Here is a 122,522-nt window from a genome sequence, read left to right on the forward strand (position 1 = left end):
TCCAGCTTAGAAAATCTGTCATGTATAGCTGATACCCATTAATCCCTACTGGTCAGAAGTTCATCCTCTAAAAGTCAACCTTAAAAAAAAAAAAAAAAAAAAAAAAAAAGAGGTTGTGGAAAGGAAAGTTATTGATATGCTCCCAGAAAGCCAGAAAGCTACATGAGATGTTAGGCTGTGAAGAAGGAATGGCCATAATGGGTAGGTCCAAAGGGTCAGAGGGAAGAGACATGAAGTATCACTGTGACTCAAGCAGAACCTGAAGCAACTTCAGAGGTGAGACAGGAAAACTGGTCAAACTTACATCATCAAGGAGAAGGGAAGGGAGGCAGGGGTGAGAAAGAAGTAAGATGTTTAAAAGTGAGAAAACAGATGTCAAACATTTTCCCTAAGTCATCAAGGGACCACGTAAACAGTAAGGGACTAGCAGGGAATAACTTCAGATCTTCAGCTTCCCTTTTGGAATAGCAATTCAGGTAAACCTGAATGAGAACCAGATGATGAACAAATCCCATGAGATTATGGTCACTTGTAATTACTCACAAGAAACTGTAAATCTGCTGTCAGGAAATGACATTTATGGAAGGTAGTACAGGGTGTAATCTTTAGTTTGAGACTCTCGAAGGGTGAGGTAAAGAAAATAAAGAAATAAAACCAAAAAACCCCAAACACCTTAAAACTCAAGTGTTTTGATTTGTCTGGTGCAATTGATAAACTGACTGTTTGAGAAGCAGCGGAGTCTCATCAGTTAGTTCTTAGTTGCAAGGCGACCACATTTTTATTTTGCAAAACCTTTTATTGATTTTCCTTTCACAAGAAATAACCGTAAGGGTCTGGATTTAATTTTATCCAAGTCATCAAAAAAATCTTGTTTCCATTCTGGTTTTCATGTTTGAATTCTTTAAACACAGCTCTGAAGCATCTGATGTTCTGTTGCCACTTGAGCACACGGGATATTTAGGGGAACTATTTCATAGTACAAGAGCTGCATTTACAACAGCTGAAGAGCTACTGCCCTACTCATAGCTATTTTTATCTATGAAGTAAATTACTACTGTGGGAAGACCACAATTAATTCTGAGAACTAGGAAGATGAATACAAGTTGATAGATTAATTAGATGTAATATAAAAAGTAATTTTTCTCTACCATTCCAAAATTGTTGCTCATATTTTCTCCTGTCCTCTATATTTGCACTGTTGCAAAGGATTGCATGTTTGAAAGAGAAGGAAGGGAAAAGAGAAGAGGAAGTCTTTCCGGGCCTGTGGAGTGTTACCAGGTTACCTGCATGTTGTGGGTGACACCTGTTTATTTATTTAATCAGAACATGTTACACACTTATGTTTACCACAGTCAGTAAGAATATCTTCAGAGTGAAACCTAGTTCTGATGGATTCACAGTACACATCTAAAATGTCATTTGCAAATTATCCCTCATACAAATCAAATTTACTGAATTTCATCCATTTTTCAAATGAATGAATATTTGTCAATGATACAAACAAATGAAAATTACCTTTTATATAAATATTCTTAATAGTGTTTTACTACATTTATCACAGATGGGTTTAGTGTGCATTTTTTATGAAAATTCTCACCAAGGCATAAGTCGCAGATGAGAAAAACTATTTGTAAACTTTACTTACAGTCTGAAGCTTTATGAAATATTTGTGCACTGGTATACTGGTCGAGAATTTTGCACTTGCAAAAAACATTTTATGTTGATTTCATACCTGACTTTTTGTCCGTGTTGGTAATCTTGAATTTTATTGCCTGGCTGTCATAATAATGTCCTCAAAGATTCTGATGTAAGTGTTTGCAGTTGTCTCTGGATCCTGTTTCATTCTATGTCTTATTTCCTGGATGACACTTGACTTGATTGCCATTTTGAATCTTCCCCTGGGTACCATACACAATTTTAAAGTGGGTTTGTTCTCTTTCTCTCTTAGATTAAAAGTAATTAAAAGCCAGACATTGGATATTATAGTAATTTGTATATTGAACAAACCTTTTTGTGCATAGTGAAGGAAGGGCTCCAAGAGGTGCATATCTGGTTACCTAATGAATATTCAGGAAAATATTCAAAAAGAATTTAAAAAAGAAGTGTCAACAGGTTGTAGATTATCAGAACTGCAGTTTTGCTCAGAAATAATACTTACCCTTACTGCTGCATTCTCGCATTCAGAATGCTAAACTGCTGGACAAGTATATTCTTCTCTCTCCGCGCTCCAAGAAATGTTTGTATTCAACTGTAGAGCTGTATCTGGCAACACGGGTACAAAACTTCGGTTGGTTGAATTACGTGACTTGTGTTTTGATCCCAAATATGTTATCACATCTCACATGTACTTTTAGTTTGAAAGAATTAGCACTTTATTAAGCTATTTTAACTAAAGCACCAAAGTGCCAGCTGAAGTTAACTTATTCCTTAAAGAGATCCAGGCTTTGACAGTCCAAACCCAAGCATCTTCACAAAGTTCTGTAGTCCAGGTGTGTTGCTAACACCTTTCTATGATCGTTGCCAGCGTGTATCTGCACATATTGCAAAAAACCCCATGAAATTAGGATTAGGACTGAAACTGCATGCTTAATTTATTTCATGGTGCATGTATATTGCAGGTGTATATCTGCACTTGAACGTGACATCACACTTAGGTACAGACAGGAGGAGGAGGAAATTTAGGACTGCTATTTCAGCCTTTACTCTCAATCTCCCGGCTTTTGTGTATTTTGAAAAGAGACCTGTGACATTATTTCAAAGATCTGTAGGCAGATTATGAACCACCTTTGAATGATATTGTGTCTGGAGTGCCCCAGTCAGTGAAGTTTGAAGAGCTATCCTACAGGTGAGTTTAAATATAAGGAGGCCAAATAGTGATAGTTCAAGAATTTGTGCATAGAACTTATCTGACATCTCATCTTGGGTCTTTTTTATTTTGTAGACATGAGACTGACTCACAGAATTCAGGAATGTGCCGTATTAAAGCAAAAAAGACATTGATAATAAAAATTAGAATAAACAACATACAAATCCATTTTGTATTTGGAGACATTTTCCCAAGAGGTGTAGGCTGAAATTTCAAAGATAGTCTTTGCTACCCACAACTATCCCATTTTGTAAGTGGCCCCCAAACTGTGAAGGTTAAAAGCAGGAGCGCCTTTCTGCAGAATCCCCTCCCTCCTGCCTCATGTCCGGCAGTGGCAGAATTCTGACCGGTTTGTTTCCTAAATTACTTTTATCTGTTGAAGAAGCAGGCAAAATCAATCTTTCAGTTTCAAAAGAAAGGCTACTTCAAGCAGGTTTTGCCTGTTCTGTTTTGTATGAACGGTTCCTTATGCCTTAAATTCCTCAGAAGAAATTTTTGGGAGAGTGGGTGAGCGGAGCTAAGTCAGTTGGGTGGCACTGGCAGAAAGTCTCACCTGGACAGTGAGACAGACCGACCTGGGTCTGTCAGTACTGTACTGGGAATGAAATGGGGCTTTCTCCCCACACAGCCAGCGCTGTTTGCCTCCATCTGCCATTTTCAGAGACCGTGGGAACAGGCCTGCCCTGCTGTCTCTGTCCTGTCCCTGTATTGCACTGTACTTGTGCCTGGCTCATAGGCTGGATGCAGAAGTGCACGTGAGCTATTTGCTAAGTTCCAGAGTTTTACTGCATTCGTTGGGCTTTGCCTTACTTATCTTTTTCACTAGCTGTGAAGACGGGTTTTCAAGGCAACCAAATGCCATTATGCTTCATATCTAATTGTCATTTAAGTATGAAGTACTTGCTATTTGTTCCCTTGTTGTAATTGATCCCTCTATTTTTTTGCTGAGTGCTGTGACGTGAGTTATAGTTTTTTTTAAAGCCAGGGGACAGATGAATGGCAGGACTTCAGATAGGAGGAGAGGAGGCTGGAGTTTTACCTCTTTTGCAGAAATTTTCAAGTAGTATAATTGGACCTACTGGCTGTCTAAGAAGAAATTAGACACAAGTAGGATTTGTTAAAACCATACGTTAAAGACACAAGAAAGTCAGTCAGTTGTGTGGGTGAACTAATCAGACATCCAGGAAGTCTCTGAAAACAGGAGATTATGTATTGCTCCCATAAAGAGAGCATGTCAAGGAGAACAAGATAAATCAAATGCTTTTAGGTGTCATTGCCAAGAGAGTGTTATTGTTAACTAAGTAATGTTACTTGAATCTGTCTGCTGGTTCTCCCTACTTGTGTAAATCACTCTGATCCTTCTAAATGAGGCTGATTTAAAGCAAAGCAGTGTCATTGCCCACATGTAAGAGATTACAGAGCAGACAGCAGGATCAGTTACATGTCTCAGTGTTTTTAGTGTTTTCTATGAGAAAATGGAAAATGAGGAAAGGGACTTCTGCTTTTTTTGGGAGGGTGAAAAAGTTTTTTTGGGAGAGAGTCTTCGTTTATGCAAACAGGCACACACTGTACGTAGTTCCCTACAAATGTTTCCTCTTTTGTTTTGGAAGTATGGTGTTAACTAACAACAACAAATTATCATTTATGAATACTAAAAATTTATGAAAAAATTAGTTCACTTACTTAAATTCAAAGATTACAAGCAGCCATTCTCTGAGGATGAGAAAAGTCTTTCATTTTAAACAATATTGTCCTTGCAGCAGAATACTTTGTATGACATTATCATACCTCCAAACTTGTACGTTACATTGATCACATCTATCTAATCTGTAAGTTAAATTCTAGTACCTTCTTTTCTGGCTTGCCTGTTTATTTTTCCTGTTGATAGACAGTTTTACTTTTGTAGCAGACCACATTGCATTGTATCGTTGTTATGTGTTGGCATCAATTTCCATTCAAAGGCCAACTTTATTCTCAAATGATGTACAGTACACTGGAGCTGGATCTAAACTTCAACACATTTTTCTAACAGGTAAAGACAATTAAAACCCCTAAAAGATCTTCAGAAAACATGATTAATAAGCAATTAAAGATATTATTTTTTTTCTGGGTAATTTTGGTAGCCTTTCTTGCCTTGGAACTAATGACAAGATTCATGGGAGCTTCTGGACTGTTGGTAGCATCACAGGGTGGATTGGCCCTGGGAGGGCACTGGAGCTGAGTTGCACCTAGTCTGCTCTAGTTCACCTTCCCCTGTTGAAGAACTGAGTAACATTACTGACTTCAAATGGGTGAGAGTAGGTCAGTCAGTAAGGTCCTGTAAAAGGCAAACAAGCTGGCCAGCTGCGAGGAAATTTGGGGGAACAAAGTTGCAAAAATTCATGTTAGTGGGGAGGAAAAGCCAAACTATATAGACCCCCCCTAAACTCCATAGCTCCTTCTCCATCAGTGTGGATTATGAGGAGCTTAGAGCAGGTTTGCAGTGACCTGTGTAGTTCTGGGGTAAGCCACAGAAACAACTTGAGAGGACTTTGAGAGCAGATCCGGGGAAGTGATAGCAGAACATGGGGGTGAGTGGGATCATTAGGGGAGATGTGACTGGGCTGAGTCTTGGTGTAGAAGTTTGTCTTGATGCCCTCAAAGGTATAGCCAAGTGAGATTGTCCTGGAAAGATCAGGTCACCTCCATGATAGAACTGTATTCAAGGGAGGCAATAGGAGACCAGGGTAGCTGAGATGAGGGCAAGGTCTGGAGTTCATAATAATCTAGCACATGCATGCAACCATTACAAATTGGTAAACTATGTAAAATACCTTGTTCAATCATGTTGTAACTACACCTTTCTTCCTGAATGCGGCTTATCTCTCTGTTTTGACTCTGACCTGAATTCCTTCTCCTATGTGCCATAGCTATTTTCTAGGCACAGCCAACCAGAGCCCCTGTACCACTTTCGTAACTTCAGTTCAACCGCCAAAGTCGTGGGGGCAAATATTTACACAGAAATGATGGGATGTGTACCGCTACACTAATATAGTTGGAATCTCTTCCTACGTGTTGGGGAAGATGACTTGGAGAAGAATGGTAGGGGAGGTGCTGTTGGTTTCAATGTAAATGCCTGTCTCTGTGTCCTTCATCTGTTTTCCACCAAGTGGAAATGAATGAATGAATGAATGGAAAGAAATGAAACAAATTACTGTTGTGCCAACTCTCGTTCCTTTAAAAGGTAAAAAGTGTTTCGTACTATGATTGCTTATTTTTAGGCTTTTTATCTGATTAAAAATAAAATCTTATTTCTAGACAACTATTCTAGGGAGTAGGAACTTGCCCAAAAGAAGGGCCTGTGTGCTTACCTTGCTTGCAACACATGATGGGCCCAACATAGCAAAATACCTTTTTGTGAAGCTTTGCAGTGTTCCCCATTTCTCAAGACCTGCTACTCCAGAGGTATTTGCTGGCTGGCCTAAACATACCTGTCTGATAAGCATGTGGATATCTGAAACCTGCAAAGATAATTTTCTGTACTTCAGGCATAACAGGTGATCAAAGAAATGGATGAAATATGAAAGTTTGATACTAATGAACCAAGTTCTTGTGGAACTTGGCTGCAAAGCTCTTGTTGACTTCAGAGGGACCAGGGTTTCACTACTGTTAACAGGTTTGTGTGGCCAGAACCTTCAGACTGTGTTGTTAGCACATGCTTAAAGAAGATTATAGCATGCTTTTGTTTGACGAACCCTGAGTTTAGCATACAGAACAAATATCTCTAAAGATATCTTTTTTTAAGCCAGCTAACAGTAACTTCTATTTCTGGTGACAGACACCTCTTCATTGCTATACAAAGATGAGAAGGCAACTTGTCAGAAACACAGGCAGGATGAAAATCCCTATAGTTTTTTAAATCTTAAGGTTTTAGAGTCTCACAGACGACTGTCATGCATCCTTTAGAGTCTAAAAGTTCTGAAGAAATGCTATGTATAGTGCTACAGGAACAGGGGAGTTCTCTTATAGGTAGTAAATGAGTTTTTCAACTAATTAGATTACATTGGTTATGTTGAGAAATATTTGCTGAACTTGATGCTGAGGCAATACAAAAAAGCCGCATTGTTTTAAATATAAGTAATATTTAGAAATATTCTGTATTATATTTGTTGATCAAAACCATTGTTACTTAAAAAATACCCTAACGAGAGATTTTTCTTTAAAATCTTCCAAAGCAAAAAAGCACAGCATGCAGGATATTTCCTAACTGTTAATAAGCACCAGAGGTTAATCCCAAGGGTATCTGTTTCTCTTGGTACCTTACTAATATCAATAATATTCAGTCAAAATAGCTTGCCTCTCGGCTTATCAAAGCACGTAACTGAATAATGCCATCTACTTGTTGTGAAACTCAGTGCATAAATGGAGAATAACCAATAGCTTGCAAATACAAGCTATGATGAGGGCTTGTATGCACGCTGCAGCCTGAAATGAATTGCTCTCCTTGTTCAGTGTTTCCAAACACGCTATTAGGGTGGGGAAAGAAGTTTTGATGAGGGAGTTACTTCAGAGTATTGGGGGATTGTTTTTTTAAAGGACTTTGATGTTTGTAATGGGAGACTTACAATAGTCTCTTTGTGGTGGGATCTTTGTGATAATGTGATTATTCTGTGATCTAAAACCGCCCTTTCTGCCTTCAAAGCAGCTACAAATTATATAAGGTTTTTCTGTAAAGCCTCTCCTCTCCAAAGCTATAGGCTTTAAAAAAACCCAAAACACCCAACAGCAACAAAAAATTATATGGTTTAGATCTAAAGCTTGTTTCTTTTCTTATTTAGCCTCTAATCTTGCGAACTCAGCACATGGGGCAGTTTCATGTATGTGATGACTCCATTGATCTCAGCTGCAGTGGGGGGCAGGCAGCACCTTCCCCAGGTGTAAATGAAGGCTGGTGCCCATCAGGTCAGCTCAGCAACACCTGCTCATCACACCCGGCAGGAGAATCAGACCTTAAAGCAGTGGTTTGCAGAAGTAGACAAGGCTAACTTTAGAGTGCAGAGGTTTTAGAAGAGCACTGCCAAGTTTGTGAAAATGAGTCTTGGCTGCTGGCTGTAGAGGTAGGCAGCTCTTCTGTCTATGGGTCTGAATGATTTTAGTAAGTTTTCTCTCTGGTTGGTTTTTTTTTTTTGCATTTCTAAGCTTGGGAAGGTTTGTCTTACTGATAACCAACTGAATCTCTCTTAAATTAGTCTTAAAAATTTTGTTCCTTGCTTAGCTTCTGTATCATTTTACAAATGGATTTTGTTTGTTTTCTGGTTGGGGGTGTGTGTTTTCTTTTTAAATTATATGACTAGCCAAAATGTTTGTGATTCTACTGAGAAAGACTAGGAGGCACAGATGATATAATGCTGTTTTATCATGGGAGAGAAGAAGAAAAATTTCTGTAGCATTCCATTTCTTAGGAAATTTTATTTCTGATATAAAAGCCAAGTTGGTTTTAGCTGGAGCTTCTACCATATTGCAGTAATGCTCCTAGCTAAAACCTTCCATGATGATGGCACAGTGCAGAACGTTCTTTCGGCATGTGCTACAAACCAGCAACTTCTATGAGATATCTGATTTCTGACCTTGGGAAAAGCTCCCTGATCCTCTGACACAGTTAGGGCTGTGTTTGTGGAGGGAGAGTAACAGAATCCTGTGCTGGTACCACTGAGTTGTGTGCCCTAGGGCACGCAACGTGAACAGTTGAATCTAAAATGCTGTGTGATGTTCAAGCTTGCGTTAAAGTAGTGCAGCCATATTCTGACTTGATATCACCAAACAAATCGGTGTAGCTGTTATTTCTTACTGATTAAGCTATTATCAGGGCAGTATTATAAGGCAGTATTTATTTTTTGCAGTCATAGTGAGTAGGTTTGTATATTACTTCTTAAATGAAAACCACAATTATATGTGACTATTTAAAAAAAAATAAAGCATCAGCTTTCAAAAACTCAAGCTGTAAATGACAACTTTTTTTTCAAGCTTTGTTATTGTGTGAGTTGGGGAATTACTTCTCAACAGCCACAGTGACTGTAGGATTATACAAATACCAGCAGGTTGAGTGCCTGGGGGCGTGTGAGGCTGGCTAAACGAGAGAAACAGCAGGATATATCCTAAGTTGGATGTAATTTTATTTACAATTCAGTGCTGTGATAGTACTTTATTCCTCCTGAGAGTCTCTTACCTGTTTGTGTTAACTTTGCTTATATAGCAGATGGCTTGTGTTTGCTGCTGTACGTATGTATGGCCAGTTCTGCTTAAAGCCTCTGCTGGCTCACATGTGTTTAAACTGCCTGTGGGCCCCTGAGGTGTGGGGGGGCCTTGCAAGTTGCTGTTGCGTACGGTCCGTAAACTTACTGTCCCTCTACAAAGAAGTGGTTTCTGAAAATGTATGATGTTTCATTCTGATGCTGTAATTAAACCATTTCCTTACTGAGGTATGGAATCAATGGAGAAGAGGGATCAGCAGTACAGAATGAAGAGAACTAGCAACATCAGTAGCCAAATCTTACGAGATTATTATAAATTTGCTCTGTTGTACAATGTTGGTATTTGTTTACACTGGTAATGTGTTGTATTAGTGAACATTCTTAATCATAAACTTGATAGCTCCTCCATTGAATTGTACTAGTTAGTCTTGAAAAAGTATTCCAAATTTAAAATAGGCTCTCTAGTTGGAACAAAACTGTTCTTGTTGCCGCTGGAGCTCCTGTGATCTTCCTGGTTGTTATCGGATTGCACCCTATCTGCATCCGTTGCTGCTGCAAAGTGGTGTTAATGAGGATTTTAATATTAGCCTAGCAGATTTTCTGGTCTTTTACTAAAGCTCAGGGAAGCACTTTGTTTTAAACACTGTCTGCAGTTCCTAGCATGAAAACTCTCATTTGATATTTAGAGCTTTGTATTTCGTGATGCTTATCTGTTTCAACACAATGTGGCAGAATAGTAGAATATGATTATTTTGAACAGGTGAATATCTTTGAAAATTTTTCTTTTTTGGAGACCAAACTGGCAAAAGAGTTAGATTTAACATAGAGCTGTGTAGATACATGCATTGTTGAGGGACTACTGGTAAATATAAGTAGTTATTGCTCTATTGATGGTGTCCACTTCTGGACAGGGACTTGGAAGACAGTAGAACTGTTATGGGAGGCTCATACAATGCCTGTGGCATCTGATTAATCTCTTGCTTTATTACTGACTCATTATATATAGTCAATATATGTATATTGACCACTGTATGTAGTCAATTATATATTGACTATCGAGCAATACAGTAGTGGAGAGATGGGTTGCAAGATCTCCTGCCTTAGCTGGAGTCTTATCTTCTGCTTTCCATGCATAAATCAGGGATCATGGGAGAAGAATTCGAATAGTTTTGTGCATAATGTCCTATATGTGATGCTTTGATCAATGAGTGGTTGTGCCTCCACCTAAGCAAAACTGCTTAAAAAGGTTTCTTCCTTCAGTGGGAGAGCTCTTTCTCTCTCATGTATTACTCCTTTTCTAGATGACTGTGAACACTCTTCCTTTTCTCAAAGTTGCCTAGCCTTTACTTATATTGTGCCAGCTCTTGTTAATAGAGGAATGATTGTATAAAATGTGTATGGGAGGTCAGATGTAGTCATTAAAAGGCAAAAGTGACTCTCTTCTTGGGTAGGCAGGGTGGAAAATCAAAGAAAATGAGACACGGCATTAGTTATTTCTTCTGCATGTGCTCTCACTGAACAGCATCTTCCTGGTGAGGTTTGAAACGTCTGTACTGTGCCTTGGAATGTGCAACGGTGTATTCAGGTGATGGGCAGGATGCATGAACATCCTGCTGTGGACATTCATGTCAACAAATGTATATCCTGTATATGGTTTTTATTGGTAGATTTTTACAGGTTTGGTCTTCTAAAAGACTTAAGTCAGAAACTATTTTTTCAAAGTTGGGGCATGGAAAAAGTGATATTTCAAGTCTCTTGCTGTTTCTCTACAGCAGTGTGGTGACCAGAGTAGGCAACAAACTGCATGCTGAGATGTCAGAAGGGGAAAAGCCTTAACAATGTTATGCTGTGTTAAGGGTAACCTGTGATTCTCCAAGGGGGTGGATCCACGTGATCTAGTCAGTGAGAGAGAGACCTGTGTTCAAGTGCTCACTTTGCCTTTTGTCTCAGGCTGCCTGAGGGGATGTGTGCCACAAGTTCCCTCTTTTGCACTGTTCTCTCTCCAGTAGCTGTGCTGCCTGGAGTCAAAGCTTGAACGTGTCTCTTGAGTTATGTCTGGAATCAGTGCTCTCCACATCATAAGTATCTACTTCATACCGTTGAAGTAGATGTCTGTGTTGAAAAGCTGGTTTTACTGTCAAATCAGTACTTTCCTTTGGAAAAGAACCTTTTTGTCAAAAAAGAAAACAAGCAGAACCTCCAGGTGAACCCATGTCTACTCTTACTTACTTGACATACAAGCCCTGAAAAGTGGTTTTACTGCTTTCACTCTACTCCCCTCCGGACTCTTCTGAGTAGCTTGGTAATATTGCAAACACCTACATTCAGTCTCTTTTGTCCCATGAATCTAAATAACTTTCTCATTTAGTATAAATAGAAACAATGCAGCAAGAAGACTAATTCTAGAATTGTTTGAAGATTACGTATGGGTTAGATGTATTTTGTGGTGGTGAAAAAGGGGACTATTTTTCAAAAGGTTAGTATCAACAATACAGTACTCTTATTTTTCTGCTTTACAGGGAAGCTAAACAAATAGGAACTATTTCTCACTTCACAGAATAGGAATTCCGGAAAAGTACTGCTGTGATCTAGCAATGCACTTTTGCTTTAATTTTTTAAAGAAACACAAGGATCTTTGTCCCAAAGAAAGATATGGATCAGATCCCCTCAATATTGTAGTGTACATGTGACTCCCTAGAGCAGAATGGCATCACTGACTAGGAGCCAACTAAATCCTCTTTATATTTAACATACAACAGCTAGAATTTGAACTTAGATCCTTTGATTTCTATGTCAGACCAGATGGTGCAGATAAGATGAGTAGCATTTGGTTTCTTAGGTCCTAAGCAGACATATCACTGCATCAATGTAGCAGCACTTCGCATGCCAAAAATCCCCAGTATGTTGTTGAAGATAAAACTGTGTGAAAAAATTCTGATACAGGACAACTTCAAGTCCGTTCCTAGTAGAATATTGAAATGTTGGGTTTGTTTTAATTTGCATAATCTTCTTCCATATTTCTACATCAAAATAAGAACAATTTGAATAGTCGCTACAGGGCTTGGGATTCTTCAGGGACAAATTCACTCAGATTCCTAAGTTTGAGTTGCACTTAGGAAAAGAATAATAGCACTAAAACATAAGAGTACAGAGTGAAAATGGTGGCTCTTACAAATGAAACAGGTGGTTAACTTGATTTCAGTTTCCTAGGACTTCTGACCAATCCCACTGCTCTTCCTGTATGTTGTCTTCTTTTAATCCATCAGTCATAAAATATTACAAAAAATCATGCACTTTTCTCCTTTAAAATATGAGAAATGGCCAATTCTTAAAGCCACCTAACTGCTTTTGGTTTTGTAAATATAGGGAGCAAGTCTTCAGTTGGCTGTAGCTTCTAACAGTTGTGGGTGAGCAAAGAGTTATCAAATTATACTCAACTAAAGAATGGATCTAGAGGAAAATTTTGCTTGTTTTGTAGTAAAGTTGTTAGGTTGCAGATTTGATGAAAACAAAACCAGTTGCTGAACTGGGCTAAATTGCTGCAGAAGACCAAATTTATGTAATCCATCCTGATTTAGAATGGATTAGAGCAAAGATGTGAAGAAAATATTTGGCGTATCAGCCATTTTCATTTTGCATTAAAAAGAATTTACAGTGATGAAATCTGGAAAGATATGTCAATACCTTGTAACTTTTTCATATATGATTTTTGAAACAATCCTTTTATAGGCATAAATATTTAATGGCTATAATTTCTTGCTGTATTTCTGTATCATGGTAAAATACATGGTTATTTGCTTTAGCCTAAAGTTTCTTTAACTTCCATTGACTTGCTTTCTTGTCTATTTCTCATACCTACCAACTTTTGTAGGTGAGATGCATTTTGAAATTGTATTGCTTCTCTTCCACCAGGGTGACAGCTAGAGGTACCCACACCTCTCAGATAAACCTCTACAGTGAACAGTGGATCACAAATGTGCTCCTGTTCTACTCTGCAAACAGATGAACAAGCAGCTCCTCTGTGTGCATGAAAGAGTTAAAGCTTTCTAGCCATTTCTTCCATCAGAGTAGGACAGTGGGCTGCTTGCATGAAAGGCTGGCTAGTCTACCTAAGCAGATCTGAGGGCAGCTATTGATTCTGTAATCCCCTCTGATGTTGGCAGTGCTCATGTGAACAACCTCGTTGACCTTTTCCTAGTTATTCTAAAGAGTACTAAGAGGTATTAAGAAGAGAAGGACTAGCCTATTCATTTCAAAGAACCCAATGCATGGTTTGGGATTTACTTACTTAAGACAGAAGGAAGATTATGGGCAGTAGATTATTAGATAAATTAGCAACCTGACCTACCTGGGCAGAAGTTTGTCTCTGTATCTTCTATAAAAATCAGGAAATGTCACAGAGGGAACACGTGCAGTATGAAGGAGGGAACCTCCTGTGCCATGCACTGTAAACATGCCTGGGTAGCTACTTGGCCACCAGAAATCAAACACAGATGAAGTGTGTGTACACTGAAATGTTTTTGAAAATTGACTAAGAGGAAAAGGCTACTTTCTGTTTCTATACTTCAAAGGTGCACATAACCATTGGGACCTCACTACATTACTATATAAGTACAGTTTTAAAAGATGGATAATGTAAACTTTTTAGAATGTTGCATGTATTTATAGAAATACAAATGTGTAAAATAGCAGTGTCTAGCCTTTGGTCATGGTCTTAACTACTTTCTTTCTCTTAATTGAAGTGTAAGGCAATATCTGTTTCTGATATGGACTACCATGTGTGATTAGAGAATTTATCCCTGATCTTAGTTTTCATGGATAGTCACTGGATATGCTCACTGGTTTCTAACTACATTAGATTGATTTGGAAAGCATATTAGTTCAAAATACGCCTCTTCTGATACAGCTGTCTAGCTCTACCTTTGTGTTCTGGAGCAATCATTGTGACGTCCATGAGAGATTACTGTCTCATAGAGAAGAGGAAGGGTTGGGTTTGTTGTTGTTAAGCACCTGTACTAATCAGGCAGTCTGGGAACACACTTAAAGCAAGTTCTGCTCCTGCTCCTTGGGATTGGGCCCAAGGGTGTATCTGGACCCTGTAGCCAGGTAGCAAAGACTTGTTTCCCCCTCTCCTTTTGGTAGAATACAGTTTTGTCTGGGCAGAATGCTTTGGATCTGACACTAACATTTAAGATCATGCAAGTAAAAAGTTGGTCTTTTCAAAATCCATAACTGTTTGCAAGCCTCATCTGTGTACCCCCAAACGCTACTGCCAATTATCATAGAGACAGCAAAGCCAGGAGTTCAGGAGCCTTGTGCACAGGGGAGCTTCCTTGATGTTTGTATGTGTCACTGCCCAATTGCTCCACTTTGTCAATCAAACTCAATGAAGCCACTGGCTCCATCATAGGGGAGAGTTATGGTATGAAATGCCTATTGGAGCGTTCCATGGGGAGCTCCTGGGCTTAATTTGTACTCTGCAGCTGCAAAATGGAGAGGGTCTAAAGAGGTCCTGAGGATGGCAGCTGCAGCATCAGGTTTCTTCCCTGTTTAAATGGAATAGAGCTTTCTAAAAATTGAATAGTATTCAATCACTTTCAAGATCAAATTGCTGCCTGTTTGGGTTTTTTTAATTACATCTGACTGAGAACTAACCAGTCTGTGAGGAAAAGAATATTATAGATGGACTACTTAGTATTTGTATTTTCAGTATGGAAGGAAGAACCTATATGTAGCTTTAGTTGGTCATACACTGCTTAGGAAGCTTCATCGCAATGTTTGTGACTTTTTGTAATAATTACAAAGCTTTGACAATTGTATTTTTACAATAATATGCAGAATTATCATATGAATATCATGAAGCCATCGTATGCACTTGTACCATGTTGGAAGATTCTCAATTCTAAGTGAAGAATTCACCGTTCATAAATAAACTTCAGAGGGCGCTCTCTTACTCTACACATGGATTTAAATACCTTATGTCCTCATAGTAATACTATAATTTAAGCCTAAAATAATTTTACATGAAAAGTTTCTAATTAGTGCACTTCTTTGCTTTCATTTATCATATCTTCTCATCCAGAATGCAAGGAGCCCTCTGCTCTAACATCAAGTATGTTGGTTAGCACTTCAACTGACCGGGGGTGGGGGGTGTTGCAGGAATGATCATGTCGATCCCGTGACATCCTGTCTGTTTGAAATAAACTTGGGGAAGCTGGCCTTTACAAATATCCCTGCATCTCGCAAGACTGGCAGCATCAGGTTAAGTAAGTAAAAGTACCTCTCATGGAGGTGGACTATTTAATGTCAATGGCCTCCTTTGAAGACAAGCATACTGAAGGACTGCTATCTCAAGCATTATAGTAAATCCTTGTTGATTTACAGGGGTGCAGGTTTGCAGGAAAAATGAACAAGTGTGCAAGGTCCTAGTATCCCTCAATATAAGGCTGAGTTTGAGTTGAAGATGTTAAGTCTTAAGGTTATTCCTATTGCTATTTAGATAGCCTCTTGGAGACTTTTGTTTTCCTCTAATTAAAGACTAAGGAGTCATTACACTGATACAACAAAACACTCCTAAGCATCTGCTGAATTTCCAGTTGTGGAATGCTGACTTATTTGAAGCAAAACATAAAACTGTATAAATTAAACACTGTAAAAATTAACTTGATCTTTGTTACATTTTTTGCAATCTTTTTCCTTTCTCTACTCTAAGCAGTTTTTAACCTATTTATTCTTAGCATTCCACTTGGATGTGTAGTGCAAGCCCACTGACCCTACCAGCTCTCTCCCCCTAAAAAAGGTGCAAAAGTGGACAGCTCAGGGGTCATGCTAAAATTCCTAAGCATCTGCAGCTATTCCTCCTTATGTTGACAAGACTTCAGTCAGTGCAGAAATCGAATAGAAATTTATTAGCAACTGTGAAAGGGCTTTTAGATGTTGGTTTTTTTTTTTAAAAGAAAACCCTCGGAAGTATAAGCTTTATATGGGAAGCTGCATCAGATGCTCTTCTGACTGTGTGAGTGTTCATCTATACAGCCAAAACAGCCAGATTCTAGGGGCTGATTTATCTCCAGGCTTTGTTCTCTGCTGGATGGTTATGTACCCTGAATTTAAGGAAGGGTCTTCAGTGATACCTTCTACTCCAAAAGTTACCCCTTTGCTTTTTTTAATTTGTATGAGTATTTCTAAAGTTTAGAACACAACAGAAGAAAGGATTTCAGTAGTGCAATCCTAAGAGCTTAGCCTGGAACTGAGGTTTATAACCTGGTTCTAGTTCTTGAGTTTTTAAGGACTATGATGTTGTCATACCCAAAGTCCCATAAAGCTGCTGAGTTTTAGAAATAAAATTTGTACATATATACACACATACGTTTATCTACACATACTTAGACAGCTGATCAGAGCAACTGTTCCCAGTAGAGAACATTGCAGAAGTGAGCCTGCTGCCTGAAACTGCATGTAGCCCTGTATGAAATTCAAAGGTAGCACGCAGATGAACCCAAGTACGCATGCAGAAACCCGAGCTGTGCAGTGCCGGGTGCTGGTGCACTACTCACAGCCCCTAAACAGGGGTGTTTGGCACCTGGTGTGTGGGCAAAAGAAAGGTAGATCACACTGCAAAAGCTCTCCTAAGGTATGGGGCAGGGTCCTGACACTTCCAAACCAGGGCATCTCATCTGCGTAAAGCAGAATTTTTTTAAAGGGAGCCTTTGCTGACTTTTATTGCTATCAAAAGCATGTTATGTGAAAGGCGCACTAGTAGTAGTGTTTGACACCACTGCTATGGAATTAAGATCTAGTTACTTCTAGTGTGGGGGACAGCTGTCTAATTTGGTCATTGCTGCATCTCATACTGCCATTCACAAGTGAAACAAATGTATTTTAAAAAAAAACAGATGTGGTTATGCATTTAGCAAAATAGTTATATTCATCAGGTTAATTCAATAAATTACTTATTTCTACGCTTTTTTTTTTCAGATTCATGTTTGCTGATTTTAATACCTTCAAGAGTGCTTCTCCTCCAACTAGCATCTCCAAGATCAAGAAAACACTTCCTCTGACCTCCCTTCAAGATGTGATATACAAAAAGGTGGTCTAATGCTAGTAGCTGAGTATTCTGTTGATTGGTTGTTTTTTGTTTTGTTTTTGGTGGGGTTTTTTTTTGAAAACTTGAAACCAAGTTAGAGGGAAAGGACTGTTCCAAGCCACTGAATGGTCCAGACAGTAAGACTGGAGACTTAAAGTGGAGTAAGCTGGAGCTGTACAAACTGTAGTGAATTTAGAGGCAACTGGGCAACAAATTCCAAGGTAAGCAAAAATATCAATCTATTGTATTTCTGTATATTCCCACATACTTAACTGATGCTTCTTAATTTTATAACAATGAGCTTATAATGCTCACTCTTAAGTGTGAGAAATAACCTAACTATCAGAAAGAGTTTTTGGAAGACAAAAGTGCTCACATATCACTTATGTAGCAAATATTCACTCAAACATCTTTCTGGTTGCAATTTAATGTGCATTTGTGTGACTGTGAAAAAGGATCCTGGAGTGATTACTGTAAGTCTAGTTCTGTGGAAAATCTGTCTGCTATTTTGGGCTGCAGGTCACAATTTCCAGGGTAATTGGCTCTGAAATCTTAACTCCCAACACATCAGAGGGTTGTCACAGCGAACTGTCAGACTGGCTCAACCTACTTGGCTACTAGAGGTTAACATGTGCATTGGTGCTTGTGTATCCAAAACTAATTATAGTTGTGTGATTTTTAAGAAAAATTTTGATTTAGAAGGGAACAATTGCAAGGAGTTCCTTAACTTCCTTTTTTTTTTTTAAACACAATTTGTCAGCATAACACTTAAACTAAGAGATACTGGGTTCTAATAGAACAGGTGGAGATTTTGTTTTCTGGCTTAATGAACCCTCTAAGCAAATATTTTTGCCTTTTTTTTTTTTTTTTTTGAAATGACCCAGGCTTAGAACGTGAGGATCTAGCTGTGTATGTTGTGCTGCACCAAGGTTTGGACTGTCTCCTAGCTATGGATGCTTTATGCTCTTATGTGAACATAGAGCAGAAATGTTCTTGAGCCTGATCTTAATAAAAGATACATAGAACATAGAGGAAAAATGTGCAACTTCCTCTTTTTTTTTTTAATTGTAGTTATGCTACCATAACATTGGGCTAACATGGTGATAAATCAAGATCTCTAGAATCTTTCACTGGTATTGAGCATCCATGTTTTATTGACTATCTGATCTACACCGTTAGTCATAACTTGCTTTAATATTGGAATACAGTGTTTTGTTTCGATTGGTTTGTTTACTGGACTATGACTGTAGGAAGGAAGCCACTCAGCTATCTTTGAGGCACAATGAAGCTACTTGAGCAAGTAAAACTTTGATTATCTTGTATAACTAACATTGATCCACAGCCTATCAAAGTCAACTGAAAAGTGATTGCAGGGCTTGGAGGGCTTTGAATCTGCTCCTAAGTGCTGGAAAAACAAACAATTCTTTTCTGCAAATATATATGAAAGCACTTCCACCAATTGTAACATGCAGTATGAGCACTTATGTCTACATGCTTATAGGACTGGGCTTCAGTGATGTAAGAAGGACGAAATATTTTAAAAGCCAGTGAAACAAAAGAGGAAAAAAGGATTCTTGTAGCATGCACAGTGTCAAGAACAGGTATGAGCAATGCAGTCAGAACCACTGCGTGTGGTTTGGATTTAATTTGTCAACACTTTAATGTTAGGTTTCTATAACTCCATAATGCATAATCTACTTTTTTGTGGTGTACATCCATGTTTCTGATAAATTACACTACCTCACAGAAAACTGGGAGATAGAAGCAGGTTAAGCACAAATACATGGTAAAGCAATTCCTTAATTTTTCCCACCCAACACTCCCTTGGGAGAAAAATTGTAATTGAACACATTTCTCATTCCATTTGTTTTAAGGGAAAAACTTGTCTTGCCTTCCAAGGAAACTTGATGGAAACAGTATACAATCCTTGAGTTTTACACAGATCTTGTGTACTGGCATGTTCCTTTATAGAACAAATGCATAATTTGATTAAGGATGGAATAACCACAAATTTTGTGAACTTTGCATACTTGTGTATACAAGTAGATGTTTCAGTGGGTAACTTGGGTTATTGGTTACACTGTTCTACCAAAGCACATAGCTTGGCATAGCAGCTTTGAATTGATCAAGAACAGAAAAGCCCTTTCTATGTATGATTATTCAGCAACATCTTTGTTACTGATTACTCCAGTTATATTTGCCCAGAAATATTCAGTGGACTCGAGGAAAATAAACTGTACATGTTTAGGTTCCTGAAAGGGCAAGTCTCGGTGAAAGTTCATTAGTGTCAACCACACCAGGGGCTCAGTCCTCGCTCCAGAGAACACTTCCACAGAGTATAGAACTGTGGTCTAGTGTACATGGAAACTAATAGCAAATGATTGTATAAACCTTGGTACTTGGTCTCCCTATGCACTTAATATCAACATGTATTTGAAAGAACAGATACCAGGGCACAAGCAAAATACCCAAGAATGAAAAGCCCAATCCTATTTTATGGTAGTTAGGAGTGTGTACGCAATTAATCTTCATGCACAGTGGGACTCTAAGTTGCTGATATTTTTCCTGAATAATTTGAAAAAAAAATCATAAACAGTAAATACAGCTTTAGGCAAGTTGTCTGTTTAATGAAATAGTAGGGTGTCTAAAATATTAAAAAGTGCAGTAATAATTCCACCAGAAACCTTGCGGTTTTTTTAAAAATCCAGTAGTATTTTTATCTGCCATCCTCAGCCAAGGCCTGAGCACCTGCAAGTGAAACTGAACAGGAATGGTCCAGAGCAAAGAGGAAACTGCCTAGGCTGCTTTCGTTTCTCTAGCTATGAGAAGTTGCTTAGCAGTAAGCAAACACCCTGAAGTCTACGTGGTTTTGCCGATTTCCCCCTTCCCCCCCCTTACGGTCCTCACAGAGCGTGAATAGTATGCCAGGTTTAGGGGTGAAGGGGAGGAAACTTCTGTCTGTACGAAAAGATGAAATACCAATAGCCCTTGCTAGAACACGAAAGGATGGTCGTGCAGGCTTTGAAATTCTCCATCTGCTTCCTCGGGGGAAAACGTATTTCGGGTTTTCAGCCGGCTAGCTGCTGGCGGCCGTCCCTTCCATCCGCCTGTGCGGGCTCCGCTGGGCCGGCACGGAGACGAGCCCCGTCCCCGCCCGGGAAGGCTCGGCCGAGCCCGCCCGGCTGCCGCCGGCCGCCTTAGGTGCCCGCTCCCCTCCGTCTCTACTGCCGCCTCCCCAGCTCCGACCTGCCCCCTCCCGCTCTCCCGCCCCATCTACCTCGCCTTCTTTTCCGCCCTTATCTCGCCGCACCCTCTCGCTGTCACACCGCCCGAGGGAGCGAGGCTGCGGCCGTGCCTGCGCCGGGAAGGGCTCTGGGAGCAGGGGCGGACGGGCTGCTCCCCCTCGCACCGCTCCGGCTTGGCAGCCCGCACCGGGACGCTGCTCCCCCGTCCCTCTCGCCGCCGCGCCTGGAGTACGGGCACCTCCCGGCCCCGAGTCCCCCCGCTGCAGGGCCGGGGGAGGGTCCCTCTCTCCCCGCCCTCCCCATCCCTGGGGCGGTGCTCCCGCCCCGGCCTTTTAGTATCCGCGGCGGGGCGGGGGGCGGCGCAGAGTGCAGGGCGCTGCGCAGCAGCAGGGCCATGGCCGGGGGGCCCCGGGGGGTTCCTGCCCCGGCGGCGCTGCTGCTGGTGTTGCTCGGGCTCCTGAGTGCGCGGGGGGCGGCGGAGCCCCCGGTGGAGCCCGATGACGTCCTGGTCTCTAAGCGGGGGCTGCGCGTCCCCCTCGGCCGCTCCGTCTCGCTGGACCCGGCGGCGGACCTGGTGCTGCGGGTGCGGCCGGGGGACAGGTGCGCCGTGGCGGTGCTGGGGAGCGGGCCCGGCCCGCAGTCCGCCGGCGCTCTCGATCCCCCGCGCTTCCCCTGCGCCTTCGCCCGCGGGCAGGTCACCTACACCCACTTCGGGGCCCGCAGCCCCAGCCGGTACCGCCTGCGCCTCCAGCTCCGCTACGACTCGCCCCGCCGGACCCTCGTCGTGCCCTTCACGCTGGAGGTGGAGGTGCTCTTCCAGCAGCTGCGCCTGCTCAGCCGCAACCTGCCTCTGCCCGTGGAGAAGCTGCGGGGGCTCAGCGCCCCGCTGGACGGCAAGGTGCTGGGCTTCCCCGACGGCAAGCCCGTCCGGCGCTGCCGCCTCACCCTGCTGCCCCCCGAGGCCGCCGGCGCCGGCCCCCTTCCCGCCTACGGGCGGCTCTTGGACGCCGAGGGGCGGCCGCTGCCCGCCGGCTACAGCGGAGACTGCTCCGCCGTGCTGCAAGCGGGGATCCGCTACCGGCACACGGCGGCCACCGCCTCCCCCGGCCGGGACAACATCCCGGCGCGGGTGTCCGTGCTGCCTGCCGCCGGCCCGGAGCAGAGGGAGTACTTCCAGGTGCTGGTGCGGATCGACGAAGGGGCCGACAACACACCGCCCAAGCCCAGCTTCCTGGCGCTGCTTATGATGGAGGTGCACCAGTTTGTGCTCACAGCCCTCACCCTGGACATGCTGGCTGCTGAGGACCTGGAGACACCCCCGGACCTCCTGATCTTCAATCTCACCTCTGCCTGGCCTGGTGACCCACGGCAGCAAGGCTTCCTGCTCAGCACCGATGACCCCAGCCGGCCCCTAGTTGCCTTCTCGCAGCAGGAGGTGAGGGAGCTGAAGATTGCCTACCAGCCCCCAACCCTGGACTCAAATGAGGAGCGGCTTTTCCAAGTGGAAATGGAAGTCCTGGACACCGATGGCGCCTCCTCAGAGCCTTTTGCTTTTGTGATCCTGGTAAAGCCCATGAACACGCTGGCCCCTGTGGCCACTTTCAGTCGTGTGGCAGGCCCACAGCTGATACTCTTTGAGGGACAGTCACGACCCCTGTCTGGCAACTTGGAGATCAGTGACGAGGACAATCTGAAAGAGGTGAAGGTCTGGGTCACACGGGGCCTGCGATACGGGAAGCTGAAGGTACTGGGTGTACTACCCAGCCGCAAGTACTTCACTGCTGCAGAGCTCGCAGCAGGGCAGGTGCTTTACCAGCACGACGGCAGTGAGTACAGCTACAGTGACAACATTGTTTTCCGCATGGTAGATGGGCAGCACCAGGTTGAATTTCTGTACCCCATCACCATTGCTCCTGATGATGATCAGCCACCGCTGCTGAATGCAAATACAGGGCTGGTGCTCAGTGAGCACCAGACTGTCCAAATCTCACCTTTTGTCCTCAGTGCCACAGACATTGACTCTGATGATGCCTCTATCCGATTTGTCCTGGTTGAGGACTCCACAGTATCCCTGCTACACTCCCACCACTTTGGTGAGCTGCTGCTGCGTCAGGCAGAGCAACCAGCATCTTATGAGAGCAAAGAAAGCAGAGCAGGATTGGAGAGTGGCTTCTCTTCCTCCTCCTGGCACTTTGTGGAGGATGAACACCTGTATGAGAGGGTGGTGAAGGAGTGGCTGCAGCAGGACATCCTCGATGGGAGGCTTTTCTTCAGGCACACGGGGGGCCACAGTGCCAGGCCAGTGATGGGGCACATTGTGTTCCAGCTGCAGGATGACAATGACCCCCCTAACTGGTCAGGGGAGCATGTGCTCACTGTCAAAGTCCAACCGGTGGACAATCTGCCACCTGCCCTGTACCCAGGTACTAGCCTACAGATGACAGTGCAGGAATACCAGCTGACTGTCTTTAAGAAGCACTATTTACGGTACACTGACCTGGATACGGATGACAGGGAGCTGAAGTACACTTTACTGACACCCCCAACTGACACAGATGAGAACCACTTGGTGGTCACTGGAGAGATTGTGTTGGCCGACAGTCCCGAGACATCCGTTACACATTTCACCCAAGCCGAGGTCAACCATCACAAGGTGGCATATCGACCCCCGGATCAGGAGCTGGGGATCACACCACGGGTGGTTCAGTTCACGTTCCTTGTAGAAGACTCAGCTGGCAATTCTCTACAAGGTACCTTTACACTGTTCCTGCAGCCAGTGGACAACCAGCCACCTCAGATCACCAATACAGGCTTCACAGTGCTTGAGGGAAACAGCTTCCTTCTCACCAGCAATCAACTCGATGCCACAGATGAGGACACAGCTGCGGACCAGATTGTCTTCACTGTAACTCAAGTTCCAGAGCATGGCCATCTACATTATCTAGAGGAGAGTCTGATGGTGCAAGGGGAATCTTTCCTGCTAGATGATATTGCTGGTGGGCGCATCTCCTACAAGCACAGTGGTGATGAGTTTGCCAGTGATTCTTATCAGTTGGAAGTGAGTGATGGAGTCCATCATGTTCCAATCACAGTCAGGATTGGTGTGCAGCCTGCGGATGATGAAGACCCAAGTATCACCCTCCATGGTGGTCACAGGCAGGTGGCAGCTGCCATTGATGTCCTGGAAAATGGTGCTACTGAAATTACTATGTCACTTATCCAGGGTGCAGATGAAGATACAGATGACTTGGTGCTGATCTTCATTGTGCAGGATCCACCCAAGCTAGGTGATATCCTCGTGGATGGAGTGCGATCAGAAAAGTTTACGCAGCATGACCTCATCAGCGGAGCAGTAGCCTATGCTCACACCAGCGGAGAGATTGGCTTGAAAAAGAGGTATGATTCCTTCAATCTTACCATTTCTGACCTCTCCAGAGAATGGGTGGTGGGAGGCAGCACAGTACAAAGGGTGCGTGTGGCTGTAACTGTATTGCCTGTGGACAGCATTGCACCTGAAGTGATGGTTGCGGCAGAGCCTCTTGGTGTCCTCGAGGGAGGGAAGGGTACTCTAACTCTGGATCAGCTGGATGTGGAGGATGTAGATACTCCCAGAGATGACATCTTGTGCATTGTCATAGTTCAGTCCACTTCAGGATATTTGGAGAATATCTCTCCAGCCCCAGGGTCTGAGAAGTCTCGAGCTGGTACTGCCATTAGTGCTTTTTCCATCAAAGATGTTCGTTTGGGCCATGTCAACTATGTGCAGAGCATTCACAAAGGGGTGGAGCCTGTGGAGGATAGATTCACTTTCCAGTGCTCTGATGGTGTTAACTTGTCACCTCACCAGTTCTTCCACATTGTCATCATTCCCATCAATGATGAAAAGCCGGAGCTGTTTGTGCATGAATTCATGGTGCTTGAGGGGATGAGCCTGGTGATTGACACCACCATCCTCAATGGAGCTGATGCAGACATGCCTCCAGATGAACTGCGTTTTGTTATTGCTGTTCCTCCTAAGCATGGGCAGATTGTGCAGCAGCTGTCCACAGGCACTATGCCTGTTCACAGCTTCACCCTGGAGGAGATTCAGGAGGCTTCCAGCATTGTGTATGAACATGATGACTCAGAGACGAAAGAAGACAACTTCCAAATTCAGCTGACTGATGGACGCCACACAGTGGAGAAGAATGTGCCAATTATGGTGATCCTGGTAAATGATGAGACCCCCAGGATGGCAATCAATAATGGTCTGGAAGTAGAGATTGGCAAGTCAAAGCTCATCTCTAGTCAAGACCTTAAAGCCACAGACATCGATTCAGAAGACAAGAGCCTTGTTTATGTCATCCGTTTGGCGCCTGTGCAGGGTTTCTTACAGCATCTGAACAGACAAGAAGTGCTGCGCAACATTACACAAGGCACAAACTTCACACAGGATGATTTAGACCAGGGTTTCATCCGCTATATTCATACTGGCCTACATGGAGTGCGTGATCTGATTAAATTTGATGTTACTGATGGTATTAATGCCTTGATAGACAGGTACTTCTATATTACCATTGGTAGCATTGATATGGTCTTCCCTGAGGTGATCAACAAGGGTGTAACTCTGAAAGAAGGTGGAAAGGTGACACTCACAACAGATCTGCTCAGCACAAGTGATGTTAACAGTCCTGATGAAAATCTGCGTTTCAGTGTCACCCGGTCCCCAACCCGGGGTCATCTAGAGAATTCAGACAGTCCTGGAGTACCTGTTGTTTCCTTTACTCAACTCCAACTTGCTGGCAACAAGATTTGCTACATTCACACTGCAGAGGATGAAGTGAAGATGGACAGTTTTGAGTTTGAAGTGACAGATGGGTATAACCCAGTCTTTCGTAGTTTCAGGGTCTCCATCATAGATGTGGACAATAAAAAGCCAATTCTAACTATTGGTGACCTGGTTGTTGAGGAAGGGGAGACCAAGCTGATCACCCCTTTTGAGCTGGCCGTGGAAGATGGGGACACACCTGACCATTTACTCCTATTCACAGTCACTCAGGTTCCAGTGCATGGCCGGATTTTGTACAACAACAGCTACCCAGTCACCAGCTTCACCAAACAAGACTTGAATGAGAATCTTATCAGCTACAGACACGATGGTACGGAAACCAGCCAGGATAGTTTCTCTTTTTCTGTGACTGATGGGACCCACACAAACTTTTATGTTTTCCCCGACACTAGCAAGGAGATCCATCAACCCCAGATGATGAGGATTCAGATCAGTTCACTGGATGACAGGGTGCCACAGTTAGTGGTGAACAAGGGTGCCCCTACTCTGAGAAGACTTCCAGCTGGGCACCTAGGCTTCCTGATCACTAGTAAGGCACTAAAGGCAGAGGATCGTGACAGTCCACACAAGTTGTTGAAATACAAAATAACAGATGGGCCAGAGCATGGCTTCATCATTAATACTGGCCTTGGAAATGAGAGCATTAGAACATTTATGCAAGGTTAGTGCTGATGGTCATACTTCCTTATAAACATTGGGCTCAATGAATTGTTATTTTGTGTTATATTATTTGAATCTTTATTTTAGGGGATTTAGAAATTAATGTCTTTTAAACTATGAATTATTTGCAAATGACCAGAATTATAATACATAATTTTAGAATGGAAGCTTTGTTTCATCTAGAAAAGTTCTGTGTTGTATGTGCATGTATTAATGTGTTTCCTACTGTATGTTAAATGTACATCTTACTGTGTACATAGCATGGTACTACTCATAAGAAGATGGGATAAAATCTGAAATCGTGATTGGCAGATCCTGCACCAGTTTCTTCTTGAAGACCGAAGTACGTGTTTGCCTGCCTGGAAATTAAACCCAAGCTCAAAAATTGCTATTGTCTTCAGGGAAAATTGTTTGGAATGGTGCTTAACATTTTTGCACATCACTGGATCTAGTGATTTAAAAAAAATCTGGATTTAAAAAGGCCAGGGGACATCCAGTATAGCCTGAGTAGTTTGGGTGACATTGCATGTGATTCTATTCCACAGGGAAAGCTCAGCAGACAGAGAGGCCTCCATTAGGTCAGCTCCAGCAAACCTGGGTAGAGGGAAGAGCCTTAGAGGATGGTGGGGCACAGTGCCAGCTGCCAGACTCTCTATAAAGTTAAAAGTTATAAGTTAAAAGCTTTCACAAGGCTTTGAGCCTAGACTTTGCTACCTGCAGTGTGTTTTGACTATCAGAAGGGGGACAAAATTTACCAAAATTCTCATTAGACACTAAAATAGGATTAGAGGTCTCCATTGTTTTTATATGCTCAGGTATGTTACCTTTCTTTTGTAAGAGAAAACAGTCTGGGGAGAAAAAAATCTTTATCTCAGTTTTATGTATTTACCTATAACTTCCAGACAGATTGTAGCTTTAAGATTATGATAACACAATTTATTTTTAAAAGACTACAGTTCATCTGCCAAGATACAGTGTTGTGAAAAATCATTTGCCATTCATTCAAAGAAGTTTCCTGCATTTTCAATTGACAGAAAGTGCCCAACTCTGCCATTCTGGAATAAGAGCAAATGGTAACCCCAGGGGAGTAAGTCTCTTAGTAGATCAGAATTAGCTCTAGAAAAGCTTAATGCTGAATGGATTATAAAGAACATTTAGGTATACCCCAAACAATTTTATATAAAACGAAATTGGTTTTTATTTAACTAAAATAAAAGCAAAAATAGAATACTTCTCTGAAGTCTTCATATTGATGAAATGTGGCACAGGATAATATACCTGCAATTTTAGGGTAATAGAAATATCCTGACGGTTTTCCCCTCTTCTCTGGGAGTATCAAATCAAAATTTTATTAATTTTTATGCCTATTTGTGATTTGTTCAATACATTCTCATATTCACTCCCAACGTACCTGCAACAGTTTTGTGTGTCATAGAAGATCTTTAAAAACTGATTAAAGGCAAATAAGTCTTTAAAAAATGGGCAGATCTTTACTCCCAAAAGGTTCAATTTAGTTATAGCAAAGTAATTCTTCCTGGCGTGCTGAACCAAGGATGTGACTGTAGTATTTAAAAATAAATATTTACATTTATATTTAAAATAAATATAAATAAAACTATGTCTCACTCCTCACTCTCTTTTTGCCATTGTTCTTTGAGATAATAACTAAATTTATGTCATGTTGCTAAGTATAGACCAGTGTAAGAAGCCGCGTTATATGAGTTTGGTCGCTGATATGCTTTATCCACAAATCAGCCAACTTCTTAGTAAATAATCCAATACTAAAGGTAGAATGAAACTATGTCCTATATTCTGTAGTAAAATTCTATGATGATTCATTTGGCATATTCTTTTCTTAGCTGATATTGATGAAATGAAGATCAGCTACATCCTGGAGGAAGGTAATAATGCTACCAGTGACATCTTCTATTTCTCCATTGAAGACAAAGGTAAGATTAAGCTGCTTAATTATACTTTTCTTAGAATTACACCATCTGAAAGATTGTTCACATTAAGTAAACAAGTCATCTATTATTTCTTTATGAGTAATATGTGAAAGTGCCATGAACACATAGGAACACAAATCAGGATATTTTATTCATTTTAATGTATAATGTCGTAATTAATGCAAACTGCTATGGCAAGCTGTGAACTCATAGTGGGATATCCTGTTGTCACAATACTGTTTGTTCGGTGGCCTTTATGGGGGACTGTTGGCAGTGACAGTCAATTGCTCCTGGTCAGCTGTGCATGTTATAAAATTTCAGCTGTGCAAGATGGAGCACTGCTGGTTTTGGAATTTTGATTCACTAGCCAACGACTGCATCAAAAGAGACAATTAATGCTAAACTTTTCAAATGAGGAGAGTTCAGTTAGTCTAGATCAGGGCTTGAAAGCCTGGTGAAATGGTAAAATAGACTGGTTAAGTCCATTTTGCTCTTATTTATACAGAAGCACATCGTTGTTTTGCATAATTGTTATTGTTTCAAAGGCTTCAGTGGACCAGTGATTATTTACATCAACTGATATGCGCATGTTGCATTTTTTTCCATATTCCTTTCATGACTCTTATTTTAAAATCTGTTTTGTTCTGTTTGGGTATTGTTTTTTTCTTGTAGGCTGCAATATTTTTCCTCAACCGTCCACATGAATTATGTTTACTGAGAATTCATCAAAATTTTACACAAGTTCCTCTTAATTAAAGGCAGACAGGAAGATTCATAAAATAAGTTTGCAATTTAGTTAAATAACTTCAGTGTAAGGATCTGCCTTCACGAGAATCTCTGTAAACTTCCTGACTAGTTTGGTGTAATCCTGAGTGCATAGAACATGTCAGAATAGCATTCTAACAGCATTTGACAGAAAGTTAAATTTTTATTTCCTAATGAGCCCCAAAACAAGTCTGAAACAGCATTAAAATATTTTATACAAAATTGGGAGTCCAAATAGAAAGAAGTCCGTGTTGATAGTTACGAGGATGGTCACTGAAAAGTAATTGCTGCTTTGAGTTTGCTGAGGCTTCCTATTCTAATTACAGCAAACCAGAAAATGTATACCTTGATCTCTTGAAAAGCAGTTATTGCATTCTATCTGTAATCAGTCTGTTTCTGTTCTTGTAGCAGTACAATCATTGTAGGTTTTTGTCTATTATTTGCTATAAACCAATCCAGCCACAGGTAAATACGTGCCTGAGGAATAAGCGTTCTGTTATGGACTTCCAGTGTTTTCTTTATCCCATCTGTAGGGCAACACTTACTGGTTTTGGGCAGTGCACTGAGTGTAGCAGTTAGCAGAATAATGAAAAATGACTTGTTTACTTTCAGTTGTCCAAGAAGTAATGGAAATTTTGGAACCTGTCATTTGGTGTTGTCACTTTGCTCACATATGAAAGATTATGTAGCTTAAGGGACATTAAAAACACTTTCAATTATCAGATCAACCACACCTCTGGTTCATTGTGATCCTGTCAGGGACAGGTTTCTTGTGTTTACAAATGAAGATGCAATAGTAGGCAGCTGGGAATGTGCACAGGATTCATAGCTTGAAGTCAATTATTTCCTTTCTAGTTAAGGTTTGGGTAAGCAAATAATTCCATTCACCGGGCTTCAGGAAACTGGAAGACCTGTTTCATAAGCAAAGAATGCACCAATCCATTCCCCATGGCTGGCACCTTGGATCCTTGGCAACTTTACAGCTGGAAAGATCTTCTCTTTTAGGAGCCAGTAGAGTAATTGGGAGACAAAGCTATGACAGGCTGAAAATGGCTTTTGGTTTGAGCTTCCTCTAGTTACGCTGAAAGAAAAAGGTTGAACGTTGGCCAGCTGAAGAGGATTGAAAAACCAAGCTAGATTTCACAAGCCAATTATTTTCTAGCTCTTTTTGAAGTCATGTGCAACCAATGCAATTTAAAACAAATGGGGCTGTTAATTCAAGAAAGGTTGGAGATGTATTCTTTGTCTGGTTTGGCTTACATTTCACTTAGCACGTAGGAGAAGGTGCTGTGAACTGCTACCTGTGTTTATTACAGACATCTTATTTTGCTGTCACTTGGTCAATATACAGATCTTTGTGGCATGACTAAGCAGGGTAATACAGTAATGATGAGAAACAACGGGGAAAAAGGATTGACATGACTGAGCAGATGGTAATTCTTATTCTTTATACACCCAGGGACACAAAGGGAGTCAGTTACTAGATGTTTTCATTAACAGCACTTTCAATCTCTCCTAAATGGAGTGATTCTTTCAGCTAGATTGCTTCATCTGTCTGTTCCAGATATCAACAGAGTAAGAAAAGCTGTGGCCATAAATGTGTGCAGCTATGCTTATAATGAAAGTACGTACTGACTGAAGGGTTGTTGCGTACTGATGTGACTGGCACAGCCACAGGAAGAGTATGTGGCTACAGGAAGGTGTGCTGAGCGAGTAACGTCTGGAAATTCACTTAAAACTTGTTTGGTGTGGGAAAGAAGGTTGAAAAGTCCATGCTATAGCACTAGGAAATGCTTTTAAAAGAAATTCTGTCTGGATTAGTCTTTTGATGGCTTTGCTGCTTAGAAATACATTAAACATATTCCCTCAGGGGCCTTTACCTCCCAAGGGAGTGTCTGAAAGAAGGCATAGCTGTAACAGCTGTTGTACAACTCAGGAAAAAGTACCTAAAGGCCCAGCAGGAGGAGAGAAGGTACACTGCTTTGGTACAGTTCACAACTGCTTCAGCAACACTCAGGAAAGAGCCTGCTATTTTCTATGGTTTTATGTTCCAGCTTCTGAAGACCCTCTTAACAGCATTTCATTTTGCATCAGTACAAAGGAGACTCCAAGCAATGCAGTGTGTGTGTGCATATCGAATGTGAGGAGAAAATGCACAATTTTTCTATCTCATCACTTCCCTTGCACGAACACCATCAGGTTCTTCCAGGCAGACGTTTCACTCTTTAATGGGAGAGTATACCTTTTGGATAATAGCATTTTGTCTAACCTGAGGGTAGGAAAGATTCCTTTAGGTTCTTTATCTGGGTAACTACTTGTTCTGTTATTTAAGTGAGCTGCTGGGAAACCTTTCTGAGTGACATGAGTGAGAAAAAATGGCTTGCAGCCTTCAGAGAAGTCAGTCCCTCTAAGCTGAGGAAATTGTTCCCATTCCTGCCATTAAACTGGAGATCTGGGTTTGTTGGTACAAATTGAATAAAAACTAGGTAAGATTTGGACAGGTTTAATGATTTATTCCTGGGGTAAGTGTACAAACAGTGTAATGTTAAGTTTGTTCAAAGATTTGTAATGGAGCAGTGACATGCAGTAAACCTACAGTGGTTATTTTTGACTTTACCATATTTGATTTTGGAAGCTTTTGTTACTTTCCTGGGTGATTTTTGTGCAAAGCTCAGCTTAGTTAGACTTGGTTATGCCACTGCTTCTCCAGCTGGTTTATGTTCAATGATATTTCGTATGAGTAACTCTTTTATTTACCTGTAGAGTTCACCTTTTTTATTTTGTAGGTTTTTTAGTACACTTAATCTTTTGACACTGCTGTCATTGCTGCCCTCTAGACCTTGCTTTCAGTTACTGCTGCCAAAAGAGTAAGGAGAGCTTGCTGACGCAGAAAGCTACAATGTTTTGCTGATGTGAACTTTGTGGGACTAGTTCAGGCTTCTTTCAAACCTTGTGTGGAATGTGATTCTAAAACTTGGAAATCCCTTTGGGTAAAGAAATCCTATCAAAATGCACTAAAAAGTATTTGCAATCCATAAAATATTAAAGAAAATATTGTATTATGTACTTCTAGCTGCTAAAAAAAAAAAGCTCTGTAGAATGAAAAATTTAGAATATCATCTAAAGTGTGAATTTGTTCTGTGCATTTCGCTTCATGTGGTTCCAGGTCCGCAGGGTGAAAATCTGACCCTGTGAAAGTTAGCAGGAGCTTTGCTGTTAATTCTAGTCGGCCTGGGATTTCACTTAGAGGCCTTCTCACCTGTATTTGTTTGGTGCTACTGAAAATAAGTTGCAGGGAGGGGGGGAGGGCAGGAGCATGGCTGGGTGAAAACCCTAAGGAAAACCTAGCAGTCTTCTGGTAGGATATGATTTTTCCACCTTTTTTCTTAGCTTTTTCTTTACAAAGATTTAGGTTGTTCAGCTAGGGAGTTGATCCAGGGGCTGATATAAGGAGCCTCCACCTATTATCTTTAAGCTTGTTAATGTGTTCCTAGACAAGGATTATGGCTTCTTAATTCTGAATAACCTCTCAGGGTTTTGACTGAAGCTGGCACCTAAGAAGGTACGAAAATACTGGCCTTTGTAATTCTGTGAGCTACACGGTTCTTGCAGATTCTGATAAAATATTACAGTAAGTCATATGCTTGCTTATAAACTCTAGAAACATTACGGTATTGGGTCACTTAAGAATAGGTATTCTTGTTAATGCACAATGTCCAAATGAAAAATTAATCTCTTGGCAGAATTAAATGGTGTATTGTTGTTTCCTTTGTAACACAAACTAAAAGATGTCCATTCCAGCACCTGGTTAGCAATCCTTGGTTTGAATTTGATCACCTAAACTGGCACAATGTAGTTACTGGTCAACACTTAATATCTGGTGAGGTTTGTGCATGATAATGACTGTATTTATCTAACACAACTGTCTACTCTTACATGTAGGTAATATTTCCTCTAATTTTAGTAATGATTTTACATATCAGCTTTGTGTTACCATATACAAGTCAGTGTACTATCCTCTTGCTAAATCTCCTTTTTAGTAGGCAGGTTTTGTGCATCTATCTCCTCGCATCCACAAATCTGAAAATAGTTTTCAGACCTTGCAAAAGATGTTGCAGTGGTATAATTTCACCACTTTAGGGCACAAGGGCGCATCATTTAAAAGGCAAAGGATTTCCAACTGATGAGCCATTTTCAAGCAGCCTTAAAACAAACCCAAAGCTACGCTTCTCCCAAGTTAAATAGAATTTTTAAGTGGTTTATGAAAACTGTAGATTTTTAATAAAGTTTGAAAACATTCCTCAGCAAAGATGTATGAATTCTTACGCAACAAAGCTTGCCAAATAACTTGCACTGCAGGAATGTTTTGAATTCATTGGGAAAATGGCCTTCCATTTTTAATGTGGTTTTGGTGTGCTCTAATTTGCTGTCAAGCTTGACAGCGCTGAATGATGCATTTTACCTGTGGTGACCTCAAGAATGAAAAGCCATTAGGTGGGCAGGCTTTATTGTGATACTGTTGTTTGCAAAGGCATTATGTTTCAGCTGAAAGGAGAGAACCTGAGCGATTGTGGAATGAAAACATTCAAATGTTTCGGACATGGCTCTGATTCATCCATTCTGTTGCTGTTTCATGGACATGCACTCTGCAGTCAATTCTAAAGCTAGATTTTCCAAACGAATAAAGTTACAGACCTGAAGACAAGGCTTTACCTATTTATTTTGGTTTATTTTATTTTAAGCCTCCTCTCCGAGGTGTTGGGTATCATTTCTGCTGATGCAAGATTTTAATTTCTTTTACTGTGTAATAGAGAACAATCATACTAGAATAGAGGGACTGGATGACACCATTGTTTGTAAGATGCAAGAAATAATTGTTGCATTCGGTGCTAATAATTCCCATAATAGATTTCCTGTACAAAGTTTGTCTGAATTTGTGAAGATGTAGAAAAACTGGAGAAACTATCGTGGGGGAAGAAATGAGAATCACCAGAGATCTGGAAAACTTGGCTAGTAAGAAAAGATTAAAGGAGTTGGTACTGTTCAGTCTGGAGTAGAGGAGACAGAAAGGATGTGGCATTTGTTAGTACATATAATAATATGTATTATAATACATATATTTTATATATATATATATATGTAATATAATACAGATAATACAGATAAGAGGAAGAGCGTGAAGTGTTCCTTACCACTATGGTTCACAAAGTTTACTTTTAACACCCTGTGTAATGTGAGATGCCTGGCCTGGAAGAAAACAGTTAAATTACAGGGTACAATAACATCTTAATTCACAAGTTTGCTTGTTTTCCTTCTCCACTATGTATGTGAACATTATTGACATCCTGAGGTGCTTGATGGGCCTGCATAAGAGTCAAAAAGATGCAGAGGCTAATGGTCATCCCTGTTTGAACATTTTCAGTTTCATTTTCCTTCCTGTGCCCTGACACTGCTAGGTTCTGCTATTAATCCTTACCTTCTTCCTAAACCATGTTTCTTTCAGTCTGCTTTCCATTATTTACTTCCTAAAGCTGCTCGACTGCTCTGTTCTTCCCTCATCAATCCAACTTTACAGCCTTCTGTTAGTTCCCTGCTATGATGTCATCTGTGGTGTTCAAAAAGAAAAAAACCACAAACCTGACATTTCTCCTGTAAATTCTTCAAGTGAGGTGTTTTCAGCTGAAAGGGACCATTAGGTCGTTGACTCTCTTCTGCTGTGTGTTCCAGGTAATTTGTCTCAGTTATTTTGCTGAGTCCAGAAGCCTCTTCTTTGAACTAACACATTTCATAGACTATCTAGGCTTGATTTTTAGATTAAAAGCATAAATAAATAAAAGGAAAAGCCGTAACTTTCCATGCCAATACGTTCTAGTAATTAGTCGTCCTCACTGAGGAAAATGTGTATGCTTACAAAAGCTTGAGTCGTCTAGCTTCACCTTTGGGCTACAAATTCTTCTCATGACAGTGCTAGATTGAAGAGCTGTTTATCGCGCTTGGTTTTCTCCTAGAAATAGTATTTCTCTCTGCAGTCTAAGTGCCTTTTGGTTTTCTTTTGACTGAGCTTTTGAAGTCCAGTCAGAAGCCAGATCTGTACCTCTGCAAGTGGTGCTGCTTTGTTATATAAGTCTGTTTGCCAGCTAGAGTTGTCAGGTTTCTTGCCACAGCATTATTTACACAACATAGATACCTCTGTGTACTTAATTCCTAATATGAAATATTTTTTCAGTGAGGCAGTAATTATTTCTGTGTCCCTTTTGCTGTGTCTACCCCACTTGTCAAAGGCTTTTTTTTAACTAGAAATTAGAACTGTGTGCTGAGTTCTGGTTCTTAGTAATGTAGAGGATTAAAATGACCTTGAAGCTCCTAATTGCTGTTCTCCCCGTTGTAAAACGAAGGATTCTCTAGCTGCAGTATTGCAGTGGAAGTTTATTTATTATTGTTATTTTTTTCTGCTTTGCATAATAGAACCTTTTCAGAAACACAGCTTTCCAGGACAAGGGGCCTCACTCCATACATATTAGCTACCTTATATGTTGACAAGATCTACAAAAGTCTCTGTAAAACTTGGGAGTTGGAGGTATTGAAATGTGGGATTTTTTTTTTTTAATAGACTCTGCCTACTGAGCAGCTCGCTTAGTTCAGCAAATTTTTCCCTGTTCTTGCCTCTTTTTTAACTTTTTTAACAATCTGTTATCATGAAGTATTACAGCAAAAGATGATGTGTTCCTAGATCACGAAAGGAACACATTAATGTCCCACTGAGTACTAATCTTTGTTAATCCTGTTTAGAAACAGTGCTTTCTGAAAGAGAGTATGGTCTGCCAGCTGTTTTATTATTGGCACACAGTATGTGTGAAAAAATGAAGTTATTTAGGTTTTGAATCTTTGGGGTTGGAAAGAATGATCCTTTGATTTATAAGTGTTAACTTTTTTTTCCTTGTATTGTTGTCCCTCATCAATAACCAGTGTCAGGGCAGACCCAAAACAAGAGGCAAGAAAAATAGGATGTGAAAGCTGTAACAGGCAATAGCTCAAAGAGGCTGATCTCTACCTGCTAACCAGTTCTGTTCTGACAACAGCAACGGCTACCTAAGACGTGATACTTACAGACTGTCATCTCCTTTGAACGGATACAAGCATAACCCTGACACTCAGCACTTGGAAACTTCTGTTTCACGCTGACTGCTCTCTGTTTTTCATTAGCTCATGTGTTGCTGTTTTCCAAATTGCTGCCTTCACATCCTCACTCAGACGTGCTGGGTATTTGCAGAGTTGCCATCTCCTTGATTGTGGCTTTTTGGTACTTAAGAACTTTGGTTCTTAAGAGTTAGGCCATATTTGCAAAAGCCTCATTATTTTCTGCTACGTACAACTCCTGTCCTTGCAGAGTATGATTCTTCTCTAGCCAGTGGCAATAGGGTTCAAATCTGTACCCTTTATGTGTGTGTAGCAAATAGGATGTATATCTGAAGTGGGAGCAGACGCCCAGAGTACTGCTACTTAGACTGTAAGCTGACTGTATGGAAGCAGCCCCGTATGCAAAGCAAGTGTTGTGAAGGTGCTGCCCTCTGTTTTGTCTTTATGTTTGAACTTTGTTTTTTATTTGGGATCTTACAAGGCTGGACAAAGCAGCTTTGGCAATTCTGAAGCTGAACCAGCTTTGAGAGTTAGTCGCTCACCTGCCATGCATTTAATAAGGAAGTTGTATGTTTTGTGTGGTTTCTAAGGACTCCCTCAACTAAAAGAAAAAAGTCCTGAGTCTTGTCTTATATTGATACTATTCCACTGACTATTGTTTCTTCTGGTAATAGCAGCATTCTAATAATAATTCCTTGCTGGTGTCTTTTCACTGCACTAAAGCTTAGGATAAAATGAATTATTAAAAATTATATTGCTATCTTCTTGTTTATGTGGTGATTGCACTGAAACCTACATCTTGCCCTTCAAAAGCCACAGTAATCTTTCTTGTACATTCTGTAAGCAGACTATATTAAAAAGAAAGGTAGTTTTTCTTCTTTCATTAGCAAATACAGCTGTCATCTATGGTAGCCCAATGACCCTTCCAGTCAACTCTGCAACTGCTCTGTTTGAACAACCCACAAATCTGCTGTTCATTTAACCTAGCGAAAAAGAACCCAATAAATGGTATGTGCATAAATTTTTAAGTTTACTTTTAAAAAATAAACCTGTGGTTTTGCTATACAATATGATTTACATTTTTATTTTAATCCTTCACTTTTTTCTGTCTTTGTCTTCATGTCCCTTCTCATCTACAAGCCTGATAAAAACTTTTTGAAGTCAATGGAAGTCTTTCAAAAAAATCCAGTGAACTTTGATTAGGCCTCATAGACTATAAGCTTCTCTAAACAGGAGCAACAGCACAGGCCCTCAGTAAGCTGCCTGCTTCCACCTAGACAAAGCCACTCGGTGCAAAGCAGATGGAAAGTTGCTTGTTGGTGAACCTAAGGCATCACCTGCCATGGTGGCATGGTTTTGGATAAGGTGTGCAAAAAAAGAGCACCAAAGTGCATATATTAAGAATGTGGTTAAGCAGTAGTGGCAACAAAAGACGTTATTATAGGGCAAGTCCTGCCTGACCAACCTAGTGGCTTTCTACAATGGAGTGACTGCATCAGTGGACAAGGAAGAGCTACGGATGTCATCTCTCTGGACTTCTGCAAGGCCTTTGACACAGTTCCCAACATCTTTCTCTCTAAGTTGGAGAGATACAGGTTCTATGGGTGGACTGTTCAGTGGATAAGAAATTGGCTGGATGGTCACATCCAGAGAGTAGTAGTCAATGGCTTGATGTCCAGATGGAAAATGGTGACAAGTGGTGTCCCTCAGGGGTCCGTACTGGGACCAATGTTGTTTAATGTCTTCATTAATGATCTTGACGGTGGCATTGAGTGCACCCTCAGTAAGTTTACTGGTGACTCCAAGCTGGGTGGTGCAGTCGATATGCCGGAGGGACAGGATGCCATCCAGAGGGACCTGGACAGGCTGGAGAGGTGTTCCCAGGTGAACCTTGTGAGGTTCAGCAAGGCCAAGTGCAGGGTCCTGCACCTGGGCTGGGGCAACTGCCAGTATCAATACAGCCTGGGAGAAGACATGCTAGAGAGCAGCCCTGTGGAAAAAGGCTTGGGGGTACTGGTGGATGAAAAGCTGGACACGAGCCACCAGTGTGCAATTGCAGCCCAGAAGGCCAATCGCATCCTGGGCTGCTTCAAAAGAAGTGTGACAGCAGGTCAAGAGAGGTGATTCTGCCCCTGTGCTCTGCCCTGGTGAGACCCCACCTGGAGTGCTGCATCCAGCTCTGGAGCCCCCAACAGAAGAAGGACGTGGACCTGTTGAAGTGAGTCCAGAGGAGAGCCATGAAAATGATCAGAGGGCTGGAGCACCTCTCCTGTGAAGACAGGTTGAGAGAGTTGAGGTTGGTTCAGCCTGGAGAAGGCTCTGGGGCGACCTTATAGCGACCTTCCAATACCTGAAAGGGGCCTATAAGAAGGCAGGGGAGGAACTGTTCACAAGGGTCTGCAGCGATAGGGTGAGGGGTATTGGCTTTAAGCTAGAAAATGGTAGATTTAGGTTGGATGTAAGAAAAAAGTTATTTAATTTGAGGGTGGTGGATCACTGGGACAGGTTGCCCGGAGAGGTAGTGGAAGCCCCATTGCTGGAGACATTCCAGGTCAAGCTTGATGGGGCTCTGAGCAACCTGACCTAGTTAGAGGTGTCCCTGCTTACTGTAGGGGGACTGGACTAGATGACCTTTGGAGGTCCCTTCCAACCCAATACGTTCTATGATTCGATGATTATTGTTGAGTTGTGTGGTTTGATCTTCTTCTAATAGGTAAATGAAACTTTATTTCCACAGTACTTTTTTAGATAGTCTTGGCACCTTGTTATAAAGATTATTAATGTTGATGTGAAGTAAACAGAGCAGACTATAGAATGTTTGTGTTTTCCCCCTTTTTAATTTTTCGTAGGAAATCTGAAGGAATTTTTTGTTTGATGAGATTTAAGTCATCAAGGACTAATTCAGTCTTTTGGGACAGTTTTTTATTATAACATATGCTGTAGTTAAATTTTCAGAGTTGAATTTTGTGTAAACACTGCATTTGTCTTCATGTTTTTATTTCTGTATTCTAATGACAGGAGATAAAATATGTATACATTCCTACTTTCTTGCATCTGGGTAATATTGGGAAAAGAAACTACAAAATGTAACAGAAGATTTTTCATATACTTTCGAAAGCAAACAAAATACTTGATTAAAATTTCATTGCTGGTTCTTTCCAGTTAATGTGTTGTTGACAGTTCATATAGCATCACTGTGTCAAGCATAATGTCAGATCAATTTCTGTATTTTTTGGTATAACTCACAGAGATTATTAGAGCTTCAGGCTTCATAAGTAGATTCTTTTCCTGATGGCTACCTAAGAATGTAAGAAGTATGTGGGTTCTACAAATACAGTCCCACTCAAAATGATACTTAAAACTTGTTTAAAGCATGGCTTCAAGACTATCATGGATTCATATGCTCCGCATGTGTTTCTCTCAACACCTACATGAACTCAAGGAAATGGGACTATGGTAATTTTTTTTTCTCCTCGTTTTTTGCAATCTCAGAGCATGTACACAGAGTTATTACAGATCAGCTCTCATATGTTACTGCCATAACTTGCTCGACTGTTGAAGCCCTCTGATCTGCCTGTCTCCTCCCATCACACTCCTTTGATGGGTTTGACTAATTTGTTGGTTCCTACAGAACATTCTACTGGTCTGTTTTATTCTTTCATTGGTTGGTTGGTTCAGTGCTTGCAACAGAAGTGTTCACCAAGAATGATAAAAGCCTTAAAGTAAAACATTCCTTTTCTTCTAACTTATCAAATCCAGAATACCTTCCCTGGACCAGAACATAATTTTTCTTAGTTCTCTTATTTTTACTACAAAGTTTTTCTCTGTCCTTTTAGCCATAAGACAAAATTTAAAGGAACACGAGAGAGCGCAGGAGTGAGAAAGGAAAATTATATGAAAGGAGGAGTCTATGGGATGACAGTCTTTTGCAATTTGTCTATGGACACTGATTAGAATTTCTTCGTGTCTCAATCTGTTTACATCTTTATTTGACAATTTTAGCCTGAGAGATTTAAAAGATAACATTAATAGACATTTAGGAACTTTTATTTTCAACTTACTGTTGAAATTAGTCTTGATTTACAACATCTAGGTCTTACTGTGAAGCCTCTGAAGCATGAAAGAAAGAGATCTCATGTTTCTGTGGTACCTCTTGGCACCTCTCCAGAATTTTGACAGGTGTCTATGGAGCCTGGTGATCAGTCTTTCTGCTTTCATTAATGGTTTGCAACTTCCTGTATTAACTTCCCTTGGCTGCACTGTACTACCGTCCATAAAATGTGTTTATCATACTGCCCTTTCAAAAGCTTGGAGTCTATAAGGCACTTGTATTCCCATGATAAAAGGACCATTGTTAAAAATCACATTCTGTATATTGTTCTTGTGATATTTTAATGATTTGGCAAATCATTTGTATAGGTAATAAGACATGATGGCTTGCAAATGGATTGATAGCTGTTTGAAACACGGATACTAAGGAAGCCTAAATTAGATCAGATGTATTAGGTTGGATTAGGATCAAAGCCCAGACAGACTATGAGTATATGCAAGATGGTGCCTACTGGGTAAGGAAGTTTCTAATGAAGACTTTATTATGTAAGTTTTGCTGGTTTATCAGTTCAAATGGCCTGCAGAATTCTGGAATGCATTTGTTACTGTGGACCTCTGGTAGAATTCTCTAGTAAAATAGTCTTTAGTGTATGGATAGCTTGTAAACAGAATACTGCACAATTTAGACTGTCTAATCAAATGAATTGGTTGATGCTGCTTCTTCTGCAGTGGCAGGTAGTTTCTGTAATTAATCTAAACATTGAAATGAAGATGCTTCCTTGGAATATAGTTTTTAATGTAATTAATACAAAAAGGATGGTGGTGGAAGAACAAATTCCCACAGTTACCATGACTTCCTTCAGGCCAAATACAGTCCAGAAAAGCAGAGGCTTTAGTATTAGCTTTACGTACAAACTTTTTTAAGGAACACTCATCACTTTCTGCAGATGGTGTACTTCCTTAATAGTCTTCTGCATAATAAAAAAAAAAAAAACCACATCTAAAGCGAACAAGTGACAAGGAAGTTTTCCAGTTCCTTTACTTGGTGAAGATTTATTTTCTGCCACAGAACTGGTTAGCCAAAAATTCATTTTTATGCTTGTTCAAATTAACGTGAAAAATGACTTAAGATCTTACTCTTAGCTTCCCTCAGGGGCATGTTCCAGGTTTTTAGGTTTTTGTGGTGGTTGTTAACTTCACTCGTCTGATGTTTCTTTATTCTGTCTTTTTTTCTCTCTCTTTTTCCTCTGAGTCTTTCCAGATAAAGAGACTTGTGAAATAATAGCTAGCAAAGTCCTGTTTCCCATCTGTCTTGTATACATATTTGTGGACCGTAGGCCTGATTTCAGGGTAGTTTGCTGTTTGAGCTGCCTGTTACATGAAGAAGATTAATTTGTTCTTAAATGAGGAGTAGGAGTTAGATTTACCTCATAACAAGCAAAGTATGTATGTGGATGACCTCTAATAAATTTTGTTGTATCTCTGTAATGATATAAAGTTGCTCTGAGGAGCAACTGGAAATTCCTTGGCTGGTGGTAAGCAGAGTGTTTGTGCCTTTGTAGCACACATGCTTCTGCAATAGCTCTGTCTCAGTCCCTGCCCCATCTCCCATTCTTGAATCCTCCATTTTTAACTCTTCCATCTCTTCCTAAAAAGGGGATTGTTTCTAAACAGAAGGTGTCATGGCTAGACTGCAGTTATCTATGACTGAGCCTGTTAGAAAACCAGACAAAAATTAGGCAAGCCTGTGATACTAACTTCTTTTCTTCTTATTTTTCTCCTAATTGTACTGTTAAGTGCAACTCCCCTCTAACAACAAAACCGGTTTATTTAGAAGCATAGTGGCAATGGCTTGTTGCAAATACCAAGTTCCCTTTTTCCAGAACAAAAGTTCTTGGGCTTCTCATGAATTCCTATACTTGAAAACATTTACAGGCTGTGGAGTAGCAGTAAGTTTGTTTGAGAGCTGCTTTTACTGTGTGATCTCTTGCAGTGTGTTCCTATATCGGAAAAACTCCAAGAATTGGGAAGACCTAGTTGATGGAAAACACCTTCCCAGCCACGCAGGCTAAACCATGTCCCTCCATGCTAATACCTGGAGCAAACTGGAGCATGGTTTTTGTGTTCCAGTGATCTACACTGCCGTGGATGAACAGTGTGCTATGATGACTTCCACCGGATAAATAGTTTTAGTATAAAATTGCATAGTGCAGCAAAGTGTGTTATTGTGAGTTTTTAAGGACGTTTTTCTCTTGAGTTACTGGCTTCCAGAAAGAGAAAGACTATAAAGTGTAAATGACAAATTTTAACAGAAGGATACAGTGCTTGATTTAGGCAGAGGATGACTGGGTCTGGGGAAAGATTACTAATTCATTATAAAAACAGGCCAAAGCAAAGCAACTAAGGCAAAGAACATAGGTAAAAACATACTCCTTGCTGATCAAGAATATGGCAGCAGATGAGGTTTTTGTGCTTTGTTTTCTTTTTTTATAAAATGCATGTAGTTTTTATTATATCAACAATACAGTGCAACCCTCCAGTCCTAGAACAGGAGTGAGGAAGGGTGAGCAAGTGAAGGCAAAGATGGGATACAGCTTCTGGTCTCCTGCTGCACAGGCTCGCCTCACGTTTCACTGTAGGCACTGTCTTATCATTCTCAAATTACAAATCTTTAGTCAACTTCCAAGTATCTTGGAATTCAGGTGCATGAAAAGATGAAATCCTCATAATTGGGTTAGATTTAAAAGTAATTCAGCCTGCCCTCCACCACAAGCTGCACTAATGGAAGTGGCTCCAATGAAATATGAACAACAGTGTGCCTGTTCCTGTAACCTGCCCTGTCCAACTACATCAAACAGGAAAAAAATCTTGAGTATATGCAGGTTTATGTAGATTCATTAAGGCCTCATGATTTCTTGATGATATCCGAAATCAGGCATGAATTTTAAATGACCTATTAAATACCAATATAAAGGCCACATGAAAGTCTTGACTATGGCACAGTACCACTGTTTTAGATTTGTGCACCCAAAATGAACAGGTGTACTTTTTTGTCAGCTATTTTTTGTTCTTTTTATAGTTGGTGCTCTTTTCTAACACATACAATTTCTTCCTAGTTTTGCGTTGCATACGCTTGAAAGTGTGATACTATACAGCAGCAATTGTTGACATGTATTCTGCACTTTGCATTTAGATTTTTTTTTTTTTTAAAGTGATTTTATGACTTGCTTACTCTTTGTTTTTATTTGTTTGTTCTTCAAAGTCAACTCTAATGTCTTTTAAAATGCTGGAATGTCCTTGAAGTGGAATTTATACTAAAATGCTGGAATGTCCTTAAAGTGGAATATGTAATCAGACTTAATGTATTTGTGAGACCAGAGTGATGCATTTGTTTAGAAAGCCATTTCACCAATAATTCGATGTTTCTCTAGATTTTCCTTTAGCTCAGATAAAAGTAGCTGCTTAGAGTAGGCCAAGGAAGATGATTTTTTCCTGAAAAATGGGGTTTTTTCCTAGGTTAATAGACTATGCTGCTATTTCAGCTCTTGAGACATTTAGGAGAGGAAAATCTGCTAATCGCATCAAAAGTAAAGTCAAAGAATTAGTCCTTTTTTACATCTTATAATTTTGCAGTTCGTGCTTACAGTATTAATTTTATAGAAATAATTTCTAGAATTAAAAGAAATAAATTATTTTGGGAAATGGTAAATCCATTTCTGAATTTTCAGTCTGAGATTATTGCTGGCTGTTTGTTTATTTATTGATTTAGAGCTTCTTGGAAAATATTTTTGTCAGAACGAAGTTTTCTTGAGTCTAATAGTATGCCTGACTGCTGCTTGTCTGGGTAGCATGTTAGACCTTCTGTGTGTGCCAGCAATGTAAGATAAAAGAAGATTAGGGATTAATGTCGGCTGGTTTAGCTGGTCTGCTCAGAACAGCTATTTGTTCCTTCTGAGCCAGAATGTTTGCTCATTGCAAGTAGCAGACTGAGAATATTAATTCGTTACAACACAGCCTGATACCGTGGTACACACAAACAAAACACACCAAAAAAAACCAAAAAATGACCAAGACCCTTTCTAAGTGCATTTATGTAAATACAGGGGGAAATGAGGTATCTGGGCCAGGGGAGGTGGTGTTTTGCTTTGTTGTGTTTTTTTTTTTTTTTCTATTTCTTTTTCTTTTTTTTTTTAGTTTCTTGGAGCATGACTTGTCTGAAAAAAATAACTCTTTGAGCCATAGTACAAGATTAATTATGTTCAAAATAAGGACGAAAAGAAAAACTGCCTTGTTCCCAACAAACCCTACATTTCCTGACCTACTCTCTGTCCCTTGCCCAAGAATTTTGGAAGATTTTTGGGTGGTAGGGGGATGAATACACATTTGTGACTTTGCCACCCCTTAATTTTTTAGCTAAAGTTACAAATTAATTTAGATTTTCCCCTCTCATCTCCCTTTTTAAGTTTTCCAACATTTGGAACTATTGCCCTTTCATACATATGTGTATTTACTTTTTCTGAGATGGTGGGTTTTGTTCTTTCTTCTTTCTGTGCTGCTTCAACTTTTCATTCCTTTTATTTCCTTTGCTGTTTATTTCCCTGAGCTGCTTCCTATTTTTCTGATCCCCTTCAGTAATGTTTAGCTATCCAGCAAATGAAAGCCAACTGCCAATATGCTTGTATCCACAGAGCAGCTGTTTTAAAGAAACATAACTTCAGTTGAAGGAATTGGTAGAAACACTGCCAACCACCTAAGCTAAACCAAAGTCTGAGATGATGGTCGGATGGACTTTTCACCAGAGCAAAAAGAAAGAAATTGTCCTGCCATTTGGGTTCCTAATGTGCTGTTCTTTACCAATTTAGAACTCCTGGATGTGTATTTCTGCTGTCTGTGAGGACTGCAGAAAGAAGGTCTGTATTTTGTTGCATGCAGGACCCAGGTGCCAAGCACATGGCCAACTTTTACCTTCTTGTATTAATCTAGTATTTTTCCCTCAAGATGTGATAACACTTGGCATGACATCAACCCTTGCTTAGGGGTAATAAAACCAAGAAAGAAGTAACTAGGATAGTATTTTTAGGAAAACACTGAAAATGGAGGACTCTCTTTTATGAAACTTGGGAAGTTTTTATGACATTTTCTTTCACATGAGAAAAACAGTTCTGGCTTTGTTAGATTTATGAAGCTGATGGTATGAGACATCCCTTGAAGGCTTCCCCCTCTGGCCAGGAAAAGGCTCATGGACTGTAGTGAAATAGTTCAGGGCCTTATTAATTATAACATCTTGTTGAGATACCTCCATTTGTCATAACTGTAGAACTGGCAATCATCTAATTTCATTCTGGCCTGTTTTTAAGACATGGTTTGCTGTCATTTTCAGTATTCCCTGTTTCTCTGACAAATGCAAATGTAAAATACTTAATATGAATGCTTAGTTTTTACAGCAGTTGCCCCTGCTTTATATTATTCCTAAAAAAAATGCAAAATGTGAAGCTGCAAGATTTCGCAGCTTCTGATGCATATGCAAATAATCTAATGAATTTGTGGTTTAGTTAGAAAATAGAGATATTGAGGCATATATTTGGAACACACTCTACAGATCTCCTGTTTGTTATTTTTAAAGTAGTACTAAATCCTCAACATAAAGAATGGATTACTTAGCCTATGCTTTATTATAATCTCTTAAAAACTACAGAAAATTTATTACCTTAAAAATTTAACTGCCTCCTGCTCTAGCCTTTTCCCAGCTCTGAAATAAGGAATGAGTGAAGAAGTTGTGAGGCGGTAAACAAGTGTTGAACCTCGCATTAGTACTGTGCATAGTACAAGATCCTTGAATATCCTGATTTTCGCTGAACTTCAGCAGCCTGAGGTTGGGAACCTGCTAATGAAAGCTCAGCTGCCAAATGAGATGTCTGTTTTGAAAGGGGAAAAAATTGTCTAGAAGTGTGAATGGGTATTTTGCTGTTTGCATATTAGAAGACAGGACCAAAGCGTATTCCAGACATCTTCTAGGATGCTGAGTTCTGTGATATTCCCAGTAATAGGAAATTATATGAGTCTACTTTGAGCCTACTGTAAGCCTACAGAGTGTTTGGGCTCCCTTTTGGGATCATTTTGTTTAATGCAGATTTCATGAAGAGCCAGGTATTGAGTTCAGTTGGATGTGATATACATACCACTGAAAAGTGATGTGTATCTTCAGCGCTCTCACTCTGATCTTTCATAGTGATGATGAAAGCAATAGACATTTTCTAGAGATTCATGGCAGCTGCTTTGTATCATCAGCTCCAGCAGTCAGCCGTCAGATCCTGTGATACGCGCTGTGCTGAGATTGCCAATGCTGTGGGTGAACATATGCAATACACTTTTTTCCCCCCACAGTGTTTCCCAAGCGTATGGGGTTTTTTTTGCATGTACTGCAAGCTAAGGGTAACAATTTGGGGAGTGTTTTACTTTAGTTTTTCAGCAGTGTTACGTTGTGACTAAGTAGTCTGGGGATAGTTATATATCAGATTAACCTTCTTAAAACCCTTTGTGTTCCGGCAGTAGGAGCAGGCGTTTCTCAAAGAGAATATCTGTAGAATACCTGAAGAATGATGACTATGTCTTTTCTGAACAGCCATATATAATAATCTGTTTACCTACATATTTAAGTGGTTTTTGTATGTATGGAGGAGGAGGCTATATGTGTTTTCTATGTATGGAATGTATGTATGGAGGAAGGCTTTGCAGTGCAAACAAGCGACAGGTTTGGTTCTTGTGACTGGAAACAAGTGTGCAGGTGGTCCCATCACATCTGTGTTTTAGCTCTGCATAGATCTGTATAGCAGTTTGTCAGTATTTTCACACTTGCGAACTAGCTTTTGACTGCAGTTGTTGACTCGTAGGAAATTGGCTGGTTTATCATGAATTTGTTATTGAATTAAAATTTTTCATGTTGTGAGCCTTTTGGTTGGTTTTGGTTTTGATGTAGGCTTAAGGCAGAGTTTCCCTTTGTTTCCAGTCCTTTGTTTCTAAGATGATAGATCTGTTTATTTGGAGTACACTGTGTTCAGTCTTATTTGTAAAAAAAGGGACACACACACCCCCCTGCCACCCAAAAGCATTGAGATCTGTCAAGAGGTGAAGGCTGTGAAACAAACAGCCAACAGGAAAGATGTCTAGCCGAAATATAATGATCATGCTGAAAGGCATTTTTTTCAGCAGAAATAATGTCATTCGTTGGGAGATTTCTAGGATGAAAAGAAGCCTTTGTATTTTCTGTAAGGGAATAGTCACCAAGAAGCATGTGTGTATTTTGCTCTCAAAGGTCTTTTCCAGCCTACATGCAGCACTAGAGTGTCAGCCAAACAGCTAAACAGAGTTTTTTGAAAATACTCCGGTTGGTAAATAGGTTTAGGCTTCCGCTTGCAACTAAGGTGATTTTTTTCAGAAATCTATTTTCTTCAATGCTTTTTTCACAACGTTGCTGAATGACTTGAACTTTTTGTTTGAAGGTACAATTAATTTCAAGTTGTAGCTACTTAAAACATCTCAAAATTGATTCCAGACTCATGGGTTTTACGCAGCTGTAACCACACTAATTACTGGAATTGCTCACAATGTGTAATCCAGAGTTGCTTCCAGTTAGCAAGAGAATCCTATTCTGGACTTTGCCCCACAATTTTTAAGAGCCTGAGGCAACTCCCATAGAGATAATATTAGTATAAGAATTTGCAGTGTTAAAGCAAATGAGAATTATGTGGTGATTTTGATTAGATGTCAACCGGCCACTAGTAGAGAATTAGATCCTTTAATCCAAAAGTTTCAGTGCTTATTTTATCCAGTGCTGCATTAGTCAGTTGATCTCATGTTGTTATGCTTCTGTAACAGAAGTGTACAGCGAAATGTGGGTTTTATTTTAAAAGAGAAATATTAACCAACATAATTTTAAACAAAAAAAAATCCCCAAAATTCCAGCAGGATACAATTTTCTATTTTATTAAATTGTCCATTTCAGTAAGTAGAGGCTTCGTAAATATCTGCAGTACTCTTTTTTTTTACAAATTTCTGTTCATCATGCGGAAGATCATCAGACAAGTGGAGGACAGAGCCTTATGGGTTCTTGATGTGAGCAACTTTTTTCTTTTCTATTCTTATATTGCTTTGCAATTATCTATAAGCAATGAAAATTTTCTGAAATTAGATGTTATAATCTTGTACTACAAAGCATACTGCGTGTAGCATAAGGCCTAATATTGCTAGAAAAAATAATTAGTGAGCTGGAAGCTTATGGCTTCAAGACCAGTTGTTACTTGATTACCTTTTTTATGTGAAAATTGGGGATTTGCCAGATCACATAAGAATTTTACAGAATAATTTTAAAGAGTTAATCTTCCAAACCAGAAGAAAATTGCAATTTAAATTTTGTTGACTTTGTACATTTTTAAATGTTATTACATTCATAATTTGATTTTTTTTCCGTTTTCCTTCGTGTAATACAAAATAACTACTGGTTTTAATATATTATTTTCCTGAAAGTAAAGAGTAGAAGCTTAGTCACAATTTCCAAATATTTTTGCACCATTATTCAACATATAATTCGTGATATGATATCTTCCTTATGTGAAACTACATGTTGCCTACTAGAAGATACTGAATTCAACTTGTGCTCATGTTTGATGTTGATAGGCACATACTAGCATTGTTAAAAAGGGTCAGTAATGTAAGACTACAATGTGACCCACCTAAAGCCTCCCAAAGAGTTATTTTGACAGCTTAATCCCACTCCTGACAGAAATAATCTTTGCAAAAATAATCTTTGAGAGTTAATAGGTAGCTTAATTAGGGAGCTGGTGTGCTAAGACACAGGCTATGACCCCTGAACTGGCCTCCAGCCTCTTGGAGACGTGTGCGGGTCAACTCTGGAAGGTCTGGGAGAGTCGACCGTTGTGATTCATGTCATGCACCTCTGTCCCTGACATCTGCAGGTGAAAAGGCAGACCGGCTTTGTCCTGAGGTGATACAAATATACTTAAGCAATGGCCTTAGGGAATTCTAGTTGTGTTTTGCAACTGTATGTAGCATTCAGGATACTTTTTTCTGTGACACAGGGGGGAACATGTTAAAGAGCCAGCTATTTCGACTTAACTGGGCTTGGATTTCACTGGAGAAGGAGAACTATGTCGTAGATGAGAACTCCAAATTTCTAGAGGTGACCATCATACGCAGAGGATATCTGCTAGAAACCTCTTTTATCAGTAAGTAAATCTTTAATGTTTGAAGCTTCTTGCACCAGAAAAGGCAGCTGTTAAGGAGCTGTTCCATTGCTGCTTGTTCCTCTGTTTACATAATAAAGGTCAAATAAGGGGAATAACAACGATACAGATTTTTATTGCTCAGATATGGCTATGTTTCATTTTCCACTGCTGCCACCCAGAAACCTAAGTGAGTAAGTGTATTAGTAGATGTAAGAACAAATCAATAAAATGAACTTCTGCTGCTTGCCCAGTGTCTTTTTTCTGAAGTCGTTTGCCAGACAGCAAAACAGAATTTGGGATACTCTGCTTTGTTTATTTTGGCAGGAAGATACATTTCGTAACACATTAACTTTAGCTATGAGTAAACAAGTACGTTCTTGAAGTAGCTGGTCTCTGCTTGCAGAACCAAGTTGTGAAGTTAGTTACAACTCCTCACTTTACAAGGGCAGCGTTATGCTGGCCTTTGTGCTATGAAAAAATCCAAAAGCCGCTAGAAATTCTCAAAGGGTCATCTGCTAGTGGAGGCACACTGACGTTACCAGTGTGCTATCATGGGAAGCAGAGTACCCAGTCGTGACAGCTCTGTAAAGTAAATAGGAATCATGGAAATCTTTGCACCAATGGAGCGACTCAGGGAGCACTGAGCAGAAAGGTCTTTTCCTCCTTAATTTAAAAACAAACAAAAAGAAAAAGGGTTTAAAGCTTTCATCATTTGAACCCATGTGTGACAATATTTGCTTCGTGCTCACACAAATATTGGGCTATTATCTGAGTATTAATTAAATCAGGCATTTAAAACCTAAGCAGTCCTAGAACAGAAAAACTGTGGAAATTTAGGAATTACTTAGGAATTTAGGAATGATTTCATACTCCACAGCCTTCAGAAGCTCTTTGCTAGCCATCAGATTCTCCAGCAAACACATAGGCCATTGACTTGAGAGAGACTAATCATTCTCAGCCAGGGAAATGACGTGACTCATAATTGCTGGTGTTGAACATTAATAAGAAAGATGCTCATATATATGAACTAATGCTAGATTGAAACCCAAAGGCAGTATTGAATTTAAAAACCCCATGGTGAGTTACAGATCTTCACTTCATTACATCCGCAGTTGGATTGTGCCAGAATGTGTGCATTTTTGATTAAAAAAAAAACCAAACAAACAACCAAAACCAACAAGAAACCTAGCTGTAAAAATATGCAGGCTTAAAACGTGTAGCAACTCTTTGTTTTTAAAAAAATCTTTTCTTGAGTGCCTTCCTATGGTATATTTTTATGTATGATACAGTCCTACTTAAAAAAATAAAATATAAAAATAAGAGTGTTTGTGCTGCATTAAGCAGCAAAAGCTGAATGAATCCTTATATCAGTTTTAGTATCCTGCACACGAGTTTCTAATAAAGCATGGTCATGTTTCTGGATGTTGGTTTTGCTCTTTCAAGACGTTCAAGGTTTATCATCGTTTTATGAACTCATGCTGCAGCAAGAGCCATTTGATCTGAATAGCAACCAAAACCTACTTTGAGTTAAATACTCATCTGCTACTTAACTTTGGACTAAATGGATTAATCTCTAGCCCTGGAATCTATGCAACTACCCTCTGTGGTTTTTATTAAGATGAGAATATGCAGTCTTTTAAAGCTGTACATACAATGAAAAGCTTCTGCTTGGATAATGCCCCAGCAGAGAGGATGGATGTATGACTAAGTTTAGAATTACACGAGGAAGTAAAAAAGTGAGTGGGAGAGAAGGAACAAGTTCACCTGGTGTGGTGGACCAAATAGGCCCTGAGAACATTGTTCTGTTGCACTGAGCTGCAATTCCATGTCAAACGTCTGGGTATTTACTCACCTAGCTAGTAGAGCATCTGCAGAAGCAAGACTTGGACAGATGGCAAAAGTCTTGAGGGTTTATTTAGTGTACAGGTAAAAGTGATAAAAGAACTTCATAGATCTTAAATGTGTATAAGTACAACACAGATACAGAGCAGTAACAGAATCTGTAAGCTCAAAGTATGAAACATATGATGATTAAATTCTCTTTGACAGAGGTGAGTGATGGGGCTGGCATTTTTGTTGGTTTTGTTTGTTTGTTGGCAGGGGTTTTGTGGGGGGTTTTTTTGGGTTTTGGGGTTTTTTTTGTTTGTTTTTAATGTGGGTGACTAAATTATACCTTCAGTGAGGCCTTAAACACCATAATTGACATAAATAAATCTCTTAACAGGCTGATACAGCCTTTCTGAAGGCATAACTGGAAAACTTATTCCACAAGTTTTTATATAGATGAGAAAATTAGCCCTGTTGAACAGTTAAGTACAGTCATATTTGATAAATAACCTCATGCCCGGTAACTTTGATGCTTGTATAGGTTTTAAGTGCCCAGCAGGAGAAGTCAATGGAATTTTTCATGTAAATACAGTTGTTTATGCACACAATTGTTGGCAGGACCCTACCCTAATTACCTGGTTTTTATTGAGCTATGCAACGATGTTAGCAAAAGTGTGATAACCATTCTTATTTTTTTCTGAAGGTCAGTAACTGCCAGATTAGCATTTTAAAACTGTTTTTTGTGATTGTTGTTTTAATTTTATTAAAATATGAAAATGCATGGAGAATAATTTCTCTGAATTTTTGTGCAGGTGTTGGAACCAAAGATGGCACAGCAGTAAAGGATAAAGATTTCAAGGGGAAACCTCAGAAGCAGGTCCAGTTCAATCCAGGACAGGCTACAGCTACCTGGCGAGTGAGGATATTTGCAGACAGTGAATATGAGGAATCTGAAACATTCCAGATTGTTCTGTCTGATCCAGTGATGGCTGCACTTGAGATTCCAGCAATAGCAACAGTTGAAATCGTGGATCCTGGTGATGGTATGTATCACTTCTCATTCCCTGAGAATTTGTGATTAGGTGCAGCGTTGTTCACTTGATGGTCCTGTGAGTACCTCTATACCTCATCTGTCTTTGCTCCATTGTGGTTCAGCCCTGTCTTAAAGCTTCACCTGGCTGAACAAGGACTTTGTATTTCTTATTAAATTTCTTCTCTGGCTAAATTCAAACTCTATATGTAATGTCATACAGGTGTTCAGTCTTGGCACCCCCCCCTTCCTTCATCATGTTTTTCTTCAGTGTCTACAGTGTCTATCCCTCAGCTGGAATATAGAGTAGAGGAAGATATAGGTGAACTGCTAATTCCTGTTAGAAGATCTGGAGATGTCAGTCAAGAACTGATGGTCATTTGTTCTACACACCAAGGTATGTTATCTAGCTAGGTAACAGATTATTCAGCATAATATTCATGTTTAGGTAAGTAAGAGAGCGAATGTAGTTGTAGTTAGTCAGTAAGTATTGCCAGTAATTTCAGTATCTGGAACAAATGATTTTTGCAGGCAACTTATGTGTGTCTCTTTCTTTGCTTAAAGAGTGTTTTAAAGCCCAAATGTAAGAATATGTGTGTGTGTGTGTGTGTATGCACGTGTAGGTACACATACCTATATGTGTGTGTATATATATCTATACATATAATATACCTTTTTTTGAAGAGCCAACATTTTTTTCCCTGTAGCTTTTCTTGCTGGAGAGGAAATTCCTTGTCCCTGCAGTGAATGTTTAGAGGGGAAAAAAGGATTCTTCCAGTCTTAAGCCCTGTACCTCTTGTTGAGGATCTGACTAACCATTGCACCTTTGTATATACCCTGAATGAGAGCTGATGTCCCTAGTGAGGGGTTTTTCCTGTCGTCAGTGCTTTGCTTTTTGGCTATGTAGCTGGAAAAAGCCATGTCAGGGCTTCGGTTGATTCAGCAAGAACTAGTATTTCAAAATCGACATACTACAGGTATTGAGTATCACTTTTTGTTTAAACATAACTGATGCAGAAGGCTGCATGAAGCAATGATCTGTCTTAATGCTTTTTATCTCATTTTTGAATCTGTGGTACCAAAGGAGGTGATGCATGGAGTTGGTCATGAACTGCAGAGAAGAGATGTAGATTTAGGGCTAAACCATTTCTAAAATCAAATGAGATTTTTGGGTTTTAGTTAGGTTAGAGACCACCTATAAAGTTCAGATCACAACCCTGTCTTCGCTAGATATTCAGAGATGTGTGAATGTAAGTTTGTGGTGGTGCGCTGACTTCCAGCATGGTGATAGTCACTCAAATAGTACAGGCAATACACACAGGTAATTGATAATTTGATTCTTTCTTCAACTCCTTTGAATCTTAAGATTTCAAAATGTAGTTCTTGACTACAAAACAAGCCTGCTATAAATTGGAAAAGTGAGATGGTAGAGGAGAGAAAATATTAGATATTGTAAAAATACTAGATATAAAATGTATCAGATAACTCTTAATCAAAACTAAAATGTGCATTCAAAAATAGATTTAATAAATATAAGGTAATGGGCATTTATAAGTTAAACCAGGCTTAAGATAGAAGTTAGCATTTATTCTAAGCAGTGAAATGTGAAAGTTTTGATGGAAAAAACTAGATTTTGTATAGAAGTGTTCTGTCAACTAGTCATAGCTTGAGATAGCAGTATTCTGTATGCTTCGTGTGCAGGGAAGAGAGGAAATAATCCTCAGTTCTGTGACTTACTTAAACTTCTGGTTCAGAAAAACCTTTTAACATCTTTTATTTCTATTTTACCCTTACCTGTAAGAGTTGGCCTGAGTGGTTGGCAGGAATCTTCAGAGTGTCGGGCATTCAGAGGTCATTTGTTCCTGCATCAGTGACTTATAAGGGCTTAACAGAATTTTCCCCTCTTTTGTTGTGTATTGAGGCACGGAAAGTCTTTCCAAGTTACTTAAGGCTTTTTGTCCTTGAAGGCTGTCAATCTGTCTGGCCTTAATAATGTAGCCATTTACCGAAATGCACAATTGCTGTAATTGTTGTCATGAGCTGTGTTTTTCATAAGCGTGCTGCGGTAAAATAATTTTTCTCAAAGTTTTAAAAACAATAAGCATGGTAAACATGACACTGTCTCTCATTTAATCTTTCTCAGCCTGTTTAATAAGTGTCTGACACATTATGAATCCCTGTCCCACAGTAAAGGAAGGTAATCAATGCATGTTGTGTGTACTTATGACCTCTGAAAATCAGGCCACCTAACGTACTCAGAATTACGTGGGTTAAGAAGGGACCTTGAGAGGTCTCCAGTTAGATCGACTCCTCAAAGCCGGGGCAGCTGTGAGGTGGGGACGGGATTGCTTAGGCTTTTGTCCCCTGAAAATCCCTGCAGACCAAGGGCAGACCGCTGAGGATCCACTTGTATCTGGCTGTCAGGTGGAGTACAAGCTATTGACCACCACGCTTTGATCCTGGTGATCTAGCCAGTTTTCACCCATCTAGCAGTAACATCCCAGTTAGCTACAAAGATGCCAGTAGTGCAAATCCACAGCAGTTCTTAGGTTCATGTTGCAGATAAGCCTTACTTATTTTTAAGAAGTATTTCACACAAACACAGCAGAAGTAAGAGGGAGGGATTTTTTTCCCACCGCCTTCTAAGAATCACGTAATGAGGTAAATGTGACATTCAAGAAGAGTCCTCATCCTAAAGTCCGAGTGACTTTCATAGGCATTCTGATCCATGAAAGAATAATGTGTAGGAGTGAAAAGAGAAAACATCTTGCCATTTTTCAGTGTGAATGTTATGAAATGTGGTCAGTCGTGTGCAATGTTAAGTTGGGTGTGGCTCCACGTCCTCATCTTTCAACAGCAAAACGTATTTGGGGGTTTTGCCCCTTGCCTCTCCTAACTGCTCTTGCACTCTTCTTGTCTTACAAAATTCCCTTTATTGTGACTGGTCAACTGCTGATGGGGCTGTGCTCTAAATGAGTCGTATCAAAGCATATTTTTGAGAGGTTTGGTGGTGGGTTTTTTTTAATTAGTTGACTCACTTCTCTCACCCAGTTGAAGTGCAGCCCCACAAAAGATTTATGTCAGGATAACTGGAGATAATAGTGAATTGGGAGCAGGAATGGTTCCAAGAGGGTCCTGGTTGATAATAAGAACCCTTGAGCCACTTTGCTACTGGAGGAGTTGTGATTATAAATAGGAATAATTTCTTGCATTTAACTTGTTACCAAAGCACATTTATTAGTCAGTTCCAGCATAAAGCACTTTTTCTGTATTTGTTTCATTTAAAGGGCTGTTGTTCTTCCACTTCTTTAAAGTGCTGAGTCCCTGTAATTCATTTTTTTATCCTCTCTCTTCATAGGTTCTGCTATTGGCACAGTACCATCCACTGTCTTGTCTTACTCTGACTACATCTCACGGCCTGAAGATCATAGCAGCATTGTTCATTTTAATAAGGATGAGACTGAGAAAATCTGTCGTGTTATCATTATTGATGACTCCCTCTATGAGGAAGATGAGACCTTCAATATTTCTCTGAGCATGCCAGTGGGTGGTCAAATTGGCACTGAATTCCCAAGCACTAAAGTAATAATCCTGGCTGACACAGATGATGGTGAGTATGAAGAAGTGATTTTGTTTTGCTGGGATTTGCCTCCTTGGAAGTTTTACTGGTTAAATAATCTCTTCCACTGTGTTTTTTGGTTTTCAAACAGCTGAAAACATGGGTCTAGGATTTGCTTACTCCATAGAAAAACTGGCAGGACAGACATGAACTATGTTTAAGACACAGTGTAAATACGTATCATGCGCTTCGGCTTACACTGTTTTGTTATTGCAGTAGCAGTTGAGGATTGGATTTTATTTTCTTTACTGGCATAGGACTAGAGGGCTGTTTTATTACTCTGAAGTAGAATTGTGATGATTAGATTTACTGTTACTGCAGCAGTCTGTGAATACAGCAGTTTACACAGGTATAAGTTTAGTTCTGTGACAATATTATAGGTGAAAAAATTTGTTTATTATCAGATAAAGCTAAAGAGCAGAAATAGTTAATAGAGGCTAATACATCATGCACAGTAATTCCCAGTGTGTCAAGATTAGTGCACTTTTAATGTAGAAATGCCCATCTTCCTTTTTTATTATAAAGCTGGAGACATAGAATTCAGTTTAAGAATTGATACTATTAGACAGACTCGGAAGGAAAACTGTGTACTTTATTGTCATACTTCTGTTGTTCTTTTAGTCCTTGTATAAATCTTTCTTGCTAATCCAATCTTGTGAATATAATTGTGCTAAATAAGGCAGGAGTTCCATACTGTGATTAGACAGTGATATACAGTACCAGTCAGGTTCAGTATTTAAGCTATATTGAGCTGGTTCTTTGGAGCTTTTGAGTAACTTCATAAATAATGAGAATTTGGAGGCTGATTTCTGTGTCCTGTAATAAGGAAGTAATTTTCACTCTGTTGTATGAAACAAAATAAGACGTTAAAGATCCAGGAGAATATTTCTATTAGCTACTGTTTGTTTCTACCCTTTTGTATGTCCTGCAGAAATCGATTAGTCAAAACAGACACAGTTCAAACTGATGAGGGGAAAAATGTTGTTTTCTCGAATGGAACATGGATGGGACAAAATAATTACTGGTGTAGTTTCTCTTGAGGCCAAAGGATTTAAATCAGAAATGAATTTGCCATAAGAATGAAGTTAGTAAGAGTATCAAGATCTTTAGCTTGATGAGATTTGTTGAAAGGCTTCATTATCTTTTTCAGAAGATAGGAAGGGAAAATAATGCAGAATTAAGCCATTGCAGGAAAGATTTGTTTTCTTTACCAGACTCAATGACCAGATTTTTATTTTTTATTAATTATCAGCAGGTCAAAACTTCTTTCTGTGCAGTTGTTAATAGATAGAAAATTATTTTTATATCTATATAAAACTGAATTACTATATAGATAATTATTTTATATTAATTGACAGAAAATTGTCATGCTTCTACTTTTCAATACAACTCTGATAGGCTATATATTAACTTTCTTCATTACGAAGCTTTCTTTCATAGAGTGCCATCTGGCAAAATACTTAACAACCTGTCATCAGATAAGTTCAGAGTAATTCTGAACTCACTCTATGTCATATGGAAAGATAGCCAGGGCTTAAGCTCAATTCGTTAGAGGGTGTGCTCTGAAATGAAAAGTCTCGTAAGAATACATCGCTTTGTAAGACTGTTTCCATTTTGAATAAACGGAAGGGAAACAGGCTGCCACTCCATTTTGATCTGACCTGGCATTGGATTGGTTGATAACAAATTGGACAACCTGCCTCCTCAAATGTGTAAACTGTGGGTTCCAAAGAGTAAAGTTCAACCAGTTTTGTTTTTCTGCAGAATGATACCTCGATCCGTGGAACGTTTCTGATACTCACACAGTACTGTAAGTGTACATACAGTGGCTAAGTATATATACTTACCACTCCTACAGTGGATAGTCCTACAGGCCATTAAAGTGAAAAAGATGATTTTATAGCCATATGCCTGGTTGTGTCCGAAAGATGAACGCTTTGAGCTTTTCGTTAATACTGGGAAAAATGGGTTGTTTAAATAGATAAAATTTCCCATTATGAAGTGCAGCGTGCTAACAGCCGAAGCATGCAGACCAAACTTGGAGTGATTGTTAGACTCAGCAAAGGAGTTAAGGCAACAGTAAGCCTGAAAGTGCCTTTTTCCAACCAGAAAAAAGCTGAGCACAGCTTTGATGGAGGATGTGAACGTACTCTCACAGTCCTTTGGTCAAGTTAGTCATGATGAGGTGTGCTGTGATGCCTCTAAGAACAATAACTGGAGAACCCTACAAGGAAAAAAAGAAAGAAATTGAGGGACAAAGACTTTAACATATATATTAATAGAATTAGTTGCAGCATTAAGGCTTAATACTATCCTGTGCTAGCTAGCCCTAGAAAAAGAAAAGGAAAGTGCGAAATGTTATTAAGATCTGATAGTGTTCCAAAACTACTTGTATGGATAAGTGACCAAACACAATATAGATTGATGTTGATTCAGGCCATGATTAGCTTTGACATAAATGAGCCTGGAATATGACATATATTTTTTACATTTGTGGGCTTTTTTTGTATTACAAATTTTTACAGAAATATCCGTAATACTGGTACCACTTCCAGAATTTTACAGTTTTATGAACTGCTTTACAGTTCAAATAAAAAGTAGGTAACCTTGCAGCAAAGTACTAGACATAGTCCTTCATGTGTAACAGCAAGCTCTGAGGTCTCAACCCCTTTATTTGTAAGAATGCTGGTAAAAAATATAGCTGGGATTGAGTAAAGGGCAATATAGCAGATAAGCTTGAGTAAAGCGCTTAAATACCTACAGAGGTGTTAGACAACATCAGTGCAGTCAATGGAGTTTTTGTCGATATCAAGGTAAGGCCTTTTGGCAGCGTAGAGAAGTGTGCAGCTATGACCACATAGAGATACATGCAGTGTGAACGTGTTCCTTGCTATAGCAAGCAACACGGGAAATACTCCTCACATTTTTTCTAAATAAAAGTAATTTGGGAATGATTACTTTGCTCTTTTGTTCATGATGAGATTCTGCTAACACTCCCTGTCATATATATAAAATCAAATACCTTGTGCTAATTTTGTTCACAGCATTCCAGGTCTCACGATGATCAAATACAAAGAAAGCAGGCTGTTGCTTGGTATTAGTATTGGTGTTGCTTGACATTAGTAAGATTTGAAGTAACAAATATAGTTCTTGTCAATATTTTAAAAAAAGAAAAAAAAAGAAGACATTTTGGAGAAAAAAGACTTGAGTTTCTTAGGGCAAAGAAAGCTGTATGCAAATGCCATAACTTTAATGTCAATCATTCTAGTGCTGCAGCATGTCAGTAAAAGTTGAAGAATTAGTTATATTAAGTGATCTGAAATGTTTTTACTTGCATTAAGCTTTACAGCAAGAAGGAAAGCCACTTAAAGTGTCGTCAAGGAAGGAAGTCAGGAGTGTTGTCAGAGTTTCTGTTAGTGGAATTATTGCTGTTTAAATATTTATACAGAGTGGTTCACCAAGTATATAACATATTTCAGAAAAAACATTGTCAGTAAAGATAGTATTACCACAGGGTAGGATAAATACCAGGCATTCAAACATGAAATTTAGTCGCTATTCCCATTTTGAATGTCTGATACCAGAGCACAGGCAGGAATAGAAATTTTTTTTGTCTTCAGGGCTGTTCTGTTGAGATGTCTCATGAGAGCTTCATAGAACTTGTGAGATCACTGGTATCCGGAGTGTTGTGTGTGAGGACGGAGGAGAAAGCCATTTCTTGGGTTTATTGTTTCAGGGTTTGAGGTTTCTTACATATGTTCGGCTTAGGTCTCCCTCTCAGAAGGGCTCATTATTGCTGCGTTTCTAAATAAATGGTTGTGTATAATAGCCTTATACTAGAAAATAAAGTACACATTACAGTGACTTTTTTCGGTGAAATGCATGAAAATTTTCAGTATTAGTTCTGTACACGAGCCTGTTTTCGTCTCTCAGATTACAACTATAGAAACTTATCCCTATTTAGCAATTGAAGGATTCGAATTTCCACCTTCTCTACTCAGGTGTGATACGGTTTGTGCAATATACAGAAGAAGTCATTGATCAAAGCTTGAAGTATGGTTTGAGAGTCATATGTCCAGGGATCCCTTGAAGAGAAAACAGGCTTTGTAAAGAAGAGAGTCCTAAAATTTTATCAAAGTCATAAGGAGAGGCTTGCCACAGGCTGCCTCAAGCGAGGATCCGTAGCTCCTCACGGAGTCTTGTTACAGGCACATAAAACCCAGAGAAACCTCACTATTAGGTCTGAAGTCTTCAGTCACCAGTTTTATATAGCTTAGTGCATTAAAAAGTTTAAAACTTGAATATCTCTAAAACTAATTATTGTTCCACATTTTCATAGCATCATAGTAATGTTTAAATAAAGGAAAGTGTTAGTTCAAGAATTAAAAAGAAAAAGCAAGTTAATAGTTAAGACATAATATCTGTCCTTCGATCAGCAGTCTGTCCAAGCCAGAGAACAATACAGGTTTTGTAGTAGACCCTTGATCCTAAACCAGTAAGCTCAGAGTTATGTATCATTTTCCTGTAATGTGGACACCTGGGAGCACGCTGTCTGAGTCCAGATGAACAAAGGGTCCGGTTGTTCAGTAAACAGCTTTGAAGAAATAGGTGCAAACAGCTTGTGGTTTTCTAAGCAAGCGGAAATCCACGTTAGCTCTTTGCTTGTGTGTTTAAGTGGCATCACAGGTAGAACGGGCTTCAGGACCACAACTCAAAAAAAAAAAAAAAATAGGAAATTGACTGGCTTTCCAGGCCAAACCAACACTTAGAGCTATTATTTTATGGAGGAAAACTGATTTTAAATTAATAATTTATGGCATGTATGATTAAAATTGCTGTTGTTTACTAAAGATTACCAGTTACCTCAGATGCTGTTCTGCTTTCTTAATTAAATGTTTGGTAATTAATGTAATGATTTCTTCACTGACCATCCTAAAAGGGAAAGAAGAGTATAAATAGATAAATGACCTCCACTTTTAAAACTGCTTTTAAAACTGCTTTTGTTTTTTCCTTTTTTTTTTTTTTTTTTCTTTTTGGCTTGGTGTATCAGCTTTTGAGATCCTAAATAAGATAGGTGTCTTTGAAATATATTGCCGTGATAGAAATTAAAGGCTACTGGGGTTGTGTTTAGGCTCCATAATAAGAATGGGTTGTGTTTCAGAGACAAGTGATTAAGTCATCTTTCTTGAGGGCTGGACCTGTATATTTAATAGCCCATTGTCCATTGACTATTTTTGGGACAGTAGGTGTATCTAGATTGGACATTCAGAAACTCTGAATATTTCACTCGTCACAGTATCCAAGGAACAATTCTCTCTCATTGTACTATATTTATAGGGGAAACCTGTTCATCTGAAAGATTAAAAAAAAAAATTACAGAGATACTTTTTTTAAGTCTTATTTTCATCTGTTTGTGTTTGAAATGAACGAAAGCATTTGCTTACTCACTGTTTTTCATTGATAACACAATAAGACAGAAACTTTGGATCATTGCAGCAAGCATTTCAAGTTCTCTCAGCAGGAGACTTATAAAAAGCTTAGCACAATTTAAGATGACAAGTTACGGTGAGTATAATAGAAATGGGAAAGGTGGCTGTAATAAGAATAATATGACTATTGCATTTCCTTAAGCCATGTTTCAAAACAAAAAGCTTGAGGAGCAGCACTGACATCTGAAGTTATAATATTACAGTCCATATGGTTGTAGACACAGTATGCACATTCAAGGCAAAAAAAAAGTTACTCTTGCAATTAAGGAGGCTGGTATGTAAGGCCAATTCAAGACAGTTATCATGGACTGCAATAAGCTGAGCTGCCTGATCTCTTAAAATTTCAAGGCACTTTACAACCTATACTTGAAAATCCATTCCCTTAAGCTGTGCCTAAGGGAAATGGATGGACTTTTGATATTTGAAAGCAGATTCCTATGTAAATAGAGAAAATTAACCGGTCTAATTTTTAAACCAAATCTAGAATTTAGTTCTTTCAAAGGGGAAGAAGAAATGGGAAAGCATAGGTGACATGACATTACAAATTTTTTTTTTAATTTTAAAAATATAATAATAATTTTCTTTTAATTACAAAGATTCTTGATTACTCTTGCCACAGTAAATATTTTACAATGATCATCTTCATGAAATGTGGCCAAAATTGTAACAGTTTTTGTCAAGTTTTATTTTTCCAAATGGTTTTTCCATTCTTGGTGGGGGACCCCAATGATTTTTCTGCCTACTCAGTTGAGGTAGGATCCTGGTCCCAGTGACACCAATATAACCTGGGTTGTTGCCATTGTCTTGTGAAGAATTACTCATCCTGCACTTTACACAAGTTGGTTAAACAGAACTGTAACAACTTAGAGGGCATTAGTAGTCACTTCGTAATCGGTTAGCTGTGACAAAAAGTTTGACAGTGGGGAAGACTTCAGTAGTAAAAAATGCATAGCCAGTGGGAAGGGAATGTGATCTTCAAACTTTTAGCTGTCACAGCAGGAGGAAAAATGCCAAAACTGGCAAACAACTGATCATTAAAGCTGCTGATTGGAGGGGCGGGAGGAAGGTGGGGAGAAAATGTTGTGTTTGAGCACTGCTTTAGGCAAAGCAAAATTTTCTTTGAAAACAGCTTGAAGTATTTAATTGACATAAAGTGAGACATTCAGTTTGACTTCCAGTCGTGATACGCTTTTTATTAGAATACTTCAAGAATTTAGGAAGAAGTGAGTCCTGCAGTCCTGGTTAATAGATCCGTCCCTTGAAAAAACACATTTTCAAAGAGCTTTGTGTTTCGTTAAACTATTTAATCCATCATCAAGTGTCTGGTTTCATTCTCTAACCTTTCTCTTGAGTTTTGCACGCAAAAGCTTTGCTTTGTCAGACATCCTTCTCAGGAAGGAGGTGTTTCAACCTGTTTAAAGGTAATCTATCAAAAGGCTGAAAATAAATATTAATGCAGTCCTGCTTGGAACACTTGTACCTTCCTTACTACTGTGTGCTGAAGACCTCATCTGCTTCTGCAGCAATTCTTCAGGATTATCAGAGTTTGCTCTGATGGTAAAGTGATGCGAAGGTTCACGGTTCAGCGGCTTAAGAAAATCACAGTCTCCAAAGGTGCCTGCAAGCTGGAGTGGCAATGTTTATATAGGTATATGGGCCAGATGGTGTTCTGATATTGTTATATACGCATGGAAAAAGCAGATAGTGCCTCTAGGCAAATATAAAATTCTCAGTTATCTGAGCAATGCTGTCTGTCCCTGTTGAGAAACAAGCTTGGCTAAATATTCTCCCCCATTTGCAAAAGAACATTTGTTTAGGTTCGGGAATGTGAGATCCAGAATGTAAAAAAAATTATTACTAGGATGAGGCACTTTTATTACTGAGTTGCTTCACATTATATAGAAAAGCTTGTGTATTTTTCTGTGCTTTACTTTGCACACTGAGTCATTGGAAACTGTCTGTCGCTTCTGTAAAACTGGCTTTATGCTCAGTAATAAACTGAGCTCTGGAAAACAGCAGGTAGCCAAAAATTAAAAACTCTTTTCAACCATGGTGTTTTACTCTAAGCTTCCATTTCCCCAGCTGTAGGGAACAACAATCACGACTTCTTAAGCTTTTCAGAGTTCTTTGAATTTCCCCAAGAGGTACAAATGCAGCATGTTAGACGAGTGCCAGGCTTTTGTGCAACTGCAGCAGTTCTACTAAAGAAGATACTGCCTATTGTGCTAAAATAATGTTACGGTGGTATTGGAGAGATTCTCTACATTGTGTTGAAACAGATTGGTAATAATATGCAACACAGACAAGATGTGTCAGGCTTTATCAATACTGATAGCAAGATAAAGCCTAGTATTGTTTAGGTGACAAAAGTAAAGGAGGCCATGTGCTGAATTTAGCAGATTCTATCCATTACTTAGCAAAAGCAGCAAGTATAACATGTCCCCAGTGTATGCTTCTTCATTCTTTTTGATGGGTATTCAGAAAGGCAGCTAAATTGGAGCTAGTTTGAGACAGTCTGAGTATGTTTGATCTCTTATGCTAAACAACAGTCTGCTTAAACCCAATTTAATATTGACCTTTTCCATGACCTGGATTGTGCAACTTTTCATATTCCCTATGAATAACTAAAGTCAGTTTACCTCCCTGAAGAAGAAAGCGAGCTTGTAACCTTTTAATCTGCCACATCCATGTCAAATGTATGCACTGAAAACATTTTTTTTTTTTTAAAAAAAAGGAAGTCTAAACTCTTGAAATCCTGCAAACTGCCTTTATCTTTTAGGGAGGGTGGAAGGTATATATAGGTGTCTATTTCCTTTAGCAGTAAATTTTAAAAAAATTTCTGCCTTGGTTTAAGTAACAAAAATATAATGGAAGAACTATCCCATGTCTCATGTCTGTGTTATGCTACATAGACACAATTTTTGAAATGGCTGTTTTACTTCAGATGGCAAGGTAAACACCCAGCTGTGGAAGATATCTGTCAACTGCAGATAACATCAAAAATATATAGATATAACACTTTATTTACTTAATTCAAGGAGTGTTTAGTTTGTTTTTTAAAGGATTAAAAAACCCCTGACATTAAGTGGTAGGCAGTTGCATAATAATATTTATGGAAATGGACAGTAGATATTACTGAGATTTGCAGAGGAAATTGGTAATGCCTTTTTTTTTTTATCTATTAACATAATACAAGTCAAACTGCAGGGTTTGAGCACTAAAAGTCAGACTGAAGAGCTTAAGCACTAAATATACATGTGTACAAGAGCAGGCCAAAAGAGGCTGGACTCGATCATCTTAAAGGTGTTTTTCAATGTAAATGATTCTATGATTCTAAAAATATATGCATTTCTCTCTGTATTTAGAACCTGCTTTGTACTTTGGTAACACTCAGTATCAAGTGGATGAAAGTGCTGGTTACATAGAGATTCGTGTCTGGAGGACTGGCACAGATCTGTCCAAACCCGCTTCTGTGACCGTGCGTTCCAGAAAAACAGAACCAGTGTCAGCAGAGGGTGAGTTACTCATAAAAATGTCACTCAGGTTGCTTTAGAGTCTGTGAGCATGAAAATGGGATATCTGGCATTCACTCTTATTTATCTTCAGTGTATAATATGGGGTGGAAAAGTTAAGTAAAAGACATCAGACATAGATTTATCGTGTAGGTAGAAAACATTATATTTGTGTCCCAGTTGTGTAATGCAAGGCCATCTTGGCTAAGCTCACTCACTTTCTGATGGAGACTGCAGAATGGATGTGAATAAATAAAATTATCATTGATTTACACGCACCTTAACTGTTCCAGACATTGGGAGAAACAGTTGGAGTGAGAGAGAGAATATTGTTTCCCTGGAATAAAACTGAATTTACAGCATAAATCTGCAGTTGCCCTGAAATTGTATTATTGGTATATTAGCTAAAGAAGCATTATTTGTCTATGAGAGTTGGTCTATCTGAGATTTTACGGTGTCTCAGTTACTGTGGAGAGAAATCCTGGAAGGCGGCACCAGTGTGACCTCTAAGGATTTTCTCTGTCCAACACTGACCCAAAATACCCAAAATCTGGTGGCTGTCTCTGTAAAACCCTTTTTTTTTTTCTCAGTCCCAATGAAATTCATTTTTCCCTATCAGACTTTGGGAGTACTTAGGCTGGGCAAAATTTTGTGATGCTGTTTAAATATCTTGCTTGACTTGCTAACTGCTAGTTATAGCTCCTGGGTGTCAAGGAAATCAGTTGCATTAATGAGAATTTCTCTGTTCAGCCCACACTGATGACACACTGGCAAGAGATAGATAAGGCTTCAGAGATTTTCATATTAATCAAGCTGAAAGCAAAATTGTGTCCTTTAATGTGTATGTGATAGATGATCAGATTTGCTGCCAAAATAACAAAGAATTAGAGTGACTAGTAATGCAGCATGTATGATTGAAGGGACAGTTAATTAACTTATAATGTACATATATGAAAATAGAATTTGACTACAGTTACTGAAGAACAGAGAAGTGTTAGGAAAATAGACCATGTATGTGATGAATATATGAAGACTCGCTAGTCATAGTGAGTAAAGAAATATGATTGAGTCTTTCAGGATTTTCTGTGTTGTGCATAAAACAGAAAACTAATGTGGCATTTCTAATCTGGTATTTATGGGTTTTTTAAAAATCACTTCTATTAAAGCCTAGTTATGAGATTTAGAAAAATACCCTTTTCACTAAACCTTTTCCTGATTTCAAGTATTTATAGAGTTTTGCGCACCCAAAAAATATTGATATGGCTGTATATGAAATGCCTGTGCACACAATATTTGATTAAGGAAAGGACAAAACCTGTGCAAGAATTACAGTTCTTCGTAATGCACAGAGCAGACCAGGGAGGTCAACTTTTGTGCAGGTAAGTGTTCCTTGCCTGTCATCCAGAGACGGCAAAACAATGTGTAAAAGAAAAAGACAGGGTTGCTTTTAAGTATGTAAATTTCAACATGCTGTGAGAAAGAAGGGAAAGAATTGCTGTCATTACAAGCAACAAGTAGAACATTTAAAAGGGGATTGGGAGGAACGCTCTGGTTAAAAAGAATGCAAAATTACAGAAATAGTCAGAATCTCAGTGAAACAACAGGACGCAAGCGGAAGGAAGAAGTGAACTCATTATACATCTTCCAGTTTACATTTAATAGTCTCATACACACAAAACCCAGTCTTTCTAGGTGTTTTTCCCTATGATCAAGCTGCCTTCTTCTTTTAGTGATGAGACAGTGGTAACAGCATGATTTTCAAGCTCAACGACCTAGCCTAGTGCAGGACACTTTCTTAGGGTACAGCTGAATTATTCTGGGACAGTCATCTGCTCCTTTAAAGGTAAATAGCTAAGTAAAACCTCATGTATGTAGTCCAGAGTTGAGCAAAGGAGTTAAATTGCTGTGGACATCTGGTCTGTTATGATTTGTTGAGAATGTAGCTTGTTACTCTGCATTTAAGGGCTCTTAAGCAAGTTTTAATTGTGCTGATGGCATAAAGAAAAAATGGTGATCCATATACGTATTTGTGCGTGTGTTGCACAGTATGTTCATTGTTCCCAAATTTATTTGCACGTTACAAAAATCTAAATTAAATTTTCTCCAGGACAGCAATAGAAACATCTGCAAACACATTTTGCAAATGTGCAAGTGAGTGTTAACATATAGTAGGAGCTGACCATACAAGTCTTGTGGCTTCCCAAACAGCTGGAGTTGATTATGTGGGCATCAGCTGTAACCTGGATTTTACACCGGGAGTCAACATGCAAGTGTTTCGAGTGATCATCCTTGATGATATGGGCCAGCCTGTTCTGGAAGGTCTGGAGAAGTTTGAATTAGTTCTCTGCATGCCCACGAATGCAGTGCTTGGGGAGCCTAGCAAAACTGCTGTCTTTATCAATGACACCATCACCGACTGTGAGTATGGAGGGAGAGTTCTGTCAAGGGTTTTTCCTTGTAGTGTTTTAAGGGCTCTTACAAAGTGGAAAAGCTCTTTTTGCAGTAGCATAAATTACTATATGTGTAAGTGCTGTGATATATCATTTACCCCAACTATGTTATAAAGATTAACATCTGTGTGCTACACTTGAAGTTGGAACACAGGGCTATAGTGCTTGTTCTTTACCCTGGCTTGTCTTCCTTCCCATTATGTACCTGAAGATACTGTTTTGGACAAGTTAACATAATACTGGAACTATGCCATGAGCTAAAAGTACATTTGTTTATCCCTGATGCATTAAGAGTATTTGTTTGAATGAATATTCATTTTGAAGGTAGAGAAGCCGTAAGAATTAAGCTTTTTTTTTTCCCCTAGTAGTCATTTGAACACCAAAAAATTGTAGGGAGCTAAGTTTTTTCAAATAATTATGTAAATATTGATGCTCATGATATTGCATGAAGCTGTAATTGTATTGTTTCTTCTGGGGTAGCATTTGGGGGGGAAAAAAAAAGGTAGGTTTATAACTTTAAAAGTAAACAACACTCACCACAGCACCATTTAGAGGTTCTCCAGCACTTGGTAAATAAACCAAGCTGACTCTCGGCAGTCTCAGGTTTCTGCAAATCCCCTGCATTCAAAGACTTAGAGAAGCTATATCGTTTTAGAAAGCTCATTCTCAAGCAGAACTCTGAAGAGCAGTTGTAGTTTTACTGTGAAATACTTGTTGAAGTCAGTGCAAAGCGTGATACTGACTTCTGTGGAGATGCGTCTGTGGTCATCACCCCTTTTTGCCCTGGTGGTATCATGCACCTACTTCCTCTCTGCATCAAAGGTAAAAGAGGCTGCTTCACAGAAAATAATCCCACAGCTCAGAAATGGCTCAAATGCTGTTTTTTAAAAAATCACCAAGTCTTAGCTACTGTGAGAAGACTGGTGACAGAATTAGTAATAAGTTGGCAATTAGTTGCCATAGACCAGGGCAAATATTTGAATTTATCAAATACCAGAGAAGTATTTTAATCTATCTAGATTAAAAATCTGTGTTTATAAAAGCATGTGTAAATCTAAACATTCTTCAGTTTCTTGTAAAAGGTTAGCAAATAAAACGCTAAGTTAAAGAAAAATTACTACTTTTTTTTCTTTTCTAATCGAGGAATGCGGTTAATATTTTCTGCCCATGTGCGAGGGTCCCTTTCAACTTGTGTCACATTCTGTTGTCAGTACCCAAAGTCCAGTTCAAAGATCCAATGTACATAGCAAATGAAAAAGACAAACATCTGGCGGTCCTCATTTATCGAAGCGGTGACATTAACCATAAATCCACAGTACGCTGCTATACTCGCCAGGGTTCTGCCCAAGTTATGATGGACTACAAGGAGAGGCCAAATACAGATGATTCTGTAGTGGTGTTTCTCCCAGGTAAGCTTTTCCCATTGGAATTTGAAAATAATGTGTTACTTTTGTCAGACAAGTAGCTGATAGTCAATAAGAGCTAGACCTCCAGGACATTTTGGAAGTTGTTAAACCAGTTGGGCTTCTCTGTGGATGAAGGCGGCAGCACAGAACTATTTAACAAACAGTTTTGTGACCATGATGGCAGCACTTTCAAAGGTTTTTATGGCCAAACCTGGACAACAAAGAATTCAGTAATACTGGATGTCCTCTGCTATGCTTTTGAGCATAGCACTTGTTCATGAGAATAAGCAGGAATAGTACTGATACAGTGTCTTCAGCAGAGGACAATCAGGGCAGCAGATTCTTTGCCATACAGCACCCTGCTGAATGCTGCATGGGATGCTGCTTAGTTCCCGTTGTGGCAGAGTCATGGGATTTTTTCTTAGCAGAAATTGACTCAAACGACAAAAAAAAAAATGAAGTGTGCCAGTCAGCACTAGTCTCTCTTCCATGTTCTTGAGACTCTCTTTTCTATGGCAAGCCTGAAAAAGTGTGGGAGTTCTGATTTGTTTTTATCCTGGTCTTTTGTGCTCCTGTGAAGATAATGTCTTGTTCTTGCTTCATACCTTTCTGCAGGAGAAACTGAGAAGCCCTGTGTGATAACTCTAGAGGATGATGTAATTTATGAGGAGGAGGAGGAATTCAGATTGGTGCTTGGAACACCAAAAAGTAATTCTGCTTTCGGTGCTTCCGTTGGGGATCAGAAAGAGGCCATGATCAAGATTAAGGATGAAGAAGACAGTGAGTTTTATCTTAAATGTTGACTATATTTGAAACGTGGAGGCCAGGAGAGGTGCCCGAGGACTGGAGGATAGCCAATGTAACTCCAGTCTTCAAAAAGGGCAGGAAGGAGGACCCAGGAAACTACCGGCCAGTCAGCCTCACCTCCATTCCTGAGAAGGTGATGGAACAGCTCATTCTGGCTGTTATCTCCAAGCACATGGAGGAAAAAGAGAATATCGGGAGTAGTCAGCATGGAATCACTAAGGGGAAATTGTGCTCAACCAATTTGATAGTAGTCTATGATAAAATGACTGGCTGGGTGGATGAGGGGAGGGCAGTGGATGTGATCTACCTTGACCTTAGTAAGGCCTTTGACATTGTCTCCCAACACATCCTCCTAGGTAAGCTTAGGAAGTGTGGGTTAGATGAGTGGACAGTGAGGTGGGCTGAGAACTGGCTGAAGGACAGAGCTCAGAGACTTGTGATCAGTGGTGCTGAGTCTGGCTGGAGGCCTGTGACTAGCGTTGTTCCCCAGGGGTCAGTATTAGGGCCTGTTCTATTCAATATATTCATCAGTGACCTGGATGAAGGGACAGAGCGTACCCTCAGCAAATTTGCTGGCGATACGAAGCTGGGAGGAGTGGCAGGTACAGCGGAGGGCTGTGCTGCCATTCAGCGAGATCTGGACAGGCTGGAGAGCTGGGCGGAGAGGAACTAAATGAAGTTTAACAGGGCAAGTGTAGGGTCCTGCACCTGGGGAGGAATAACCCCATATACCAGTACAGGCTGGGGGTCGACCTGCTTGAGAGTAGCTCTGCAGAGAGGGACCTGGGAGTTTTGGTGGATAACGGTGTGACCGTGAGCCAGCATTGTGCCCTTGTGGTCAAGAAGGCTGACGGCATCCTGGGTTGCATTAAAAAGAGTGTGGCCAGCCGGTCAAGGGAGGTTCTCCTCCCACTCTACTCTGCCCTGGTGAGGCCACACCTGGAGTACTGTGTCCAGTTCTGTGCCCCCCAATTCAAGAGAGTCAGGCAGCTACTGGAGAGAGTCCAGTGGAGGGCTATGAAGATGATTAGGGGGCTGGAGCATCTCTCATATGAGGAAAGGCTGAGAGACCTGGGGCTTTTTAGCCTGGAAAAGAGGAGACTAAGAGGGGACCTTCTCAATGCTGATAAATATCTAAAGGGCGGGTGTCAAGAGGATGGGGCCAGGCTCTTTTCAGTGGTGCCCAGTGACAGGACAAGGGGCAACGGGCATGAACTGGAACACAGGAAGTTCCACTTGAACATGAGGAAGAACTTTACTCTGAGGGTGACAGAGCACTGGAACAGGCTGCCCAGGGAGGTTGTGGAGTCTCTTTCCCTGGAGACATTCAAAACCTGCCTGGACGTGTTTCTGTGTGACCTGGTCTAGGCTGACCTGCTTTGGCGGGGGAGTTGGACTAGATGATCTCCAGAGGTCCCTTCCAACTCTGACCATTTTGTGATTCTGTGATTTACGTAGCTGCAAATGGGAAAATGGGACTAATGCCATTCTGTGTTTGGTTCAACAGTTTTCAAAGTACCCAGTACCAAGTTTTTAAAAAAACCTGTCAATTATTTTATTTTTATGTTTTGAATTTGCACCTTCTTAATCTATGCTGAGCCAGCATCACTGGCTCTGCCTTTTGTGAGATAATGGGAAGAGAAATTCCTTTGTTTATTTCCATTCTATTTATTGCTCTATATGTATTGCTTTGATAAGAGTATCATAAATTTGAGTGAGTTGAAAGAATCCTGGATGCCTTGGGTCAAATTCACAAAACTTTCAGGAGTATAATAGGGACTTTTGTGTACAGATTGTACAGATTATGAATCTGAAAGTGTCAAATGACCTGTGGAAAAAACAAACAAACAAAACCCCAAACAAAATATAATTGATAATGCTCTAAAGCAGACTCCTTACAAGTCATAGAGAGTCATTTAAGAAAATCAGATTTATCCCACACCTTGACAAGGCTTTAGAATAAAGAACTTATAAAAGTAACTGCTTTCTTCGAAAGCTAAACATATTTTCTCTCTAAATATTCCACTCTAGACTCCACTAAAGCAAACACCAGGGGACCCAGGTATTGTCCTGTCATGGTTTAACCCCAGCCGGCAAGTAAGCACCATGCAGCTGCTCACTCACTCCTCCCACTTCCCAGTTGGAAGGGGAGGAGAATCGAAAAAAAAGTAAAACTAATGGGTTGAGATAAGAACAGTTTAATATCTAAACCAAAACAAAATAGAATAATAACAACAACAATAGTAATAGTAATAATAATGAAAAGGACTATAACAAAAAGAGAGAGAAATAAAACCCAAGAAAAGACAAGTGATGCACAATGCAGTTGTTCACCACCCACTGACCAATGCCCGAGCAGCGATCTGCCACTCCTGGCCAGCCCCGCCCTCCCCAGTTTATATACTGGGCATGTCATTCTGTGGTATGGAATATCCCTTTGGCTACTTTGAGTCAGCTGTCCTGGCCACACTCCCGCCCACCTTCTTGTGCACCTGAACACTAGCAAAGCATGCAAAGTTCACAAGTCCTTGATTTCCTAGCAACTAAAACCATCGGTATGTTATCAACATTCTTCTCGTACCAATTCCCATACTGAATCCAGAACACAGCACTGTTGTAGCTACTAAGAAGGAAAGTTAGCTGTATCCCAGCTGAAACCAGGACATCTCCTTTTAATAATAGCTACAAACTTCTATCTGAATTCCAATTTCCAAAATATTTCACTTTGATTATTCCACACAGCAATCAATAAACCAAATAAATTTAACAGCCAGACAATCACTTTGAATTTTCAGGTTTGTTATGACCTTCTCATTTCCTTTGGACCATCCACTCTCAGATAATGTATTTGCACTTGATCTAGTTGACGTGAGTAAATTTTTTTTTTTTTAATGTTCAGGATTTTCTTGTGTTTTGTTTTGTTTTGTTTTCTTGTCTAGAACCAGTGATTAAATTCTCTGAAATAAAACACAGCATTCAGGAGCCTCAGGAACCTGGCGAAATTGCACTTCTAAGAATCCATGTTCTACGCCTTGGTGATAGCTCCAAAGTATCTGTTGTCAGAGTGCACACAAAGGATGGCTCGGCCACCTCAGGGGAAGACTACAATCCAATGTCAGAAGGTAAGGGCTTCCTTGGGTGTGGGGATGGGAGACATTAGTTTGGAAAATGCCTTCCTGGAAATGAATGCTGGACAGGGAGCTGAATTCTTGTTTTGATATCCAAATAGCAAGTACTGTACTTTAGACTAAGAGTTCCTGCTTAGCTTTGTGTGTTTTGGAATAGGAGATTTGAGTGTTTTCTATTTTTTTTTTCCGAGTTAATTGTGGGACCTGTAAGGGATTGTGTTAGCATTGGATTGGATGTGAGATCCTGTTTGCCCTGGGCTACTTTGAATTTCCCAACCTGGAATGCAAACTCATGATTTCTTCATAAGAATGAAAGTTCAGCCTAACTCAGGTTGTTATCTACTTGAGCCATGTGTTTGAGCAGAATTTGGTTCTTGAGCTTCGCCTTCAGGTCCCCTGAGGTGGCAGAGGGCTGGGACATTGTTATGATAGACAACTTAAGATGATACAGGAATAGGCTCAAGTTCCTGGTTCTGCTATTTTAAGGCAATTGTCTAGATTTATTCTGCTTTCACCATCCTGCAGTATGGAAAAGAGATCTGCCCTAAGCATTTTCAGTAAGAAGTTGCCAGTGGTGGGATGCTCTACGTAGAAAAGCTCGCTCCTGGGAGTTGGCACGCAGGTCTCCTGTCTCCCAGGAAAGAGTCCAAGTCTCAAGGTTACAGACACCCTTATTCTCCTTCTGTGACCGACTGCATTTTGATTTGCTTTCCTCATAGTGACATGGTTTTGATGGAGTGTCACCCTCACAGGAACAGTTTGTAGCCTGGTGGTTATGCAGACTCCCTAGGGGAGTAACTTTTCTATGGTGTCTCCCAGGGAGGTATGACCTTGAATGCAATTAAAGTAAAATGAACAAACAAGGTCTCTCATTTCTTGGGTATTTGTGCTATTGACCAGGCTGGTGGCAGAAAATTGGTACCACTTCCTCCTGACTTTTAACAAGAAGTAACAATCCCCGCTTGGTTTCTAGAGGAAGGACCGCAGATGTCTATTTCTAATGGACTGTTCTTGGCTTGGGATTTCATGTAGATGAACATGTCTCCTAAAGACGTAATGCCAAGTATGTTGACTTTTCAGCTCAAAGTGCAGGTGTTTTGGATCCTGGTTAAATATGCACTGCAAATGGAGCCTGAGGTAATATCCATACTGGTATAATAATGTACATGGGACCATTCCTTGGCATGCAGACCCACTCTGTTGAAATTTCTTGGCCACTGAAGCAGGATCTCTGCATGCAAACTTCCTCCCTGGCCCACAATAATTCTGAACTGTGTCCAGGAGTTGTTTGGAAGAAAGATAGTTGGCTTGACAGAAAATCGTATCAGGATATTATGTTTTGATGTTATTTTAAGTCTTCCAACAAGTTATCAGTATCAACTTCTATTTATATTTTCTGTCCAGAAAAAGTGGCTTAGTTTTACTTGGTCATTGTGCTGAAGAACAGATACTAACAGCTCAGTCCACTACTACATTTTATTCGGAGCAAAACCGTGTTATGGCAACAGAATATGTTACTTGAACACAATTGACAAAGAAAACAATTGTTTGGCTGTTGATTTTGCATTAATTTGTTGGTTTTTCTTTTTAATCAGATATTGAATTCAGAGAAGGAGAAACTGAGCATTTTGTGGAAGTAGAGATTCTGTATGATGGCATAAGAGAAATGAGAGAAGTATTTACTGTCCACCTGAAAGCTGATGAGAACATGATAGCGGAGACACAGGTAACCACTGTTGACTACAAAAGTTGCCATTTGTAATGATATTTTTTAAATTTGTATAAAAACATCTAAAAATCCATGTACTCACGGCATGCATGACAGCCTGGTATTCATATGCTCCTGTGGTTAGTTTGGTACATGCTGTCTAAATACTGGTATAAATTAGCTGTAAATCCACCCGCTTTGAACAAAGTCTAGAAGCGTTGAATTACAAATTTTATGTGTGACCCTCTATATGCTTCACAGAGAGTTTGGCAGTGAAGAGCTCTCTCATTCTTTCCAAGTTACTGTATACATCTTAGGAAAGTATAATGCACTAACTGGCTTGTAGAAACTTGTTCTGACTTTCCCCATTACAGATGGTGGAAAGTATCAAAAGATTTAAAAATATAAAAAAAGAAAGCAAGAAGCTGTGGTTGGCAGGTTTTTTGTTTATATTAATAACATCTCTGGCTGCTACCAGACTCAGTATGATGGCGAAACTGTTGGTCCCTCTCTAAACCTGTGCAGAGAGATGTGGCAGCAGCAGCTGCAGCCATGCTGTGGTGTTCTGGTCAGTGCTCTGCCTCACTTCATGGGCTCGAGTACAGCTCCGTGAGGCCTTCTCACCTGTTCCGAGGGTAGGAGGTCTGTGGGCAGGGAGGAAGGCATGAATGGGGACAGATTGGCATAGATTTGTCTCCAGTTTCTTTACTTTGGTGAAGCAGAGGAGAGCACAGCAAGTGTTAGTAGCACAGCTACTACAGTTCTGAAGAGTACTGCCTGACATTTTGGGCCATATTTAAGATCTAATTTGACGCTGACACTAGGAACTTCTTACCTCAATGGTATATACAGTAAATTACCACATGCAGAGAAACTATGGCCCTGGGATCCATTACATCATGTATATTATACCTTGATAAATTTGTGGGTGACTATTTTAGAGGCTCTAAAGTTAACACACATTTTTTTATACTTAAGCTGGTAAAAGCCTAAACTGGCCGTCAAATGAGATCAAATTCATGTGTAGACTGAAGCTACTACGTGCTCTCTGGAATTAGTTTAGGAGAGTTTGGGGGGTTGTTCTTGTATTTTATGTTTGTGGCAAAGTTTGGAGGGGGGGTATATGAGTTAGGAGTGAAGTTGAGCATGGGAAAATGAGGAGAAAAGGTGGTGTTTTGACATCTGTCTTTGTTTCTTACTACTTGAGTCTACTTTAACTGGCAATAAATGAAATTAATTTTCCCCAACTTAAGGGTGTTTTGCCAATTAGAGTAATTGGTAAGCAATCTCCCTGTTTTTAGCTAGACCTGTGAGCTTTCTCATCATATTTCCTCCTTCTGACATGCTGAAGATGAGCAGTGAGTGAGCAACTGGGTATGTGTTTGACTGTTTGCTACAGCTAACTTGCTTTTTTAAAGAAAAATTGGAATGTTTTTATTTCCCTTTTCCTAGTGTTCAGGGAGTTAATTCTTCCTTAATTTTTAACTAGTTGCTGGTGAACAGGTTTTAAGTGGAAAACCTGTAAAAACCACTGAGGAGTGAATCCTCCTTAATACAAGACACCATTTTATCAAAGAATCCTAGGTAAAACCGGAATGAGCTTGGTGGCAGAAATTAAGTTGCAGGCACTACTTCTTCTCCCTCCATTCCCTGTTTTCAGTAGTATACATAACCTTTTCTCTCTCTCAACTCAGATGAGTAAAGCCATTGTGTACATTGAAGAAATGGACAGCGTTGCAGATGTGACATTTCCAGCTGTGCCTCAGGTTGTCTCACTTATGATGTATGACGATACTGCTAAAAGCAAAGAGAATCCACACCCTCCAACTGGCTATCCTGTTGTCTGTGTAACGGTAAATCTTGTTTCTGCATGCCTTTGTCCAACTTATTCCATGCTCTGGAGCATGTAAGAAAATTGTAAAAGTACTCAATTCTGGAAAATGACAACTAAAAGCAGCAGGATGTTACTGTGTCAGAAGCACTTGCATAAGTCTGCTGACCTAACTCAGAAGAAGAGCTTCCCAGAGAGGCTCACTGACACCCCTAACCTGGGACAGTTGTTTCTGCAGCGAGTGTTTCTTGCTGATCTAAATAGGTCTTTGTTCCTGGGCCATGCTGTCAAACTAATACCCAGTTCCAGGGGATGACTTGGACACATGGAATTAGGACCAGAAACAGAGATTTCTAAACCCAAAGCTGAGCAGGCAGGAAGGTGAGGAGGAGCTAAATGCTGCCCAAACAAGGGCCGTGGCTGGGCCACACAGAGCATTCCAGAAGCAGTTTGCATCCTGGGCTTTGTGAGCAGAGCTGTGCTGTGAGCAGCTGAGCAGCAGATTTTACCGAAGTTGGCTGAACGGCCTCTGGTATCAGCCATCTGTCCCATCTGCAGGAGGCTGCTCTCCCAGACAGAGCTGGCAGAGGGACATGTGCTAGTGCCTGCTGCTGCTATGTGAAGTCAGATGTTTTAAACTGTTGATCAAGGAAGATTTGATGGGGTGAAAAAAAAAAAAAAGACAAGAAAAAGAGGCTGAATTTTGCACTAGCACTGTGGGGGGCCAGCAACAGACAGCTGGGAAGGGTGCAGTTGCAGCTTGGCAGCTCTTTGCCAGGGACATGTGAATTCAGGCTATTCTTTTATGTTTCTAACAGTTTCTAATTTATTAGAGTGGTTTTACACTGGGATTTTTCAAGCCAGCATGTCTGAATTGAGGAGAACTGACTTTGATGTTGTCAAATAAGAGTTCAGTTTTTGGAGTTAGCACTAGCATTTTCTATGTTTGCATGGTCAGAGGTGACAATGTGAATCATAAGAACAGCTCACTACTGTCTGGGGTTTGGTTGTTGTTTTTTCTTGTTTTCAATTAAAAAGCATTCATTCATATCCCCTCGATTAAGGGGAAAATAGTGTGCCTGCTTGAAGGTCTTATTTTGCTGATACGGTTTTAGTAATAAGCATGGTACTGTTAGAATAATGCTTAGCAGTTTGCTTGCCTGGAGCAGGTGTAGGTAACACTAGATGACCCCATTTATTTTGTGTAAATGCCACCCCCTAGGCATGCAATCCCAAGTATTCAGACTATGACAAAACCGGATCCATCTGCACCATGGAAAATATCAACGATACTCTGACCCTGTACCGCTGGCTTGTCAGTGCTCCAAGTGGGAGTGATGGTGTCACCAGCCCGATGAGGGAAGTGGACTCCAACACTTTTTTTACCAGCACCAAATCCATCTCCCTGGACTCTATATACTTCCAGGCAGGCTCCAGGCTTCAGTGTGCAGCTCGAGCTGTGAATACCAATGGTGATGCAGGTCTGGAGCTGCTCAGTCCAATTTATACAGTAAACAGAGAGGAAGGTAAGTTTTTAATGATGGGAATTAGGTAGTTTTCTTGGGGAAAGATGAGGTAGTGTTTTCAGCTAATGGAGGTCTGCTATGGGGTGTTTTGTTTTAGGGAATTAATGTTCATATGTTAATTAATATTTTTTCATACACATACGGGACTGGTGCCAGTGAAAGGCAAAAGCATCTTGTAATTGTCTCATCACCTCCAGTATTCCACGAGTTTTCTCCCATCGTAGGTCATGTGTTAGTGATTGGTGGGTCTCTAATGACAATGATTCTTTTACCCCTGATTTGACTAGTGACTAGAGCAGAATTTGACTTCTCCAGTCTTTGGTCCTTTGCTTTTCTCAATGCACATATGTGGTGATTTGACCCTGGCTGGATGCCAGGTGCCCACCAAAGCCGCTCTATCACTTTCCCCATCCTCAACTGCACAGGGGAGAGAAAATAGAACAACAGGCTCGTGGGTTGAGATGAGGACAGGGAGATCACTCAGCACTTACCTTCACAGGCAAAATGGACCCTGCAGAACAAGACTCGACTTGGGAGAAAAAATGTAATTTATTACCAATTAACTCAGAGAGGAGTAATGAGAAATAAAACCAAATCTTAAGACACCTTACCCCCACCCCTCCCTTCTTTCCCGGGCTTAACTTTGTTCCCGATTCTCTCCCTCCTCTCCCTGAGCAGCACAGGGCGTGGAACAGGGAATGGGTGTTGTGGTCAGTTCATCACAGTGTTGTTTCTGCCGCTCCTTCCTCCTCAGGGGCAGGACTCCTCACACACTTCCCCTGCTCCAATGTGATGTCCCTGTCACGGGAGACAGTCCTCCGTGACTTCTCCACTGTGAGTCCTTCCCATGGGCTACAGTCCTTCATGAACTGCTCCAGCGTGGGTCTCCTCCATGGTGTGCAGTCCTTCAGGAACAGACTGCTCCAGCGTGAGCCCCCCTCACGGGGTCTCTGGCAGCAAACCTGCTCCAGCGTGGGCTTCTCCCTCTCCATGGGCCACAGCTCCTGCCAGGAGCCTGCTCCGGTGCAGGCTTCCCACAGGGTCACAGCTTCCTTCAGGCATCCACCTATGCCAGCATGGGGTCCTCCACAGAGGACCTCCCAGAGGTGCAACCACCATGGCTAATGGGCTTGGCCTTGACCAGCAGTGGGTCCAGCTTAGAGCCAGCCGTCATTGGCTGTATGGGGAAACTTCCATCAGCTTCTCACAGAAGCCTCCCCTGTAACCCACCCGCTACTAAAACCTTGCCGCACAAACCCGTTACAACTTATTTCAAATACAGCTCTATTTCCATGTGGTTTTAGTTTAAACAACACAGCTACTGACACTGAGAGCAGATTGTAGGTGTATTGAATTTGATGTTGTCTGAAGATCTGCAGACTAAAGACAGTTAAAATACCGGTGCTGGAAACGGGTGGGGGCATGAAATACATATGAAAATTCAGATATTGGAGCACTACATGCATAACTGCTGAGAACATATGCTGTGCCTCAGAGGGCAAGGGGAAATCCTAATTCTGGGTTTAGCCCACATCCCTCATGTTTATTAACTGTGATCCGTATCTAGATGTGTATGTCTAATCTGTTGTGTTTTTCCAGACATTCAGATGAGGAAAATGCATCTTTTTGCTCAAGAAGTTAGTGACTAGAATAGTTACTTGGGAGTTACTTTAAAGTCCTATGCTGCCCAAATTAAAGCAGGAGTCTGACTTTACTGCATCTCAGGATTCACAGGGCCAAAATGCTGAGTGCTAGGGGGTGATTCTTCTCTGTCTCTTTAGACTAAAATGTTCTCATTTTAGTCAGCTCACTGACTGTGCAAGTGGGTCCTGCTGTGCTTCCTCATCTCTGTGTTTTGTGCAGTTCAGTCCTTCTACTACACCTTCTCTGCTATGTGGAGTCCTTCACCTCCATCTCCTCCAGCTGCAGTGCAAAACCCTTGGGTAGGATTGAACTATGTGGGAAGAACTGAAAAAGTTTTGTGTGTACCAGGGTATTAGTGATGGTTGTGTTGCATTGGCAGTGGCCTGTCATCAAGATAAGACAAGGCTTGTGGACAGGGGCAGTATTTCTTGTTAAGATCACAAGTTGGGAACAGAAAGGAAGCTTTTGGGCATGTAATCTAACTGAAATCCACCAAGGTTTTAGGCAGTTGTGTTCATGCTCAGTGGCTGAAAAGTAGCTCCCTTGAAACTTTCCATCGCTAGGAAGTTAGGCAGTAGCCTGTGAAGTTTTCAAGGTTCCCTGAAGCTTCTAAGTGTTAGGTTTATAGGTCTACAGTGGCCATTATGCACCATAGCTCCTCTGTGGATTTACCACTATGCTCACAAAGGGCCAGTTCTTTGTGTAATTTAATCAGAAATTATCTTTGCCTTAGTCATACACAGAAAAAGAAAGAACCTGAAATACCTCTCCAGTATAAGTGGTGGACCCTGCAGAACAGCACAAACTGCCCCTTTGTATTTTAGTTAACTGTTGTCTGCAAGATGTTGGCACCCCTCAAGCAGCTTCTTTCTTGTGGCAAGAGCTCAGGTGTGGTTATGAACCACCCTGCCCTTCACCTCAGGAAGTGATGGCTGCCAACGTAAATACTGATGTAAAGTTGCCATCTCCCCATTTCTAGGGAGGAAGAACAAATCCTTATCAGGAAGACGGCAGGTTCCTCACTGCTGCTGGGCATTGAAGGATTTCCATACTTCTGCCCTTGCCTCTCTGGAAGAGGACCTCTTGGCCCTAGGAGTTAGACCAGGCAGCATGGGCAGAGCTGTAAGGAACTCCCTAATTAGCGTGCTGATGTTTCTGCATTTTTCTGACCTCACTCTATGGCCAGACATTTCCAAGCTGCTTGACACCGTTACGACAGTTTAGCAGGCATCTCACAATCTTTCTTTCCCCTCTGCTCAGGTCTTTGCCAGCCTCGCATGCCAGGAACAGTGGGAGCAGAACCTTTCTCAGCTAAAATTCGCTACACAGGTCCAGATGATCCTGACCATCCCAATCTGATCAGACTAACAGTCACAATGCCCCATATGGATGGTAAGCATCAGGTGGTAAAAGTAAGCACTTAATTAAAACATGCTGCTTTGGACTTTTCCTCTCCCGCAGGTTTGTCTCCACAGTTGTTTGCTCTATTGTGGTAGAACCACAAATAATCCATGTTTCATGAACGACTTGCCAATCACAAGATTAATGTATGCATAAAACATTGGGTATCCTTAGCTCCTGTGTTTCCAGCTCTAAAAATATGTTCACAAGCAGTTGATGAATACTTCGTTTGTGCTTTTCCTTTCAGGTTGTTAATGGGTCATATGACATTTATGTTTTAGGAATGCTGCCAGTTATCTCCACGCGCCCCTTGTCCAACTTTGAGCTAACGCTTAGCCCAGATGGCACTCGTGTGGGACACCACAAGTGCTCCAACCTACTGGACTATAATGAGATCCAGACCAAACATGGGTTTATTACAGAGGAAACTAAGAACCCCAAAGTAATTGGAGAAACTTCACCTTACCAGTACAGCAGTGCTCTGAGGTCTGCCAAAACCTTGCGTTTCTACCAGAACCTCAACCTTGAGGCTTGCCTTTGGGAGTTCAACAGTTACTATGATATGTCTGAGCTGCTGACAGACTGCAGTGGCTCCATTGGCACAGATGGGCAGGTATGTGGCACCAAAGGGCCTTCCTCTCTCAACAGGAGGCTTTGGAAGTATAAGTCCAAGAGGAAGTGTTACTAAGGATTGCATGAGAAAGGATTTAGTCACTATGCAGGCAGGTTGATACCTGCTCCCTTAACACAAATGTTTTTAGAAGTACAGATTTGTTCCTTGGTGCTGTATTTCCATGCACAGACATAATTCATCTTCCTGGTAATTGGGCACAGCTTACTGCATTGCTGCTTATTTGACTCAAAGAGCTTTTCCAAACTGTGTATGTGTTTGTGCTATCACCTAAAGCCCATGGAGGAGCATATTCAGAGGAGAAGCTACAGTTTTATTGCTTTAGAGAAATAAACCATAGGTGTAAAGTATGTTATTGACCCTGGAAGTGTGTTCTAAGGCTATGTAAAAAAATATTTTTTTACAAAAAAAAAAAAACAGAGCACTTTTTTAATTAGAAGCTCTAACTTAGGTTTACAGTGTTTGGCCATTAGGCAGAGCTTTCAAGAAGGTGAGATTTTATAAACAGAAGCTTGGTTGATAAGGAACAAACAGTCATGTAATTTTCCTGAGTGGAACAGGCTATCGTTCCAGGTCTTTGGTATGAATTACATCAACATTGATCACAGAGCAGGCACGGTGGCTCCTGTACAAGCACCCTACAGCAATTGCACTTACATTAGAGGAAATTACGGGGGGCTGTAGAGCCCCTGTGCTGACTCCATCCTGAATCAGCCTTGACTTAGCATTTTGGTGCTTTCCCATTCTTTAGGTGCTTAGCTGTTACCTTCTCAACTGATGCTCAGTGGCCAAAGAAGATTTATTTACTAATTATCTGCTTGGCCACCCATTCTGGTTGCTTGTTAGTTGCTTGGTAGAGAGAGACCTTCTTAACTCAGACCATAGTTTTAAATTGCAGTGTTTCAGGTTGCCGTAATCCATAGACTTCAATCTATTGTAAAGTTAGGTGTTACAGGACTCATTTCTAAATTCGTGTTTGATTTCTGAATGCCTAAAGAATCTGGTGGTTATGATCTGGAATTTTAATTTAGGCCACCTTCAATTCAAAAAAGAGAAGTTTGTGTTGAAGGCTTTTTCTTTTTTTTTTTCAATTCCAAGGTAAAACAAATTTTAGATGGTCCTTATTTTGGAGAGGTACAAACCTTTTTTTTAAACTGGCAAAGATTTGAGGACACTGTCAAGTGAGGTGATTTGCAGGACCTGAAGTAATAGTCATGCCAGTAACAGATGTAAAATGTTTCTGTTGCTTAGGTTTAAAGAGGGCAGTTCATGAGAATGCAGGGTTGGCAGTGAAAGTCATCTTTTTACAGCTTGCCTGCAGTAAACTGGTACCTCAATGTGTTTCAGGTTTTAAATCTGGTGCAGTCATATGTAACTCTGCGGGTGCCTCTCTACGTCTCCTACGTCTTCCACTCCCCTGCTGCCATCAGTGGCTGGCAGCATTTTGATTTGCAGTCTGAACTGAGACTCACCTTTGTGTACGACACGGCTATCCTGTGGAAAGATGGGATAGGCAGCCCTCCCGAATCAGAGCTCCAAGGTGAGCTGTTTCAGATGCTGTCATTTCTCAACTCCATCCTATTCAATGTTCTGATGATGATGGGAGATGTGTGGTCAATAACTCAATGCTTTTTAACCCTGAGAATCTCAAAAGCAGCATCAGCCCGCTGACTCCCTCAGTTAAAACACCCTCCCAAAGGACAGTGGTGTTTGGTTTTTAATGCAATATGTTGCTAATCTAGGTGTTTCAAATCTTCCCTCAATTGCATACTGCTTTTAATCTATAAAAAATGGGATAAATTAGCACACAGACCAACTCTGAAGCAGACGTTCTTATGGAGAGGTAGACTCCAGTGCTGAATTGGTACACAGTTACAGGGCAAAGGAAGCACTTGCAGGGGAAATGCCTGCAAAAGGGGGCCTTACTGCGGTGAGCAGCCTTGGTGTCCGTGTGACAAAAAGTCCCAGAGCCTTTCTTTCTCCTGCCTATGCTCTGTTGTATCAGCATATGTGGATGTATATAAAAGGAAATGGCCTCAAGTTGTGCCAGGGGAGGTTTAGATTGGACATTAGGAAAAATTTCTTTACTGAAAGAGTGGTCAAACATTGGAACAGGCTGCCCAGGGAAGTGGTGGAGTCACCGTCCCTGGAGGTGTTCAAAAAACGTGTAGATGTGGCAGTTCAGGACATGGTTTAGTGGGCATGGTAGTATTAGGTCAACGGTTGGACTTGATGATCTCAGAGGTCTATTCCAACCTAATGATTCTATGATTCTATACTTCAGGTGAGTCTGGTCTTATGTCAGCCAAAGAGAGAAACAAAATCTGCCTTAAGGGCTTAGCAGGTGTAAATGAGTGGCATTTCTGAAGTTGGTGGGTTTGGAGATCTGTCTCAAAGCAATCAATGTGACAGGGTTTAATATCTGTGAAAAGCACTAGGGCTTATGTAAAGTGTTTCAGATCTCCAGATGCAGAAAGTATATGAAGAGCCTTCCTTTAAAAATGCACTTGGGAAATGGTGGTGGTAAAATTGTTGGCTTTCCTCCCTAGGCTCCCTCTACCCCATGAGTATGCGGATCAATGATGAAGGGCGACTAGTGGTGATCTTCCGAACGGAGATTCGTTTCCAGGGCCAGCTGGTGATGTCCCACCCAGGTGTGTACCCAGCCTGTCCACTTGTGCTAGCCAGAGTCTCTGTAGTGCTGTCTGCCTGGCAGAGGAAGAAGGCGTGGAGAAGTGCCAGTCTTGAGCTCATCTGGCAAAAAAACAGCAAAAGGTTAAGAATGCTGGTATCTGCTTCTCCCTGCTACAAACCTTGTGAGTGGAGATAACAGCTGAAAGAGGGAGCCTTGCAGCAGCAAGACAGCTCTGTTTTGGCTAAAGAGTGAGGAACCAAGCAGAAAAACAATTTCAGCCCAAAACTTTGAAGGCTATGATGTCCAGAGTGAAAACTTTACTTAATTATCTAGAAAATAAATATTACGGTTAACAGCCCTGCTTATGTTAATGAGCATTTTAGAGATCATGCTATACGTATATGACTATGTTACTCAACTCTCTGCCTAAATCATGCTATGTGTAATCCATAGGAGGGGAAACAAAGAATTAGAGAATAAAAAGAGGAGAATAAGGGGTAAACATTGGGAGAAAGGGACTGAAGACTTAGAAGAGACAGGTAATGGGCTGTGCTCCTCTTCCTCCAGCCAAGATAGGGACACCTTCTTGGTAAGAATTGTGCCTTTGCCCCTGATGAAGAATACCCAGGAAAACTTGGCCAGCGTTATCATAGTATATTAGCGCTATTGCAGTAAGTGCGTTTTTCAACAGCAATTCTGTGCTTGTTTGATCTGTTGCCTTAATAAATCACCTATATTTGCAACTTTGTGAAACTCTTTCAGTGAAAGTCCCTGAGAGGGCTCTGACAGGCAAATGTCAAATCCATACTCTTAATGTGACAAAAGGTATCACAGTAAAGAGTCTCAGTGTGGAAGGGGAATAAGTAAGTGAGGCACTTCCCTTCCTGGGGTGTAGGTTAATTTCTTTCCATTCTCTTCCTTCTCTGCTTTTGTGTGCTGATTTTATACCATGCCAGGCATCAGTATTAATTATGGCAAATTATAATTTGCTTTTTATTCTTTCAGGAACGTCTCTGGCATCAATGGTGGTGTCTGCTGACCACCCTGGCCTCACATTTACACTCAGTCTGTTACGAAGTGAGCCGACCTTCCACCAGCCTGTGCAGCAGTGGAGTTTTATCTCTGACTTTGCTGTGCGTTTGCATTTAGGCTTGAATTTAGGGAAGCAAAGGGAATGGCAGTTTTTAACATACTTTCCATGCGGTTGTCAGCCCTGTACGATCAGTAAGCATCAACTCATTTGGATGCAGTCACCTATTTTCATTACGTAATGAACAGGCGGAAGTCGCTGGTGTCCCTGGAGCTTGAGCCCAGAGGCCTTCTGCTTGTGCTAGCCAGCACCATTCATTGAGCAGGCCAGTGCTGGAGCTGTGGCCCCTCTTGAAGAATTTGTCTTAACGTTATCTCGCTTGGCATTGCCAGGGAACTGTGATCCAGCAGTTGCTCCTGAGGTTATGAGAAGCTGGATTTTTCCTCGCACATGGCAAAGCTGCTTGGCTCCTGCTGAGCTCAAGAGTCAGTGGGAGCTACTGTTCCCAAAGCCTGTGTCTCTAACAGGGCAGAAGAGGCTTGCTTCAAAGTGTCTTGCTTCTGTGAGAGGGACACAGCCTATTACTCAGCTCTTGCTGAGCTGGTGGGAAAGGTACCATCTGCATTCACTTAAAAATCCAGCCAAAATCATCTTCTCTTCAGAGAGATTTGATATGTTAGACTTGGGCGTGGACACCTTTGATTCCAAGCACCACCGCAGCAAGGTCAGTTCCTCAAAGGCCTGATGTAGCTGTTCTGCATTAGTCCTTGTTCTACAGAGAAGCAGAGGAGAGGCAGCATGTGTCCGTGCCTTGCCTATGCTGCTGAAGTGCACTGAGGGTGTTGGTGCACACGCTTCCTGCATGAGGTAAAGCACCACGATCGTAAACAGCCATACCCAAGTTTATAAAAGTGTTTAGGATGCTGCTGGGAATTCAGCTCCACCTCAGGGGCAGTGTGAGCTGAAATAGTGGTTGTTCAGAGACCAGAGAAATGCTCACTTCTTGAATCTTTTTGCAGGTACGTGATTACTCCGGTACTTACACTGTGAAATTCATCCCTTGCACTGCTGCGCCTGGTCAGCAATACGCCCTTCCTGTCATCTGCAGCCCACGGGACCCAATTGCATTTGATATGGACATCAGGTTCCAACAGGTACATGGTTTTACTTAGGACTTACACAATTTTCCGTGACACGTGGGCAAAACCAGCCCAAAGCAAATTTAGGCTCAAAGGCCGGTGTTCATATCCACTGAAAGAGATGTTCTGGCATAGGCTGTCCAGTACCAGTTGTCAAGAGGAAATCATGGAGTATTTCAGATGGCTTCAAAAGGAGTTTTACAGTGCTTGTAGGTTGCTCTAGATCACATCATCTCGAGTGAGATAAAAACAAACTAAGTTAATTTTTTTCCAATAATTAAAATCTTATTTTTCTATTTATTTACCATAGTCCAGCCTGTTCCTAAGTACTTCGCTGCTTTTTTTTCAGGAAGGAGAGGGCTGAAGGGGGAAAGAATTTTAATTCTAAGCCAGATTGTTTTCAAAGACAACTTGTAGTCCTGAGGTTGATTTTTAAAACTGAGATCAATGTAATAGAATTGTATCAGGAGGATCTTTTTCTCAAGCAGTGGGAAAAACTTCATTCAGTGGCTCTGTAACAATTTTTCTGTATTTTTCTATATTTGGTTAATATATTAAAGAAAAAAAATTAGCGCACCAAGTAGCAGCAACTTAGTCTGTTACAAAGACCAGATTTTCTGTTGCAGTTGGCTTGAGGAACGGCTTGATCAGCATTTGGAGACCAAGGGCTCTGCATCTGAGACTTAACTTCCACTCAACATACCAAACTTTTAAAAATCTCTTGCATCCTTCAGTCAGTACATTAAAAATGTCCTGCCTGAACTTTTCTTATCCCCCAAAAGTACTGGATACCCCAGAGGCCTTGTCAGTGACAGTCAGAGCCGTTCCGCCCTTTTGACCATTAGAGCTGCCCTTTAGCCTTTTGCTTCATTGTCCATTGCACGGCACGTGACCAGTGTGGAGACAACTGCATTACGTGCAGATTAACTGAGTGTCTTGGTCTTGTTCGCTCAAACAATTGGTGTTGAATTTAATGTAAAGACACTGCTTCAGCAACAGCCTTCCTCCTGCCACCTTGTAAGGCGGGACAAGAATGCTACACAGGAACAGGAAAATGATTTAATGAGGGAGGAAATCACTGGAGTTGTGGTGGCGCTTGAATATTAAGTTAATTTTGCACGTTTGTGTTTGTGGTCACACCCTTACACCTGTTACCCCTTGATGCTGCGTTTATTGTGGTCAACAAGATCAAACAGTGGCATGAGACCGTTTAGTTCTTTACGTTATTTCTGTGCTGAAGAGCTGTTTGCCTGCTGTTCCCCTCTGTATCTCCCCGGCATTACACGCGGTGGGTCTCACGGCACTCCCGGAGCGTCGGGTTCACAGGGCAGGCACAGAGCAGCGGCCCGGCGCCAGCTTCCTCCTCCCAAACGTGCTGGGCTCTGTTGGGCTCCTGCAGCCACCAGGTGGGGAAGGCAGAAAGATGGTCAGGGGGAGCGACCTACCGCTGCACCAGAGGAGGTAACCTGCTTTGCAGCGCGACTCCTGTGTCGTCTCCGGCTGTGGGCCGTTGGCCAGGTTACTTTTCTGGGAAAACTGGAGGCAGCTTCTAGGTCTCGAGTGGAACGTGCACGGTGCAGCTGGAGGGTGAGCAGGGGCAGACGAGGTTTGCCAGCCTGTGCTCCTTGGTTTGAATATGCAGGTTGTTGTTTAGAGTAGGGGAAATGAGCCGGTGTTGAGGTGGGTCCCAGTCCTGATCTTTATTGGCCTCTTACCCACAGCCCTGTTCTGCCAGTAACTTTTGTGGGTGTCACTGGAAAGATACATTGCTGTCTTGTATCTGAGGAAGCAGATATCTTTCGCTGTTTTACTTGGCAACGTTGAAATAAAGCACTACAATTGTGTATTGTAACGGGTCATGATGAGAGGCACAAGAGGAGGGTTGTGCATGTAAGTACATAGGAGGGATTCTTATAAATGCTGTGTACTGCTACACCAAGGCTTCTTTTTTTTTGATAATTTAATTTCACTTTTCCCCACAGGTCAGTGACCCAGTGGCAGCAGAGTTCAGTCTAAATACTCAAATGTTTCTGCTGTCGAAAAAGGAGCTTTGGATATCTGATGGATCAATGGGATTTGGAGAAGGAGCTGATGTAGCCTTTACCAAAGGTACAAAGTCAATTGTGTATCCAGCATATTATGAAAGCTCAAACAGAACCACTTTTAACAAGAGATGAGTATGTATTTTACTAGTTTTGTAACCCCTACATGGTCTATGTATTTCCACTGCAGAAAAGTGAAATACAGAAGCACTAACATATGGTGTAATTTAGTGTAATTGAAATAGGCTTGGGGGGGGGCTCTGAGAGGAAAAGCATTCCAAAGGTAGGTGCAGAATTTGGGTGCTTATATCTGAAACCGCAGTTCTGAAAACTTTTGCTCAGTTACTGCATAATCACATGTTCGCCTCACTCTGGTTGTTTTGCTTTGAAACTGCCCACCCTAGAACTTTTTGCCACATTTAGAGGGGGCTAAGTAATTTCAGTGCTTAGGTTATTCCAGTCAGAAATGCAGGAATTGAATACTTGTACACCTGAGGCTCCTTGACTTGGTCATGCAGCTGTTCTCAATCACAGACTGGGTGCACAGTAACTGCAGCTTCAGCCAAGCTGCTCAGACTCATCCTTGGTTTTTTTGAATTCTGGCCCAGGGCAGGTGCTCTCACACGCTGTACTCACCCTCTGACTGGAGCTGTCATCAGATTCCAGGGAAACTCCAGATAGTGGCAGTATTGGACCAGAAATAATTTTGGTTTTAATTGGTCCCTTATTTGAGTTAGCAGGACATTTGGCTTTCAGACTGATAAGAACTTTATTTTGCTTGATATAATACTATCGAGTTGGGTAGTTTCTTATATGTGAATATGGGTTGCCCTCTAGTGAAGAGAAGGAAAAAGCTTGCTTGAAAAGAGCTGCACTGTGAGAACCACATGTCAGTATGAATTGTAACAGAAAATAAGACTAAAGCCCACGGTAAATTAGTAGTGACAGTCACAGAACGTCCTGTCTTCACATGCGAAGGGAAATACACTTCAAGCTAGGTAGTTTGTGTCCTGAGAATTTTAAGAACAATGGTTGGGTAAGAACTTGATATGATAATTTTAAATTGAGTGGTATAAAGTAAAACGTGTTAGTCTGCTTTACTAGGGTCTGAAATCTATGGCCGAGTGATGGTGGATCCAGTTCAGAATCTTGGCGACTCCTTCAGCTGCAACATCGAGAAGGTGTTCCTCTGCACAGGCGCCGACGGGTACGTGCCCAAGTACAGCCCAGACCGTCAGGAATACGGATGCCTGGCTGACTCCCCCTCCCTCTTGTACAGATTCAAGATCCTGGTACGTAAACAAGGAGTTAGAGTAGCAGGCAGTTTTAGATCCCCGAGTTCCATGTGAATCTGGAAATACTTCCTTTAGGATAAAGCGCAACCTGAGACACAAGCAAGAGCCTTTGGAAACCTGGAGTTTCATGCTGTGTTAGCAGCTGATCATGCAGATGCTTTTCCTCTGGTAAAGCAACCTGGTTCTGATGGTTTCAGCCTGTCGTCTGCTCCGCTCTTCCAGGTAAGTTGTCTGACAAGTATAGCACAGAAATTCTTTCAAGCTGAAAGACGACTGAGGTGGTGAAGAGAGGAACAGAGAATGCAGGTAATCAAGGGCACTATGTTAGTCAGCGAAAGACTTCAGCAACACGTTTACTTTGTTCCCGTTCCCTAACAGTGTAGAAACAATGACAGCATTGCTTTGTACCGCTGAGGTACCCTTCCACAGCCTCGCTGTTGTTGCAGACATGTACACCCGAGACTGGGAGCTTTCTGTGAGGGCCTCTTTACATGGGAGAAAATGAAGAAATTAGGCTTTATTTTCTTGCAATGGGGAAAAAAAAATAAGTAATTGGTTTGTATATGATATGAAATAAAAAAAGAGAACTATGCATCCTACTTTGTCAGATTAATTCAAATTCCTGAAGTCTTTCTTTGGTCTCCTGAAGTGGGGTTTCTCTTAGAATCATAGAATCATTTTGGTTGGAAAAGACCTTTAAGGCCACCAGGTCCAACCATTAACCTAACACTGCCAAGCCCACCACTAAACCATGTCCCTAAGCACCACATCTGTATGTCTTTTGAACATCTCCAGGGAGGGTGACTCCACCACCTGTTCCAATGTTTGACCACTCTTTCAGTAAAGAAATTTTTCCTAATACCCAATCTAAACCTCCCCTGGCACAATCTGAGGCCATTACCTCCTGTCCTGTCATTAGTTACTTGGGAGAAGAGACCAACACCGGCCTCACTACAACCTCCTTTCAGGCAGCTGTAGAGAGCAATAAGGTCTCCTCTCAGCCTCCTCTTCTCCAGACTAAACAACCCCAGCTCCCTCAGCCGCTCCTCATAAGACCTGTTCTCCAGACCCTTCACCAGCTTCCTTGCCCTTCTCTGGACACACTCCAGCACCTCAATGTCTGTCTTGCAGTGAGGGGCCCAAAACTGCACACAGCACTCGAGTGCGGCCTCACCAGTGCCGAGTACAGGGGCACAATCACCTCCCTGCTCCTGCTGGCCACACTATTGCTGATACAGGCCAGGATGCTGTTGGCCTTCTTGGCCACCTGGGCACACTGCTGGCTCATGTTCAGCCGGCTGTCAACCAACACCCCCAGGTCCTTTTCTGCCGGGCAGCTTTCCAGCCCCTCCTCCCCCAGCCTGTAGCGCTGCATGGGGTGGTTGTGACCCAAGTGCAGGACCTGGCACTTGGCCTTGTTAAACCTCATAGCATTGGCCTCAGCCCATCGACCCAGCCTGTCCAGGTCCCTCTGCAGAGCCTTCCCACCCTCGAGCAGATCAACACTCCCACCCAATTTAGTGTCATCTGCAAATTTACTGAGGGAGCACCCAATCTCCTCATCCAGATCATCAATAAAAATATTAAACAAGAGCAGCCCCAATACTGAGCCCTGGGGACACCGCTTGTGACCAGCCACCAGCTGGATTGAGCTCCATTCACCACCACTCTCTGGGCTTGGCCGTCCAGCCAGTTTCTAACCCAGCAAAGAGTGCACCTGCTTGGGACATGAGCCACCTGCTTGTCGAATGGGGTGCTGTGGGAGACTGTGTCAAATGCCTGAACTGAAGATGCCTTATTTGCCTAAATTAAGACCAGTGTTTTGTTAGGTAAATGCAGAGCCTTTCTGGTTAACACTAGAAATAGGGTCTCTTAGAACATAGTTTATCTGACCTACTTCATCAGTCTGTATTAAGGAAACATTAATCCCACCTCCAAGTGCCTATTTCTGATGTCGATTTTAATTAGACGTCCTTGGCAGCAAACTTGGGACATCTGTCTGGGTGAATCTGATGCCTGGTGTTTTCCAGTGTATAGTAAGAGTGTGTGTGTGTGTGTGTGTGTGTGTGTGTGCGTGCGCGCACGCACGCGCATGTGTGTGTTGTGGTTTGTTGGGGGTTTATGTGTTTGGGTTTGTTTTTTTTTTTTAAAAGGTGGCAGCTGGCCGAGAATGGTACGTTCACACTATTTACACGGTCCGATCGAAGGAAAATGTGCAGAGACACAATGGCAAACGAAGCCTTGACTACCACCATGTGTTGTCCTCTGCTAAGGGCAGAGTTAGCACCGCAGCCTTTAAGCGCAGCCGAAGAGCCAACCCAGAGACCCCAGTCTTCATGCGAGACATTGGAGCTGATAAGAACAGGGGCACTAATATTCAGCACATTGCACTTAACCGTTCCGCCAAACCCGTCGTCAGCCGGAAGGACGCAGTCCCAGCTGGCACGCCGCACCACCGGCCTGCGCTGGAAGTCACACGCGGGGACTCTGGAAACAATATTGTACCCGTTACGGGAGGCTTGGCAGGACTGCTGGTTCTGATCTGCACTCTGGGCGTAACGCTGGTTGTGTTGAAGCAGAGGAAACAGCCCCCTGCTGGGAAAAGCAAGGTGCCCACCAGCCAGTCCAGCAGCAGCGAGGCCGTGCCCACACGGCACAGCAGCAGGGACAGTTCAGAAGTCTAGCTGGTTTCTTGGGTGCTTGTCTTTTAACACGCAATTTCACCAAAAAGCGCAGACTCTCAACTCTAGCTCTTGGCTGGCGCCTTTGCACAGACAGCTGGTGGCCCGTTGGATTGTTTGTAACGGGCTGCTGGCTCTGACAGGGTTGGTGTGCTGGGTTCGTGTGCGAGCGACTGACTGGCAGAATTCAGATGAATACTCCATGAAGGGGATTGGTGCTGCTTTCCTTTTTTTTCAAACCTACTTTTTCTTTGTTTTGAATATAGGCAGCTGTAAACGTGCCTTGTACCCCCCAGGAAAGGCTGGTGCTTAGAAGGATGCTGGTTTTGACTACATGTACAGTACCTAGCTTTCATATAACTGTTTTAGGGGGTGGGTGGTTTTTTTTGTTTTGTTTGTTTGTTTGAATAATTATCGCTGGGGAAGGAAGAAGACACTAGTATTAGAATGGAAGCTAAGTAGTAGATGATTGTGTTCTTTCAAACGGGTGATACCAACAGCCAGCAGTGGGACTCACACAGGTGAGGCTGTAGCTGTGGGCAGCTGTAAGGTGCGCTACACGTGCTCTGTGAGCGCTGGCACTCGAGGGTAAAGCCACGCTAGAAACGCAACACGCCAAGGCTTCGGTGCCGGCGTCAAGTGCTTTCAACCAGCCTCACACGGAGTCTAGTATGTCCGAACGATGCTGGTGAGCGCCTTCCCACAGTAACTGCCTGTCTGCCTTTGCCCGCTGCAGCCATCATAGCATCAAAAGGCAGGCAAATACTTCCACGAGTAGCTTGTTTTGCCAGAGCGCACTGGGGAACACACTTTGTGGTTTTGGTTTTTTTTTTTACTTTGAAAGAAAATGGATTGTCTCTAACTAGTAGGCTGCTATTTGGGAGATTAAGGTTTAGTTCCTTTTGCTTTCTGCATCCTGGCACTTGAGAATTGTTCGCCCAAATGAAGGGCTGTTAAGAAATCTTTCCCTTCTCGCTTCCTCTATAAAGGTTTTTATTTAGGCTAGTTGTAAACAAATGATCATGGCCTGTTTGGGTTTGGGGTTCTGAGGGTGTTTGGGGTTTTTTTTTGCCCCTGTGAACAGGGATGCTTTTAAAGGAAGGCTTCACCACGGCAGCGTTTTTGTTTAGGGTACGCTAAGCATCATCTCTTCTAGGGCTGCCCCGACAATCCAGCTTGTAAAGCGCTGTGGGCCGGCTGGTACCTCCGCTGCACGTACCACCTTCTTTTGACTTTTCGAAGAGCAAGGTGCGGGTATGCAACCTGTTTCCAGCCGGTGTCTGCAAAGCAGTCACCTGCCACTAGAAACTCATTTAATGTGCTAATAAGAACTGCTCTGCTGTACCTGAAATCTACTTGTGTGAATTCTCAGCTTTTTTTTTTTTTTAAGTCTCGCTTTGCTAAAGTGCCAAAAAAGCTGATTTTTCTAGGGATGGGTTTCTGCCTGTTTACACAACACTGATGCCTTTTGGTGTTCTTAAAAGGGCCAAAGCTGAGTGAAGATTATTCTGTGCAAACTGAGCCTTTGTTCCGGTTGGTTCGTTTGCTTTTTGTCTTTTTCCCCTAGTAAATTCCAAAACTATGCTGCATTAGATGCTGGCATTGGGAAAGACGCCCTTTCCTCTCGGTCATTATGGGCCGGGTACATAAAAGACAGGCCAGCGTAGGAACCCCTTGTGCAGGGTAGGGTCTGCCTAGCACGGGCTGCCAGACACTCACAGCCCTGCGCGCCCAGAGCCAGCACCAGTTCTTTCTCTCCCCAGTAACCAAGACTGTCTCTGCCTTTACCGCAGCTGCTGGAGAGCAGCAGTCTGCTTCACCGGGTGGGACGGCTTCTGTTCTCACTGGCTGCTGTTTGCCAAATAAAAACAACTCTACCGGTTTAAGGAAGCACCAAGCTGGGCCGGACTGACTGACTGACTGACCGACGTTTTAAGCACAAAAATGCTATCACTTTGTTCCAAGCTGTATGTAAATGGATCATTAGTTCTTGAGGCAAATGCCTGGCCTTCCCACCAATGTCGAAGAACAGAGCGTATTTATTTGTGCAGTAAAATAAATAAAGGTAAGGTCAGAGGCACAGCATCTCCCAAAACAGGGGCTGACTGGTTGGGGCTTGTAACAAGAAAACACAACCCACTAGTTCTACTGCTCATAATGGAAAAAGTGTTCACAACACCCTAAGAGAAAAAAAAAATAAATCAGGGGATGACTAAATAAATAGGTATTCAGGTGGAAACATTAATGAAAAAAAGTCACATGAAGCTTTATTAATAAATGAAGCCTATTTATTACTTCAAGTGTTAATGGTAAAAAAAATTCAGCACAGCTGTTGCATTTAAAAAAGTGAAACTACATTAAGTACTATGTCTCTAGTTCAGTAAACAGATGACCCCGATGTCCTTTAATGACATAATAGTTGAGCATTATACAGTACATCTTATGAAGACCCGTAAATTAAAGAACTACTTTTTAAATTTAGTGATTACAAAAATTCTGCATTCACAGCTTTAGCTTCTTTTTTCTTCCACGACCATCAGGAGCACCATCCATTTTGCGCTTCTGTGCCTGCAAGGTAAGGGTTTCAGTAAGTTACTGTGATACAAAAAGCTTGGAAGCAAGCAATGGCTTTCACGTCGAGGCAGAGGGAGCTGACTGACACCCTGGAAGCTTTAAGAAGTGAGAAACTGCACGTGTGGTAATAGGGCCAATACGCACACGCTCCTCAGGCTGCCCCTGGCTTGGCCGCTTCCAGTTCTGGAAGAGTACCATGTCACAGAGGTAACAGGAACAAACAAAGGATGGTGCAAAGTTTCCTACTTAGGAAAGGGTATTTCTAAATACCTGTTTAAATCCTCTGTGAACAGTTCTAAAACTTACTAACCCGCCACTCCTAACCGCATGGATTTCTGCACATCTGCAGAGAGAGTTGTGCTTCTGAGTTTTGGATACGACAGCTCTAGGCAACAACACCCTGAACAACAGATCTAGGCGAGGACATGGGGCACGCTGGTTATTTCCTTTACAAAACGGGCCCGTGCACTTGGCAGGCTTTTACGGTCAGCGACAAGCGCAGTCAAGCACAGGTGCCCTCTTCCCAAACGCGGCTCTAGAAGCCCACTTGCTGGCCAGCCCCCCCCCCCCCCCCCCCCCCAGCAGGACAGCAGAGCCTACAGAGAACACGTGCAGGCAGGCCTGGGGCACGAAGGGCCTGCATCGCCTGCGCGCCCCTCAGCGATAACCACGTCGTTTCGTTAGGGATAAAAATCAATCGAAAGGCCAAATACATCTCTGGCTTATTTCACCAGGGTAAACCTATGCAGCTCACCCGCTCGGGGACCCAAAACCTGAGGTCAGCTGCTCCAAAGCAAGTGAGCTCCAGCTTAGAACCTGAACTGACCGTCCTGTATTTGACACCCACAGCCGTACCAGCTGAATGACAGCGTGAAGTTTAAGGCGCTCCCAACACGGCCCTGTAAGGCTTTTTGTTGTTGTCCCTAACTAACTTTGGCTCAGCAATTGGAAACACGCCCCCGTCTTCAAATGAGCTTTTCCACAGAAATGCCTTTTTAAATCTTACCGAAGATGGTTTTGGTCCACGTTTCTTCTTTTCTGCCTTTTCCTTTTCTTCCAGTTCCATGTTTTCTCTTTCAATCAGGGTGATTAAAGTATTGCATCTCCTTTGCAGCTCCTAAATGGCACAACATACTCATTCACTACATTAAGCACCCACTTAAGAGTAAAAAACTTCTACCTGCTTGCAGGCATTTCTAATATGATTTTTATGTTACCTTGGCAGAGTGAAAATAGGTTTTTGATAGTTACTGGCTGGCTTCACAGGAATGGATTTGCCTGCAGATGTTTGCTTTTTAAAACAAACACGTTTGTAATTTAACTTGAACTCGCATTGATTTTGAAAAATGGTACCTTGGAATTTTGAAATTCTCCTCCCATAAGACTTTTTTTAGTTTACTGCATCTGCCACCCACTACAGTTGTTGGAAAGGCTACAAAAAGGTCGTGTATTGTACATGTGTGTGTACCTCAGTATTTCAGAAGCTACTGAATTAGCCTGGTGTGTAACTGCGGTGTCACAGGCATTCACGAGCAAAGGGCAAACCAGACTAACACGTACCATTGCAGTTCTGGACTTGAGAAACCAGTCAAATCTGAACTGCGGGGAGTTTCGGATACACTGTCTTAATTCGTCATAGACATTTTCTTTATCAAATCCTAGCTTGTGAAGCATACAGATCAGAAAGCGATCCTCCTCTTCAGTGTAGTTCTTCCCTTTATTAGTACCATAGGATATTCTCAGCTGGTGGAAAGGGGCTTTGTATCTGCCAATCTGAACAGAACAAAACACGGTCATAACAACACTAAGAAATAGTTCAGCATTAGCACGGAACGGTGTTATACGAAAGCACAGGAAACCAGGCAGCTGAACAGTTTTCACTGAATCAAGTTAAAAACCCAGAGCTGTTACGATCTCTGGTGCTAAGTCACCACGTGTAAGTCACCACGTGTAAGGACCTGTGGGCTCTAGACACTGCATTCACCAGAACCATCTAACCAGCTAAGTTCTGGTCTAGATGCCGGGCAGCTTTCTCTGCCATCTTCTGATTAACGGCGGACCGCAGACCTGTCGCTACATTTGAAAACCGACAAGATGTGCCAGGCTTCCAATGGCAGTGATTCTTCTTTTAACATACAACTCCTCAGGAGTGGTCAGAGTCAGCGTAAAAAGGTACAGGGGACCGTGGCCCATGGCTCAGCTGCATTTTGGCTATGTGGGTCAGACACTGTTCTTGCCCCAACTTCCCTAGAAGAGATGACTAACTGGTCAGACATGAACTAGGGGGGGGGGGGAGGGGCAGAATTCTGATACACTGGCTTAATTTACACAAATCTATTAATTACCAAACCCTGGCTTTCAGAGCTAAAGCCTCCTCCGCTTGCCAAGGCTTCCCTTTTTAAGTGCTCTACACATACATAGATACAGATATATAGATATATATAAAAAAACCATTTTCGGTCACTGGCAGTGTGCTGCACAGCACCGCGAGCTGTTTGTCCTCCGATGAAGAGGATTGTCACAAACCACAGGTAGGCCACACCCGAGGTTACCATCACAGCTGTCAGCCAGGACAGCGCTTCTAGGGAACAGGAGCGCTACAGGAACCAGCTGCTGAGGAACGCGCAGAAGAGGCAAACCCCAGGCCCAGCCCGCGGCCTCCGTGCGTTGGTAACGCTGGGTCGACGCAGCATCCTGCACCTCACTGCCCTGGCACAGGGAAATACAGGAAGCAAGACAGACACCGGGGGTACCTTTGTATCAAGTGCTTTTTTTATGCTGATGCGTCTCTGAATTCTGGCTTCTCCTCTTTCTATTTGAGCCATGATCTTCTCTATGTCTTGCAGTTCATTGCATCTTTCCCAGAACACAGCTAAGAAAAGAACGACTGGTTAGTTTCTTATCACTCATCTTACAAGTCAGGGCTTTTTACCTTAAAACCCCCAGATGTTCGCTGTCACTTCCTTTCACCAGAACTTACTGCTCTATAAAAACAGGCATGCCTTTACCTGGCAGGGGGGAAAACCTTCACTTCCCAGTATCACGTGTCGCAGTATCACAAATGCTGTTTCGAAAGGGGCAGATATACGAGCCCTCGGTTTAAACGAGGTGTGATACAGGCCAGAGAGGTTTTAGCCAATCTCTTTCTCAAAGTAAAAAAAAAGCTTCTTAAAATGAAAACTGATCTAAGAGCAATACCCTTTTACAGACAGAAGCAGGTGTGGCCAAAGACAAAAGGAAGTGCCTAAAAGAAGACAATGGAGGCACATAAACAAAAAGGTTTTTCAAAGAAGTTTTCACATCCCTAAGCTGCTGTATATACCTTTAGAAATGCAGCCCCAGAACCTTGCAGCTGCTCTACAGCAGAAAACTTCTGAGATATCGGAGGTAAGTAGCCGAGTGGACTTAGGTAAAAAAAAAAAATATATGGCCATTATATACTGAGGAGTCACAAATCGTTTACTCTTGACAAGGATGAGGTAATAAAGGTGTAAAGATTCAAGAAAACTCCTGGTTAGTGAACACACGGAAAAGCGAACTCTCTCCAACTAAGCATTGCTTGTTTTGCAAAACCTAACAAGAACTGAAGCCAGCACTACGCAGGTAAGAGTAGCTTTAGGATGGGTTAAAGTGGGTCAGTACCACGCACATTTTAGCACAGCTTTACTCATGGAGGGGCAATCTATGGCAAACCTCTAGCGCAGCCGATCCCAAACCCACCAGTACCAATCTGCCCCAAAAGTCTTCAAGAGCCATGGAAGAGCGTCTCAGGTGTCACCAGGGTCACGGGCAGTTCAAACTAGGAAAGCAGCATTAGATTCGGCCTCACAGACTACTTAAAAAGTAACTTACCCGAATACTCAATGACTTCCTCTGGGGTTTTCCCTTCTACTTCTCGTGCTATGTTTTCAATGTCATCACGGCCCCATTTCTCATTGGCTTTGATGAACTGGTTAAAATCTCTCTTATTCCAGTTAGTGAATCCCTTTATAGCAATCAAAAGGAAACATTGCACAGAAGTTCAGTATGTGTCTCTCCAAATTTCTTCCTAGAGATTTCCTTAAACGGCCTGTAACCCTTCCATCATTCCAACGGTACTAAACCTCTGCTGTCGCTGCACTTTAATTTAGTCGAAAACCTGTCTTTATACTGCAGTTGCTCCAGTCTCTCCATCTGGATACTGCACAGTGATTAGCACCAGTTCTCTATCTACCTACCCTAGTTTTGGATAAAAGTCTTCAGCTCACAAATTAATCCCTCCTACCAATATTCTCTGAAAGAGGACAGGGATCACTTTTTAAGAAGAAAAATCCCTCAAGTGAAGCAATAGTGCCTGTCTGTAATGGTTTTGTTTTGCCAAAAAAGGCTCACCACGTGCCTTGCAGATGCCATCAGCCACTCTCCCTGGTCCCTCTCCCTCAGAGGGTCGAAAGCAATCTTGTGACAATACTCAGTAGGGACAGCAATAGTAATGCTGAAATTATCAGGTGCCAAAACAGGCTAATTTCATATTACCAACAATTTTTACAAACAGTAAAACATTCTGCCAGCTACATTCCGTTTAGCCCCAGCTCCCCCGGCTGTGCTGTTGTTAACAGTGAACTGTTGCAGCGCATTACTACTCAAACAAGAGATCTTCTCTTATAATTCCCCCCCACCCTGCAAAACAGAATGGGAAAACAGAACACCCAAATTAACCTGGTTTAATTATTTAAATGTACACGCTACCTCATTATATACCCATTCATCTTACATCCTCCTAAAGAGAGGGACATTACGCACTGCCAGTCACAGTTTAGGAAAACTGACCCTGTAGGATTCCCTTCCAGACAGGATCAACACTTTGGCAGAAGATACGCTTTAAATCCTGCGGGAAGTAGCACGTTCAGCTCTGCAGCTGCTCTGCAAGCTCCCGCAGCTGAGGCAGGATGTCACAGGCTGCAGTCAACGCAAACGTGACTCTAACCCTGAGCTAGTTCCTACTCTTCAGGCTTAAAACGCACAGAAGGCAGGTCAGCGTCAGTGGAACCCGAGCACGCTGATTCAGCGCAGGTTCAGGCCCGGCTGGTACCCGACAGCCAGCTGCTAAACCGCTCTTCAGTCAGAACCGAACTCTGCAACTGCGTCAACTACGGCACGTGTGAATCCATGACCGAGAACGTCCCCGTAACACCGTAAAACAGAGCAAGCTTCAGCTCATTTCAGTCCTGCCAAAGACCCAACTATACCTGCGTTAGAAGCTTCTCTTTTTCTTCTAGTTCTTCATCATTAAGAGGTTCAGCCTCATCAATCTTAAGCTGCTCTTCCTTCTGTGCTTGGGCTGCATTTGGCAGATCAGGATTACGAGGTACCTGAAAGGTTTTGCATTTTGTAGAATTTGATTAGTTTTTCACAGACAATCGCTAATTGTCACTTTTCTGTTTAATGTACCCTAATCATTTGTTCAGCTCAACATGACTATTTCACTGAAATTAGTGTGAAAGGCAGGACAGGTACATATTCTCCAACTGTTGCAAAACATGTGAATTCTTCAATTACCTTGTACCCAATTGTTTTCCTGTAGTAGAGAATCTCTTTTTCCAACAGTTCAAAGAGACGTGGAGGAAAGAACTGAAAATCCTGTACATTTGGCTGTTTTGGAGGCCGCGGTGCCTGAAATACATACAATGTTTGTATTTTACTCCCTTTCACATCCAGAATCTGCTTCTAAGAACTGATTTGAGTTTGGGAGAAAAAAAAACTTTGTTACAAAAATGCGGGGGGGGGGGGGGCAAAAAAGGGGGGAAAAAAAAAAAAGAGGAAAAGGGGGGGGAGGGAAAAAAGAGGAAAAGGGGGGGAAAAAAAGAGGAAAAGAGGGAAAAAAAAAGAAAAGAAAGGCCATGCCATGCAAGATACAACTACAACCATAAGAATTCTAGAAGTAAAAGACCTGTGAGAAATGGGGAGAGGGTCTTTTGGGAGGAGGTGGCAGCTGGGGAAAGTTACACATGCAGCCCCTTGAACAAAGTTCAAGTGTTCTGAGCAGCAACAAGGAAACCTTCCACACGTAAGGAAAATCCACAGCTGCTTAAATAAAAATAAAATAAGAAACACCTTGGTCTCACCACCCTCCTAACCTCTTACAAGCTTCATCCTGCTCTTTTTTCTCACAGAAGTTTGTCTCAAGGCCTTCAGATTTTCTCAATTAAAATCGCCTCCCCAGTTTATAGAAGTGGATAGAGCAGTTTTTATGAATAAAGACCAATTTCTCACTTTCCGCTTTAACCATTTATCACACATTTCTGAACAACTTATATTTTTAAATTAGTTGACTGACCTTGGGTGCTTTTGGCTCACTGACTCGAAGAGCCTCTCTGAAGTAAGCGTCCACAGCATAATTGGCTTTTCTTTCTCGTTTAGGTGGTTCAATCCACTCTGTAAATGCCAGCTGTAAAAACAAATCCCACCACCCCAAAAAATATTAAGGCTAAGCCTTGCAAGATATTCAGACCAGCTGCAAGTTTTATATAAAACTAGCTCTACATCTACCTAATTAAATAAGTAATAAAGCCTATAAACTATTTTTATAGATTGTATTGTATTTTAACCAACACTTCTTAAATAAATATGGTTCAATCACGCAACTTAGTGCTTTCCTCCAAAAGAAACTTAAATGTTACCTTCTGTTTTTCTCTGTAGTCTTCTCCTTCAAAATTATACACACTGGATTCCGTATCCATTGTGAAATTCCTGAGTGAGCTTTCACCCATCTTTGAAAGTTTTTCATTCATTTCCGCAGTCTGGGAGGGGGGACAGCAATTTGGAAAGGTACTTAATTAGAGCCACCTCCTTTACAACAGCAGAAGAAACAATCATGTTTGACCACTATGAAAACCCTCAACAGCACAACCCTTATTCTCTCCAGCTTACAACCAAGTTATCATCTACCGTTATACTGTCGCACTAAACTTACACCATCCTACTACATCTATAAGATCTTACTAAATTTAAGTCTGTAGGTGGGCTTCTGGGGGTTTTTTGTTTTTACACGTTATCTCACCTTCTTTGCACCCCTTTCCAAAATGTGATCGATATCTTCATCTGTAATCTCACTCTCCTTTGAGGCAAACACATGTGTCGCTCCGTGTCTAATCATTTGCAGCATTTCATCCTTCCCAAGTTTATTCAGATTCTGATCCACCAGTCTTCCTGAAGACAAAAGATTTGGAGGATAGCAAGTCACCTCAATTTGCATCACGGAAGGAGCAGCACATGATTTTTATCCCCCTCACACTGTCGTGTTAAAGCTGTATCCTTTCTCTCAGAAAACAAAATTCCAAATGAAGGGGAAAAAAAAAAGGGGGGGGGGGGGGGGGGGGGCACGGGGGCACCAAAAAAAAAAAGCAGCAAAACCTAGCCAGGGATCACACACGTTTGTGGTGTTATACATGAACTGTGTTCAACAAACATCATTTTGGATGCGAGGTCTTCCATGTAAGCTTTGTCATGGTGTGTATTTTTACAATTTCCAGACTAAACCTTATTGTATCTTTTTTTTTTTCCCCAGAAATAAAGTTACTGATTCCAAATAAGTCAGCCAAGAAGGTGACACTGTCATCACTTCTCCCCATCTATTAGAAAAAGGCAAGGCATTAATTTTGCCAGTTCAAATGAGAAGCTGAGTGCTTTTAAAAACAAACCATAAATAAATCTGGCCATACCCACTTGTAGGTGTGCATCACTAGGGGGGTAATCAAAGAGTTAGTGAGGAAAAGCCTAGCCCTACAGCAAAATGCATTTTAAAGTGGATCAGACCTTTGCAGTCTATCTTCAGAGTTCAGCTGAGGCAAAATTAACACTCCCTTTGACACCAACTAGCTGATTTTGCCACCGTTTACAAGTTGTGAAAAAAAGCAGCGAAGCAGATCATCTGTACAAACAAATGGCCTTCGTGTACTTGCCCTGCTGAATGACTATGGAGTCCAGCCGGAGCTTCATTTCTGCACGTTCCACTATTCTTTCTTCTACTGTATTGTCTGTGATGAACCTGAACACTCGAACAGTCTTTGTCTGGCCAATTCTGTGTGCTCGATCCTAGGCAAAAAAAAGGAACAAGCAATTCAGTGCTTGGTTTCCAGCATGACTATATACTTCATCTTCACTTTCCGCTCGTTTCAACATACTGACTTAAAATGGGATCAGCATAGGTTAGTCAAATCTTTACAGACGCCCCGTTGACAGGACTGCTACCCAAGACAGCACATTCTTATCTGCATTGCAGGTTTTGGGGTGTTGTTGGATGCTCCTGACCTTATGCAACCTTCTGTAAAATCAAAGTGTTTGAGAAATTATCTCTGTACTGACCAAAAGCTACCTTTCTCAAAATGGTTCAGTTGTGCCATGAATGTTTCAAGAAAACTACAATGCACCGTCTCACCTGACTGGCAAATCATTAACCACTGTGAGAATTAGTATTCTGAACATACACCTTTAGTGGTAGCTGCAACTACCTTGCTTTAGCTTCCAGACACCAGTTCCATCACTCTTTTGAACTAATTTTTGCTAGAATACTTGAGAACCTACAGCTTAACTGAAACAACCACATAGAAATTTCCAAGATTTGTCACTGAAAGGCCTCATTTGTCAAAAGACTCTGGCAGTTTTAAAGTAGCTTTGCTTTCTTATGTGGGCAGTAGCGTTCACAACATGTCCTGAGGTTGGAGATGCATGCAAACCTACGTCAAGAAAAATTAAAGATGGTTGCTAAAAGGAGCTTGCTCACTTATCACCACCATAAAAGCAGTTTTTGAAAAGTTTAATTCAGCTTTTCCTTGTCTCTTTTCCAAGGTCTCAGGGAAGACGCTGTAAACATATTCACCTCCACTCCCCACAGAAGTAAAGCTTTATAGTCTTGGGATTAACACGCTAGATTATTTAAAAAAACCAAAAACAAAACCAAAACCCAACCCCCAACCAAAAAAACCCAACAAAAAAAACAAAGTAGGCTTTTTTTGTTAAATACTACTAAGAGTACTGCAGCATGTACCCAGCATTTCCCACCGCACAGAGCATTGTACAGCCCAGATGTGACTGAGGGTTCCACACAGTGGAAGCTGCATTGGAACTGAAAATCGGTCTTGCAAATACTACTCCTGTGCTAAAAGAGGAAAAATACCCCTTTATTTTGGAAATACTACATCATGCCACACGTTTCTAGGAAAGTTCTGTGAGAGAGAAGAAAGAAGAGTATAGTTTTCATCTGGGTTCTTACCATAGCTTGAAGGTCTACTTGTGGATTCCAGTCTGAATCATACAGAATGACGACATCAGCAGTAGCCAAATTGATTCCAAGACCTCCTGCCCGTGTGCTCAACATGAACACAAATTTTGAGCTACCGGGTTCATTATATGCATTAATAGATGCCTAAATAAAAAAAGGGAACACATCAGGTGAACCAAACATTTCACAAGTACTATTTCTGCTTAAATAACATATTTACAGTTTTAAATACCTGTCTCTCATCATGTGGTGTTTGTCCATCCAGTCTACAATATTCATAATTTCGCCACATACAGTAATCTTCCAAGATATCCAGGACTCTGGTCATCTGACTGAAGATTAAGACTCTTGAGCCTGTTTGGGTAAAAAGCTCTCTTATGTTTTCACCAAAACTTAAGATTGATCAAACTCTGTAAGTTTGCATTACCAGAAAGGGAAGGAGGGAGCTCCCCGTATCAAGAAGAAAAGCCAAATTTCAGGACCCAACATGTTAAGGCGGGGCGGCAGCTGCTGCTGTCCTAGCGGCTGCGCGGGGCTGAGCTGCCCACCAGGGTCAAACCACCACAGCCCTTCCCAGTGCCCAACGCGCGGCTGAAGGGTTCCAGAGAACAGCAGCTGTGACGGGAGTGTGACCCAACTGTAGCTGTTACAGCCGCTCGGCTACTGACGGGCAGGCTCCCGTGCGTGCCACGGCAGTGGCTGGCCTGACTGGGCAGTAAGAATGCAGCTAGCGGCTGCCCCTTGGCTTCTGTTTTCTGTTGTACTCCTTATCAAAAAGTTCCCAGACACAGCAGAGTGAGAGGGTAACACAAAAACAAAAACATCAAGGAGTCAAAAAGAAGGTGATTTCAAAGTATTTGGTTTGGATTTAAGATACCTGGAAATAAAGTAAGCTGTTCTTAAAGACTTGTCTGTTTCCTTATCTGCCAAGAACAACCCCCCAAAAGTGTAAATGTACAGTAATTTCTGCATATACACACAACTTCCAACCTACTTGAGAGATTTAAGTAAAACACAGAATATTACAAAGCTTCCACTTCCCCCTATATTCTCCTAGTATGATTTTTTTCCCCTGCCCTTTGGTCTCAAGGTCTAATAATGAACTTTCTTTCATTTAAAATGGTAATTTGATTTAAGACTAGACCAATTTCAATCGCCATGCCACGTCTCAACAAGAAGCCTCATAGCAGAAAGAAACCCAGATCAAAAAAAGCGCTGTAACCACTGAATTCTTCTTTTTCAGTCTTACAAGGACACGTATCACCACAGATGCTGGAATTACACCTGGATACAAAGAACTGGTTACTTTTATATTACCTAAGGCTCAGGTTTGGATCTGGTTTTCTTTTTCTGCAATGTCTCCCAGTCACAAACTTTCCTCCACTCCCTCAGCCAAGTTACTTCATTATTAAAATAATGAGTTAAAAATTTATTCCAGAGCAAAAAATTCTGTGGCAGCTGAGTTTTACAGCAATGCATTCCAGAGCTTTGCCCCTACTATCAAATAACTTTAAAATAACCAAGTCTTCCCCCATGTTTGCACGGCTTCAAGAATTCCCGGAAAAAAGCTCAGGTGCTGCTCAAAATCACATCCAGCAAGAAAGACCAACATTTCACAAAGGATTTGACTTTCGCATGAAGACTTTGAATCTGAAATGGTACTTCATGGTAAATCAAAGGAGTCACCAAAATACTACATGATTATGTTTCAAACAGCTGATAATGCTAAGAAAGAAAACCTAAAGCCCAGACCAACTGATGTTTGTTGGTCTCAATTTAGCTGGGATGAAAAAAAAAAAGAAAAAAGAAAAAAAAAATCAAAACACTTCACCATCACAAAAAAGTCATAATGGACTACTGATCCAATTACTGACGAAGGCACTTTACAAACTGTAGTTGTGTAAGACACAAGCTGGTATCATGCTAGAAACCAGCGATAGTCCTGGCTACAGTGCGCTGGGTTTTGCTCAGGGTACATGGAAACATCAAGCAGCACTGACTTTCGTTTTTATCACTGAACCAAACAACTCCCCAACAAGAGATGCCCACCTTGTTCTTTCAACTTAGGCAGCAGTTTGTCCAGTACTACCATTTTGCCACTGTTGGTGACCAAATGCATATCTGTTGTGTAAGGTGGACCAGGTTCTGCTCCATCAAAGAGATACGGATGATTGCAACATTTTCGCAGCTGCATGAGGATATTCAACAGTCTCATTTTGTCCAGCTTCCCAGCTGAATTCAATATATCTATATCCTTCATTAAGATCCGTGTATACCTACATCAAAGAAAGAAAAAACTTTTGTAACTCCAAAAGGAAGCTGGCCTTTCCTTAAATGGTAAGTATAGTCAAAGGCTCACCCTCCCCCTCATTTCATCAGGCAACTCTCCCTGACATACACAGTTCTGGCATAGCACAAGTGTCATGAGGAAATACGTATGAGTAGGGAGTACACCAGAAGGAATTAAATCAAGTTCCACACAATAATCAAGTCACAAGCAGCACATTCTTTCTGAGCCTTAACCACAGGGCAGCCAAGTACATGAATTACCATTCTCGCTGCATTTTGCTGAGACCCACGTAGATTTTAACTTCCTTCTTTGGAGGCAAGCTTTTCTCTACATCAGCCTTAATGCGACGTAGAAGGAATGGTCGTAGCACCTGAAAGAGATTGCATCATTAAATGTATTTTGGAAACTGAAACGCTGAGCAGTCAACAGACAAAAGCAGTGCAGATACCCTCTATCATAAATGCTCACATAGGCCTATTACCAGATCATCTGAAAAAACAACCTATATGGAAGTCTTCCATATGAAACACTCAAAGATTAGGCCAAAATCATCTTTCAGCTTGTTCTATGCCCCTTGGTTCTCTTTTAATTTTGCTTGACTGAGATATTTAGTCTCTTCACAGCCATTTTTTTTTTTAATCATAAGCATTTCAGAACCCTGAAAGCCAGAACTATCAACCCTTCTCTCCAAAACAATTTCCTTTTCAAGAACTAGACCATCTTCTGAGCATCACCAACCTTTTCTGAAAGTCTACCATAGTTCCTGGAATAAGCTATCTCACTCTCGTATTCTGTCACAAGAAGCACTAGAAGAATTATTGAGAATCTAACAGGCAAAAGTAACACTTACACAAAAAGCAGAAAGACTCACCATGTGGAGACGTTCCACCAGCTTTTGATCCCCTAGGCAGTTGTTTGTATCAAACCATGAATCAAAGTCCTGTATCAACAACATCATTGGTATGTAAGAGGTTTCCTTTCAAGGTGCAATGTCATTACAACAGTGAATAAACAGAGTTCAAGCGGTTCTCTTACACAGGCAGTAAGTAAAAGAACAAATTACCCTCTTTGGTCTATTTTTATGGAAAGCTCTGTAACACAATGTCTTCCAAAACACCAAAGAAAACCTTCCATTTCGAAGGAAAAAAAAAAAAAAAAGATCAATATGTGAGTCTTCTTCTGTTGAAAGAGATTCACTCATATAACTCCATTGGACAAATTCCAACTGGAAGAAGCGACTACCGCAGCATTCGATGAAAAGTAAAAATAAAAAAAAATTTGACGTAATGCACCACAAGGCTTCCCTTTCTACAGACCTTACACTCTCAATTCATCACAACAGTGAAGCAGCTGCTTCGTTTTGTTACGTCTATTGCTCTTTATATAGTATCTCCCAACTCACAGGAAAGAAGCCACAGATAAACAATAAGGTTTGTTTAGATAAACAATAAGGTAACTTATTTAAATTATAGTTAAATGTAAGAACAAAGGTAGTTGCTTTAGCCATCACAGTGTTTCAACCTATTTTCAAATGCAGCAGAGCTCATCTTCACATTGTGATTTTAGATACCTCTTATATCTGCTAAGCTCACAACAGCCCTTTAAAAACTAAGAGCTGAGAAAAGCAGTCTACCCTACTGTACTTCACAAATCTGGAAGCATTTCTAGCTGTTAATCTATCGTTATCCGTAACGGATACTCCTAGCCATATGTATTTGGGTCTCTCTTCAAATCTGGAAAACCAGCAAAGTTAATTTAATTAGCAGCAATGAAGACTTACTTCAGATGAGTTAAAGACATCTGGCAAAAGGAAGTTAAGAAGCGCCCAGAGTTCATGTAAGTTGTTCTGAAGTGGAGTTCCAGTTAACAGCAGACGATTTGTAGTCTTGAATTCTCTCACAATTTCTGATAACTGAAAGGCAGCGAGACATGAGCAAATATCAAAATATTACTAGTCCCCACACTACCACCTAATAACCCACACAAATATTTATTCTTTCACAAAAGTATAAATTACCTTTGATTTTTCATTTTTAATCCTGTGGGCTTCGTCTATAACTAGGTATCTCCAGTTAAACTTTTTGAACACTGATTTCTCTTTGATAAGCATTTCATATGATGTCACACAGACATCCCACTCTCCAGGCAACAGCACATCTCTGACAAAGGCAGCCTAGACAACAAGGTGACAGTTAGTTACTGAGGCTTCATCAAATCTAAACCAAAAAGGACACACCAGCGCTGTTAAAATTTTAAAACAATGTTGCTACTAAATTTGGAATGAAAGATAAAAATTAATTATAGAGGCAATCTAACATACAACCGTTGTAAACCTTGACAATTTTGTCAGTGCTGAAGGTGCCAAAACCCTTGGAGTAGAGTAGAGAAGGGATTTCACCTCTAACTTCTCCCTTTGGAAACTGCAGATGACTACCTACACACATGAGGTTTTCAATAGCGGAACGGTAAGATCGGAACTCAAAATGAATTTTCTGTAGGTTTGCTTTGATTTTTTTTTCTTAAGTGTAGAAAACAGTAGTTTTTGAATATAAAAAATAATCCCAGGGACAGCTTTATCTGGCTAACTAAGCAATTTCTAGAACACTAACACCCAAGGTTAAAAGCAGACACAGTAATTAGTCAGAATTCAAGATATGGAGATGTATACCTGTCAAGAACTTCACTCACACAAGCAAGAAATATACTGACGAAAGAATACGAACTTTTGGATTCAAAAAAAAAGTCACTAAAAGTAGTACTAAAAAAAAAAGTCACAAGATATTAGACCTGGATCAATGACCTCTAGAACTGTGTAAAGTTTCATCAATACCTTTGTAATTTCTAACCCGACAAACTCTGAAAATAGAGCCAGATGCCCTTAGAATAAAAAAAAAACCTGCCGACAAAAGCATTTAATGGCACCAGTGATAACTCTTCCTTCCATAAATAAATGGGTAACTCCAGTTGACAAACCTACAGATGCACCATCATATTCCATGGGTTTTCACATTTTCTTTGCTATGCTAAAAAAGTAGCAGAGAACCGATAGTGAAGTGACAAAAACAGAATGACTGCAACAGTAAGGCAGTAAGAGGCTGAACATTTTCTCTAACTGACAAAATTCAAGCCAAGTAGGATCCAATTGTGTATCACTTCCACCAACCAACCCACCTTGCCCCCTCCAACATTAAGCTGACAAGTGCATTCAGAAAACAGTTCCTTAGTGACAGACCCCATAATCCCCTTAAAAGCTGCTGTTACAGCTGTACAACGCACAGTTCTATGTAGAGCAGAAAACAAATTACCTTTTTGCAGATTTATATATTCATACAAATGACAGCACTCCACATGAAAAACTTTATTTTCCTTTTTTAAAATTTATCAGGTTGCGTTGCCTTCACAAGAGGAGACAGAAAACCTCTGGTCAAGTAATTAAACTGTAAAGTGATGAAGCAACTGCTGGGCAACACACGTGTGAATTCAAAGTTAAAACTATTTTAAGCAGGTAGCACTCATAGGCCTTACTGTTTCACCACTGCAAAGCCAAGTGAAGGAAAGGTAAAGGTAAAGAACAGCAAGATCACACGCTGGATTTACACCGGAAAAACAATCACATCACAACTTACTCGCTGGTCCTTGTCGCCTATCAAACAAACTGCTCGAAGCGTAGGGACCCATCTCTTGAATTCGTTCATCCAGTTATGCAGAGTGGACTTAGGAACTAACACCATGTGAGGACCAGGAATATTTCTGTAGTGTTTCATATACCCAAGAAGAGAAATTGTTTGCAGTGTCTTCCCAAGACCCTGGAAGAGACGTTAACATGTCAGAAAAAAAATCTCACAGGAAACACCTTTCAAAAACCCAAGAGCGAGCTCTGAGTACAACATGGAAGACACAGCAGCCTGAACAAATGAGCGAGATGTATCAAAGACAGCGCCACTCACAAAAGGCACCAAAATCTCGGTTAGGAAAAGCTTGCATGGCTTCCCACATTTAATAAAAAAAGTAGGAAGAGTAACATTTTCAAATCTTGGATTATGAAGTTAGAATTTTTCCTTACCTTTCAAGTAAGACGCATTCTTAGAAGTGCAAACAAACATTATTTCATAAACTTTGTTTTGTAGACTAGAGTGTACTCAGGTGAGTTATTTAGAGGTCAATAAACTTTACAATCTGGACATACGTGTTCTCTTAACTTGAAATAAAGTGAATAAATCAAGAACCCTGTAAGGAGGCTTTTACAGGTCACGACATGATGCCAGTTCTTGTAAGAAGAAAGCCAATCATAAATGTAAACAGCTGCATATGTCAAAGAAGAAACAAACACTGAGCTTTTTTAAAAGCATGGTTTTTTAAGTGCTCTGTTCTTCCTTCAACAGAAATACTTAAAACTTCGTGTCTTCAGCATATAATGTTAATTAAAACAAAACTGCAGAAGACATGGAAAAATCAGATCATTTATATAATTTAAATAATTCAAAAAGATGACTCAAACACATGGGATTTAAAAACAAACAAACAAACAACCAACAAAAACCATCAGTGCAAGTTACTTTTGCTTCAAAAATTCAAGTTTTTGTATTCCAACTAACCACCTGCTGTAAGATGTGGAAAAGTACTTACAAGCTGTGTGAAAGGCGTTAGTAAGTTCAAAAGGATTAATATTTAAGATTGAATCCAAAAATATTTACCAGTAAATATTTCAACTCCTCAACACAAGATGGATTTTGGAATATCACAAATCCAAAGACTTAGTTTTCCGGTTGTTTTTGTTAAACAAGCCTGCTCCACTTAAAATTGTACTCAGCAAAAAAAAATTCCTCTTTTCATAAGCACATAGGCTGAAGAAAATCCTTGATCTATTTTAAAATCAAGTGTGTTACTAAACAATAATTTAAATCCATTTGTCTCTAATTTATCTTGAAGAAGTTTTATTACACAGAAAAGAAATTACCAGAAGGTATGTAAAATGCAATATACTGAAATATAATTAGATTTCTGTTTTCCTCATCTGCTCCTTATTAAAAACAGATACAACTAAAATCACTTAAGAGGGCAAAAACATATCTGTCTGTCAAACTACTGCGATTTCTTCTGCCTTCATCCCTTGTCTTTCAGGGAAAAGAATAAAACCAGAAGCAAAAGCTACTATGGCCAGTGCTGACTGAAATATCTATGGTTATGGTGTGAAAGAAATTTCAAGACAGCTCTCTAGCTACAGCTATCTTTGCACCATTTTTCCCAGAAAACTTCCCACTTTTGTAGCTCTTGCTGCTGAAACCAGTCCTTATGGGACACTCGTATCATGCTATCTGCATTCTACCCTAATAACAGCCAGAAGTGTTCCCACATTTACTGCTCTTTTCATACCTGACACTCTCTTCCACAAGGGCAGCTGGAGAATACCATAACAAAATAGCTGCCATTTAGGGGAAAAAAAAAAAAAAAAAAAAAAAAAAGAGGATAATGTCATTCTATAGAACAACTCCCCTCCACTGTATTTTATTGTTCTAAATGTCAACAGATTCTCTTTTCATATACCTATTATTTCTATGCCTGCATAGCTTATTTAAACTAAGATACCTGTGACATTTTTAACACTAGTGACTTAAAACACACTAGAAAAATAAGATTTGGCAAATTATATATTGTATTTTGTGTTACTGAAGAAACCATATATATAGTTGAACTAAAACGCAAACACAAGCTATGTGCATACCATTTCATCTGCTAGGATACCATTGATGCCGTTTTCATACAAAGAGATGAGCCAGTTCAATCCTCGGACCTGATAATCACGCAGCTTTCCCCATTTAACATCTAAAAGACAAGAAAGAATAGACTAAAAGATCTGTAGAAACTTACCGAAGAATTTCACCATCCCTCGCCTGCTAATTGATACCGATTATCTAAGCTATAGAACGAAATCAAGTCATAAATTTCATGCAGTAAATCTCAAGGACAATGCAGACTGGAGACAGCGACACATTGATTTTGTTTCTGCAAGCTGCTCCAATAGCTTTGTTTTCTGCAAGAACCCAACATAGAAATTCTAACTGTCACCACCCGCCAAACCAGAATACAGCCGGAGTTAGAACAGCAGAATACTGGACTCTCTGTTAAATGAACTGGAAGCTGTTCAGTACTTTAAATCGTATCAGAGGACAGGTTACATATGTAAAAACTGTAAGATTACAGACTTAAAACCAGCAAGCTCTTTGCTAGTAACTAAAGAATAGCAACTGGGTTTCTAAAGGGAGAGACACTGGACCATCTTCTAGCCTGACTGGAAAGAAAACAGTCCCTCACTAATACATTTTGTCCCATTAGACTGGTGCTGGATTTTTCTCTCCTTCTCTCGTCCCCCCAGATTGATTCATTGTCCTTGGAAAGGAGGAAAACAAACTTTGTTTTAAACAACAGGAAACACACATGATGGAGATTCTTCAAATCGCGTGCAGACGTTAGTTGCCTTGGAGCTTTCTGTTAACAGCTCCTCGTCTTCTTCCTGCTCTGTTCTACGATGGCGGTAGCTGAAAAAGTGCAAGAAAGTAGTAAGTTTCTGGATAAACTGAAAAGACGTGAAACTGTTCCACGGTTAAATCTAACATCATTGCAGCACAGAACGCAAACACCCAAAGAAGCTTCTTGCAGGATTCTTCAAAAGAACTCAAGTTTAGCTGATCAACCGAAATGCTGCTTTTTAACTTATTAGCTTCTCAATAAGAGGAGATGACCACCCTGTTAGCAGGCTCAAACACCATACTTAACAGCTCTGGAACATCTGCCAAACGCTGGATATATCACAGCCATATCAGCTGCAATGAAGGCGATTCAAATTCAGACTTCTGATTTTCAAGCTGCCGGTATGATGCTGCATACTGATGTTCTCCCTGAACTCTTACAACTTACAGCCACCAATGCTCTACTCTTCTGCCCCTGCTTTTCCTCATGCTGGAATACTTTCGATCATGATAGCGCTTTACCACCAACACAAAATTCTTATAACTCCTAAAATCTTTAAACAACCCTCAACTTACAGGTGGGCAGCTGAAAAAACCCCACAATTACACAGCATACAAGACACACCGAAATAGGACAAAAGACTAGCAAGTTTAACTTACGCTTCTAAAGTACAATAAAATCCATAATTACAGTACAAGCTGGCCTACATGTCATCACTCACTCGCCAACTGACAGTAAATTCTGTTTCTCATCCTTCTTTATTCGTGGACGTCCAGGCTTCATTTTCAAAGGTGAAGTTGGAGTTTTCTGAGCAGCAGGCTGAATGAAATGAGCAAATAGCTCAGTCTGCTTCAACAGATACTCAAATCTGTTTGCTCTGTCTGTTTGCTGTTGACAAGAAAAATTAAGTGGAACAAGTGTGAAACATAACAGTACATATTCATCCAAAAGAAAAAGCTAACAAATGCTTTTCAAAAATATAGATTCACATTTCTTCATCTACATAGCTACAACAACAAAGGAGATATGATTCACATCAACAATATGACTGTTACTGACAGATTCACTGTTATTTTATCAGGTCAAGGCTGGCCTTTGCTACGCAGTAAGATCAAAGCTGCAAGACAGACCTGTGCTAAGGCACAAAGATCGCATGAGTGTCACTAGACAAGGCCTGAGTCCCCTTAACAACCTTCTCCTATCAAAAATGATAGTCCCACTCCCAGAAATTCATTCCCACCCAGCACACACAGGGCTCTTCAGTGAACTCACTCATCTCACCAACCTGGCAATAACTATTTTCTACTGCATTAGTTTCCTGCCTGCTCAGAGACACACCACCTCACTGTGGTGTCAGATAAGCAAAAGAGCTGGCATGAAAGGGGGCGGAGGGGGCAGAAGAGCCCATAGCTAGAAGCCAGAACACCTATTTCACCAGCAAGACCTCTTAGATATGCTCAGCCTAACTTGTCAGACTGCCCCTTTGATGTGAGTTGCTGTTTCTGCTGTGCAAAAAAGATTACAGGAGACAATATTAGTATCTAAAAGGCTCGTTTCCTTTGAGACGGGTTCCATTTGGAATCAACACACCTTCCCAAGGCCACATCAAAACTTTAGAAGAGACAATCAAGACAGAAAACAGCTCCAAGCTTAAGAGCAACCACTCTGACATTCTGCCAGCTACCACACCATAACCTGGTATTTAGCAACTTGCACAGTTACAGGAAGTCAGTTTTCTTAGTAAAAAGGAACATATGTTCCAGACTTCTGCAAGAGCAATCCCAGCTCTGTGAGTGTTCTCCTCTATAAAGCAAGCAGCTCCTGTCCTATGCAAAAGACAGGAAGACAGAGGGTTAGAGAAGAAGGAGACCAAGAAAGAGATCCTGTATTTACCACAGAAGCCAGACTCATTCTTACTATAGTTAAAGCTTGATTGACTCAGCTACAATCCACATCCACTGAATTAAAAGTTTTCCTGTCTGTTCTTCGTGGGTTTTTTTGTTTGTTTGTTCACTTCACAACTGTTTCTGAAGTTTAAACTAGGTCAGATCTCACTACTATCCAAATTGCTGCCCCTTATTTTTAAGTCCTTGGTTCACTGGCTATGCGGAAGAGAAGAGCTACAGATTGCATTGAAAAAGTTCCCTTGTTCTAAAATTTTAGTGAGGAATCTTCTGCAAGTTTTAGCACTGCACACACATCCCCACAACTCGTTTTCATTATGCTTAAGGATATTGCTTTAAGAGACTAACAAACATTATCTCTGTCTTTCAGATAGGATGCAGACAAGAACAGGCTGTACTCTGCAACCCTGAGCTACCCTTTTGCCAAGAGAAACTTTTCCTGTTTTCTCTTCCAGCGCATCTTCTGACTATTCCAACAGTAAAATACAATCCTCCTTGTAATCGTGCCTGTCTAGAGACTAGAAGAGACAACTCCAAGTTCACCTTCTTTGGTTTGCCAGAAAGTAGCACAAAGAAATTAGCAGAAGAAGACTACGTTATTTTCAGTAGCAAAAAGAAACAACACAGGAAGCAGCAAATTATAAGACTCAGTTTCACTTTCCTATGAAGAAATTCCACATGTAGTCACAGACACTGGAATTACCAACAGGAAGAACAGAAAATGGGGAGGAACAGAGAAAGAAAATGAGATGAGATGGTAAGGAGTGGACGGCTCAATCTCTTACATTCAGGATATTATAAAAACAAAAAATAAGGAAAACGGTAAGTTTTCTCCTATCTAACCCGCGAAGCACAAAATCACCCATCTTCAAAAGCTTGAGGACTCTAACTAAAGCTTCACAAAGAAAAAATTCAATTTCGAAAAAAGTGAACAAAATTCCTTTCAGTCTTGACAAAGCAGAAGAGTTGAAAAGCTGTCCCAGGCTTACAATCAGTGCTTGTACTAAACAGCCAGCCTTTCCTCAGCCTCCTGTGAATTTTGAAAGCTAACTATTTACTTTGACCTGTAACCTGTACTGTTTGAAAGAATCTGCCTGTTTTGAAATCCTCCTACTGAAAACGAATGCAGTGCCACCCAAAGCCTTATGCAAACCTTTCTTTTTACTGCTCACGCCCCCAAATAGAAATTAATACACTTTTCCTACAAAGGACTGCTACTCCTGCAGCTCACTACTAAGTTTGGAATTATTTTCTGGTATTCAACAGCGATATAGAAAAGGTCCTAGGCTTCAACTGACTCCATATATTGAGAAAGTAAGGTAATGGCCATTTAAATGCTTATGGAAGCTTTCCCAGAGGATCTTTCCATTTCCAACTGAGAAAGTGAATGCTCAACTCTTCATAAACCCCCTTGCCTACAGGAAGGACAACTCTACAATGAAGCTGCACTTCAAAAGCAACTTGATAACTTTTTGTTCTGTTTTTTTCCCCTTAGACATTTGAATATTTCCCATTATACCATTCTTCTAAATCCAGAGCACCTCAAAGCTGCTAGGACTATACTTCCTAGAAACAGGGAAACACATTAACAGCAATTCCCACAAACTACTACAACAGAAATGGAGAAAGAGCAGAAGACCAGTGAAGGAAAAGCTAAAAAGGAGATGGGTCTGAGGGTTTTTTTCCTGGATATTTTTTGGTTTTGAGTTACTTAAATATTTTTGAGTAACTAGAAAAAGCTTTCTAAACTCAGTTAATAGATTTCAAACAAGCAGAGAACCCGAGCCTATTTTAAGCAACTGCATAAGTACTGGACAGCTGTACATAGTCCCAAATACTACATACCATTTTCTCTTCGTACGTAGGATCTGCTTCTTGAATTTCTTTTTGCTTTCCTGGTGATGCATCACCAAAAGATCCCTGAGATGAAAAAGAATTAGAAAAAAATTATTTTCTGAACAAGGGAAGACACCCATGTAAAGGAGAATAAGCTTGTTTCAGATTACTATCTATCCACATCAGATGGCACAGCTGTCTTTTGCTGCTTTGATACAGTCAGCTTTATATTACTTACTGTAAAATTACCTGGAGATGGATCAAAGATCCCTGCCACAGGGAGAGGGGCAGAGCTAGATCTCTCTAATCCGATTTAGCTCCATCATTAAAGCATCACATCACCATGAACGAGAAAGACAGCTGTGGTCCAGGAGCTCAGCATGCCACTTCTAGGGTGCTGAGCCAAACCCATCCTAAAGCTGGCTCTGCAGAGTACTGTGACAGAACTAGCTCCGGTCCGGAAGCAAGAATAATTTCAAGTTTTTTCCCTTGTTCCAGATTACCCCAATCCCTCATCATTCTATACAAGGGAACAAGTCTAAAGAAGAACCTGGACTGCAGTTCTGTCCTGGAAGCAGAGTAGGAATTCAGACAAACTGCGTTTTCCCCCTATTTAGTTTACCAAATCAAATAATTGTTGTTATCACCAGTGGTACCACTACTAACAGAAAAACAAGTTGGTTGGGAGGGGGCAGTCTCCCTCGTGCCCTTCCTGCCAAATCTTTGACATACCGCCTTCAATTACTCTTTCAGATCAGGGCTTTTTTATCCTTTCTCTCATGTTATTAGGTTAACTCTTTCCCCATCATATCCCACGTGTAATTTCATCTTCTGTTCTTAAAACCAGGAACAATGGGATGATCCTTCCCTAGTAAACCACTCTAAGGCAGTATACCACAAAATAGTTCTTGAAAGGCCGAGAAAAGGAAACAAGATGCCTTCAAAATCATTATTAACCATCTGTTTAACTGAGCCAAGTGAGAACTGAGCTAAATTTAATCTTCACTGGCTGATGTGGAACAATGGAACAGGAAAGTAAGAGACAACACGAAACAAAGGTAGAAAAAACACGGGATGTTTGTGGGCAGCTGTTGCCTCACAAAACTCTGGCAGGTAAGGCACGTGGAAACAGAAGAAACCTAACACAAATGTTTCATTCACCAGTGAAAATATGAAGAATTGAGAGTAAAAAGTTATGGCTAATGATCTTCTGAAGTCATACTCAAATCTTCTTACTCACCTCCCGCTAGATTTAGCCAACACCCACCTACAGTGAGCACACACATAGGGCCGTTTGAACTTCCACGTGAAATTCACGTGTCTCCTGAAATGCCTAACACACGAAACACAGAAATGCAGCAGTGCGCCATCTGATCTCATCACGTGCAATAACGACAAACCCTTACAATCCAGCTGGAGAATAAGAAAAGCGGTCTCTCAGATGATCCGGACTATCAAGAAGCTATTTCAACTGAAACTTCACTCGGTGCGAGGTAGTTCCTTCCCCACTCGAAAAGGAACTAACTTGGCAAGCACAGAGTGCCCTCGCACACGGCTGCCTCAAGAGCATGCGTTTCGCAGCCTCCATGCGCTTAGTCCCAGCTCAGAATTGCCCTGTTTTTGCAGGTTCGAGCAGGACTTATTACCCACAGTGCTTTGGCTACTTGCTCATCCGAAAAATATGGCATTTACAAATTTATTTAGATCAAGTAGGCTGGACTGTACAGGGTGACTCAGAGTCCAAAACACCCAGCGCGGAAAGCAGGACCAACCAGTTTCCTCGTATCGTTAAAGAAACAACGCTCGATAAAATTAGCATCTCCAAGCAATCACTCAAACCCCTTGAAATTTCTCGAATAAGCACCTGTTACTAAAAAAAAAAATCCTCAAACAACCCCTCCATCCCCCAAAAAAAAGTTCTGAACCACTTCAGTAGGCAGAAAACGTTACTGCTTTTCGGAGCGTGGACTCGCTCATCGCTGAAGCAGAAAGCACAAACGATGGGAAGGCTTTTTGGGGAGGAGGGAGAGAAGAGGAAGGCTACTTGCAAGCAGCGGGTAACGAGCCCAGATCTCCGCGCTCTCGACGCCTACGTGTGTGCCTGGGGGGAGGAGGCCGGCAAACTCCCCCTCCCGAGTGGGAACACGCGAGGAGGGCACCCCTGCCCTCCCGTAACCCCACTTCTAAGTAGATAAATACATGAAATGACCTGGCGGCAAGGCCTCCCCCTCCTCGTCCCCGCGGCAGCAGCCGCCGGAGGAACACGACGCCGGGGACCCCTGTGCGGCGGTTGCCGGAGCGGGGAAGCACAGGGAGGGACACCCCCCCACACACACACCTTTCCCAACCGCTGCCGCGCGACCGTTTCCCGGCCTCGCCGCCCTCCCTCCCTCCCGCCGGGGCCCGGCAGCGCCCCGGAGGCGCCGCGGCGTACGGCACGGCCCCTCGCCCGCCCCCGCCCGCCCCTCCATTGTCTCCCGCGGCCCCACGCGGCCCGGGGACGCCCCGTCGGCACCGTCCCTCATGGCGGGCACCTGCCGCGGCGCCGCCGGGCGCCTCCCCGCCGCGGCGCCCCCGGGGCCCGCCGCCGAGCCCCGTGGAGCTGGGAAGAGGGGTTGGGGGTGGGGGGGGGGGGGTGTCCCCCCGTCGGAGGAAAGCGCCTGACCTCCATCTCGATGTCGCCTCCGGCCGGGGCGGCGGCGGAGGAAGCTGTCCCCGCGGCCTCACTGCTGTTGGCGCCTGGCGGTGGCGGTTCGTCCGGTTGCGACGGCGGCCGCGGCGGCGCCTGCTGTCCAGCGGACATGATCCCCGCCGCAGACAATGCTCCGCCGGGACCGGACCCGGGCCCGCGCCCGGCTGGCTGCGCGCTGGGGGTAGGGGCGGCCGCCCGGCGGAGGCGTCGGGAGGGGAACTCGGGGGAAGCGGAGCCCGGTGCGCTGCTGCCAGCGGAGGCCCGTCCCCGCTGCCGCCCCGGCTTTCCCGGCGGGCGCCCACCAACCAGGAACCAAGCCGGCTCCCAGCTCTCGCGAGAGCCCCGCCGCCGGCGTGCGGGGCGGCGAGAGCGACTGCGCTGGCGCAGGAAGCCGCCGCCTCTCCCCTGAGTGGAGGCGCCTTCGCAACGGCCGCCGCCGCCTGCGGGACGGGGCGGACGAGAGGCTGTGACGTTGCAGCCCTTCCCCTGCTCACGCGCCCGCCCTGGAGAGCGCGCGGCCGCCCAACGGCCGGCAGCGGGGCGGGGCGGGGCCAGGTCGCGCGCCCGGCGGAGCGTTGGGGCCGCTAACGGCCGGGGCCCGGGCGCGGCGGAAGGGTCTGACCTCACCGCCCCGGCACCTCTGCCGCGTCCTTGCGTCGCTACAGCGGGTGGCCGCCCTGGGGGTGGAAACCGCGTCGCTGGAAGGTGGGGTTACCGGATGGCTTGCTCGTCGCGGCTTGTACGGTTCAAAGCGAGAGCAGGGCTGAAGGTGACCAGCACCACGACACTGCCATCGCGGCAGGGTCACGAAGGTCACGTAGTCGGTAGCCTCAGGCTGCGCTCTTCGAAACGCAAGGAGGACAGCGCTGCTGCGAAACAGCGGGTCTCCCTAAAACCAAGGGCTGTGACAGAACGTCTGTCCAGCAGGAGAGTGAATTTTGAACAGAAGGCATGAACATGCACCAAAACGGGTGCCAGAGCTAACCGCAGAAGTTACCTCCCCTCACTTGGTCCGGCTGAAGGAGCCAGGCAGAGGTTGTAGGTATCCAAGCATTGGTTTATAGACCAACTGAATAAAACACGAGTGTCTGCTTGTTGCTGGACGCCGTCACAGGCTGCAGCCCCCTCCTTTAGGACATGACCCAGGTCATCTACGCTGGCACTGCCTTCGCTTAGGCAAGGGCCGCGCCTCATTGATCACCCCCAGGTACCACAAAGCAGGACGCTCATCCCAGAAGAACCCTGGAGTGCACAAAATGGATGAAACTGAACAGGAAGGTAAATTTAGGGGCACCGCTATCGCACTCCAACTGCTAACAGAGGCAGACATCCTGAGAAACTATTGTAACCATGAAGGTAGCAGTTAAACAGAGACCACCTCTGCAATGATTATTACAACTCTTCATCCATTGGCTTTTATTAAAAATATCCTTTAAAATTTTTTGAAGTTAAAATGATTAGATTTGACATTTCCAAATGATTGTGTCACTTTATTTCTGCAAAAACTACTCAAAGAACTTCCTAGAAAAATCTCAGTTTTCCGAGAATAGGATTTCTCAACTAGTAACTAATTTACTGACATATTTTCCCACTGCTTGTTGTCATCTCCTATGACAGATGAAAACCCAGTCCCTGAGCTTTGCTGAAGGCTTTTCTCTGCATCCAGGGAGACTGCTTTAACTTGTAAATATATGCAGCAGCTAATTATACCAAATTGTATTAATTTAGCCACCTATACTATTCCAGCAGCATAGTCTTGTGTCTAGTTTTAATCTGCTCTGCCTCAGCTTCTGCGCCCTCTCCTCTTCTAGGATTGCTTCAGGTGACACAGTGCTGTCTGCGTGGTGTGGACTGTAGGTACGGGTGGGAAGCAAGCTACACTCCCCCTCACTTTTTTCGGTCTTTTGTCTCCCCTGCAAAACACTCAAATGAAACCACATGTGGAGGATCACTGGTGAACAAAAGTGGGGTAGAAGGTCCTCAGGAAGGAGTGAGGAGGTAAGGATATTTCAGCACCTTTGACACCACATTTTATAATCACACTAAAATCACCAGGTAAGATCTGGTTTGGTGGAGAGGGTGAGAAAAGTTAGTAACAGGGGAAGGGAGAAAAGCACCATCTCCATCCAAATCTCATTGATCCTTCACCATCCAGCAAAATAAGCCAGCAACATGTCAGTGGGTGGTGTTGACATACTTGTATGCCTAATATCAGAAGATATTAAATAGGATATAATTCATCTCTACTTCAAAATTGTTTCTCTTCCTGGCCATTGCTTTAGCTTGTCAGTTTCCCTTACTTCTGAGAAACTCTGCCTTTACCACAGAGATACAGGAAATTTTGCTTAAATTTCAAAGCTAATATGCAAGAAAACAGCAGCACCAAATATTTATTCACAACAGGTGAAACATTATAAAAAAATACTCCTAGCCAAAACCTGAATTCCACAATAGAAACAGGAATTTATTTTTTTTTCTCTCTACGTCACAGGTAGGGAAAAAAAAAGTAGTCTTGTAGTTGTACACAACCTGCAATATCATATGAGTATTTTTGGATAACCCTAACAGGATAGTAGCATGTCTATGTTTAGCCTGTACCCAGGGCTAAACTAACAGTTGCTCTATCACCCGATGAACCCTCACCGGCCAGGGAGGGGAATCAGGAAAAAGGAGAGCAGACCCGTGGGTAAAATTACAACAGATTTAATGAAAACACCACCAGTACAAACAGAAAAACACTCAGCCAAATGAATATGCTGTTGTCAGGATCTACTGCAGAGCCAGCCTCAGCAAAAGCCAGAGGTAAGCAGGAAGAACCCCAGGAGGAACCACCTCACAGGAGCTCTCTCTCCTCGGCAAACCTTCCCCCTTTATAATGACCATGACATTGTGGGAAGGGCTACACCAGTAGCTCGCTCAGGTCAGCTGCCCTGGCTGGCTTGAAACTGCTAATGGCCTGCCTAGAATGGCTGGGCTGCGATTCTAACCCAGTCAAACCAGGACATAACAAAATACAGTTTTATAGACTGAAGTGCTTCTGAATAGGTGATTCATTGCTCAACAGAAATCCTAACTCTAGCTCTAATCCATCCACTATTTCATTATTCAGTATTGCTCACTTGAAGTTGCCATGGACCTTATGTCACTGCAAGAAAGCAATACCACTAGGAGTCAACTCCTACCTCAGAATTTTGGACAAGCTATTTCCAAGAGAAAAGAACACTGAAACCAGCAGAAAGTTACTGAATTCTCCACCATGCTCAGAGGAAAAGGCTCAACTAGAGGCAAAAATAAAGCAAACTGTTAGACTTCTAACAAGCACAGAGGGCAGGCATAATAATAATATTTAAAAAATCTCTTGTCAAAAGTGGAAAGTGAAACTAAAGATTCTTGAAGTCGTGAAAGCAGAGCAGAAGACTATGCAAAAAAAAAAAACAACCACCCCACAACCCAACAGAAAACACCCCAAAACCCAACCCAAACCAAAAAACCCCAACTAAAACATGAAAGAGGACTTTCCAAGTTAACATGAAGATGCTCATGAACACACAAAATCCTAACAGTCTATGCAGAGCCTGAATACAGAGGCCTGAAATTAAAAGCTACCAGCAGC

The 122,522-nt window shown here is 41.4% G+C and overlaps 2 protein-coding genes across 2 annotated transcripts; one reads left to right on the top strand and one right to left on the bottom strand.

Annotated features, from left to right (window-relative positions):
* The first annotated feature begins 20,821 nt into the window (after positions 1-20,821).
* Positions 20,822-91,889, top strand: FREM3 (FRAS1 related extracellular matrix 3). The gene is made up of 24 exons (XM_086464787.1): positions 20,822-25,916; positions 27,775-27,864; positions 48,909-49,055; positions 51,695-51,925; positions 52,184-52,309; positions 55,271-55,522; positions 64,386-64,535; positions 66,741-66,950; positions 68,194-68,391; positions 69,004-69,168; positions 72,135-72,317; positions 73,919-74,049; positions 75,726-75,884; positions 77,085-77,388; positions 80,293-80,424; positions 80,715-81,046; positions 82,412-82,604; positions 83,614-83,718; positions 84,705-84,832; positions 85,749-85,883; positions 87,851-87,977; positions 89,015-89,202; positions 89,281-89,427; positions 91,359-91,889. Exons 1-24 carry the CDS (start codon positions 20,822-20,824, stop codon positions 91,887-91,889), a joined length of 9,459 nt encoding a protein of 3,152 aa, XP_086320913.1.
* A 2,242-nt stretch (positions 91,890-94,131) lies between these two features.
* SMARCA5 (SNF2 related chromatin remodeling ATPase 5) lies at positions 94,132-119,020 on the bottom strand. Its single transcript, XM_086464537.1, has 24 exons — positions 118,883-119,020; positions 116,227-116,301; positions 113,199-113,365; positions 112,445-112,545; positions 111,732-111,832; positions 109,636-109,815; positions 108,027-108,182; positions 107,790-107,921; positions 106,881-106,949; positions 106,270-106,379; positions 105,769-105,995; positions 103,952-104,073; positions 103,711-103,863; positions 102,397-102,533; positions 101,500-101,644; positions 101,120-101,239; positions 100,777-100,887; positions 99,999-100,112; positions 99,689-99,811; positions 98,313-98,445; positions 97,214-97,332; positions 96,021-96,233; positions 95,467-95,577; positions 94,132-94,454 (listed from the first exon to the last, which is right to left on the bottom strand). The coding sequence occupies exons 1-24, from the start codon at positions 119,018-119,020 to the stop codon at positions 94,389-94,391; spliced, it is 3,123 nt and encodes a 1,040-aa protein (XP_086320663.1). The 3' UTR covers positions 94,132-94,388.
* Between the last annotated feature and the right edge of the window lie 3,502 nt (positions 119,021-122,522).

Source organism: Leptosomus discolor, chromosome 4, assembly GCF_034619465.1.
Source record: "Leptosomus discolor isolate bLepDis1 chromosome 4, bLepDis1.hap2, whole genome shotgun sequence".
In the NCBI taxonomy this organism is placed as follows: Eukaryota; Metazoa; Chordata; class Aves; order Leptosomiformes; family Leptosomidae; genus Leptosomus; species Leptosomus discolor.

What these genes read in the sequence shown, in the direction of transcription:
- SMARCA5 (XM_086464537.1), bottom strand. Translation starts at nt 119,020, where the DNA reads ATGTCCGCTGGACAGCAGGCGCCGCCGCGGCCGCCGTCGCAACCGGAC. An exon ending in TTAAAAATGAAAAATCAAAG is followed by an intron (nt 107,922 to 108,026) that starts GTAATTTATACT and finishes GCTGCCTTTCAG; the next exon opens with TTATCAGAAATTGTGAGAGA. An exon ending in AGCAAAATGCAGCGAGAATG is followed by an intron (nt 105,996 to 106,269) that starts GTAATTCATGTA and finishes TCTTTGATGTAG; the next exon opens with GTATACACGGATCTTAATGA.
- FREM3 (XM_086464787.1), top strand. Translation starts at nt 20,822, where the DNA reads ATGGCCGGGGGGCCCCGGGGGGTTCCTGCCCCGGCGGCGCTGCTGCTG. An exon ending in CATTAGAACATTTATGCAAG is followed by an intron (nt 25,917 to 27,774) that starts GTTAGTGCTGAT and finishes TTCTTTTCTTAG; the next exon opens with CTGATATTGATGAAATGAAG. An exon ending in CAATGACACCATCACCGACT is followed by an intron (nt 66,951 to 68,193) that starts GTGAGTATGGAG and finishes TTCTGTTGTCAG; the next exon opens with TACCCAAAGTCCAGTTCAAA.